Raw genomic sequence first — 144179 nt, forward strand, 5'->3', positions numbered from 1 at the left:
TTCATGAGAGTTTAAGTTAGACACCTGCTTCTGTAAGCTAAAAATAGGTAGGAGTTACTCTTCAGTGTTGTAAAATCAAATTGATTTGAACTTTTATGGAAGGCATGACCAGTATTCCCACTGCATGACTCCAATTGTCAAAGTCTTTGTGAAGGTAATTTAAGAATTCATCATGCAGTCCAGTTCAAAGGTGAGTATATACCATGCGTAGCTAGTTAGTGTAATGGGACTAAAAATCATCCCAAAATCCAGTTGAGTGAAATGGGTAAAGCTCTTTTCTTTTTCATACTTAGTGCTGCCATTACTGAGCAAACTTCCATACAAATGTAATAGTCTCCTCTCCCAAAATAGGGGCTGTTTACATGACAATAATTAGCATGAATATGCATTTAAAGCTGTCGATTACTTAGATGTCAGGTCTGGGTGGAACACTATTAAGAAGTAACCAAAGATGTTTGCTGAAATCAAAGTCAATGTGCAGATGTCCACATTCATTACCAACATCAGCTTCTAACAGATTAGTCTATAGCGCAGACCTGAGGAACAACGTGGTACCAAAATGTTCAAAAAGGACTTGTAGAAGTCAGATTCCACTGAATACAAATAAACTTAAGGATTAATTGCATGGGCATGGGTAGAAACAGTGCCAAAGCATACAAGTTTTTTAACTGTCAGGCTGGAAAACCATTTACACTGTGTACAAGTGAAGTTATGCAAATTATAACTGATTACAGAAAAAATAGTGTGCAGAAATACGAAATCAACATCTAAGTAGAACAGGGAAGATTTAAGTTGACACCAGCTAACTTACACTGCTAAGAACCCAACTGGTATGTTGCACATATGCAGTTCTGCACTCCAAATTTGGAGGAAGAATCAGGGAATTCACAGGCAGTGATTAAACTGGGAAGCGCAGAGCCTGAAAGAAGTGCTTAGTAGCCTAACAGCTCTCCCAGGCTGCCTATCCTGAAATGAGTTAAAATGGTAAGGTATTGATTCTGGCAGAGAGCGATGTAACATGCCAAGACAGGACCTTACCAAAACAGAAAATATACACATTGGAAAAACTGCTTCTAAGTGTGTGAAAAAAGTGAAAATATGTTATTAGCCAGTGCTTGAGGATGAATGAACACACCTCTCCTTTTAGACCTTAATGAACTTAAATTGCAGCAGCCCAGCCTTCTCCAAAATATCCTTGCTAAAGCTTATCCTTTCAAAAAAACAATGCGAGTCCAGTGAAGTCCTCAGTGGCTCAACTGCTTACAGCATGACTAGCGTCGAAAATACTGATTTCAAAATAAGTAACTCACTGAGCAGCGAGAAGCTGTTCTTCTGAAAGTATAACCTGTTCATATGCACAAGGAGCAGCCTGACATATGAAAACAGAATACAGTAGTATTAAGGCTGTAGCTCCAGGCAGGACTCCTACACCCACCCTCCCAAATCTGTGGGATGTTACTGTCTTCAAAGCATTGACATTTGAGCTGCTTGCGAAGGAGCCTGTAAGTAATCAGCTTTCAGGGGCAGTTTCATTACTGCAGTAACAGAGAACAGAAGTCTTTTGTTTTCGTAAAGCTCCCTCCTATATGATGACGATGCTACAAGACTGAAGTTGGCTCATCAGCTGCAATAAAGAACAGGTTCAGGAATTAGTCATAAAAAATTAGTCTATTTTTAACTATAATTTAATGTAGCCAGCTCACACAGAACATGTGCTTTTTGGATGTGGTACTTTTGCTAAAGCAAAGCCTCAAGACTCCCTAATTGGCAAATGTACACAACATAAATCTTCACTGGGACAGACCTCTCAGGCAACAGGATGCAATAAATAGGACACTGATCTAAGGGAACTGAAGAGGCTTGGGTATTCATACCAACTGTAAACTGGCATGCCCAAAGATCTTCAGTATCATCAGCACTTGGCACCACACTTGACGTCAAAAAATGTATTCTGGGGTATCCATGTTAACACTTTCCTCTTTATTATCAGAAATGAGGTAGGAATAAATAAAACCTGTTCAATATTGAAATCTGCCTTAACAACATAAAAATATTAATTCTAATGTATTAATTATAACTTATATGACTTTAAAAAATCTGCACCTGTTATTGCCTCTGTTCATCACCTCTAATTCAGATCAACTACGCTTTTTTATCATCTATAAAAAGCGTGCTTCATTTTGAATTTTATTAATTCAAAGCAGACAAATGTATCACATAAACACTGTCAAATGCTTCTGCTGTTTCCGACTGCTGAAATACTTTTTTGTCCTACGGAAACAGACTCCTTCACAGACTTGCGTAATCCCCTGGAGGGGAGTGTTTAAGCAGTGTTTCACCTTTGCCAAGTTCCATCTTATCAGCATTTATACTTACTTGGAAAAAAGGAAAAAAAAAAAAAAAAAAAAGGTTTGGCTTTGCAAGCAAACTTGCTTCATAGGGCAAGTATTATACCAGCATACATGGCTCAGCATTAAAATAATAAATCCTGTTTAATTAGAAAACTGAAGAAACTGCTTCTTCACAATTGGAAATCACATCGCTACATTTTGCTCATGAGAACAAAGTTTACAGTCATAAGTTGCACATAAAGGGTTTATTTTAAATGTTTTAAGGATAGAGTTACATCATAATTATAAAAATTACTTACAGAATTAAGTAACAGATTTAAAGTGTTTATACTTCTAAATGCAGAGAACAGGGAACTGTCTACATTGTTCAAAATAAAATAAAAATAATGAAACCAAGCTCTAAAGATGAAGTCATTACCTAATTTAAAAATGTGAACACGAAGACCTTTGAACTATACACATACCAAGAACCATTCAAATTGCACTAATGATGTAAAATACAAAAAACACAGCATTTTCAAGGAACCAGAAACTGTTTTTACCACAACTTTTTAACCCTGAAGCAACTGAAGTCAATTCTATCTGAAGATAAAGCCTCCATTTTAAAATAATTTCCTTAAAGGAGGCTTCTAGCTGTTGAAAAAAAAACCCCAAAAAACCAAATAAGAAGAACCCCCCCAAAAAAAACAACCAACCAAAGAAACAAAACAAAACAACCTCCCAAAACCCAACAAAGAACAACAAACAAACAAGCCAAAAAAAAACCCAAAAATAACCCAAAAAGGGTTTTCCCCATAGTCTACTCCAACATTGTTTAGGGTTTGGCACTCAAAAGAAAGAAGAAAAATGTAGTGTTTTGTTAAATCAACTGCAATTTTATTTTTTTAACAGAATACTTGGTCCCTTCAAATGCTGTATGACACATACAACTGGAAAATTACCTTCTGTTGGCACTATGCTCGTCTCACCGGTGCATTTAATCCTACTAACAACCATTAAAACAGCACAATAAGCAAATTCACAAAAAACTGAACACAAAATAAAAACAGAACAAAACAAAAACCTAAACATTTTAACATGCAACTTTAGTTTGTTACATTGAATGTTCTAACCCTCTAAGCATGCAAAAAAGGATGGTCTGCATTTAATTTTTTTTTTCCCTTTTAAAAAGTTTTACATGGCAGCCTGACGTCACACACACGCACACACACAATATACAACAATACTACAGCAGGTAAATGTGAAAGGCAAATAACTTTTATACAAAGATCCATGGCTTGTGCCATCACAAGTCCTACGTGGTTTTGGAAAGTAATGTTGAACCCCTATAACAAGGAACCAACATTTAGTTACCAGGGTAACGCAAGCACTGCATGCAGATCTGAAACATGAGCCTAAAACAAAGCCCAAAGCAGATGGGCAGGGAGTGGAATTAGTCTCAAGCCTCAAAAACGGTGGTCTAAGCTATCAAAAAAAAAAAGAAAACAAAAAAAAGGAGAAAAATAAAAGATGAAAAGAAATACCCACTCAACAGACAATGGGGACATCAAAAAAACCAACCATTAAATTTACAGTTTATAGATTATACTCTAATTGGCAGAATACATGGTGTATCCAAGAGGCTTGCAGAAAACCCACAAATGCAAGCCTAACGCTAAAAATGTTCCAGTAGACCTAAACCTCAGAGATTTCAAAACAAACCTTGTATTCCTCAGATGTATAGCCCAAAGTTCAGTGTACTAGGTTATTCACGTATTTTGTGTATAATAGATACACTCACTCATTCTTGTGCCACAGATACCAACTTGGGCTCATGGAGCCAGGCTCAGCTTTGAGATTTACATGCAGGACTCTTAAGAGTCAATAGAAAACACATAACAGATCTGCAGGATGAAAACACTGTGTTGCAAATCTGCTCACTTTGTTCAAAACGCAAGGAACATTTACGACTCGGGTACCTAGTGCTTAAGGACTGCATTGAGAAGCTATTCACTGAAAGACAACAGCCTGCCTTTGGTTGCCCATGATGAAATACTGGACATATGCAATATAATAGCAATGGACAAAGAATTAAGGTATCATATTTATATGGAGAGTATTTATTACCATTCAAGAGCATAATGAGGCACAAGCCTTAAGGCTAAAATATGAAATCAGGCAAAAAAGTTGACAGAAAGGGGCTTAAACCACTGAGTCTTCAATATCAAGAATACCCACAACAGAGGTCACTCGGACCTCTGATCTCTTATTAACAGCATCTCTCCTGCGTCCTTCCACTAATGGCATATGGTTGGATTATCAAGAGTATTTGTTCCTTCCACCAACAGTGTTGACTGTCTTCACATACTGTATTTCTGTGAAGCAGTTCTTTGAAACTTGCAGAGCTCTGCCTTAATGTACCATGACGATTTTGTTGCTGTGCTGATCCTTGTTGCAATTCTCATGCTTTTAAAGACTGTCATACTTAAAACCTCTACTTAAAAACCTTTACAACTAACTTGCAAGATCAAAACTATGACAGGATTTTGCTGTTGTGGGCTGCTATTTACATCCACAATCTAATGCAGATGACTGAACCACTGAGACTGCCTACAGCTTCCATCAGATAGTACACCACTGGCATGCAGAACTCTAGTGTTCATAGAATGAAATTCATGTTAACAGCATACCTCAAAGCAAGTACAATGTACACCACAAAAGGCAACAACAGGTTTAATCTGTAGATTTGTCCAGACACTCCTTATGTGGAAAAGCCAGTAAAATAATTAATCGGGAAGATGCCTTCTTGAACCAAAATGGTTTAGAACAAAACAAAGAAATGCAATAGACTGAGCAGAAGGTAACAAATGCTTCTCCTTCTCTAAAGTAAGTATTGAATGTGAAAGGACGCCCCCTCCCCACTCCCCTGGCATGAGATTGTATTTATTTATTTAACTACTGTTAGGCTTCTAAGTCCACACATAAACATTCAGGTTGCTAGGTTCTGATATTAAATGAGAGACTACTGATTGCCAATGTGTAGTCTAAAGTCTTCTGAAATAGCATATATACTGTTAAAAGTTGTGGCACCAAGCACTTGGGTTTTGCTAAGAAGTGTGTATAACAAAGAAAGAAAGAAGTACAACATTTAGGACTGAAGGCAGCCTTGTGGCATGTGTTTTACTTGTTCCTACAACTTGTCAATATGGGCCATTAACCTGCATTTTCTAATTAACTGGTTATACAGATTAAATGCATTTTTATAGTTTAAAGCCTTTTCACTGAAAGGTGCATTAAGTCAAACACTTGATATCCTACTGCCCTGTGACTAGTAAAAATGCACAAGTACTGCAAGTTCTTAAAAAGCTAAATTTGAAATAAAGTGTAGAAACACAGCAGAGTGATGTTACTTGGGTTAGGCACTCCTCAATGCTGAACAAACTGTTGAAACCTTTCAGAAAAGTCACCTCTGTCCCAACCCTGAAAACAAGGACTGCTAGTAGCCAAAAAATTAAATTTAATGTTACAAAAGAAGGCATATCAAAATATCAAACTACACTTGCATGTGGCAGTTGAACAAGTGAGTGCAAGGTTGAAGAAAAAGTTAAAATCTATGAAAAAATTTAGGTTAATGGTTACAATACTAGATCAACTTTACACAGCTTGAATTTGCAGCTGTTCTTTGCTTTTAACTCCCTCCTGCCCAAATATATCAACTTCCTTCACGAAAAGGAGCTCTCTTACACAAAATGTCACGTTTGTTTATATTATTCAGAACAAAACAGTTTTGCTGGCAGAGATTGTGGGTTCGCAGGGACATTTAAGCTTTCATTAAACTGGAAAGCAGTCAAGTCTTTGTGTCTACAAATTTTACATTTAATAGTTCCACAAATTTGGCAAAAGTTCACGATGATGTCTAGGATGTCTTCACCAAATCGTAGACATAAATATGGAAATCATCATCAAACTTGATGAAATAGACAGATGGTTTGGCTTCAACTTGATGAATGACCATGCCAGTCCTTTTTGAGCCATCTTCTTTGGCATATTCCACTTGTTTGCCTACGAGGCTGTCTACAACTTCACCTGGTTCCCGTTCTGCAGGAGGTGAATCATCTGTAACACAAAAAAACAGTGTACTTTGGTAGACATTAATGGAATTTTTCAATATGGAAAAATACTGCAGAGTGTCCTTTAAAACTCACATGGAACATGCATAAAATTAGTTTTGTTCAGACAAGTATCTAATGATTGCCATGCTTCTAGAAACTGCAGTTGCAAATGAACTTTTGAGTAGAATTGTCTTAATTTTTTTAAGACAAAAATGGCACTCTGACTGGGAAAAGAAGTAAACCCTTTGACATGAACATTTATGCACACTTTATAGAAAAAGTCTGTGGATAATTAACTCAAGTCACTACCAGAAAAAGGCACTGGCCTCCTTAGCAGAAAGGCAGCCAAACTGAATCTACCTCTTCTCACATGCATTATTCAGTGTTTCAACGTATGCACACCACTGCAACAAAAACACCTCTTCTAAAATGCAAGTGTAAACTCCTCATGAAAAGGGGCTTTTGACTCCATAGTGGAATAATGCTGTTGATAAAGTCTAACCATGTTATTTTGTCTAGCAAAATTTACCAAGAATATCCTTGTATTTTAGATGATGCCTATGCCAGATTTGTGTACAAAATGCATGATTTGTAACATGCTAATTACCAGGGGGCTGCTTACAACCTGATCACAAAACAAATGTGACAGTAGGTGAAAACACAGTACTGGAGAACTGGAAGCTAACCACAACATATTTTCTCAGTTTGTCTTCTTTCTTGACCAGTTTAGATAAACCTGTGTTTTGTATCCTAGTGAGGAAACTTCTTAGTAAAGGTCACACCTGATGTAGCTTTTTATTATGGAAATCTTAAGCTTTTAAATTAATGATTTTGTTCCAAGTTCACACTAAGTATCCCGTGCAGAGTTCACCCATTTTCTTTTCTGAGAGCTGTGAAAGAACTCGCAAATAAAAAAGCCCAAAACATCATGGAATTAACTGCCTGGCTTACACTTATACTTAAAATTCTTCCACAAACTTAAGAAATTCTTCTTTCAATTTTTCTTTCAGTTCCTCTGTAAATGCACTAGCACATGTATAGCTAATATCTTCTTAATACCAGTTTTATGTAAAGAGTCTCCTTGGCAAAGATGCAAGTTGAACTCTTATATCTGCCTTCAGAAGGAATTACAAAGTGTTGACAAAGTTTTAGTATCAGATCCAGCAACACATTTTCCCATTATGAAGTTTTAAAGAAATTATCCAAATTTTGGTCTCCTCACGTACGCAAAACCTGTCTTTGAGAAGAAAGTGCGCCCTAGAGATATAAGTTATAACTACTGTGGCAAGTTCCACCAAATTTATAGGTATACTTCCCAGGTAGTCTAAAACCCCATTTGAAAAATACTACTGTTAACACTCAGTCATTGACTTCAGGACACAAAAAGACCTGGAAAGCATTCACATTCAGCGAAGGTGGCAAATAACTTAAGAGTGTTTTGCAAACAGGTAAGCAGTAAATAGTCTGGTGGTGAGCATGAATGAATGAAAAAGTGCACTAAAACCAATTAGATCTTAAGTGGAAAGACAGCATATAAACTCTTTCCCTATCCCTACCCCCAAAGGTGCAAGAAAACAAAGCAGACTTAAAATACATTCCAAGTCCTTTTTAATAGTTAAGACAAAGAATAAGTTAATTGAAGGTTCAAATCTGAAAGAGCTTGCTTTATTTTCTTCAGGACAAGGAAGGTCACTTTTCCATTAACATTTGTGGATTACTCTTTACAAGCAGCAAATATGTTTTTTCTCCCCCACTCTTAACAGCTGTTAAGGAGGCAGGGCGGGGGGGGGGGGGGGTGTGTGTGTGGGGGGTGGGGGGAAGCATCTAAACAGAGGTGATTAACTACAGACATGCAAGTAAGTGCCACTTGTTTATTTAGCCAGCAGACTGTTATCAGTGCTAGACCTGAGGGACAACAGTCTCAAACTCCACAAACTGACTGTAATCACTACTTCTGTAAAGCACTATGTAGCCAACCACTAGTTACCTAATTATTAACTTTCTTTAATGCCCAGATTTCCCCTTTCACAGAGTCTCTTTTAGGTAAACGGGAGAAATAAAAAAGTATTTTTTACAAGCATTTTTTCTTCTTTCCCCCTCTCCCCCAAACCCCCTCTTTGCACTGGCTATTCGAATCTCTTGAACAATATTGATTCTGTGGAAAGCCTTCTAAGTTAATTGGAAAAGTCCCAATGACTTCCATTTCAAGAAAGGAGGAAAAAAATACCCCTCAATCTGCTGAAATATTCTTCTTGCTAGTGTGTTGAAATATGTGAGAGAAAATTAATTTTTACAAGATTAGTACTTCTTTCCCTCAAGAAACTACTCAGAAGTTTTTCACACTGAAGACACCTAGCTCAACGAAATGAATCTGTTAGTTGGTCCCAAAATATTCTTTCCAGAAGAACTGCTTCAGAAACACAAGTCAAGTGCCATTTCTATGAGCTGTGGTACTTCTGTAAGAAAACAACAGTGGAAAACTTCTGGTTTGTCAGTTTCATTTAAAAAATCCAAGTAGAAACTCTTCCACAGTAGTACATAGCTATTTTCACCAGAATTAGGAATAATTATGGAAAATGCTTTCCCCTGCATATGTCACTGCTGATAAAAGTAAAATTTCAGCAGTTAACACAGATGTTCTTTGTTGTGCCATAATCTTTGTTAGCTGTCATCCTTTGTTAGCTGTTATCCAAAAAAGAATAAAAAAGGCAATGACCAGAGTAACAAACAAGATCTTTGTCAGTTCTCCTGTCCATAAATAAAACACAGCCAAAGATTAATATAAAGCTACCACTTTCTAGAAGAAAACAGTAACTGGCTTACTTACTTGAATCAGGCATAATGCGAAGGTCACCTTCTTTATAATCATCTAAGAGTTGGTACATGTACAAGACGGGATCTTTCTCATAGGTAATATAAAACCACGTGTTCATAATAGGAGCTCGAGCCAAAACCATCCCCCTCCATTCATCTTTTGAGCCATCCTCTGTCTCAAACATATGTTCCACAGCTTTACCAATCATTGTATCTGCCAGGTGGGCATCACTTATTCGAGATGAAGCTGAAATGAGAGCATTTGATAAGTTCATTGTGAAAAATAACCTTTACCCTGATTTATAAGTCAATTTGTATACAAAACAAATACTGTCCATTCCAGAGAGTTTACTACTGAAGAGCTGCAGAAGTTCAAAATCTTCTTAAAATAACAATACACCATTGGTTAAGCAATCAAGGGTAAATGGAAGGTAAACAGAGATCAACTAAGGCCACAGCAGAGCAGGCTCTTTGTATTTTAACTAGACACTGGAAGGGGAAAGAGGCACGCAGGGGAGAAGAGGAAGACAGGCCAATCACAGAACAATTCTATGAAGTTATTAATGAAACTTTGGGGTTTGGTTCCCCCTTATGCCACTCTAGAGACTGCTACCAATTGCTTTGCAGTCAGAAGAAGCACCAGCTTATTTTGCTTATGAATTAGAAATTCCTTGCTTAAATAAATACTGAACTTTGCTGATTTTGAGGATCAAAAAGCCTTGTTACTAATCAAGTTATTTCACTTAGAAGATGCCCTTTCCCCCCATTATTAGAAGTACTTAGGCGAATTACATGAGGAAATGTGACATTAGTACTATCAGGCACAGAACAGAAAATATCAACCATTTAATTCTAACAGAAATTTCAATGTTAATCTAAACAAAACCTACAGAATGTATTGCCTATTACTTTAAGACTGAAGACAACAATGCACTCACTGGTATCATCAAATCTTTGTGGAATCAAGAAAACTTAAACAGAGCATTTAGATTACCTGCCATGAAACATCAATGAAATTGACTAGTAACATTAAAGTGGTCAGATGTTATCTTGAGGGAAGTCTGGAATGATTAGTAGAGAACATTTAATAGTAAATGTCAGGTTACATGTATGTGAATTTAGGAGAAAAAACCAAAACACTTACCAACTCTGTCTGGAAGAACTTCAAGTGCTGAAACTCTTTCATCTTTGTGCAGTTCTAGTCCATACACACAGTCAAATCCATCATACTTTATAAGATAGAGAGACGGATTTACAGGAACTTGATCAAGAACTGTGCCCTTCCACTGTGTTACAGGTCCACTACCTTCTTTCCATCCATGCTGTATTCTGCAGCCTACAATATTTCTTCGTGGCTGAGAAATAGGTTTGCTTGGTCCCACATTGTTTCTATGCTTTCTGTACACAGATACAAACATAACATTAAACAAGCACATACGTATATTCAAAATTCTACTCCAGACAAGAGCTGTATGCTCGAGATGGCAGAATGCTTTACAGTTATGTGCACCTTATTCAAATTTGGGTATAAAGCATATTATACTATATTAGAAAAAAGAAAAACACTGAAAAGTAGTGAAACAATTTTTATGTGTGTGGCAAAGTTAGTTTACTAAGTTGTTTCTAAAACGAGTCTGCTTAAGAAAAAACAAAAAACAAAAACCAAAAAAACGAACACCTATTTTAGCATTGCTACACTGAACGTCAGAAGTCAAACTCACCTGATCAGGTCTCAAGGCACAAGTTACCTGGCAATATTGTAACTTTGCTACCTGGTTGCTCCCTGTAGAAGAATAAACACAACTCCTGTCCCAGGATGAGGAAATCAGTGGAAACATTACCAGTGGCTGACTAAAATTCTTCCAGGGTGTTTGTCTTCCCTACATGTGTTTTCACCTGAAGGCAATTTAGCTTCATTCTCTGTTTACAGATATTTTTGACTACCAAGTATTTTTAAAGACACATGCTGGCAGCACTTCACTTGCTTTCCTACTTAGTATAGCAAAATGGTATGTAATGGTAATAGCAATAGAATGGATACTCCTTAATGTGGAAAGGAGACCTCATAGCAGCCTTCCAGTAGCTAAAGGGGGCCTACAAGGATGCTGGAGAGGGACTCTTCATCAGGGACTGTAGTGGGCGGACAAGGGGCAATGGGTTTAAACTTAAACAGGGGAGGATTTAGGTTGGATATAAGGAAGAAATTCTTTACTGTGAGGGTGGTGAGGCACTGGAACAGGCTGCCCAAAAAAGTGGTAAATGCTCCATCCCTGGAAGTGTTCGCAGGCTGGACAGGGCCTTGGGTGACATGGTTTAGTGTGAGGCGTCCCTGCCCATGGCAGGTAGCTTGGAACTAGATGTTAAGGTGCTTTCCAACCCTAACCATTCTATGATTCTGTGAGTCTATAATAGATCAAATATACTTTTTTAGCTGCCTACTATTTTCATGGAAGTCGTATGGAGATTCCCTCTGGTAAGTAACAGTTGTTCCGATCAATGGTCATGTAAGCTATTTGACAGTTTCAAATAACTGCAAGTTTTGTTCTACTCAGTTATTAAAACAAATATTGACAATTTTGAATACAGATTAAACAAAACTAAGAAATACTATGATAGAATATTGGTGATAAATATTTTATCTATTTTGGCATGTTACAATACACATGTTGATTCCTAGAAAGGTTATTGAGAGGGTTGCTGGATAAAATTTCTCATGAATGTCAACTAGTTGTAAAGAAATTTTTGGTTTACTACTTGTAGCACACTTTATTTAAATGGCAGTAAAATGTGCACACCAGTAGCATGCTTAAAAGGAACATCTAACAGAGACTATCAGTTGCAGAGAATAATACTCTTCCTTAGATTAAAGATAGTGACCAATGCTCTCAGAGAAGCCTCTGTATGATCCAAAAAAGACAAGTAACAATCACACCAGTGAAATCCTGGAAGCAGTCTTTCAGAATAATGCACTCACTCCATGACACTGTAATGCTTAATGGACACGGGAATGCTCGATGCTGAAATCATAACTATTAAAAATAAGGCATAAGATTCCTTCAGCAGCTTTTCCCACCACCAGACCTTCATTCACCATGAAAATACTAGCAGAGGGGTTTATCGAATTTCACTTTTGTTATTATTTGAGCTTTTTAGCAAGATCAAACTGCAGGCTTTGTATTCCTGACTTTGATAGCACAGATTTTTCTAGAACACCAACCTCTTCCAGTTAAGAGACACTGTTTAGAATGGGTTTTCAAATCCTAGTTCTTGCTTAAGCACATATATATAATATATATATATGTTAGTATATATATAAAATATGTATATAATGTTGGTTTTGTTGGGGTTTTTTTTTGGGGGGGGGGGTTTGGGTTTTTTTTTGGTTTGTTATTTTTTTTATTATTAACTGGAATAGTGCAAGTAATAGTTTACTATTACGAAATGAGATCAGAGATCTGGTCCATGGCACAATAAAAAACATTTTGTTTTGTATGCAGTTTATTTATTCTAATGAATCTTAATTCCAGTCTAAAGCAGAACAAAATCAACTGAACATTAAAAACAAAGGACGCTTTATCAATTTGAAGAAGTTCGTCTATGCTGCTAATCATCATTGTTGAAAAAGGTAAGAATAACACTATTGATGTCCAATCTCACAGTCAATTTTACTCTCTGTCTAATCCACTTTAATATTTAAATTAGAATAAAGCAAAAAGCTTCACACTCATTCAAAAAATATGATGGAAAAAGATTATATAACTGAGTTCAAACTGAGTTCACTACCTTTAAAATGCTTCAGAGAGCAAAAAACATTATAAACTTAATTCCAAGTCAAGTACCCATCAGGTATACTTACAGTGCAAATTTTTGCTTGGGCATACTGAACAGCCATTCACTCTCATTTGCAAAGGTTCATAGAGCAAGAAATGAGATTTTCAAACTAGTAATTTACCAAAGAAAACCAACTTCCTGCATCTGAACAGGTGGTAAAAAAGCAAGCACAGGTTTATAACTGTCAATAAATAATACCTATGGATATATTTCCATGTAAGACATCCAAGTAACCAACTCAAACCACTCCTCAGCAGTGCATTATTTCTGTGATACATCAAGTAATACAAATGTACACAATCTTCTATGATGCTGCATCCAGAAGGCTCAACACATTTTTTTTTTCATTACAATCTTTTCATTACAATTATCTTTAAAATTCCACAAAGATTTGCTCTTGAAGATGGATGACAATTTTCCTGGACACAAAACATGGAGCCAGGAAAACAATACCAAGTACTGGAAACAGCTGTTGACATGTCAGACGCATCCTCACTATAAACAGCCCTTCAGTCCTCAAAAGCTTCAGATCCTCTTCTTTATCATGAGGAGCAATAAGATGGCAAGTAAAACCTAGCTGGCATGAGAAAGTTTCATTATCAGGACCAGACAGTTTAGAAGCTTTTTAAGGACTATGCAGGTGGAAGGAATTCTTCCTGGATTTTGAAGTTGTGTTTATATGGCCCTCACACATTTTTATTTGGCAGTTGCTACCAGGGAAACCAATGTAGTGCAGAACTGCACAGGACTGGTAGCAGAAAAATCAACCATTACTTCAGGGTTGTACTTAAATGACAAACCATAATTTATAAAAAGCAGAATAGCAATTCCCAATAGCCTATGAAGTTAACTATTTTATCCATGTAGGTTTGGTTGCCATGGTTTATTTTTCTGTTGTTGGTGGGTTTTTTTATTCGTTTGGTTGGTTGGTTTCATTTCTTAAACACCTCATCTCATCTCAGAAAGCCACCACAGGGTAGTACTAAATAAAAAGCCAGAAGGCTGAAAGAAAACCAGACACAACTGATGTGCTAAAAAGACATAACTGTGAAAAACAGGAAAGGAAAACTATGAAGCAGTATAAAGGCAGTACAGTAGCAACAGTCAGTACAATTTCGAGCCTTTTGTGGTACTAAGCAGAAAAGTTATTAAAAATAGGATGCAAAACTTTTGACAATTGTGATCTTACTACAGACTATCACTAATAGCACAATGGTGATGACAAAATTGTTATTAACTACTTTTCACAATATTAAGACTGTAAGGCACATTAGTTGAGGCAAAAGTTTTAAAGTACTTCTAGTACTCTCTCAAAAGCATTCAGTTGTGAAATTCATCTTCAGATGCTTCAGGAACCAAGACTAAAGGTTAGCTTGATCAGAATTCTGAAATATTTAAGTTCACTTGTAGCTAAATAGCAGGTATAACCTGCACCTCCAAGTCCTTGAATTGCCAACTACAAGAAATAAAGAGCCTATGAAGAAAGGACTGTTTTATATTTATGCCATTTCTTGCACTCCTTTCTTATGCACCAAGGGTGGAAAGAATGGTATCTGGGAGATTACTGACTGACTGATGTCAGTAAGGTCAGCTTCATATTGACAGAGACTACTACTGCCCACTGACAAAGCACTTGGAAGAACTGCCCTAGAACCATGGGAACTGTTCCCATAAGGTTCAACAGTTAACTACCATTTGTAGAGAACAGCTCAGAAGACTCATCCACGCTGCTCGTTCTAACACATCCTTAATTACTGAGTCATGCCCTGTTCTATCCTCTTGGCACCTTCCTCTGCCACAAACCTTCTAAAGCTGGTTTGAAGTCTGCTCGACGGTCTTTGAGTGACACTAGACTTGTTCCTCTTTTTCTTTAAATGAGTAGTAACTAACTAACTAAATCAGTGACAAAGTATGCATTACTAAGTCATGGCCTATCATAATGGCTCAGAGTAGTGAGCATATATTATTACATGGTCACTCATAACCTACTCATTTACAATAAATATGAAAAATTCTCTACTACTATGCCTCATTCTCAGAATGAATCAGGGGACAGCACACAAGAAGTCATCTTGATCTGGTACAAAACCCCCCTAGTAAATAATTAACAAACAATCAAACTACACTAAATTAACATAAAACTAAGCTGCACCCTCAAGTTAAATGCCTCAAAATCTTGTCACTTAGGATCAAAACTTCTTATGCCCCATAAAAGTCCTTCATGCTAACAAATTACAGCCTATTTAGGTATTTAAATAAGTGTATATTAACACAACAGTAAAGACAAATCTAGCCACCCTCAAGTACAAAAGGCAACCCACCTCTGATAGTCTTCCCATCATACACTCCTTTCTCTGAGCGGTTGAAAGAGAACAAGAGAAATTAAGTTTTAACCAACTCTAACTGCTCCTACACAAATAAATGTTTCTCTTTGCCCTCTATGAAGATAGACAAGAATGGATAATGATGAGCTGGTGGAAGGAATTAGAGTAGTTTTACATCAGGTGTTGTCTGTGGGAAACAGTTAACACTGTTAGCAGTGATTAACTATCTTAATTGTGGAAAATACACTTCCCGAACAAAGGTTTTGATTGATGCTCCACTATAAGTCTTTACACTTAGAATATAGATAGTAACATTTTAGTAAATTCCACACTTACCCAGCTTAGATTTCTCCCACCAGAGATGTAGCCAGATATAACACCTCGCTGTTTGACACTAATAACAATTATGCCCAGAACATCACCTCTATTTTCACACAGCTACTCACCCATGTTCAGCTGCTACTATTTAAGAATGTTGCAGAGGGAAAAAAACATTACATGTATGTGTGGGACAAGCAGGTATCCTTCAACATGAATTAGCAGCCTCCTTACAGAAGTATTTAAATATATTCTTTATTTTTAAAAAGTGAAAATTCCTCTTGAAAACTACAGTTGTAGTGAATACAAGATTAAATATTTTTAATATTACTTCCAGACTGGGTTATCGGTAAGCATGCTTTGCAGTTTTTATTGGCTGGGTGACAATACATGAACTCTGTGCCAGAGAACAGAGATCCTACAGTATGGGCGATTAATTTCTGGCTTGGAACTCCTTTTCTCTGAATTTCAGAAAGAATTACAAAATCGTATTCAAGGACAATGTTATATGAACAGTCAGAACAATGTTTAAAACTCTATATGTAAGGGCATTCTTTCCTAACACCCTCCTGAAAGAACTGAAAGTCTGACTCAACACACATATACAGACTGAGTATTATTCCACATGATTTCCAAGAACAAAGTCAGTGGAACAATACAGATATATTTCTAGAACAGTGTTTCCAATTACTGAGAGCTATACTTTAGTACAAATATTAACAACTTACTTGTGGGAAGTTCGTTTCTTCATCATGCTGGCAGACACTCCTGTATGACCTGCAATATAAATGACGTTGAAATTATTGAAAAATAAAGTGTGCCCACAAAGCCAAAAATAGCCATCTTACACTAGTCGTCTTTTTGAATGTCAAAATGCAAAGAATGCAAACACTTTGTGTTATGACTGATCAAGTAATTGCTACAATGGAAGAAGGCTCTGCAGAGACAGACACATGGTACATGCTCATAAAACATGTTCCACCCACCCCTTCCTTCTTCCTGGTCTTCACTGCCCATTTCTCTACTTCCTTGCCACCAGTATCACAATGGGATGGGAATGGGGGCTGTGGTCCACCCATCTCAAGCTGTCTCTGACGCTCCTTCCTCCTCAGGGGAGGACTCCTCACACTTTCCCTGCTACAGAGTGGGATCCCTCACATGGGAGGCAGTCCTCCCTGAACTTCTCCAGCATGTCCTACCCATGGGCTGCAGCTCTTCACAACCTGCTCCAGGGTGGGTCCCTTCCATGGGCTGCAGCCCTTCAGGAACAGACTGCTCCAGTGTGGGTCTCTTCCATGGGGTGCATCCTTCAGAAACCGACTGCTCCAGAGCGGGCCCCTCATGGGGTCACAAGTCCTGCAGCAAACCTGCTCCAGTGTGGGCTCCTCTCTCCATGGGGCCACAGCTCCTGCCAGGGGCCTGCTCCAGCACAGGCTTCCCACAGGGTCACAGCATTCTTCGGGCATCCCCCTGCTCTGGCATGGGGTCCTCCCTGGACAGCAGGTGGAACCTGCTCCATCATGGACCTCCATGGGCTGCAGGGGCACAGCCTGCCTCACCATGGTCTGCACCATGGGCTGCAGGGGCATCTCTGCTCTGGTGCCTGGAGCACCTCCTCCCCTCCTGACCTTGGTGTCTGCAGGGCTGCTTCTCTCATAATCTCAGTTCTTTCCTTCTGGCTACTGTTTGCCAGCAGGCTTTCTCCCTTCTTAATGTTATCCCAGAGGTGCTACCACTGTCACTGATGGGCTCAGCCTTGGCCAGTGGTGGGTCTATCTTGCATCCGGCTGACACTGGTTGTGTTAGACATGGGGGAACCTTCTAGCAGCTTTTCACAGAGACCACCCCTGTAGCCACCCCCGAACAGCTTTCCATGCAAACCCAGTACAGAAACTCAGGGATGAACATAATGAGTGACAGATCACAATTATTAAAAAGAAAGCTGAACACAATAGGGACCGGTGTGGTCTTGTTTTACGGAAACGCTGTAATCACTGAGATGATCCAACAGCTACAACAGGTAAATGAATCAACAGGCTATGCAACTTTTCAACTGGCTCATTAACTTTTCACCCAAGTTAATCAAAAAGGGGCAAATACATGCCAGATCAGCACTGGGGAAGTATATACAAATCTCACCCTAACAGAGCACCTGAAAAAGGAATATGAACCGCCCTGAGAAGAACAACAGGCTTGGGCTAGCTTCAACCTATGTATTTTTCACGATGAAGAGCAACCAGCCATTGGAATAACATCCCCAAGGAAGTGGTAGATTCCTCAGCATTGGACACTTTTAAGATCCAGCTGGAGAGGGCACTAGGACATCCTGTCTAGCCTGTTTTTGCTAAGAGAGGTTGGACAAGATAATCCTTGAGGTCCCTTCCAACCTGGAATTCTATGATTCTGATTCCCTCCTAGCGACTGGGGACATCTAGTGCTGTGATGGTGAGCATTTTGTAGAGACTAGTAAGCAGAACCACATTTGTATAGAGCTGCAGTTGTGTAATACAGTTAGTATATTCTGCTAAGTGTTGTTGACTTTATGGTTGTAACATTCTGCTTAGCACAAAGCTAAGTATTAAAACATTAAACCCTCCTCACGTGCAATACATAAGAAAACCTGGTCAGAAAACGGTGGACTCTTGGACCTAACAGGTGTAATGGCCATGACAGCCTGTGCTGCTTGGGGACTGGCTGGGCACTGGTTGTTGGTGACCAATTGTTTTCATTTGCAGCACTTGGCTTTCCTGGGTATAAAACCTCTATCTTCCTCTAAATTCTTATCTTTTCCTTATAATTTTTAAGTTATTATAATAGTATATTTTTAATTGTTAAATTTTTATCTCACAAGGGTTTTTTCCTCATTTTTATTCTTCCAGTTCTCTCTCCATCCCACCTAGGGATGCGAGCAAATGGCTATGTGGTGACTAGCTGACTGATGGAATTTACTGTGATGTTCATGATGAGTATTCCTACAATCCAGGAAAGTAATGTAACTTTAAAGTGGTGGCTCCCATTATTAAAAAAATAATAATAATAAAAAAAAAAAATCAAGCAAACACCAGCTGCATTGTGAGACTTATCTTCTTAGTTAACTGATTTCTTCATTTTCAGCTAAACCAGGACAGGCACCCCTAGAATTTTTATGGGGAAAAGGAGCAAACTGGGTTACTCTTGTTACAGCAGAGGCTCAAGGCTTAGTATTAAGGACTGGGGATCCTCCTACAATACCTGCCCGTCACTGGGGAGGGACAGGGGGCAGGCAAAGGAGACAGCAGTGGGAGAATACTTCAGAGCTGCAAATCACCATGCTGCGATCTGCCATCTCAGACATGCTGGACAGACACAAGCCTGACGTCAGGACAGCCAGCCACCAAGCCTCCTGAGCACAACAGTGCAGAGAAGACTGGTCAGACACAGACCAACCATGTGGGATTTTACAGGGCTCAGGACAAAAGGCAGTGAAGTGGATCACACCACCAAGAGGCCACTGTGATTGTCACTGTCATAGTACAATTTCTGTATTATGACTATGTTGCGATTTCAGTATATTGCTCCAAATCCCATGTAATGTCAAATGTCTTCAACTGACATCAAAACACTGAACCCTCCTTGCCTGCAATATCTAAAAGAGCCTGGTCAGAGTGCTGGACTGACAAATGTGTAACTAATGTCTCGTGTATGTACAAACATGACAAGAATTTAAACTATGGATGCTTAAATTAACACTTACAGAGAAATATTTGAGGTTTTCTATGGGTCTAAGCAAACCAATTTTTTAAAGTTAACACTATATGCATGTTCCAAGCATAGCTTTGCTGAAAACTTTCATGACAGTCATAGTGTCACACAAGAGTTGAACACTAAAAGTATCATTAACCTTTTATATTCTTTACATTTTTATCTGAAAAATTCAAGAGGACATACATAAAGTGACAGAAATGGTAGAATTAGCATAATATTACACCTTATGCTTAAAACAGTCAAGCTCACACCAAATCCTTAAAAACCTGCATTTCCAGCTGTAATGACATCTGAAACATTTGGATTTCAAAAATTAACCCTTACAAGCCACTTACCACAGTAAAGATCCTCTTTGCAATTTTTGGCTGTTATAAGACCAGATAATTGAACTGCATGCTTTTAAGAACTATTAGCTGGAAATTAAAAAAAAAAAAAAAAAAAAACAAAAAACAGAAAAACAAACCAAAAAGCTTGATTAGAAACCCTAAAGACTTTGGGATTTGTCTATAACCACTTGTCCTGGGTTTACCAGTAGCCGTTTTGCTCCTTCTTAGTAACTGGTGCAAGCTCTGTGTTTTGACTTCCAGCTTGGGAAGACAGCTGATAACACCGATTGTTTTTAATTGTTGTTAAGTAATGTTTATTCTGGCCAAGGACTCTGTGAGCCTCATGCTCTGCTGGTGAGGAGGGGAGGCCAGGAGGAAGCAGAGACAGGACAGCTGACCCAAGCTAGCCAAAGAGGTATTCCATACCACAGCACGTCATGCCCAGGGAGGTAACTGGGAGTTACCCGGAAGGGCACACTCTCTCTTCGGGGGGGTCGAACTCGTTCAGCGGTGGTATCGTATTCTCTTGTTATTTTCTCTTATCACTATTATCATTGGTGGTAGCAGCAGTGATTTGTGTTACACCTTAGTTACTGGGCTGTTCTTATCTCAACCCGTGGGAGTTACATTCTCTTGATTCTCCTCCCTATCCCTCCGGGAGCAGGAAGGGTCGGGGGCGGGGGTGTGTGTGTGTGTGAGTGAACAAGCTTTTGTGGTTGGGTTTAAACCATGACAGTTCTTTTTGGCACCCAACGTGGGGCACGAATCCATGACCCTGAGATTAAGAGTCTCATGCTCTACCGACTGAGCTAGCCGGGACGTGAGCAGCCCAGTGCCATGCTCTGGGCACTGGGGGATGAGGAGGGTGGGTGCAATGGGCACCGGGCTCTTGCCTGCTCACTGGGGGGGGCTCCAGTGGTGGCAGCCCCTGGCTCCTGCCTCTCTCCTACAAAAAGAACTGTCGTGGTTTAACCCCAACCACAAAAGCTCGTTCACTCACCAACCCCCCCGCCCCGCTCCCGGAGGGATGGGGAGGAGAATCAAGAGAATGTAACTCCCACAGGTTGAGACAAGAACAGCCCAGTAACTAAGGTATAACACAAATCACTGCTGCTGCCACCAATGGTAATAGTGATAAGAGAAAATAACAAGAGAATACGATACCACCGCCGAACGAGTTCGACCCCCCCGAAGAGAGAGTGTGCCCTTCCCGGTAACTCCCAGTTACCTCCCTGGGCATGACGTGCTGTGGTATGGAATACCTCTTTGGCTAGCTTAGGCCAGGTGTCCCGTCTCTGCTTCCTCCCGGCCTCCCCTCCTCACCAGCAGAGCATGAGGCTCACAAAGTCCTTGGGCAGAATAAACATTACTTAACAACAATTAAAAACAATCGGTGTTATCAGCTCTCTTCCCAGGCTGGAAGTCAAAACACAGAGCCTGCACCAGTTACTAAGAAGGAGCAAAACGGCTACTGGGAAACCCAGGACATCACTAAACAAGCTTTCTGATCATATCGTCAGTTACTGTGTATTTTATTAATACATATTATAATAAAACATGTTTTATTACAAATATGGTGGTGTTATTAAAAACATTTATCAAGAAAGATACCTGTTCTTATAAAGTGGAAGAACTGCATCATCAAACACTGTATTTTACATTACTGCCTGTTGAAAGACAGATTTTGGCTAAATTGGCTCAAATACCTAAAAACACAGAAGTAACACCCACATTCTGCAAATAGTCCAGCACAAAATACTTGGTTTCTGTCCTCCCCTCAAGGTCTCTCAACCCACGTGTAAGAACAGAGGTCCAAAGCATTAGTCTTCTAAAGTGTCAATCAGGAATGCTAAAGGTACACAGAAGGCTATAGAAGCTGCAACAAAGACAAAGAAGCAGCTATGCAGACCTCTGGGAATGGGTGTCTGTCCAGTTCACTACCTTCTTACCTTGAGGACCTCATACTTTTGACAGGATTCAACTGGTTCATTTATGTAGTGAAGTATAAACCAAAGCCAGCTATGACAAATAAGCACTCTTCACCTTCTATGTCAGTCAATACCTTAAGACAGTAACAGAATCATAGAATCATCAAATTGTCAGGGTTGGAAGGGACCTTAAAGATCATCTAGTTCCAACCCCATTGCCATGGGCAGGGACACTTCTCAGCCGAGCAGGTTGCCCAAAGCCCTGCCCAACGTGGCCTTGAACACTTCCAGGGATAGGGCAGCCACAGCTTCTCTTGAGCAACCTGTGCCAGTGTCTCACCATGATCACAGTAAAAAACTTCTTCCTAACCTGAATATCCCCTCTTTCAGTTTAAAACCATTCTCTCCTGTCCTGCCACTACATGCCCTTGTAAAAAGTTCCTCTCCAGATTTCTCATAGGCCCCCTTTAGGTACTGGAAGGCTGCTGCTATAAGGTCTCTCTGGAGTCTCCTCTTTTCCAGGCTGAACAACCCCAGCTCTCTCAGCCTGTCTTCATAGGAGAGGTGCTCCAGCCCTCTGATGACCTTTGTGGCCTCCTCTGGACTCACTAAGGGAGGTCCACACGCCTCTTGTGTTGGGAGTTCCAGAGCTGAACACAGTACTTCAGATAAGGTCTCATTAGAGTGGCGCAGAGGGGGAGAATCACCTTCCTCAACCTGCTGGTCAGGCTCCTTTTGATGTGATCCAGGACATGGCTGGCTTTCTGGGCTGCAAGCACACACTGCCAGCTCATGTTGAGCTTCTCGTCAACCAACACCCTTAAGACCTTCTCTGCAGGGCTGCTCTGAATCCAGTCTCTGCCCAGCCTGTAGCTGTGAATGGGATTGCCCTGACCTGGGTGCAGAAATTTGCACTTGGCATTGTTGAATGAGGTTGTCATTGGCCACCTCTCAAGCCTGTCAAGGTGCCTCTGGGTGGCATCCCTTCCCTCCAGTGTGCTGACCCACATCACACAGCTTGGAGTCACTGGCAAACTTGCTAAGGGTGCACTCAATCCCACTGTCCATGTTGCCAACAAAAATATTCACAGAATCATAGAATGGTTTGGGCTGGAAGGGACCTCTTCAAAGGTCATCTAGTCCAACCCTCCTGCAATGAGCAGGGACATCTTGAACTAGATCAAGCTGAACAGCACTGGTCCCAATACCAGCCCCTGAGGAGCATCACTTGTCATGGGCTTCCACTTGGACACTGAGCCATTGACCACAACTCTCCAAGTGTTGCCATATACAAAGTTATGGTATTTGGACGTTTAATACAAATAAAACAGGATTTCAAGAAGGTACAATAGGAAATATTTGAAGATCATAGGACAAACTCACTAACACCTACAGGCCTACTTGCCAGCATTCATCTTAGTATTCTGCACTGGCTGAATTCAGTAACGTCTCAAATTGATGCAAACTTTTTTTAAGGACATCTCAGGTTATTCTATTGAACTGTGTAGCACTTCATTTGGCTAGGCAGTTGAAAAAACTGTAGCAAGAGTTCACTGAATCGGTAAGATTTTTGTCCCCTCCAGCACCTCTAAATAGGGGGATGAAACAGCACAGAATCCTTACACTTTACATATTTTAGTCACAAGATCAAAATCAGAATTATCTGATAAATCTACCTGCCTGATTCTTTCTTGGTACAAGAGTATTTCTTTAACAATAGTTATTCCACGGAAAGCTGGAAGAAACCTTAGAGCCAAAGATCAGTAATATCCAGAGTTTGCCATTGTACTTAGCCTTTGGGGTGGAAGAAGAAAATGGTGCAGTCATCAACAGTGCCACTTTATTATTTATCACTTGGGATAGCATTTTCCATACTGCTAATGAGATATATTCAAATAGGACATCCATAATCCTTGCAATCTTCTGTGAGGATCTTGAAATCAAGACAAGGCAGCTTAAGCAGTTCACACACATTAACACTAGGACAGCTTGATTTAACAGCTGCACTGTTAAACACATATATGCGCACCATCCCTGACCACACCCCAATTTCACTGACTGATCCACTTTCAGTCACTGTAAAACAAGGATAATGTCCACAGGAAATAACAGTAACATACGAGAACTGTTCTGAACTGCTTTTTCTCTCATTATCAAAATAATCTAGAAGTAATGCCTTAAAGTAACTGCTGTAACAATTACAATTATTTATAACCCAAAGATGATGCAGGTTTTATACCTTAGGAAACTGGTTCCACACTTGAAGACACTATACTACAGAGAATCATAGGATACTTAGGGTTGGAAAGGACCTTAAGATCATCTAGTTCCAACCCCCCTGCCATGTGCAAGGATACTTCACACTAAACCATACCACCCAAGGCTCTGTCCAATCTGGCCTTGAACACTGCCAGGGATGGAGCACTCACAGCTTCTTTGAGCAAACCATGCCAGTGCCTCACGACCCTAACCATAAAGAACTTCTTCCTTATATCCAATCTAAACTTCCCCTGTTTAAGTCTTAACCCATTACCCCTTGTCCTGTCACTACAGTCCCTAATGAAGAGTCCCTCCCCAGCATCCCTATAGGCCCCCTTCAGATACTAGAAGGCTGCTGTGAGGTGTCCATGAAGCCTTCTCTTCTCCAGGCTGAACAGACCCGACTTTCTCAGTCTATCTTCATACGGGAGGTGCTTCAGTCCCCTGATCATCCTCGTGGCCCTCCTCTGGACTTGTTCCAACAGTTCCCTGTCCTTTTTATGTTGAGGACACCAGAACTGCACACAATACTCCAGGTGAGGTCTCACAAGAGCAGAGTAGAGGGGCAGGATCACCTCCTTCGACCTAGAGGGGCTGGTCACGCTCCTTTTGATGCAGCCCAGGATATGGTTGGCTTTCTGGGCTCTGAGCAAACGCTGAAGCCAGCTCATGTTCATTTTCTCATCAACCAACACCCCCAAGTCCTTCTCCGCAGGGCTGCTCTGAATCTCTTCTTTGCCCAGTCTGTAGCTGTGCCTGGGATTGCTCCAACCCAGGTGTAGGACCTTGCACTTGTCGTGGATGAACTTCATAAGGTTGGCATCAGCCCACCTCACAAGCATGTCAAGGTCCCTCTGGATGGCATTAATTCCCTCCAGCATTATCAACTGAACCACACAGCTTGGTGTCATCGGCAAACTTGCCGAGGGCGCACTCAATCCCACTGTCCATGTCAGCGACGAAGATGTTGAACAAGACCGGTCCCAACACCCATACCTGAGGGACAACACTCGTTACTGGTCTCCAGCTGGACACTGAGCTGTTGACCACAATTCTTTGCATGCGGCCATCCAGCCAGTTCTTTATCCACTGAGTGGTCCATCTATCAAATTGATATCTCTCCAATTCAGAGAGAAGGATGTTGTGTGGGACAGTGTCAACACTTTGCACAAGTCCAGGTAGATGACATCAACTGCTCTACCCCTGTCCAGCAGTTCTGTGGCCCCATCATAGAAGGCCACCACATTGGTCAGGCAGGATTTCCCCTTAGTGAAGCCATGCTGGCTGTCACCAAGCACCTTGTTGTTTTTCACGTGCCTTAGCATGCCTTCCAGGAGAATGTGCTCCAAGATTTTACCAGGCACAGAGGTGAGACTGACTGGTCTGTAATTCCCTGGGTCTTCCATTTCCTCTTCTTGAAAATGGGGGTTATATTTCCCTTTTTCCAGTCGTCGGGAACTTCACCTGACTGCCATGATTTTTCAAATATGATGGCCAGTGGCTTAGCAACTTCATTTGCCAGCTCCTTCAGGACCCGTGGATGGATTTCGTCAGGTCCCATGGACTTGTGTAAGTTCAGGTTTTTTAGATGGTCTCGAACCAGATCCTCTCCTACAGTGGGCCCAAGGTCTTCATTCTCACAATTGCTGACTTGGGTGGCATGGTCAGAGCCTTTGCCAGTGAAGACCGAGGCAAAAAACTCATTCAGAACCTCAGCCTTCTCTAAATCCTGCGTAGCCAGTTCTCCTGAGAGCTTCCGGATGGGGCCTACGTTGTCCCGAGTCTGTTTTTTATTCTCTATGTACCTATAGAATCCCTTCCTCTTATCTTTCGTATCTCTAGCCAAGTTTAATTCTAACTGGGCCTTAGCCTTCCTAACCTGGTCCCTAGCTTCCCGGACAACATCCCTGTACTCTACCCAGGCCGCCTGTCCTTGCTTCCTTTTTTTATAAGCCTCTTTTTTCCTTTGAATTTTCCTCAGCAGCTCCTTATCCATCCAAGGAGGTCTCCTGGCCCTTCTGCTGCACTTCCTTCTGATTGGGATGCAGCACTCCTGAGCTTGTAGCAGGTGCTCCTTGAATATCAACCAACAGTCTTGGGCCCCCCTGCCCTCCAGGGCTATATCCCATGGAACCTTACTAAGCAGGCTCCTGAAGAGGCCAAAGTCTGCTCTGTTGAAGTCCAGGGCAGTGAGCTTGCTGCACGCTCTTCTCACTGTCCTGGGGATCTCAAATTTGACCGTCTCGTAATCGTTACATCCAAGGCTGCCCTGGAGCATCACATTTCCAACAAGCCCTTCCCTGTTGGTGAGCACGAGGTCAAGCATGGCACCTCTCCTTGTCGACTCCTCTATTACTTACAAAAGGAAGTTGTCTTCCACACAATCGAGGAACCTCCTGGAGTGCTTGTGCCAGGCTGTACCGTCGCTCCAACAGATATACGGGTGGTTGAAGTCCCCCATGAGAACAAGGGTTTGTGAGCGTGAGGCTCTTCCTATCTGTCTACAGAGTGCTTCATCCGCAGGTTCTCCTTGATCACGCGGTCCGTAACAGAGCACCACAGTAACGTCTCCCATAGCTGTTTTCCCTTTAACCCTGACCCACAAACTCTCTGTAAACTGCTCACCTGTCCCCAGAGAGTTCCATACTCTCCAGCCTATCCCTAACATAAATAGCGACGCCCCCTCCCCGCCTGCCAGGCCTGTCTTTTCTAAAGAGCCTGTAACCTTCCATTCCAACACTCCAGTCAAAGGAACCATCCCACCATGTTTCTGTGATGCCCATTATATCATACCCCTGTAGACGTGTGCACATCTCTAATTCCTCTTGTACATATCTCTAATTCCTCTTACATACGTAATTACATAATGCTGTAACCCTCCAAACTGCATCAGTAAGATGTATACACTTTTGTTTAACAGCAGCATGTGAAAGACCATTTCCCTAATTAAAGTTTACACTGAAGTCTACAGATGGCACAAAGATGGTATATTCAAACAGACACCAGTAGCAAATATACAAAAAGTATGCTGAACGGCCCCTGTCACACAGAGGAAAAGCTGTGGACCCCAAAGTACCTCTATAACCATCATCTTCCTTGCACAATATCATCCGACCCTTGCCAAGATAAAACATATCTTTCAAGCAGCTAATACAACATACTCTTTGAATGGCTGCAAAAACTATCCTTTCAAAGTGGAAAATCCCATTATAAACAATTCACAGTTAAAGTATTTCAAAATGCTGTTCTATTTTTCTTTTCCCTACAGGAATAAGTAGCAAAATGTAAATATGAAAATACTTCTGACATGTGAGGATATCTTAAGTTCTGTATATTTTGCTTTTTGCACAATTAAAGGAAGTAGTAAAGCTACCACAAAGTAAATCAGACAGGAAACTTACCTTTATATGGCAAGAAACCAGCTCTGCAGAAGACTCTTCTTTCACAATTTAGAATTGTCAAGGGCTTGCAGAGTCTCTTTATACTTATTTGTAAATGTATGACATTTTAATAAGTGATGCCAATGATGTCTTACTGCTATGTTTTAATGATTTAAAATATTCTTTGTGATAATTTTAATTTAACTTTTAACCAACACATATACTACCGATCTCCGTCTTCACCTAATCACTGCAGAACACAACAAAGCAGTAACCGTCTCATATAAATTCTCCTGAAACCTCCACTACTAAACTTAACAGCTTGGGACAAAAAGCCTAATTAGCATGAGTCATTCTGCATCATATGTCCAGTTCAAAGCACAATGGCATTTAAAAAATCCCAAACATTTCAAAGGTAGCAGTATCTTCATGCAAATCTGCCATGAGAAAAAACAACTGCAAACAAAGTGTTTTGGGGTCGAGCAGTTTGGTCACAAGTGGTAATGTGACTTCAAAGATGTCGACATTAATTAGAGAACAATAAAGCCGAGTTATTACATTCTTAATATAGCATGAATGTCACTGACAAATGGGTCTAAATCTGCAATCTTTACCTCCTCTTAAGTATGGAAAGAGAAGTTTTAACTAGACACTCCATTCCATAATTTAGAAAACACTCAAAATACTCTGGAAATAAGCTGCCCTGAATTTAAAAACAGGAAAAATTAACACTGAACAAAAATCAAAGTAAATGGATTAGTTTTAGTCATCTTTGTAATAACCAGTGAAGACTGAAACTTTGACGAATCTGAGGAAGGAGAAAATACTTATGTTTCAGTCAGTCATGTAAAAGAACAGAAACACATATTTTGCAATAGAAAGTGAACACAAAACTCCAACTCCCCGTCAAGAACAACAGAATTCAGCATTTAACTGCCATGCGGTTGTTGTGTTTTTTGAGGCTCAATTTATGCTGCCCATTACATATCCCCAGAATTTAACAGCAAAACTAGAAATGTTTCTGAGTACTTCTACTTTACTCCAGACAAAGAAAAGGGATAAGTCAAGACACACCAAAACATTCTTCCATAAGGCTGACTCCAAGGGAAGTATACATGTCACTTCAGCTGCAGGGTATAAGCAGAGAGAATAGGGAGAAGGACAAGAGAAAGCTACTGGCAATGTTTTTATGCTGTCTGATGTTGTCACATCAGACAGCACCATTCAATTCATGAACACTGGACCGGCTTTTCAAAACAGCACCATTAGCTTACCTCTCTGAACATCCCATGTTTACAATAAGCAGCAAAAGCTGGATATTTTAAAGTTATATTTCAGAATCTTCTCTGGGAACAGCAGTAATACCACACAAATTACTCTGCATCTGGACGCTATTTCAGAATTACTTTCAGGGACAGAATTCTTTGGTATGCTTCTACTCACCTAGTATTGCCCAACCTGAACTTGAAAGAGTTCGGAGAAGTAAGAGAGTTCTTTTAATCGAAGTACAGAGATAAAATTAATTCTGACTCTGCCAAAAACAATTTCACTGCAATCCTAACCAAGTAACTTCTAGGAGTGGAATTTCTTTCCTTAGTTCACAAAGACAATAGTGCAACAATTTTAAATGGGAAACAAATGCAAAAGCTTGTAAATACACAGCATTAAACAGGTGAACACTAGACTAAAGGCCAAATGAAAGTGTAAACATAAGGGTAATTGCAACTCATTTCACAACCAACCGTACTACAGTGTTAATTAAAAAAAAAAAAAAAAAGAAAAAATTCAAAAAACCCCTCCAAACAAACAAACCTCCAATCAAAAAGCCCAAATTGTATTCCCTTATACTGGAGACAGCCATCCACTATAATCAGTCTCTCTAATGAGAGACAGGCACACTGCCACGCAGAGGAGCAGCTGGCTGATGCTGCTGTCTCTACAAGAAGACAAAATCAAAGTCAGCTGTAGAAAACTTTGATAATGCATTATTTTCATTTTTTTTTTTTTAATTTTTTAAAATTGTATTTTCTGAAAAATTATGATTCTCCTGGAAAGCATTGTAAAGCACATGAAAAACAAGGTGGCTAGTGATAGCCAGCATGGCTTCACTAAGGAGAAATCCTGCCTGACCGATTTGGTGGCCTTCTGTGATGGGGCTACAGAACTGATGGAGAAGGGTAGAGCAGCTGACGTCATCTACCTTGACTTGCGCAAAGGATCTGACACTGTCCCACACGACATCCTTGTCTCTGAATTGGAGAGACATCAATTTGGTAGATGGACCACTCAGTGGATAAAGAACTGGCTGGACGGCTGCATGCAGAGTTGTGGTCAATGGCTCAGTGTCCAGCTGGAGACCAGTAACAAGTGGTGTTCATCAGGGATTGGTGTTAGGACGGATCCTGTTCAACATCTTTGTTGGCGACATGGACAGTGGGATTGAGTCCACGCTCAGCAAGTTTGCCAATGACACCAAGCTGTGTGGTTTGGTTGATACACTGGAGGGAAGGAATGCCATCCAGAGGGACTTAAGACATGCTTGTGAGGTGGGCTGATGCCAACCTTATGAAGTTCAACCATGCCAAGTGCAAGGTCCTACACCTGGGTTGGAGGCACAGCTACAGGTTGGGCAGAGAAGAGATTCAGAGCAGCCCTGTGGAGAAGGACTTGGGGGTGCTGGTCAATGAGAAACTGAACATGAGCTGGCTTCGGTGTGCACTCAGAGCCCAGAAAGCCAACCATATCCTGGGCTGCATCAAAAGGAGTGCGACCAACAGGTCGAAGGAGGTGATCCTGCCCCTCTACTCTGCTCTTGTGAGACCTCACTTGGAGTATTGTGTGCAGTTCTGGTGTCCTCAACATAAAAAGGACATGGAGCTGTTGGAACAACTCCAGAGGAGGGCCACGAGGATGATCAGGGGACTGGAGCACCTCCCGTATGAAGACAGGCTGAGAAAGTCGGGTCTGTTCAGCTTGGAGAAGAGAAACTTCATGGACACCTCATAGCAGCCTTCTAGTATCTGAAGGGGGCCTACAGGGATGCTGGGGAGGGACTCTTCATTAGGGACTTAGTGATAGGACAAGGGGTAATGGGTTCAAACTTAAACAAGCGAAGTTCAGGTTAGATATAAAGGAGGAAGTTCTTTACTGTGAGGGTGGTGAAGCACTTGAGTGGGCTACCAAAGAAAGTTGTGAATGCTCCCTACCTGGCAGTGTTCAAAAAGGCTGGATGGAGCCTCATGTGACATGGTTTAGTGTGAGGTGTCACTGCGCATGGCAGAGCGGTTAGAAGCAGATGATCTTAAGGTCCTTTCCAACCCTAACTATTCTGTGATTCTATGATTTTGCCCCATATGTGACACAACCACTAGTTTATCTATACCTCAAGTTTTTTTGTAGCCTGTAGAAGTTCTACTGTATATATGTGTGTATATACAGTCTGTACATATGTATACACACACAGCCTGCTAGCATCCCACGTTTTTACATGATTAACAGATCAAATACATAGTTCGTAAATTATTTCCAGTGTTTCACCATATATTTTAATCAGAAGGAAGAATGAATAATAGGAAGACTATACTAATGCTATATTATCTACTACAGATGATTGCGATTTTATAGAAAAGACTTCAGAAAGCTTATTTTACATTTTAAGTATCTAGCTGTTCTGAAACACTATTTGTTCATGCCGTTTCTTGGAAGTGGTAACCATCTTTAAAAAAGGAAGGCAATAAATGTCAAAATACAATAATCCTGTAAAGCACAGCAAATACTGTTTAAAAATTGTTAGTGCACAAGACTTTTTTATAGTGTCCTAGCAAATCACAGATACTCATGATATCTTCAAGATATCCTCACAAGAGCACCTTATCCAGCCCTGCTACTGGGGAAAGAGACTTCACTGCACCAGGTTGCCCAAAGTCCATTTCAACCTGACCTTGAACACCTGCAATGATGTGACACCTACAACTTCTCCGCACAACCTGTTCCAGCATCTTACCTTCACTGCGTCTTTACCCTTACCTTCCAGCGTCTTTACCCTCACTGTAAAAGATTTCTTCCTTATATTCAATCTAAATCTACTGTCTTTCTGTTTAAAACCATCATGACCTGTAATATCACTAAAGGACCTGGCTTTCTCTCTCCATCAATCAAATGGATTCCTTATGAGGTCTGTATCAGGCTTTATATATATATAGGTCTCCCTGAAGCCTTCTCTCTTCCAGGCTGAAGAACTCCAGCTCTCTCAGCCTGTGCTCATAGGAGAGGTGCTCCAGCATTCAGAGCATCTTTGTGGCCTCCTCTGGACTCAAGCAGGTTCACGTTCCCCTTTTGCTGGGGGCCCCAGAGCTCAACGTAATACTGCAGGTGGGGTCTCATCAGAGCAGAGGAAATCACCTCCTTTGACCTGCTGGTCACACTTCTTTTGATGCAGCCCAGCGTAAGTTTGGCTTTCAGGGCTGTGAGAGACCACTGCCGGCTTCAGTCCAGCTTTTCATCCATCAGCACCCCCAACTCCTTTTCTGCAGAACTACCCTCAATCCATTTATGTCCCCATCTGTACTGATATTGGGATTGCCCCAGTATCAATAAAGATGTTGCCCAGGTAAGGGCCCTGCACTTGGTCTTGTTGAACTTAGAGGTTTGCACTGGCCCATGTCTCAAGCCTGTCAAGGCCCCTGTGGATGGCATCCCTTCCCTCCGGTATGCTGACTGCACCACACAGGTTGGTGTCATCAGCTAATTTGCTGAGGGTGCACTTAATCCCACTATTTCATTCATGAAGATACTAAACAGTATTGGTCCCAGTACTGACCCTTGAGGGACATCACTCATTATTGGTTTCCAGCTGGATATTGAGCCGTTTACTGTAACTCTTTAGATGCAGTCATCCAGAAGGAGAGTTGCCACCTAAACCATTCTGCCACTTCACTTGGTTGCAGCTTTCTCTCCTAGAGATACTTTTTAAAAAATAAGAAAGACCAAACAACCACTCACTATGATCTTAATTTATGTCTCACTGCAAGACCTCTTTTACAGCCACCAGAATAATCATTTTATAAACTGATGAACTCAATTACTACATTTGCTGTTATTTTCAAAGGAAGAATTCGACCATTAGTGAAAGTACCACTGTGATAAACATTCTGTCCTGCTTGCTCAGTAGCTGCCTTTAAAGGTCCAGTGCCCAACCTTCACTACAGAATGGGCTACAGTCTCCTAATGATGCTGCCTGCTGCACTCCTTCCTAATGCGTATCCATAATAAAGAAATAAACAGTAAATAATTCCATATCTTCCCCCATTTTTTTACCATCCCAAAAAGCAGTAAAAACTGTCTAGCTTCGGCTCACCAACTATGATCAGGAGGAGCAGCAGCAGTAACAGCAGGGCAGTCAGCAGTTGCCTAGGCCACAACTATGCCAAGAGTTGAGGGACGCCAAATGTGTATGATTTATGGCTTCTGTTTAAATAACAGTGATACTACATTAACCAAACAAAGACTTCTCAGTTAAGATTAAAGAACTTTACAAAGAAAAAGGTAAATTGTAACTTATCTGGGATACTCTCCCCCCCCCAAAAAAAAAAAAATCATCTAAGGAAATCTGTGTATCAGTTTTAATGACAACTTGGCATGGCACCAGTTATAGCAAAAAATATCATGAACAAATAATAGAAAATGCAACTAAAAAAAACCAGTATATACTTATTTGGAAAGAACAAATAGAAAGTGCAATTTTCTTCAAGATATTAAAGTAAAATTTCCTAGCTTAGCTTTTTTGGGTTTTGGCTTGGGATTATTTTTTTAAGAAAAAACAATCTAACTACATAATTACCCTTTGCATAAGTTTCATGTTCTGACACTTCAAATCTGCGCTGTAGTTTTGTTGTTCATTGCATGTCAGGCTGAAGTTATTAAAATTATCATAACAGTTGCCTTAAAAACCTAGTGTCTGCATTCTTTGAACTTTAGCACAGTGCTCAGTTAATGCTTAGCAGTCAACAAGACTTCAGTTAAGTACCCGGCCCAAGCCTGCTCTCCTTGATTTTCTCTTACAAATACAATTCTACTCCCACACGTATTTTGCTAGTGTCAAGAGGAAGGATGACGCATCAGTTGACAGTGAAAACTCACTGAACCAAATGATTTAGACTTTGTACTGGTTCTTTCCATTGAAACTATTTATTAAAAATATTTGCAAATGTTACCTCTGAAATGAGTAAATGTTTCAAATGAGCAGCAAATTAAACATTAATGTAAGCTAATCACAGGTAAACAGTTTTGAAAGTTTCCAGAGGGTTTCAGAAAAAAATCCAGAATCAGTTGCTTCAGTTGTCAATGACTTGGAGGAGTATTTGAAAGCACTAGAGTGGACTACTGCTTGTGTATTTTAAAAGTTAACTGAGCTCTCCCTTTTATACATGACATTTCCTTGGTTTCTTGAAACAGCTAGAAAGTACCAATTCACAATGGCTGGTGATAGCAAATATGCTACATCATGTGTCTACAAAATCTTTAGCCTCACAGGTCGCTGACTTTTGCAGAAGCAGAAACTAGGAAGGACATTTCCCCCTTACAGAAGTAATTTTAGAGCAGAAAAAAATTACTAAATATACAAAATCATTTACATTACCCAAGTTCAATAAAAATGAAATAATTAAACGGATGACTGAACAGCGCTCATCAGCCTTTTCATTCTCAGACTGCTGGTCTGTAGAATTCTTACCTTGCAAATGCTAAGTTCTACTCCCTGACACACTGAGGCAGAATGCACAGCCAAGGCAGAGTCTTAATTTGTATAGAACCAAGCATCAACCTACAGAACAATTCTTCACTGGTCACTTGATGCTTTTTTTGCCTCAATGCTGATAATCCTTACCACAGAGCACACAAGACCGACTGAGATTCATCAGCCCTTCAAGCTGCTGAACTCTGAAAAAGCCTACCTAGTCATAAGAGGATAAACACTGACACATATTTTACATTTGTCTGAATAAAAAATTGCTTTCAAATACCTTGACTAACCTATTTCAGTTCAGAGAGCACACACTGCAGCAACCCTTTTTTGTGTGTTTTCAAGAGATTCTCTTTTACAATTATTAGCTGATCAGCTTCTATAAAACCATGAAGCTTTACTCTAACTTGTAAATATATGAATAAATTTCTGTTTATGTTCCAGCTCTTCTCTGATGAAGAGGAGAAATTCTCCCCTTGATATGCCAACGTAATCCTACACTGATGTTTTTACTTTTTAGAACTTTATGTAACTTACAAGTCTAATAAAACTTCAATATTCTATATTAAACACTTCTGTACTTTTGTATTGCTAAATTAAGTTTACATATATCCTTTTAATTTACCAGCTTCTATAACAAAAGCAAATGTTCTTCTAAGACAGGAATGGTAACACCTTCATAAAACCTTACGCATATTAAAAAAAAAAAAAAAAAAATCTATAAAGTAAGAACACTTTTTACCCTTTAAAACCAGACAAAACCACCCAGAAAAATACCTCACCTGCATCAGCTCTGGACCGCTGACCTGGTGATTTTCCAAATGGGGTCTTCATTCATCTGTGTTTAAGTGAGCAGCAAAGCTGCTGGACTAGGGTGAAAATCCAGTTCTTCCCAACTCCCAGAGTATCTTCTCACTCTTGGAAGAAGACAGCTACTTATTAATCCACCATTCAATCATGAATTTGTCCTTCCTCAAATGCAGAAGATCTATTTTCAGTTACAGTACTCTGGAAAAAGAAAAAAAAAGACCCAGATAAAGCACAAGTAACTTGATTTGAGACTTTGTTAGAAAAATATTTTAACTCTCAATGCTTGTTTTCATACTCAAAACCAAGTTCCCTCATATTCCATAAATCTGAGAACATTCAGCAAACACAGCAAATACAGTCAAGAATACAGCAAAACAAATACTAGGGGAGGTGCTTTTCCTTCGTACTCATAAGGCAAGTTCTGTATCACAAAGGCAACCACTTACAGAAAGGAAAGCCTCTTTAAAAACCACTGAGCTTAGTGCAGGGAAGAATGGCTACTAGCTTAGAAGAAACTGTACTACCTTCATCTTAGGTAAAATACAAATCAACTACTTTCATTTATTTGAAATGAAACACTCTCACACCCAGGAGCAGAAGTCAGTTAAAAAAAAACAAACAAACAAACAAAAACAGTCTGTTGAAAATATCCAACACAAAAGGTAACAAAACCACCAATTCCATTTCAGTTCTGGAACCTGCTGTCCATTTTCATACAGGGCTTAAAACCAGAGGAATGCCCCTAACTAGTGACCCACCTGAGTGACACAGAAGGGTACCTTATGCTTGTGCCTTACTGCATAAGGGGAAGGTACAGGACATGCCTCGAGGTATGGTGAAACTGTTCTGCAGAAAAATGCATTTACATCTCACATTTTTCAATTCCCTCATGAATCACACCCATTAACTTCCAGGAGTGTTAGAGCAGTACAGGGGAATTGCTAGGAAATGACACAGGAATATCCTAGGAAAAAACAGCAGTAAGGAGACAAACTTTTAGCAATTTGCAGTTTTTAGGAAGACTGCTACTATGTCTGGAAGACCTAGCAGACATTCACAGTCAGGAATTTGTTACAATTTGTGAAATTAAAGTAAAAAATTAATTTACAGGAAATTATTAGTTTTTCCACACGTCATCTCTTCCAGAAATCTACCAATGTATACATAACAATACTAAATGACACCACGACAACAGTCAACTCTTAAAAAGCCCTTGAAGATGTAACAGGAAGCAATTAGCTTGCTGACTACTTTATTAGAACAAAACAAAGTTTTTTCTACTAAACTCTAAAATACTTTACTATGGATAAAATACATTCACACAGAAAAGAAACTCTGAGTTCAGAGCACTGCTGCGATTATACTATCATATCAAGTCTCACAGGCACTGCAGAAGTGTACAGGAGAGATCCCATTTTTTCCACCAAGAGAGCTATTAGTTAAGAATCAACTGTAACATAGTATTATACTATTCCACTTTAAAGACCCATAAGCAAAACAAAAAGAGGGCACAAAACAAACAATAAAAACCCAAAACAAAAACCCCACACCCTCAAAACCATAAGCTAAAACCCCTTCACAAAACCACAAACTATGAAAAGCCCTCAAAGTTAGAAACTAGCGTGCCCTTTTGCAGTACACCCCTGACCTGTTATTCAAGAAGCTGAAAATATTTTATAACATCTGAATTTATTATATACTATTCCCACCCCCATCTGCAATTCATGGAAAAAATATGAAGTACTATGTAGTTGCACTGACTGTTAAGTAGGTATGCTTATGAAGATTATCAGTTAACTTTTATTTAATCGTGTTCCCAGTCATTACTACACTACAAATATGAAGTCATACCTCTAAAAAGGGAAACCAAATCTTAATCCTTTTGAAGTCATAATTCATTTGCTAGCACTTAATGAAGTGTTTCACTGTGCCCTCAGGACCAAAGAACACAAGGCTAATGAAGTAAAAATCTGATTCAGCAGTTCAAACTGATTTTCTAGAAACTAAGCCAATAACCGTTATTAGTTCATAACTTCACTGAAGATTTTCACTGAAAGCAAATGAAACTTGAGTTTTCCTAAACCTACTATTGTTAATGGAATTTACATTTAAGTTGCACACTGATGGTTCTGAAGATATTAGTAAGAAGGGATAAAACCTATTTTGTGAAAATAAACTTATATACTTCGAGGATATCTTGACTTTTAAAGCATGATGACTTTTTCACATGATGGAAAACAAATTAAAATCCTGTAAAATTCTGGATTCTTAAACATGATGAATGAGAAACACCATGTTTAACGCCAGCATGCAAACATAGTAAGCCTTTAATATGGAAAAATTATCAAGAAAAAAAAAAAAAAACCAAAAAACTGCACAGAATGTAAAACCTTTCATTACAAAATTTCATTACAAGTCTTGAAGAATGTAATTTTCCACATCAAAGTAGAAAGCACAACATGCTTCTGACATACTGTCGTGGTTTAAACCCAACCACAAACCTCGTCCACTCACTCCCCCACTTCTTGCCCTCCCCCTGCTCCTGGAGGGACGGAGAGGAGAATCGAAAAGAATGCAGCTCCCATGGGTTGAGGTAAGAACAGTTTAGTAACTAAGGTATAACACAAATCACCACTGCTACCACCAATAATAATAATGATAAAGGAAATAACAAGAGGAAAGAATACAACACCTCAGCACCAGCTGACTGATAACTCACCCCACTCCCCACCAGCCGAGCACTGACCGATACCTCGTCCAACCCTGCAGTCCCTTCCCTTCCGGGGTAACTCCTCGTTACATCCTGGGCATGACGTGCTGTGGTATGGAATACCTCTTGGGTCAGTTTGGGTCAGGTGTCCTGTCTCTGCTTCCTCCTGGCCTCCCCTCCTCCCTGGCAGAGCATGAGACTCAGAAAGTCCTTGGCCAGACCAAACATTCGAGCAGCAACTGAAAACATCGGCATTATCAGCGCTGTTCCCAGGCCAAAAGATCAAAACACAGCACTGTACTAGCTCCTAAGAAGGAGAAAAATGACTGCTGCTGCTCAACCCAGGACACACACTCAGTAGCAATAAACTATACTGTTATGGAAGAACAGAAACTCTTTCTTTGGGTGTATAGAAGATGACTTATGAAACAACAAATTTTTAGGATGATTCTGCCAAAAGCAGCATACACAACAAAAATCACCCAAGAAGCTTTTCTGAATCCAAAGCAACAGATCCAGAACATGTTATATTAGTCTTTACAGACTGCTAGTAACTTTCAGAACAGAAGAGCCACAGCCTACCAGTTATGCATGGATCTCCTCAACACCTGACAGCACAGGTAACCAGGTTTTACTTACAGATAGGTCATTCTTTTGACTTGTCATCAGCTGCAACTACTCGCCAGCCCAGGTGTTCTGCTTGTTAGTTTTTATAAAGCTTCCTAGATCACAGCACATTTACAAAAAATAAAAAAAATAAAATAAGTGGAAATGATACGACTATTTTATCTCATAGTGTTCTAATTATTGTGGAGTGTTTCACAGAAGGTTAAGAGACTAGAAATGCAAACCCTATAAACTGTCAGTCATACCAGTTTTAATAAGAACAGTATAATCATACTATCAAAGTAGGGAGGAAGACAAGACAGAAAAAAACTAAAGCCATGTTATAAAATTGGTTTTGCAGTATAAAGGCAAGAGGAGGAAAAAGCAGCATGCGCAGTGACACAGCGTTCACTGTAAACCAGCTTAACTGTCTCCATAAATATAGATACTTAAAAACACGAAAGTGTTTTAATATGTGCTTTTAACTCCATTGAAAGTAAGCATGACCACCTAAAATAATTCTCTAGCTTAACCTTCAGTTAACATCGATGCTTGTTCTTGCACCAAACCACATGCATTTCACTGCAACAACAAAGCACAATGTTGTTTACTGCATTCTAGTGAAAACTTCGTGACCCCACTTTCCATGGAAGATGTATGTTAGTAGTACAACTAGCAACATGGTATCATAGTTGTGCTAATTAATACTAATAGTACCAAACCCCAGAAGTGAAGTGCTTTACTTCTAGATAACATACCTAAATTTTACCACCGTGAACACAGAAGGAAATACTATCAGAACATTTGCTGAGGCATTGCTTTTAGGGTAAAAGCTGGGAAAGAGGGAGAGCAGTAACGTGTTGCTTGTACCTCTCAGATACAGAGATGCAAATTCAGATTGCACAACCCGAGATGCTAACTACAGGTCGGTACATCTCAGGAGCATATTCCTGCTTCCAGAGCAGACCAGGCCTGCTGACACCACCTGGCAGGTTCCAACATTTTCACTTTGGTATGTAAAATACTTTTCTTGCATGCATCTCCCCTGATGAAACTTTGCACTGGCAGTTGTTAGTGGAGGACGAGCACGTCACAACAATGTTCTATGGAAGAAGTCATTCTGAAATGAAATACAACAAGGAGATCTCTTCGACTGATAAATACCACTTAATTTCAATAACTCCTCCCACAACTGCTAGTATGGGTGTCAGCTGAAGTAGAACAATGGTTTCAGCACTAACAAGTTAGATGAAGCATGGATGGTTTTTAGACTTCCTAATTCTTACCATATGAACAGAAAGGATCATGCTATGCAAGTCTTCTGCAACCCCTCACAAGAGAAAATCTTAAAATATCTCCTAAATAACAAAAAAGAATAAAAGCATACGCCCCAGTTTTAGTTTTTGTTACTTCTCCCCCCTCACCACCCCACCCCACCCCAATACAAGCCCCAAATGCTTTCCTATGGTTTAAGAATTCAGCCAAATGCCAAATTTCTTTTGAAGTATCCTACAGGCTCAATCAGCATTTTGGTCACTAAGAACTTGGGATTTCGTGTGGGTAGCAACATCTGATGTCTGAGAAGAAAGACTGCTGTATGTAAAATTCAACCATACATGACTTACAGCTGACAACCACAAAGAGCAATGCACTTCAAATATGGATTTATGAGCTGAAAGACCCCAAATCAAGTATTACTTTCCCTCCCCTATGATGCTCCAAAGTCTTTTTCTCTACCCATAGATGTGTTACTTGTCTACAATTGTACAGAAATAAGGAGCACTGGCATACAATTGTGTGTGCATGTGTGCACACACAAAACCATATGTATTGGGGTGGATGGGGCTCTGAGCAACCTGATTTAGTGAAAGATGTCCCTGTCCATGGCAGGGTGGGAAGGCTGGACCAGATGATCTTTAAAGATTCCTTCCTACACAAACTGTGGAGAAGTGGCTAACAGAGAAAGGCCACGTTCCCATCAACGAGCTGAAATAGAACATTTGTTTAGAGAATGGTGCAGACTTACTAGCACCAGGTAATGAGGAACTGAGGGACATCTGGAGGGAAGCACCATGCTCTGGCCAATTACAGACAAGGACACTAACTAATAAACAAGATAAGCACATAAAAATAGAGGATATAAAAGCACATAAAAATAGAGGATATAAAAGTTCACAGTTTAACCGCAAAAATAATGAGCTTACGTAATGCCTTACTTATGCCAGAACCAATCAAGCGCCTAGTATTTGCATATTCATGTATTATTGTTGCTATATTAACTGGAGGTAGAAGCCCATGGATCACAATGGTCATGTCATGATTCCTCCCTGCTGCGACAACAAACCACACTCTGATTCTATGACAGATACAAAAATATAAATAAAATTTTAAGCTACCTTCACACTACAATGTATAGTGACGCAACAGAAGATTATTCAGCAGAAGACTGAAAGAATCTGAAATTTGTGCAAACTGTTGTTAACAGAGTGTCTATTCAAGTGACTTTTGTTGAGAATAGGACTACAAATACTTTACAGTTTCTGCCAAAGAGGAAGCAACACTGGGGTACACTTGAATTCTAGGGATAAGACTACGATACATCATGAAGACTCTGGAATTTAATACAGATGTTTTTAACCTTTCAGTAAACTCCTGTATTTTAAGTGTTTTAATAATACGGAATAGATGAGAGAACACTGCAGTTTCTGTTTATAATTTATCAAAATCTTTTAGCATAAAAAAATGGACATACTCTTTACCATAATAACAGTGGTTTGCTGAGAAGTTCTGAAGAACTTCACATTACAGCATTAAACCAGGTAAGTTGACATACAATAGGAATCCTAAAAAACCTGAGAACACTAGAGTAGAACATCTATCAACAGTAATATTATATTGAAGAATTATCCCAGTGGTTCAGACATAGACTGGTAGCTTTACAAAATATTTCTTCTGAAAGAGTAGTTTTCTACTGTCTTAGGCAACAGTTTGAACAAGTTTTGCCTAAACCATCTTTCAGCAAATGTCTCTACCACAGCTATACTTCAGTGAGAACAAATGTTAATGCTCAGAAACTGCATTCAAAATTCTTACACACAAATAAAAGAACAGTGAAAAAAATCCTGAAAGTATACTTTCCAATGCTTCCTATCCATGTGTCATGGTTTAACCCTAGCCAGCAACTTGGGTTTTTACTTTTGAATTAGCAAAATTTAGCTGTTACTAAGACAACAGTGTAGCTTGCTCTTTACTACTCCTGTATTTTCCTCCTGACATACAACATTAAAGCAACCTGTCTCACTTAATCCAATTCAGCTTTTGAAAAAATGTATTTCTGCAACAGATGTAATTCGAAATCAACTTTTGACAGTGTATAATTCAGCCATTCTTTAAAGGCAACAGTAAGAACTTCATTAGAATGGTACTACAAAATAGTACTTTAAACAAACTTGCTTATCTTTCTTAATTGCAGGGACTTAATGACCACTCTTCCCAGCATCAGAGTATTACCTTGCAAGACTAGTTTTCAGAACTCCCACACTACAGTTCTAAATTATAATAAAAGCACAAGTAAAGAAAGCAGAAGACCACAGGATTCTCAGCGCCTATGTCAGGATGCACCCATCTCTGTATTTGAAAAAAACAACAACAAAAAAACCCAACCAAAAAAAAGAAAAGAAAGAAAGAAACAAAAAACCCACAACACCACAACACGAAAAAAAAAAAAAACCCAGAACAACCAAAATCTTACAGGTTAAATGCTAAAACATGTTTTTCCTCCAAAAGCCTGTTTATGAGTTTTTGCCTTGTCTGCATTACCCTTACACTTACATCAATAGTTACTGCAGGGGATGTAAGGTTCAGAAATTGTGTTCTTATCTGCATTACAGCAATAGCTTGGAACACACGCACACACACACAAGTATGATATTTCACTTTCTATGGAAAAAACACCAAACAGAAAAGCAAAACCCAGGGTAATGACATTTGACACTACCATCCTGAACAGCTGCTCTAAATTACAGGAAGAGCACACATCCCATTCAGATGTGTTCTGCTGGCATCTGCTCCTTGAAAAACCCTGGATTAGTGGAAGAAAGATCAATTTCACGAAATTAATTCTAAGCACCCTACAATGAAGGGTAGGGTATTTGTCTTAAACATTCATAAAGTATGCTTTGCATTCTTAAATACAATCCAAAGGTGAAAAACAACCGTAAGCAGTGAGATTTCCCAAATATTTTCCAGCTTAACACAACAGTTGATGAATATGACTAATACCACATCAACTAAATTGATTGTTAAAGTTTATTAAGCACTAAAGGAGGCAAAATCTCTCCAGTCAGTAAGAACTACTTTTTTTGAAAGTTTATGTATCTAGAATGAAACACCTACTTTCTAGAAACACACTACCACAGCACTTTCTTAACTGTTTAAAACCAACTGCAATTGAGAGATTTTTTCAGACTGCTGAACTACAAATTACAGTGATGTCATCTCTGTAATCTGACTGACATCAATCATCTAACTATATTCATATTTTAAGTTAGCCCTCAGCATATAGTACAAACTCCATAAGCAAAATGAATATGGGATTCTGGCCTCAAAAAGTGAGTATTCACAACTGGCATACCAAAGTATAAGTTCCAAGGGCTTCCCCATGAAATGCACTGCATATACACATACCAAGGATTTTACTCAGTGGGCCATAAGTGGAAGTGGAGAGCAAATAATAAACTGTTCTAGATAAACTACCACAGATGACTCAAGTAGCAGATCAGCCATTAGCCTGGCAGAGCCTAATAGCTATCTGAAAAATAGCTATCTGAGCATCTGAACAGTGAAGGAAGAGATGTATCTCAGCTACATTTCAATTTACCTTTTTTTCCAATAGATTAAAGCTATTACAGATAGCTAGTAGTAACTTTTGACCATAACAGCAACCAAAAATTAGGTGCCTATTCCATACTGCAGCCTGTATGCCCTTTATTATTTTTCCCTCCTTCTCTCTCAGTTCCTTCCCCACTAATCTTGATATCATTATCTGTTTGCACAATATCATTGTTTTCATCTTTCATTGGGATACCCCTTAGAGAAAACACCTGGCTTTCTCCCTTTACAGAACCTTTTATATGGATGATAGAGAACTGGTATTTGGCTTCAGGGTTACAAAGTCCTAGGCTGTGCAAGTCTAGTTTTTCTTTTTACTCTCCAGGGGGGCATGAAAAAAAAGCCTTTAAAACAAATTTTCCAAAGATTCTTAGCAAACATAAGCAGAAGTTGAGGCCTCACCCATCAGAGACCAGAAGCATCTTCTACAGTTTCCTGAATATAAAAGTTAAGAATCTTGACAATGTATGTCCAATTTATTGTCCAATTCTCCAATATATGTCCAAGTAGTTCAAGAAATCACTGTGAGAGAATGTTTGAAGTGCAGCTATGATAGTGAAACCCTACTCTAGAAGTCTACCCTCCTCTAGAAGTCTACAAAGCTACGAGATCAATGCATAGTCTTCCCATAACGCTATTTATTTTCTAGCATGAAATTAAGATCACAGTATAAGAATAAAGAATTAAGGGTAAAATTGATTAGAAGTGCCTTAATTGTTAACAAGCGAGCCACATCTATTTCCTTGCTGACTTCAGAAAGTCAGAGGACTACTTTCAGAGAGCATCATAACTTTTTAATGTCTAGTCAAGTTCTACACAGAATTAGCAGTTACCCTACTCATCCAGTAGTTAGGAAATTGAAATAGTTATCTCTACTACTTAATACAGAAAGTTCTATGAATGGTCTCAGAGGTTTCACATTACGTCTCAGTGTCATCAAGACTTCATGCAGCAGCAAAATATAACTGACAAGGATTTAAGAGTGACAATTTTGGTATCAATATTAAGTTTTATAACTAATCACTTCGGTTTTATCCGAATCACTTGATACATTCAAGATTTCCTAAATATATGCCTTTAGTTTCTTTTAACAGAGTAAGAACTGTTAAGTGAAAGAGAAAGTGGGAACAAGAGCCCCTAGGAAATAAATTTTTGATCAAGCAAATAAGCTAGAGAAGCTTGCTTCACAACATACTAAAACTGTAAGTTTTCTCTTGATCTTATTGAAGCAAATTCTGTGCTATTAAGAATACTGTAAACAGAACCCACGATCAAATTACAGAACTGCAATGTGAACTGTTCGAGCCCAAGCTGTAGAAACTCCAAAATAACAATGTAACTAACGTTTCATTTTAGATTTCCTATTTCAGAGCAATAAAAAAAATGTACTCAAAAAACATGCAAACTAAGCACAACGTAATGAGCAGCGTACAATATGGCACATCGTGAAAACAACCTAAAATATTCAAACATCTAAAAATTAAGGCACAATTCAGAAATCAAACCCTGAAAATACCGAATTTAAATTAAACTTTCTTTTTCCATAAATACACTGCTTGGTAAGTTAAAAAATGGCTTCCAAATTATTTTTATTTTTTCAGAAGACTTACTATAAAGAACTCTTGGAAAATCTTCTGTTACTCTAATGCACGTAAATCATAATGAACTTTCTCCCCTTGTAGGGTCCTTGGAACTTGCAATACTACCCAGCTATTTAGTAAGAGTCAATCAAATATTAAAGGCAAAGTCATGCACCTGTTACATCAGCTTCAATCTTATCACATACGTCTATCTTTATAAAAAACACAATTCTTTTCATGTTCTTTAGAGTTCTGTTTTTCGTGCATTTCACAACATTTTAAGTACATGGATAATGACTGTTCTAGCGCTGAGATAAACCGTAATGTGTGCACAACAGAAGTGACTATTAATAGTGCATATATACATTCAAGCACTTCAATCGACAGTATCATTTAAGAAGTCTGTGCTGCTGTTGACACCTAACTTGCATGGCTCTGCCCACATTTATTATGTATCAGTGGCATTTTCAGTTTGGCTAGGTCCTTTACCTTTCAATACCATGTGTCACTTTATCATAGTTTCTGAAGATATATGCCATTCCACAATACTGAATTAAAGCAAACCAAGAAGTCTTTCTCTTCTTTCTAAACTTCGTACTTCTACTCTTCCTGCATTATTTTTCTCCCTGACTTCAGCCTCCAATATTCCTTGCACTTATGTAACTCATTTTACCATTGCTTTATAGAAAAATTCCTCCAGTCATTTGACAATGACCAGTTCAATCTGCTGCTCAACTTTTTAACATAGTTCCTCATACCAATACTCTCTTGGGATCACTGCAGCATTTTGTCTGTCCTAGCCTGTTCGCAAACGAGCTGCAGTTCATCCTTCTCTCTGGTTTCTTGTTTCTCACTGAGGGCTACTTCTTGCAAAAAAAGCCTTTTAGCCATCACCTATGAAAAACTGCATTTCGGCGAATAACCAAATCATTTTTCAAAAAGCACAAAGCAGAACACAGAATACAAACAGAAGAAGTCTCACTGGTTGTCTTTAGCAGCACAAATGACACACTACCAAATTACAGCTGCAATGCTATCCAGCCCACACAATGCTGGATAGAAAGAAAACATATGCGGGGTCTTGGGGAGCTCTGCTGCCAAACCCCAGTGGGTCTTTGCTAAATATGCATGAACACGAATTGCTCAGTTCTTATTTGTTCAGAGTAAAGGTTTTTATTAGCAGTTCAGTTCACTAGGGATCTTTTCTTTGTAAAAAACATACTATGTCCTTATCAAAGATATATATACTCTCTATACTCTTCAGTTTCACTTCTCTGATCTAAAGGTTAAAATATTGGCTCAAGAAGGGTACAGTTTCTTTCTGCAGGGAAAAACCCAACCCTATTTTTCATAATTATATCATGATGAAGACAATTAAGCAATTTTGATTGAAGTTTTATTAGAAGTTGATTCCAAAGAGCTTAAAGCATACATCCAGAATAAGAGACATGAGTCCTAATGGCTCATCTCAGGTAGTCAACAACAATTGAGCACAAGCCCTCCTGAATTTGAAGGTGAGCAGCTTCCAGCATAAACAGAATCACAGGCAGACTCACAGCACCACAGATCCCAGTACCAGAGAATTCTTAGATGGCTTCTTTAGAAGCATTTCCCATGTACACAACCATGCCACTAGTACAAAATGTAATACAACATTTTTAATACCTCATCTTACACCAACGTATTCTGACCAACTCTTACACACTTCTATTAGAGGATGGATGTTCCTTCACAAAGTTTTAGAATCACCCAATGATGTCTCATTTACAATTATATTCATTAGGCTATCCAAATTCGTAAAAAGCCTATAGCAGAAATTCAGTTGATCAGCTATCTCAATGAAAATCTAAAGGTAAATACGCTTTTTCACATATTGGGAGCTCTTAGTTCACACTCATTGCAGTGAAGTACTGAATCTTCATTTATACATCACATTTATCAGAAAACTAACTGGTATTTGACAAGTCAAATAATTTGAAATATTCAGCAATTTTAGCCAGCCAACAGCAAAATACAGGACACATATAAGCAAGCAGACTGCTACTTCTTTTTTTTTTGAGAAAAAAATTTTTTTAAATATTATTTGAGCTATCCGAACTATTGCCTTTGTACTTTAAATGAGAACAATATTTTTCCATTATAATACATAAAACTCAACATTTCATGCCCTGACTTCACTAGCCTTTCTACCTTGATGGGTGAATATGCAACTGAAAACAGATGATTTTACTCATTCACCAGCAAACTTTTAGGAAGACAGCTAATGAAAACTAGCACTGGTCAGAATGCATTTCCGGCATGTGCATCCATGCATACATAACTGTGTACAGCAACATAGAGAACTATACTGATTAACTGCAGTGACCTCTTCACCTTTCTGTGTTTAGAACAGCTCTAAACACAGAAAGAACTTTACTACTATAGTTGAACACAAAACACAATTATCACATTCGACATACAAGCAGTTTGCATACATAAGCAAAGGACAATCTTGAGAACGAGCAACACAACTAACATTTCTAGAGACAGAACAAAGTTCTTCTACTTTATTGTTACTAAAGTCAGTAAACTAATTAAGGCTATCAGTTGTAGATCTACAGGAAATCCATGCCTGTTCCATCTACACAAGGAGATGTTTCCCTTTTACAGGAGGCAATCATGTAATATTGTTCTTTCTGACCTGCTTGCTATTCATCACTCTGTTCAAACAGTGTAAGTATGTAAGTATACTATTATTAACCACACAACAGTTTCTTCCCTGTTCTCTGCAGCTAAAGAAGTTTTCGGAGAAGGTATGGTTCTCATTTACAGTTTTATTACTTCCAATAGTATCTTCTATCACAATTAAGATATGACTTTATATGGTGTGCAACCTGTGACAACAAAACTGCTGGTATTAAAAATGCTTCAAACATTGTTAATATTCTTTTAGGGGCCAAATACTCCAGCTGTGAACAATGCACTGAACGCTTGGCCCAATTTTCAGCAACTCAGCATCACTCTCTCGTGCTGTTTTTAACAGCATCTAAGTATTGCAAAATACATTTCAAGCTTCTCTACAAATACAGTTGTATTCAGAAGGCCCTCAGAAGCACAAGTATTCCTCACGGTAACTAGTTCCACCAGCAATGACTGGAACCGTTGATTTAAAAAAAAATATCGTAATTCAGCCTTAGATGTGTAAGTTGTACCTCCCTACAAAATAGTCATACATAAGGCTGAGCTTTCCTAGTCCTCTAAAACAAAAGCTAACTTTTCTAGGTTTTAATGTCAATGATGAAAGGTTCTCCAAATAACCCATTACAACTCCCAACTTGGGCAATCATACACTTTTAAAGTCTCCATTTACATTACATTTAAAATCTTTCCACCCGTAAAGTTGGCTGGAATCAACCTCCACTCCTGAGGTCCCCTACAAACTCAGTGTAAGGCTCAAGAAGGAAAAAAAAGCAACTGTGTGATTTAATGTGATCTTGATTCTGTGAAAAGTATTTGTTGGGGACTGAGCTTATGCCTCTGCTGCAAAAGTAAAACTTGCTTGAGAAGAAACCTTTCAGCCTTCTCTTCCCTTAATTCCCCAGAGCACAGGCAATAAAATTAAAATTCACCAACTTGTCAGTGAAGTTGTATTTCTTCTGTTACAAACATTAACACTACTAATACATAGGCAGTCCAGTGACCTACTAGGATGATAATCCTAGCCCTCAAAGCAAGATGAGTTTATCACACCATACAACTCTCTTCATGTGGCTTATGAAAAACATTATTCTAGCTTTTTTTTTGAGAATGGGGAAAGAACAGCTTTTCAAATACCTTCTGAATTACTCTGCCTGCCAAAGGCTTTGAAGACACATAATAAATGCTTTCCTCTCTCCCTGCAATATGTAAACCAGCAACTTAGAGAAGCAGGTCTTAAATAAAAGGTTCTCAAAATGATCTATTTTAACCTGGTTCCTTGATGGTATGTTAAATTGATTATAGCTAACGCATATTATTTACCAAGTCTTGTATTTACTTCTCTTTACTTTCCATTCTTGTGTTAAAAGTGTGCAGCTTAAAAATTACTCTCAGATTTTGCAAGCATGCTTCCATTTTCACTAATGGAATCTGAATGAAAATTAATCCAATGACATGCTAAGAATGGTTTATAAGAACTTTCCAGACCATGTAACCCATTACGCCTTCAAGAATCTTCTACAGCTGAAGAAACTAACCTTCCTAACAAAAAATACCTCTCAGTGTGCACTACAATTTATTTCTTATACTTACAGGTCCTGTATTAGTGTTTGTTGTTTCTTTTTTTATCTGAAGGCCAGCTGACTGACAAAAAAGAAAAAAAAAACCCTCAATCTCTCTTCTTAATATAATTCCCTCACAATACTTGACTGTATTTAGAAAAACAATTCTAAGATACTACAAACTTTCCTCTCTCAAAATTCACAAAAGCTCTTGTAACCAATTACAGATCCTTATGGAGCAAAAATACTGCAAAATTTATTTTTTTTTTTAAACCACAAGTAAATAATGATGAGATAATGACAAGTTTCCACACAAGTAATCTGGTATACACAAACACAAGAAAACATTACAAGTGTCTGCAAGTGCAACGTGATACCCGCATCATGTACACAGACAAAAAAAGATTAACCCAATGAACTTAAACACCAAGAACTCTGCCATTTTGCCTTCACAAGCTTTTAATGGCAGTCATTGACTGGACACCTCTCAACCCTTAGGTCACAATGAAATATGGCTTATTAGTTCTCATGTGCAAAACAATCACAGATGTGGTAAAATTCACTATAGGCTTCTCAAAATCCGTTTCCTAAACAGTGGTAAAAGATTGGCGGTTACTTGAAGCTAATGTAAGCTCAACAGAAAGTAAGGGATCCCTATATATAACTGCAGACAAATTTGCATCATTGCAACCCATTCAGCAACTCATGCTGTTTAAACTGTTCAGAGAAGAACTTCAAACAAACTGGAGAAAGACTTGCCCTTTGGCACAACAGAAAGGGGAACACCCCCCTGCCAAATAATTAGAAATATTATCCTTCAGCAAGATCTGTGAATATTTAATTGCCAAGAAAACATTTCAGCACAGCTCCACAACAATCTTTCAACTTACAACCTTATTTATGTGTCAGGGATAGGAGTCACCGAAGTGAAAGCAACACAAAAAACACCTTTATATTTAGTTTTATCTTGGGTATAACCAGCAAATTAATACAGTTCCCTGAACTTAGGAACTTGCATAGCATGCAGCCTCTGCCACACCTGCATGTACCTGATACACTGAGTGATTTTTGCAATAGCTATGGAAGTGCAGATATGTAACACTGACTCCTCCTCCTCCCCTGATGCTACCAAAGTAAGCTAGTCAGAGGCTAGCCAATATTTTCATTTGTGGAATTAAAAAAAAAAAAAAAAAGACTAAGAAGAACAAAGACAGTGACTAACTTTTCTTTTATGAAAAGTAAGGTGTACTTTTACTACATTTTTCATCCTTCACTTTTCATATAAAAGGCAGCAAAAAGTTTCATTAGTGGATACACTGTGCAGACCAATACCGTTTAATTAGCTCACCTCTGTCCAGAGACTTTTAAAATTCTCCACCTTCCCTTGATGAACAGACAGGTGTGCCTGCAATAGACAATCACCTCAGCTGGTCCAGCTCAACAGATCAAGGATTCTCCCACTGCTTGGGTCTTTAAATCAACCGGAAACAGTCTGGGAAACTCTGATCAAAGCCTTCTTCACTATGTTTAGTAATTTGCAGCTATGTATGTTCCTGGAGTTCTTCAGAGAAAGAAAAAAGGCCAGAAAACATCTATAACCCACAACTAAAGGAACTGGACATCAGTGGTTACGAAATTTGCATCCAAAGAGCACTGATCTTTAAATACTAAACCTCAAGTCATATGGGCTGATTAGAAGTAAGTGACAATGATAGCACTACACATTCACTAAACTAGACAAGCTATGAATACATCAGCTGATGGTTACAATTAACAATAGGCATAAGATTTTGCCTGAAAGGGAAGACAGTTAGTCATCAACACGCACAGGCAAAAAAACCCAACTACCAAAAAAAAAAAAATAATCAAAAGAATAACAAAATTTCTGAGGTAAAAGTGGCGGGGAATGGGAATGATAAACACATGCCATATCCAGAAATGAAAAAAAAAATTATGTTATTTTCAATTACAGGTTTGAAGTTTCGTCTCACATTAAACAATTTAGCTTTCTGAATTTCCCCCCAGTTTTCAGAGGGAAAAGACAACATAAGAATACACAAAAATCACAGAAAACATTAGAAAGTTAAGTTCTGCAAAGATTTATTCCAGAAAGCCTGGCAGATTTACTGTTTTTTAAGGCTTATCAACAGTAATGTTAGCATTTGTCTAAAATTAAACTGATTTAAATGTAATAGTCTCTTATTTGATCTGCCTCCCACCTTCACAATGTCACAACCACATTCAATAATAGTCGGCTGAAGGACTTGCTGACTTTTTGTAATTATGCTTGCGCTCCGAATAATTCCTTCTCATGCTAGTCAAAAAAACACATACAGTCCTGGTTTAAGGCCAGCTGGTAACTTAGAACCACTCAGCCACTTGCTCACTCTCCACCTTTTTCCCCTCCCTCCACAGCTCCCAAAGGGATGGGGAGGAGAATCGAAAGAATAGAAACCCCATAGGTTGAGATAAGAACAGTCCAGTAACTAAGGTATCATGCAAAACTACTACTACTGCCACTAATAATAACAATGAGGGAAATAACAAGGGGAAAGAATATGAAACTGAAAGGGGAAAAGGAAAAGAAAACAATAAAACACAAGTGATGCTCAACGCAATTGCTCACCATATGCTGACCAATACAGAGCCCAAACTAAGCAGCGATCTGGGCCTTCTGGGCAACTCTCCCCAGTTTACATACTGGGCATAACGTGCTGTGGTATGGAATACCTCTTTGGCTAGTTTGGGTCAGGTGTCCTGTCTCTGCTTCCTCCCAGCTTTCTACGCCCCTCCTCACCGGCAGAGCATGAAACTGAAGTCTTTGATCAACGGTAAGCATTACTTAGCAACAACTAAAAACATTGGTGTGTTACCAGTGCTGTTCTCAGGCTCAAGTCACAAACACAGCACTGCATCAGCTACTAAGGAGAAAAAAACCACAAATAACTGTTACAGCTGAACCCAGGACACATACCTAAAGTCGAACACAATAATAAATAAAAATTGGGTCTAAAATTTCATATTAAAAACACACAGTGGCTGTTCTAATGAATATGAATCAAGCTAAAGAAGGACTAAGAGAACTTATTAATGCCAAATGAGCTTGAAGTATCTTTATTAAAAAAACCCAATGTGCTTATCAATATAAAAGTCCAAGTTCAACATTAATTCATGTACAGGTTTTTAAATAAAAAATAGTTTATATTTCTATTTCCTTTCCAACAGCTGAGAAGCACAAGTGACACATTTATCTCTACACAAGCCTTTCAGTCATTGTCACAGAAAACCTGATTTTGAAAAAAAACAAAAACAAAAAAAACCCCCAAACCATTACTGCCATATTATCACACCTTTAGTACCAGAAGAGCATTTTCAAAGAGTTGTTTTAGAGCTAGAATCTACTTCTTTCCTCAAGCAACTGTTCTGCTACAGAACCGAAATAAACAGCTGTTGAGTTCAGCCAAGCAGCTTTAAAAACAGTGGTAAGGTTTATCACTTACTTAGGAACATTAAGATACGATTTATTTTCTTTTCACCATATTGCTATGTTTTTTAATGCGGCTTTACAGAATATACCAGGACTCTGAAGCACAATGACTTTTTAAAGCATCCACATAATTTCTCTTACAAGACAATGCAAAACTACTCATTGACTAAACCTTGTGTATGTTCCAACTTACCAATTAATCATTTAATAAATGTACAGCCCTCCATGCTTTATACAAAATCTGAATAGATCCAGTATTTAGTCAAAGCCAGAGGAACCTTCTTGCACCCCTTCATCCAAAGGTAAATTTTAACTCGCTCATAATTTTACTGTCTACTGCAAATTGCCTTGCAGCTAACCACAGGGCAAGGGCATGCACAGACACCAGGGTAACAAGTTGTCACAGGTCAGTGTAATTGCCTTGAGCTGCACACTTTTGCACCATGGCAAATATGAAGCAGCTTAGCTTCTCATTATTGTTAGGTAGCCATCATCCTTCTCCCTGAATCCAAAACGCATATGCACAAAAATAAGCACTGCCCACATACAACAGCAGCACTAGCTGCAATTCCATGGTAACTGCAAATACGCCTTAAGTTTTATAATGCGACTATTTTGTCCTTACTCATGCTCTTACAGGTGGAATTGACTCAAATAATGTATTACAACTGTAAGCAAGTTTACTCAGTTTGGTTTGGTAACAAAGACAAGTCTCTGGAAACTAAAGGGAAATACCCACTTGAAGAAGTAAGACATTTTTCTCTTCCCTACTTGTCTCCTCATAGGGAATACTTAGGTAATCAGGCTTTGTTTGAAGACTAGGCTTATTTTTGTGGTGTTCTGAAAAGCAGTGTCCCAAAGTCAAAAGAATCACCCAAACATTCTGGAAGAACAAGCCCAGGGCAAACATACTCAACCTTGCTGTTAGAAGGTTGTTAGAGTGGTAAGTTAATGCACTTAGCCAAGTCTATTAGGTTAACTAACTGTGGCAAATCAATCTCTTAAGTTCGTATCTCAGGCTGGCTGGTCTTTCTAAGGGACATTTGAAGTGTATGAGAGCCAGTTCTCAACAATCCAGGCTCGTAACTCTGCTATACAGACATTGTACACAAATGCTGCTATACAGACACTGCTTCCAGCATTAAGGGAATGTAAATTTTCTACCCTATTTTTATAGGCAAAGGGAAAGATAAAAAGAGCTACCATTTGACAGACCACTTTCAAGCTTATTATCTCACTAGCAGTCTGTGGAGCATAAGGAACTCATTATTCTTGGACACGTGTTCCAAGACTTTAGAGCCTAGCACACTGAGAAGATGCCACAGCAACAATAAATTCAAAATAAGCAGAATTGAAATATTTTCCTAAGCCAAGCTTAAGAATGTGACATCAGTTAGTCCTGCAAGACCAAATATTTTACTGACATAATTGAAACATTTCTTTCCCTCTCTAATGCAGCAGGTTTCTACAACTCTATTAATGAAAGCCCACAGTGAAGAATATATTTTGTCTCCTACATTCAGGAGCGAGAGTTCACGCTTTAACAATCACTGATTCTTAAGGTTTGCACCCAGTTTCTGCAGCTGTTTTATAATTTCCTCATAACCTAACCATTATTTGTCTTCAAGATGAGCAGTTGTCTTCTCCAACTTGGTGGAGAGGGCCAGAAGACACCAAAAACATTGTGAGGGGAAAGTCAGCGAAGTAATCATACATCAACACTTTAGACTTGCGCTACAGCAAAACCAGTTTTGAAGGCAGACAAAAACGTATGAGGTTTACAGATTCTTATTAGGACAACCTGTAACAGCAAAAAAAAAAAGTAAAAATTTAATTGTTATGAACCTCAATTTAAGTAGCCAATAAGGATATTAACAAATAAGTAGCAATTCAGCACTTAAAAAAGCTGGGCCACAAAACACTTTGAGGAACCAGGCTAGAAACAGCTATTTATGCTAGCTCTGCATACAACTAAAAATATGATAAGCTACACTATGAGCCCATTTACTCATGGTTTTCAGATATGTATGTCTAAAACTTCCCCCATAATCAACACCACAGTTAACTACAATCAAAACAGATAGTGTTTAATGAATTAGAAGTATCAACTTGAGTCTCTGCTGGACACAAATACTACTGCCTCTACTCTGATAAAAAAAATGTAGGTCTCAAATCAAGTGACAGTAGGGGAGGAACTAGAGTGAAGTTATTGGTTAAACTAATGTCTCCTCTAGTGACAAAAAAAATGGACATTTGCTAGGAATTACTATAGTGACAGAGTAAACAGTAACATTTTTCATACTAAAGCATGATCACACAGAGACCCTAAACTCATACTCAAAGCATAAGAATTTTTCTCCCTATGCATGTGATTTTAAGAAAAGCTTAAATTAGACAATTTGAATCAGTAATAATTTTCATCCTATCTCTGTAACGACCAGAAAAAAATACATGGAAAAGGGACTCTAGAAAAATTATCTCTTGCCTTTAATCTGCATCTTGGAAAAGCTGAGCAACCAGTCCTGAACAAAATTACTTACTTTCTTCACCTTCGGCCATTTTAACTTTGATTAAAGCAGTTCTCATACAAATGCATTTAAGTAACTGTTCACACTGGAAATGCAAATAACTTAAGTGAAAGCATTTGCTGTTAAGAATGGTAAGTCTCTTGTTATGGCTACTATACCATAATGTGATCTTCATTTTTCCAAACTGCAGTATATTCACTTACTGTCTACAATGTTAATGGTGAATAGCTCAACAGATGTCAAACCTGTAATATGCAGTAACAGCAAGGCACTGCAAACAAAATTCAGCATTGTATTACAAGCTCTAGCTACAGCTAACTGCAGTTTTTATAAATTTGCATGGTCAGTGAAATAACAGTACTTTAAAACAAAAACTTACTTTTAAAAGAGCAATACAGCTGTACAGAAAAGATATCAGAGATTTGTAATACCAGTAATTTAAATACTGCAGTCAATACTGGATTCACCAACAGGGACAATGACAATTTATTAAACTGATAATCAAACTTATTTCTATATGAGAACCATCAGCATTGTGCCATTATATGGTACCTTCTTTGCTTACGCGCAGGCCTTTCAGACTTCTGATTGAAAACACAACACATCCTGCATTATGGGGGGGAAAAGAGGGGTGTAGGACAACAGGGAGAGAAAAATCAAGCTGTGAAAGCAGTGACTATCCCTAAAAGCAGTAGAGACCTTAGAATGGAACAGACTAACATTGATACTGCTGGTGCTTTTTAAACACTCATGAAATTAATCCAACAATCTTGAAGTACTTAAAATGAGGAACTACTTCAACTTATTTCGAAACTTATGTATTGGACTGTGGAAAAAAAGTACTTTAAGAGAATACCTACATTAATGTGAGTGCATGACAATTTTTGCTCAGAAACAGCTGCCTTAAGGTACTGAATTACTCTTGTCCTGTAGTAGCAGAATAGCAACAAAATGATGGCAAGAAAGGAGTCAAGACTAAGAAATGAGGACCATCTTGGAATCTCATTTCCTACCAAACCAGCAAACATGTTTTCCTTTCTTAGAGTTTGATAATAAGCTCTCATCAAAACCCCTGCTTTGAAATCATTGTGCATGCAGCACGAATGGGAATGAAGTGAGAAAATAAATTAATCCAGATAGGATTTCAGTGAGAAGTAACAGCAACAGCGACAGGTGAAAGCAGACTTCTCTCTTTTTAGCTTCATAATGTAATTTTCTCTTTAGAAAGCTTTGTATCTGATCTGAACTAGATGTCCTAACAAACACTGAATAGTATTTCCTGAGCTTTTGTATCGATCTAGATAATGGTAATATCAACAACAACAAAAAAAAAGCCCAACAAAACCTTACATCCCTTATATGTTACTTGCTGAGAGGGCTAAACAAGGTTGAGTCCACTCAGCTGAGAAACAGAAGGGGAGAAACTGAAATTCAAGAACTGAAAAAATGAGGCATCTTCCAATGAAAACAGGCTCTCAGAAGGCAGGATATACCTACCTATAAAAGCAGGAGAGGCTTTCTAGAAGTCTGTCCTACAGAAAAGCAGAGCACACACAGGGACAACCACACCTCTGCCTTTTAAACTGACCCCTGTGTCATATTTAACCTTGTGCTCAAATGTGAAGGCTCCCAGAAATGTGCTTAGAGACCTTATTATGGCTGAAAACTAGGAAGGTTATTCACAGCAAAGTCTTACACCCTCCCAACTTTTTCAATTAATTTTATACACATGTGGAAAACAAAAAACCCACCTCAAATGAATCCTTGTAAATTCCATTCTTCAAGCATCTAGCCTAAAATCAGCTGTAATACAATACTTCCTTCACCCCTAGATCCTCACTAAGGTCACAACAAGAAATTACCATTCAAAAATGTACTTTTCATACATTACTAATACAGCCACATGTTCCCAGTTATAGGAAATTACATAAACTTGTCTCATCTCTCCATACATGCTACAGGTGTTACTGAAGGTAGGAGTGGATCTTTCCCTCAACTTAAACAGTTAGAAAAGCATATGAACCAGAAGACAGCCCTTTCTGTCTTATGGCTGGCACCTAACAATAAAGTGTGCTTTTCTTGACACAATGGAGGTACAGAAGATGGAGAGATGCAATTCACCCTAAGTGTACTCCTGCAGTCTAGGGACTAAAAGAGGTTTCTCTCCTTTTTCACTCCTAGAGAATCCTCTTCCTCCTCCCTACTGCAGTAGAGAGAGATGACTCTGAGAACAGGCACTGGTGAACACTCCCTCACCCTACCAACAAGATGTTAGCCATATAAGTATCCAACAACCTGTGTTTCCATGTATATGAAACACCTACATGTTCCTTAACCCTAAAAACACTTAACAGATTTTTATGAAGTCCTATGAATGGCAGAATTTACTGTTACACTATTTTTTTAATATACGTTTGTCAAAGCATGGATTTAGGCCTAGCACAGCTCACAAAACTGCATTTCCACTGATGGGAAAACAACCATTAATGAATTTGTGTGTCACATCTTTCACCATTAAGACAAAAACTTCTGAAGGGGATTAATGAAGAAAGAAGTAGTTACACCTATTTAATAAAGCTCTCTTCAACTGAAGGTTTTGAGAAAGAAGTAGTAAATTAATTTCTAACATATTTTCTCCTATTCTGCTTTCACTTTGATGTTCAGATCATTGCCTAAGACACGGTTACAAAACAGGGCAAGCAACCGATTATCCAGAATCATACAGACATAGCCAACTGTCTTCCAAATATAATTGTATACGTTACATGACCTATATCCTCCAAGTATTTTTTCCTTCGTTTTTTCATTCCTAGAAAATTTAATGATGTCTAATCTGCAGATGCTTTTACATTCCAAGCTGAAAGACAGAGATAAATTAGATGTGCAGAAGAACAGACAAAATACTTGCCAGTATATGATGGGTACTTAACCTTTGCATGCTTAAAGCATATGCACTGCACTGAGTTTTAGCAGACATTATGTTTGTCAAGGCATTTGGAAAAGGTTATCAAGAAAATTCTAAACAAACAGTCACCAGGGAACTATTCCAGGACATGCCTTCTTCTAGGCTACTCAGCTCACAACGCTTACATTAAATCCAGAAAGCTGAAGTGTTCCCTATTTAAAAATTTCAATATCAAACAAGATTATACAACGGACTCAAACTACCTTTGTTATGTGTACTAGACAAGTATGTTCCCTTTTGTGCAGGGAACAAAGAATTAGGACAACACATTTTGCAACAGAGTAATTATTTGATTTTAATAAATACCAGGCCAGAAGTCTGACATTTAATAAATCTTTTAGTTCTTACCCATTTAAGGTAAGAGATTAGGTTCTATCAAAGTTCATTTTTACATTTAAATTGAATTAATAAAAGTTGTCAAAAAATATTCCAGTAAGGGGCTGAAATTTAAGTCTAGATAGCTAAAATTCTGCAGACCTTGGCATGACGGCACAGAACAGCTACAACAACTTCCTAAACTTTGTAACAAGCCAAACACATCACTGGAAAATAAGTCAATCTTACTGCTTTTTTCTGTTTTGGGGGTGGGACTGGCTATGTCTGGCTAATGCAGCATCAGCCTAAGCAGCATCATCAGTGGTACATTAAAGGTAGTGTCACACCTCACAACCAAGTAAGTCTAGTAATCTTAAAACAAGTTGAACACACAAACACTCCTCATATTAATTGTTCTGCTCTAACATGAACCTAGGAGAAGAATGAAAGCTACATAATGGATATGCGGGGGGGGAGTGGGGGGAAGACTCTGAGGTACATATTCAGAAGGAACTGTCATCTTAACAGGCTACTCCCAAAGTTACAGTTCCTTTACCAAGATTGAGATCTCAGGATCCAAGCTGAGCACTGTTAGAAGGGGACTACCAGCTACAAGAAGTCAGAGAATAGGACCTGTGTCCAGCTGGGCCAGAAGTGGCGCAGTGGAAGCAAGGAGTTCAAAGACAGCAAGTATACTCAAGAGTTAGTCACCATGATAAAAATGTTCTCCCCATGCAAAGCCACTGTAAAGCAGCAACATGAGAACTGGAAAACTAAGGGAAAATACAATAAAGGAGTAACCAAAATTATACAATTCCATTTTGTTCAAACTACCATATGGAAGTGAAACCGAAGTACAGCAGCTGTTCTGTGTAAGTTCTTACAAACCAGAAACCCACAGAACTGCTCCTGAAACAAGAACCTACTCTCCCCAGTACTTGTAGGTCCCGACACTGAATACCATATTGGAACATTCACCAGTAACATTAAAAATAAACAAATAAACAAAGATAACCCATCCCAAAACAAAGCAACAAACAAACCAAGCAAGCAAACAGCAAAAAGCCAAGGGCTAATCAGCTCTACAGGGTTTATAACCTTCACGGACTAGACCGTAAAAATCTACTTGTAAGTGCTTACAGTATACTGTTGTTAACTCTGACTCCACAAGCACCTAAAAAAACAAACAAACAAAAAAAAAAAACCACCACCAAAAAAACCCAGAAAATATTTCAACATCTCAACAACCTTGGAGTAACTACAAAGGGTAGCATTCAGCACAGGTAATGACAATTTCTATGTAGTTTAGCATTTTGTGGAACCATTTCAATGAAGTTTCCATGTAAACAAGTCAAACAAGACCTCATATGGCACAGATTTATGGTAGTTTCGCAACATACACTACAGGAAACAAACGTACAAAGATATCCTGGATTTACAGAACTATTCTCAACAACCTGATAGCCAAATCATTTCACCTTCTGAATTCTGTATGACATCAGCAAATTCACTTTTTACGCTACAGCGGCAAGTTACCTGCAAACACCACAAGGAAAAAGCAGCAAGTTTTAATTAAATTATTTCACCACTGTTTGGAAGAGGTTGAACAGTTGCCTTTATAATCAACTGTTCATAGATAAATACAAATCAGTTTACCACACTTCTGCAAAGAACTCACTTATCTATGTCAGAGATACGGATGGATGCAGTCTCCACATTTACAACAGGAAGGTCACATTCTCCATTCTTCTGGATAGGAGGTAGACACATCTTGAAAGTACTCATTAGGAAAACCAGTGTCAAGGAAGAAAGATAAGCATTTGCCTTTCAGTCATAAAACCACTGAACTCTGAAAAGTACTAAGAGAAGGAAGACGAGAAAAACAACAAACCAAAAAACCTCTCACACCTGGTATGAGAAACATGCTATTTAACGATACAACAGGAAATAACTTTCCATAATAGTGATTCTCTCTCAGTTCACCTCCAGTGAACTGATTTTGAAAGATGGCTTTTAAACCACTTTGTTGCACCTTTAGTCACCTACAAAAACGTATTCTCATGTCCCACCATCAAGAAGTCAAGATCCTATCTTTCTAATACGTAAGGAAATAAAGGAAAGGAGGCAAGGAAAACCAAAATGAAAACACAAAAGATTTATAGCAGCAGAATTCACTAAAAAAAAAAAAGAAAAAAAAAGCAGTTTGCTCTCATCAGAAAACAGGAGTCTTACTGAGAATCTTTCATTTGTCAAACATTAAGTATACATTACATTAAAAAATAACACTTTAAAACAGCTATTGCATCAGCTAGATGTTTACAGATCTGAACATGTCAAAGAGTGCAGCTTGGCAACAGATCGCAAGGAAAGATAGAGGGTAAGAAGTCAATGGAAGACTACTACCCAAACTGAGAATATATGTATATTGAAGAACAGGATCAACTAACAGTGTTTATTACCTTTAGTACTTTATATTTTAGTTGGTAATTTCATAAATACTTAGAACTACACTCGGTCATAATTTCCTTGATCAAAGATTCACTGAAAAGTATTTCTTTTTTCATCAATTTTTAACATCTTCCAGCAAGCCGATCGCTTAGACTGGGTTTCTTGCAGTCATCTTCTTCCTCAGCTTTGCTGTCCAATATGAAAAAGTAAACCATTTTGGAAAACAAGATTTTATTAGTACTACCTTTTTTATTTGGGTTGAACACAGCCAAGCACTGCCCACAATGGCAAAAACACTGGAGTGTTTTCACTTAGTGGTACCAAAGACACAAGGAAGTGGCAAGTTCTTCAACTAGATCAGCTTCTCATGGCATATGAAGACCCACAATACTGATTTTGGGCCAAATTAACACAACCAAGACAAAAAGAAACATCTTCTAGTTTCATAGAAAAGAATAAAACTGCAAGCAATAGCACAGATGCTATAGAGAAGAAACTGCAAGAAGGTACTGAAGTAGACCTGAATTTTATAAAGTAAAATTCTAGTTCTAGCAATAAAACTGCAAGGTACCAGAGCTAAACATGCCTGGTTTTAAGTGATCCATTATTTAAATGGATGCCTTGAGGATGGCATATTTTTATTTTATTTTGCTCTTCAGATGAAGGATCAACTTAAGTATCCAAAGGCCTACTCTGAGGGAGGAGTTGCGCACCTCAGTGCAATTCACAGAGTAAAAGAGCAATAATTTCAAAACTTGGTGGCTATCACAATGAACACCTAACTCACGGTATTGGTAGCTTTACCAATACTGTCTTCAGGTTAATGTATAAAAAAAAACAAAACAAAAAAAAAAACAACCCACCCCCAAAACAACAAGAAAACCCCAAAAGAGCAAACAAACAAAAAAAAACCCCACTAAACCCACAATAAAAAGTAACTGCTGCAGGGATCTATTGATGTAACAAGTTACAGACTTTTGCTCAGACTTTTCCATCTAGAAGCAGTACAGTTGGCTCAGCAGCCATGACGTAGATACACATTCCAAAATGATCTTGTAACCTGGATGACTCCTCAAGTTTTACGCTGTTGTAAACTCATTATGCCAAATTATTTTCTCCTTACCTCTAGCTAATCAATGCTTGCTAATGGGGATGGAAAAAGCAGCAGAAATATTAACATATGATACTTAATTCTCACATTGAAGTGTAGTATTTATTTCTATTTCAGTAAAATCTGTATGATTATGCCATGGCAGTGCTTCTCCACTAGAAGCTTCCAAAGCAAAGTAACCAAAGATGACAGAGATAGGAAGTTCCTCACTTTAGGGTAGTGCTCAGATATTAACAGAAGCTATGGCTATCCATGTGTATATGACTGAATAAAGGCTGTGTCTTTAAACAATCTTTTAAAAATGAAATATTAACTATTAATTAATCCATCTAGAAAGCCATATAAATCATGTCTTTGCACCTTCAGCATTCACCCTGAAGTTACAACCTAGATAGAAACCTGTTCCACATCAGATCACTTCTAATATGTTCAACAAATTACCTTCAAACGTTACTTTGGTTTTACGTCACAAGCAAGCAAAAAAATATGTAATACTCATCAAAGCCGGAAGAGGGTGCTGTGAATAACTGAGGCTAGGGGTATTGAACTGAGCATTTGCCTTGCGCTAGTAGAGGTCAGAGCATGCTGTCTTGTTTTAGTTTGGCAGCTCGCTTGTTCAAATGCCATGCCTTTTTTTTTTTTTTTACAAAAAAGGAGTACGAAAAGCAGGCGCGTTCCTTTTAGCAAAAAGGAAATGCACTGGATTGTGCTGCTGTCATTACAAGGGCAAATCAATCTGTGACAGAAAACTAGCAACACAAAGACCTGGCAAGAGTTAATTCCAGTTTTATATCTCCATGATTTGTGAGCTGTTTAAGATACTGACAAGGAAATACAGGGAATGCAAAGAAATCCAAAAAGATATGCCACGCTTTTTACCTACACAATGCCTATTCTGACATAACTAGTCCAGGTCTTTTTAATGTGACTGTGCTGAGTTGATACCTTACACCTAACTACGAAATGAAAGAAACGGCCCTAGATAATCCTTTGCAAGTGCAACACAGTATTTCATGTCTGCCAGCACTTTGGTGCATCAGCCTCCCCCCACCCAGAAAAAAAGGAAAAGATACGCACATTCCAATCAAGCCTCTCTCATCGGAACTCACCCACCTCCCCCCTCCTGCCCTCCCTTCCTCCCTCGCCCCAGGCCTTGCCAGGTTCCCAAATCCCTTTCGATTTTTAGGTTTCATTTTGTTGTAAACAGCAAAACGAAAGGAGAAAGCTTCCAAAGCGAGGATCCTTACCCTTGAAATCCCGCCATGCGCGCAATAAGGAGGGTGAATTGTTTTTCCTCCTTTTTTTGGATGGGAGATGAAGGGGGAGGGGAAGAAACAAAAGCCTAAACGGAGGAGAGGCTAAGCAGCGGAGACAGAGGGAGAAGGCGGAGACCCTGGTGGCGGAGCAGGGCGAGCGTCAGCCATGTTGTGTGTGTGTGTGTGTTGGTCCAGTATTTACAAACCTGCAGCTGCAGCAGCGCTTGGAGTCTGGGAGAGAGGGGAACGCAGGGCGGGAGAGAGAAAGGCGAGCAGGGAGGAGAGGCAGGCAGAGAGAGAGCGGGGGAAGGGAGGGAGGGCGGAGGGAGGAGGGGAAGCGGCAGCACCAGCAGACAAAGGATCCCCGCGCAGCGCCAGCGCAGCGCGCACTCACTCGCGCACACTCACGCGCGCTCCCGGGGGCCTCATACCGCGGCAGCGCTGCCCGCAGCCCTGCCGCTGACAGCCCGGGGCGGCGGCTCCCCCCGCGCCCGCCACCCGGCCCGGCCGCGCCGACACCGTGTTCACGCCCCCTCCGACCAGCTTTCCGCGGCGGGGGCGCCGGACTGGGGCACGCTTCACCCCGCCTCCGCCTCCCCCTGCGTGCGCTGCCTGGGGGAGGCTGATCCGCAGGCAGCCCCTCGGCGGGCCCCAGTCCATATACAATAGCTCCGCAGAAGTTAACGATAAGGGGTGGGGGGAGAGCAGCGGCCCAAGATTCTTCCCTGCGGCAGGGGATGGAGGGCCGTGCCAGGAGAGAACGGCAGCCCCCCAGAGCCCGGAAGGGTGGGGGCTGCCAGGCGGCTGTGGCAGGGCTGGGACGGCCACACGAGCCGGGGACCCCCGCAGCTTCCGGGTGGGCTGCTGAGCCGGGCGGCGTGGGCGGGACGGGCGGCAGAGGAGGGGTGCGCGGGGCCGGGACGCCGCGGGTGGGTACAGAATGTCAGCCCCGGGGGAGGGGAGGGAGGCGAGGCGAGGCTGGGCTGGGAGCGCCGGCTCGGCTCCCCCTACAGCGACTCCCTCCGGCTCTGGTCGGTACTGGGCCGGGCCAGGCCAAGGGCGGCGCGACGGGCTGCACTCTCCCCCTCCCCCCCCTCCCCCCCCGTCGCCGCTCGCTCACCTGCCTGCGGGACGGGCGCCCGGGCGGGCGAGGCGGGCGTCCCGGGGGTGCCAGCGCAGCCGCAGCCCCCCGCCTTGCCCGGCCGCTCAGCTGCTCCGCGGCGGCAACGGGGACGGCCTCTCCCCTTGTCTCTCTTGCCCCCCTCCGCCGCCGCTGCCTCCAGCTCGCCTCTGCCACATTTGGATCCCCTCTCCCTACACCAGCTCCGCCGCCAGGATAGAGGCCTCCTCACCTTCCTGCCAAATAGTGAGCCACCCGCATCGAGCCGTTCAAAACACAGGGCCTGGCCCCGCCCTCCTCCTTCTCCTCCTCCTCCTCCCCGGCCCTGCCCTCGCACCCCCCCGGCCCCCCCCGCGCGGGCACGCAGGCGCACTGAGGTGCCCAAACTGCGACAGGAGGGAAGGGAGTGCTCGCCACCCATTCGCCGCTGCTCCCGGCGCGCCTGCGTCGATCCCCGCTGCCGCTGTGTCCCGTACGGCTCTCACCAGCACGGAGGTGTTGCGGGCCGCTCCCGGAGCCCTTGGGCGGGTGGCCGACTGCTCGGCCGCCTCGAAACACGGCCTACAAGGGCCTGGGGCGGTGGGCGGCTGTTGCTCCGCCCGCACGCTCTCCCTGCGGAGAACGCCCAGCGCCGCCTCACGGGCGGACCGCAGTAGTCCGTGGCGGCCCGTGGAGGCCGTTCGCTCAGCAGCAGCGGCTCCTGCCCAGACTCCTCTTGGGGCCCCGGCGTGCCGGGGGCGTGGGGCAATGGGTAGAGGCTTCACTGGTTTCCATGGTGTGCGGCGTTTTCTGAGGTGTCCCTGGTCGTCTTACAACCCTCAGACAATGTCCGGGTGATACGGGGAAGTGTTACGGGTCCTGCCTCCGCAGAAAAGCCCAAGAGTGTGCAGGTACCCAAAGGCTGACTAGCGCTTCACCTGACTAACAAAATGTGAGTAATAGAGCCTCTCAGGTGTGCTGAGTATTGTGTGATCTCTGGGAAAAAAAAAAAATGCAAAGGACTGCATTTTGCACTAAAATGTCTTTAAAATCTGGTGTCGTCATCTGTGGAACAAGGAAACAATAAAGAGTGGGGAACACTTCAAAAATCCCTGCTGAACAAAAGCAGTGGTTGAAAGTTCTTTGCTCAGCCTTCTGGATTGATCTGAGTGCTGCCGGCAGGCTAAGGACAGTTCCTGAGGGAGAGGTTGATGGAAACCCTGTAAGTAGTCATGGCTACAGATAAGCATCATCTTCTGAGCCATTACTGTTAAATGCTGGGACATCTACAAGAGAAGCAGCAAGCTTAACTGTCATGGGGAGCATTTTCTGAGTCAGGAAATGCGCATGATATATGTGGAGTTGAACAGTAGGAGGAAATTCAGTAAACCATACCAGAAATTTTCTGACGAATCTGTTTGCAAGCCTTTAATCATAATAAAGGAAAAAGCTAAGTCATCTATAGATGATCTGATGAAAATCTGACACGATTTCATCAAATCCTAGTCCATAAGCAGTGATACCATATTCATAGCCATTCATAGCTTCAGGCTGACAAAATATCAGTAACTAAGATTATGTTCTCAGACAAATTAAGTAATTTGTTGGACTGTAAAAACAGGTTAACAGCTGAGGCCTGATCTGCTGCAACAGAGTACTTTCTGGGAAGTAGAGCTTGGCAAGTGTATCATGATATGATACAGTTTCTTCTGTTGCAACACATATGACAAACTTAGGTTCGTTACAGGAAACACAAAGTACTGTTATGTGTAGGGCTTTTGCATGTGGCTAAGGACCGCATGTATGCTCAAAATCTGAAATGTGTTTGTGGAGAGGATGATTTAGTTCAAAGGATGAGAAAATGAACATGAGCTGGCAGTGTGCGCTCGCAGCCCAGAAAGCCAACCGTATCCTGGGCTCCATCAAAAGGAGCATGACCAGCAGGTTGAAGGAGGTGATCCTGCCCCTCTACTCTGCATTTGTGAGACCTCACCTGGAGTATTGTGTGCAGTTCTGGTGTCCTCGACATAAAAAGGACATGGAACTGCTGGGACAAGTCCAGAGGAGGGCCACGAGGATGATCAGGGGACTGAGCACCTCCCGTATGGAGATAGGCTGAGGAAGTTGGGTCTGTTCAGCCTGGAGAAGAGAAGGCTGTGTGGGGACCTAATAGCAGCCTTCCAGTATCTGAAGGGGATGCTGGGGAGGAACTCTTTGTCAGGGACTGTAGTGACAGGACAAGGGGTAACATGTTAAAACTTAAATAGGGGAAGTTTAGATTGAATATAAGGAGGAAATTATTTCCAGTTAGGGTGGTGAGACACTGGAATGGGTTGCCCAGGGAGGTTGTGAGTGCTCCATCCCTGGCAGTGTTCAAGGCCAGGTTGGATGAAGCCTTGTGTGGGATGGTTTAGTGTGGGGTGTCCCTGCCCATGGCAGGGGGGTTGGAACTAGATGATCTTGAGGTCCTTTCCAACCCTAACTATTATATGATTCTATGATTCTATGATGGATACACATTTGGGATTTCTTAGTTCAACAGTAGCAAACACAGGGTGAGATCCAAATTATCAATTCACACTCATAGATCATGTTAATTGATTCATAGTCCTTGACAGAAAATAAAGTAACATGAAAGTACAGGCATACATATTTTACTTAAAATTGTTACTGGCAAAACAGGAGAACAAAGAATTTTACCTTCAGTCAGTCCTTTGTTAATTTCATAGCTCTCAGTTTCATCAAAGAGGGACTGTATCCCAAATAATTTCTCTTACATGCAGGTACCCCAGAATGTGGGAGATTTTCTGTTTACAATTTAAAGAAACTTAAATATGGCTAACTAAAATGAGATGTTTCCAAGAACATTACTAAAAGAGAGGAAAAGAGGGTAAGAAAACATGAAATAGGATAAATATTGGCAAAGATGAGGATACAGCTTCATAATGCTGTGCTGTCCAAGCAGAATTATAAAATCCATAGCCACGTGTGTATATCAGTAACTTATTACAAGACAGCTGTTGAGATAAGCAACCACTAGTTGAATTTTCCTGAAATTAACCATAAAATTATAGAATGGTTTGGGTTGGAAGGGACCTTTAAAGGTCATCTAGTCCAACCCCTCTGCAATGAGCAGAGACATCTTCAACTAGGTCAGGTTGCTCAGAGCCCCATCCGGCATGAATACTTTGAATAGTTCCAGGGATGTGGTGTTTACTCATTGAGAAACCTATTCCAGTGCTCCACCATCCTCATTGTTTTGTGGAAAAAATGAGGCACTTCGTGTGTAAGACAGACATTTTTTCTGAGTTCCCAATGACATTTGACTGAGGGTTGTCCTAAGAGAATCCACTGGCAGAGGTGCCAGGATCTGTGGTGTCAGCCCACAGGAACCTGGGCCTCCCTAGCAGAACTTAAAGAGCTTGTCTAGGACTCACTGTAGAGTTGCCCAGACTCACTTAACAAACCTTGATACTGATTCAGTTCAGGGGGCACAGTTGCTATAGTCCCTGCTCCTGTCTTTTGAAGAATGGGGTTGATTGAAGAGTATGGTTGATTGAAGAATGGGGTTGATTGAAAAACAGGGTTGTAAATAAGTAACTTCAGGGACATTAGTCTTTGTTAACAACTATAGAGATAAGGAAACTAAGATAAGTCTGGTGGTTACTGACATGATAATGATCCCAAAATTAAGTGATGAAGAGGAACATGATGAAGAGATAACCATCAGGAGTCCCAAAGCCCACTACCACTTTTAGTGTACATGCGGGAGGAATTCTCTAGAAGTATGATGTAATGGATAAGTAACTCAATGGATATGTATGTAATCTAATGCATATGTATCTTTAAGGACAATATAATCACAGCCTCGTTGATGTTCGAGCAAAGCATGCTAGGAGGAGCTATCCCCTGTGTCTCCCGGTGCCACAATGGAGAATTGTCAAACTTTGTTGGTGAGTTCCTAAAGATTTCTCCGAGCTGTATCTATGGAACTTCCATAAAAGTATCAGTAGATTTCATTCTGGTAGATTGTCATATCTTCTCCAAGATCGTTTAGTTCCTCCCAGAGTTCATTTCTGAATGTTTTTTTGTGTGAATTCAGGAGATTTTGGGCAGGGATTATGAGTAGTCAGTGAGTTGAATTGAACCTCTGGATGACTGTGATTTTCTTTATCCCAAGTAGCTTTCATTAAAAGGTGGTCACCTCTAGCTAAAGGTTAGATTACTCTGTAGAGTGAGACAAGGAGGCACAAAATGAAATACGAACCTTCGTAAAGAAGTAGAATCAGTTCTAAGTAACATTAAGTTTGATGGCTTTGTAACAGTAGCAATGGAAAATAACTGAGGTACCCTGTTTTACAGAAGAAAAAAAATATAGTCAGAGAGCAGCTAGAGAACATAATGAGAAACATTGTATCTGATTAAACCCTTGTAGCTGGTGTAGTTTTAGGTCCTTATGACCTTAATACAAAAATAAGTGTAAGAAAAACAGGATAAAAAACAGGATGTGTACATAAAGAGTATCTGAAACTAGCAGATGTCCAGGATGGGCTTCAGCTAAAGTAACTGACAAGTAGGACAGGTTGATTATATCTGCAGTCTTACCGAACCAATTAAGCTGGTGTAAGCATTATCTACCCTGCATGCTTCAAAGACTGCCAGAAGTGATGAAGATTGTTAGAAGTAAACGACCCCCAAAGACCACCACCACCTTTTTGTACGCATGTGGGGAAACTTTCTAGAAGAACTATGTAATGCATAAGTAGCCTCATGAATATGCATGTATGAACGTTAATGAATATGTATGCTTAGTGACTATATAAGGACGGCTTGTTTAGCAATTAGGAGAAACACACTAGGAGGAGCTCTCCCGTGTGTCTCCTGGCACTGCAATAAAGAATACCTGCTTGTCAACCTAAACTTTGTTGGCGAGTTCCTGGAGATTTCGCTGAATCAAAAGAAACACCAAAATCTGGAGTTTGTGAGGTTTTCTGTCTTCTGCCTGGAGCAGAGTGAGGGCGATGATTAGCATAAATCACAGTTTGAATGATAGAATCATAGAATAGTTAGGGTTGGAAAGGCCCTTAAGATCATCTAGTTCCAACCCCCCTGCCATGTGCAGGGATACTTCACACCAGGTCACCCAAGGCTCTGTCCAGTCTGGCCTTGAACATCGCCAGGTAGGGAGCATTCACTACTTCCTTTGGCAGCCCATTCAAGAGCCTCACCACCCTCACAGTAAAGAGCTTCGTCCTTATATCTAACCTGAACTTTGCTTGTTTAAGTTTGAACCCATTACCCCTTGTCCTGTCACTAAGTCCCTAATGAAGAGTCCCTCTCAAGCATCCCTATAGGCCCCCTTCAGATACTGGAGGGCTGCTAGGAGGTCTCCACACAGCCTTCTTTTCTCCGGGCTGAGCAGCCCCAACTTTCTCAGCCTATCTTCATACGGGAGGTGCTCCAGTCCCCTGATCATCCTGGTGGTCCTCCTCTGGAGTTGTTCCAACAACTCCATGTCCTTTTTATGTTGAGGATACCAGAACTGCACACAATACTCCAGGTGAGGTCTCATGAGAGCAGAGTAGAGGGGCAGGATCACCTCCTTGGACCTGCTGGTCATGCTCCTTCTGATGCAGCCCAGGATATGCTTGGTTTTCTGGGCTTCGAGCGCACACAGCAGCTGGCTCATATTTATTTTCTCATCTACCAACAGCCTAAAGGCCTTGTCTGCAGGGCTGCTCGGCATCTTTTCTCTGCACAACCTGTAGCTGTGCCTGCGATTGCTCCAACCCAGGCATAGGACGTTGCTCTTGTCATGGTTAAACTTCATAAGGTTGGCATCAGCCCACCTCACAAGCATGTCAAGGTCCCTTTGGATGGCATTCCTTCCCTCCAGTACCAACTGAACCACACAGCTTGGTGTCATCGGCCACATGCGTTTACAGGAGTCCTTCCCTTGTAGTTGGCTGGGCCTCCTGCATGGTCCCAGCATCCTGCAACAGTGCAGTCACTCTCAAATGAATAGTAACACTCTTCCCTGGGAAAAAATGGGGCTACAACCTCTTGTTTACCTGTTAAAATTTGTCTGGCTTAATTAAAATGCGCTGGTGCATTCATTAAATGACTTCACATTGCTCTGCTAGAAAGTGAGCTGCTGTTACAGTTTTTTCTAGTTCATTTCCCAAACCATCCTGTTTCTAATCTTGCAGTTTTCCAACATGTAACTCTAGTTTAGTTTGTAAACAAGGTCTAAGATAATTTCTTCTGATTAAGTTACTGTTCAGTTCTGTTAATTTGGAAATTTCATTTTCAATTCTTCTATTTTTGTATTTCTTTTTTCCAGATCTTTTTCTCCTTAATTTTTTCTCTTGGGAGATCCTAGGCATGATGTAAGGCATACAACAGGGTCCAAATGACACAAGCTTTGTTTTTACTGCCTTTCAGTTTTGCTGATTTGCAATGTAATGCATGTTTCCCAGGCAATAAAGATGGTATCTGCTGTTTTGAACTGGCCAGTGCTCCAACGGTATTTCCTTTGTTTAGTCACACACTTGGAGAACATCTTTTTCTTCTTCAATATATTTTTTAGCACAACATGCATGGTCTATTTTATCATGTGTACTTCCCATACTGCCCTTACACAAACAGTAAAACCAAATTACAAGCCCATTACAATTACATTCTTTTATGTAAGAACAAATTCCAGATACATTCTTCAGAGTTCAGTTGCTTCTGAGCATCCAGAGTGCCAGAACAGAATGTGCACTGCCAGTAACTGCACTTAGCACCCTCACTCACTAGCTGTCAAATTTTACTGCAGGGCTTGTCTTCCCAGTTTATGTGCCACAAAACAAAAATGGGATGTGTCTGCTTCTTGAAAGAAATACTGTGAGTCCTACCAGGTGTTGTCTTCTTATTCCTGAAGTAATCGGGCCAAATGTCAAGTTAACAAAGAGTGATTTCTGGAGGGATATCTGCACCCAAATGCAAAGACTGCATTCAGTCCTACACATTCTACTTACAGTGTCGTTCCCTTTATGCTGTTAGGAGGAGAGCAAGTTAAAAAGGGATTTTTAACTACTGTTAATAAGGGGCTGCAGCAGGATAGTTGTAGATGTCTTCTCTTGGGAACAAAGGGAGGTTGTCGAGAGCGTTTCTTTGCTAACCTCTCTTAGTTCTCTGTGGGTACTGGGAATTGTCCAGAGAAGAGGTTGCATTTTCATGCCTGGAAGGAGAAATGCATAATACCACATTTCCATTCCCTGCCCATCACAGGTGTGGTGATCCCTGAGCTGGCATGGGAGACTGTTTCCTTGATTGTGAAGCATTTGAGATTGACTGCCCATCAAGGCCATTTGTTCTTTCTTCTGAATTACTATTAGCTCTTCTCTGATTCATTGAGTAGGCACTGCAGGGCGAACCTAGTTGTTTAACCCCTAAAGCTTTGGGTCTCACTTCCTGCTTCAGCATGTATCTCTGTGAATCAGTGGATTGCCTGAGCACAAGCTGGAAGCTCTGCATTACAGTACTCCCAAATGATGTTCATTCAGGTTACCCGAGGAAGTGCAGGTCGTCGTGTTTGTACAGAGAAGCTCAAGAGTGTGCAGGTACCTGACAGCTAGCTAGCATTTCACATGACAAGGCAACCTGTTTCTAACTAGTAGAGTCTCTCAGGTGTTGACAAGAGCAAAACCAAAGACTTCATTTTGTGCTCAATTGTCTTCTTTATGGAAAAGAGCCAGCATTATTTCTTGGGATGGATGAGTAGTTTCTTAAAAATGATTCCATTAAAATCATGGCCTTCTTGTCATCTGTAGAACAGAAAAGCAGGTGGTGAGGGAACACTTCAAAAATCTCTGCTGAGCGTAAGTACTGGCTACAAGTTCTTTACACAGTCTTGGTGGACTGTTGTCAGTGATCCTAGCTTTTAGCTTCCATTTGGTTGGCAAGCCTTCCGTTAGAGCTTTGCATGCATAGTGTGACATGACTTTTTCTGTTACAAAGATAACAAAGTATCTGGAACAAAGATACACAAAGTGATTCATAGAACTCACTAAGAACTCGCCAACAAAGTTGACAAGCAGGTAGTCTTTATAGCCGTGCTGGGAGACGCGGGGGATAGCTCCTCCTAGCGTCTCTGCCGAACGTCATACTGTGGTTATATTGTTGCTTAACATACATATTCATTAAACCTCATACACATCTATTAACCATCCAAGAACCGCTTTATGTGATTCTATGCCCATTTCTGCATGCACACAACAAAGTGATAGTGGTCTTTGGGGGTCATTTCCTTCTTCCAACAGTCTTCATCACTTAGCTGCTCCTTGAACTTGTTCTGTCAATCTTTGAAGCATACACTGTAGATAAATGCTTACACCAGCTTAATTGGTTCAGTAAGACTGCAGACATAAGTGAATGATTTCATCCCGTCCTTCTACTTACCAGTTAGCTTAGCTGCAGCACCTCCTGGACATCTGCTAGTTTCAGATACTCTTTATCAACATGTCCTGTTTTTCTTGCAGTTATTTTGTACTAAGTTCATAAGGACCTAAAACTACACCAGCTACAATTTATTCTATACAAGGATTCTCATTATGTTCTTTGGCTGCATTCTGGCTAATTTTTGTGAAATGTTTACCTAAGTTACTTTCCATTGCTATTGTTACAAAGCCATCAAACTTAACGTTATTTAGAACTGGATTTACTTATTCACAGAAGATTATATTTCATGAAGACAGAAGACAGTCATGAAACACTCTGAAACTGGTTTCCTGTAAGAGTCAAGAAGAGTTTTATTGGAGGCCATCATATTCTAAAATAAACCTAATTAACAAAATCCTATAAACTGTCTTATAAATTACCACTGTTTTGTTTTGTTTTTTAAAGTGCTGTACATGAACTTCCTCTTTCATGGACACCCCCTTTTCGTGGGGAAAGAGCTTGCGTGCCCTTGTGAGGTTGAGAGCTATGCTGGTGGTGGCACATGCCTCTGGTAGGGTCTCCCATGCCAGACAGGTCTCAGCTGAAGGGTCAGACAAAGTGTGTCCATGGGCAGGATGGGCTCACTCGCCTTCTGGCAACCATCCTAGGAGAAGGACAACTCTAACTTGAAACCCAGGCAGACGGAGCTCATCTAGCCTTGTAAGGCCGTCCACCTAAGAGAAGGACACTCTAACTTAACCTACAACCTGGAGATTTTGCTGTCGCTATCCAAGCTCACTAGGCCCTGGCAGATAAACCTCAGGTGTAAAGGGTGGGGCCAGTTCTGTGCATGCTGCGGCTCCCCTGAAAAATCCACTGCGCAGGCCCGAAGTGTTTACTCACACTTGCAAAAGCGTGGGTAAAGCCCTTCCCAAATCTTCGTTCACGAAGTCAAGCCATCACATCACATCATCACATAAACTTCCTAGAATTTTGGAATGCTTTAATTGCTTCCTAGTTTTTCTGGGAACTAAATGGCTCAACTCTTCCAGAAGCTTTGAAGGCCGTTGAGGCGCTTTGGGTGGGAACCAGGTTCTCTCCAGATACAAAAGAATTTTCCAACATCCTCCCAGCTTAAGAACAGTCAGCCTTAACTAGTGAAGAATCAGAGCCCTCCTGATGTAATGGTTGATCAAAAAGCCTCAGAATCCTAGTAGGAAGATCTTTGCTTGATCTGAATTTGAATGAAGAATATCATCTTGCCTCTGAGCCTGGTTTTGAGCCAACATCATTAACTGTTGGGATCAATCAACCAGTTCTTCTTTAACTTTGCTTTAAGGGGATAATTAAGGGGACTTTATTACTTTATTAAAGGGTAACTCTAATTATGTACCTGACCAATTTGTATTTTCCAAGCAAGCTGCTATAAAACTGATACATAAATTATCCAAAATTAAGAGAAACAGACACCTTCTTCCAGTGGGTTTGCTGAATGACATGGTTGCAACAGCTGCAAAATGTCATGCCCACAGGATCCAAACATCTGCCATTTAACAATTTTAGTGACAGAGCAATAAGCTTCAAATTCATGTGATCTATATTAAAATTTGCTTTAAAAAAAAAACAACCTGAATCTTTGCGTACATTAGGATGTGGTGAATAAAGCTCAGCTTTTAAGAGAAATGCTCTAATCCCCAAGATCTATCAGATATTTCTGCCTTCTCACAGAGCAACTTCTGATTAATGTATTTAACTTTTAGGAGCAGGTTTACAATGAATCTGCTTAGAACTGGAACGTGTAAAAAAGAAACAAAATATAAAAACCAAACCAAAACAAAACCAACCCTGTTTAAATCAGTACTTCAGTCTGAGCAATAAAAAACAAACCCCAAGGTTTTAGAGGTTTGATGGGGAAGATTTTGTGGCAAAATTTTTGGTTCATAGCTCAGTCTCAATTCATTATTAGATTTTCTTCTTTCTAACAACAGTCTTCATTTTTACCAGTGTAGTTATACCCTTTTGGTAAGTAAATGATCTACTGCTACCTGTTAAAGAGTGGTAACCTAATGAAGGGGGAAAAGAGCCTAATAAATGTTCTTTGAGAGAATACTCACAGGTTCTTCCTTTCCTGACATTCCTTTAAAACAGATAGGACTTTCTCTCATGAAAATGAAACACTTCTTCACAGACTTGCTTTGGTCACAGCAAGAGAGAATCCCAAATGAATTATACTACTATTGCAGTAATTTAAACCCTTCTTCTCCCAGTCTTGTATCTTCCCTCCTTCCTTTCACACACATACATACACACACAAAGGCAGTAGTCCTTAGCCTTTTGGTAGACAAAGTGTAGCAGTTTTTCCCCTTGATAATTTCCATGTAGGTAGCAAAATTTTTAATGACAGACAAGGAAGATATATACTATAAAATATACCTTTTCTTCATGATTTCATTTATATGGACTTTGAAACATAAGAAGCTTGACGAGCAGCTTAATATACAAATACATGACATTCACTTCTACTCGGAGAGTTTTTACTTTAAAGGAGGTATAGAAGCATTTAGGGCATGTGCTGTCTATGTAATGTGCTCTAAAACTTTCCAGGGAAACCAAAGAATAATATAAAGAAATGTACCACAGGAAAAACAAACAAACCGAGCAACACAAAAACCAATATTGCAAGAAATCTTGCAAAAAAAAAAAAAAAAAAAAAAAAAAAAAAGCATGACATCCCAAATTATTAATAGCTTTTAAAGAAAGTAGGAAAACTGTTCTTTCAAAGATTTAGTACTGAGAGGAAAGAAAATATTCCTTTTTAAGGAAGCCAAGTTTATTTCCATACCAGATCGAAAATAAGATGTAGATAATCTTGTGTGATCCTGCTTCCAGTAATATTGGGTTAATTAGGAAAAATTGTAGGCTATTTTGAAGTTACATATTGAGCATAATGCCTCTTTCTATTTCAATTTGCATAGTATTTACTGAACTTTTACTTTGTATTTTTTATTTTCATTTGTTCTTCATTCACTTTTTATGGATAATATCTTCATTACTTTTTTTGTTACAATTACAATCATGTCCCTTCCAGTTTAGATACATTGTTAATTCTTATGCATGGGTTGTATAAAAAGAAAATTAAGTTATAATATATTCTGTATTGATGCTGAAGGTGGAGTATGTACGTAACTTGGTAGAATGATTTACTGTATTGTGATAGTCTCAGCTGTGATGATCGAAGGAAACAAATTGGACTGCTTTGTAGTGATATTTATCTAGTAAGCTTCTAGTGGGATGAAGAAGATAAAAAGAAGTAGCAACCTCTAGACTATTTGGTGCACTTAAACTCACACATTAACACATCCACCTTCATAAAACCAGAAACCATCTAAAATATATGCTTTCATAAAAGCCTCAATTACTTTATACACAGCTGTAGCTGCAACACAGCTTTAAAAGAAATTCGTGAAATTAGGGCAACTCAGGGAAAATACATTTTGAGAGGCTCAGAACTGCAAGAAAAAGGAAAAAAAAAAAAAACCCTAGACCAAATCAATACAATATGAAGTGATAATACATACAGTTAAGAAGGTTTGGATGTTGCATAAACCCTACAGGCAAATGAGACTCATCAGGGCCAGGCATTTGGGAGACTATATAACAAATGGAACCAGATTGCACCAGAACAATGGATAAAAGACTTACCTGCAGATCTTCACAAGTCTTTCAGTAGGTGCCTTCCACAGCTGAACTGTCAAAATACAGGAATTCTGCAAATGCACTTAGCGGAATGTGATATACTGCATTTCATTCATCATATGTGTTAGTAGAGACAGTGTGGGTTAAACTGAACAAACACTGCTCATTAGCATTGAACCAGTCAGTGAAGGATGGAGATACCTATTTAATGGAAGTGTATTTTTCACAAAATGACTGTCCTTTGTCCCATAGCCTAGAGATTAAAAAAAAAAAAACAAAAACAGACAAACAAAAAAATAACAAAAAAAAAAAAACCCTTTGAAAACAAACTTGGGAGCAAACATTCAGACAAGGGAACTAAAAATCCCTAACTAAATCAAAAATAATGGATTTTGTCATGTTTCTCTTTATACGCATGATCTAAAATTTCACTGCACATACTATGAGCACTCGCTTTTCCTCTGTCTCTTGCTAATATTTGATACCCTTGGTGCAGACCATTATTTTTCTCTAGTGTTTTATGTTGATTAGTACAATTCGGTTAAATTTAGAGTGGATGTTCTTAGCTTGATGTGTGCTAATTCTATTTGATTTCTCAAAAGAACTTTAAGTTCATCTGGTTTGGTTTCTCCTCCAACTCCCTCTTCCATTGGTAGGTGCAATAACACAAATTATTTCATATATAAATACCTGTTAGCATTATTGTGACTTAAACATTCTTGTGAGCTTAAGTGCCTACATGAGGACTGTTAAGACTTTCCCATGCTTTTTGTGCCAAACTAGACTACCACACATTTTTTGACTACTCATGTAATGAAATTCTGTAATCTACAGTCTAAAAATAAGTCTTTTCAGTCTGTTTATGTTTAATAACACTACTGAAGTAGTCAGTCTGAGCACTCTTTCATAGTCTGGAGCCAGCACATAGCAGCCAGACAACATATATTTCTAATGTACAGTTACTATGCAGTATAAAGATCACTTTGTAAATCTTTATATGAATTAACAGAGCTCATTAGTTTACAGATTCTCAGCACCTGTATATTAAATCTTTTCCTTCTTTCTTAACTCGAAGGAGAAACATATCTAGCATTGGATTTCAATTCAAGAAAACAGATTGTTAATGTTCACCCCAACCTCCAAGATATAACTTTTAGTGGTCATTATAATTGCAGATAAGAAATTTCTTCCATTCCTTTCTGTAGGTTACAATCATGCCTTTTAAGCATCTTGATTATTTCCATCTACTGTGTATTTCTTTAATAAAAATCCATGTGAACATATCAGAGGTAAATGGATGGCTCTAGAACGTGTTTTCTCACAGTCTTCCATGACCATGTATTTTTTTACCTGTACTGAGCAATGATCAACAAGACTTCAATGTGCTGTTTCAGATCAAACATACAAATCTGTAGTCTGGGCACACATTCATGACAGAGTTGACTAGCTTCCTCTCTCATACTATTTTCTACATCCCACAGATCCTATAATAAAGATGACTGCAAAACAATTTATGCTTTTAAACAAACCCTAAGGAATTTTAGTCAGGTGTTTTATTCAGGAAAACATATACGTGTCTAAGCACACATATAATTTCACTTTTAATTTTTTTTTTTTGAAAGTTTTAATTTAACTCTTCTCTACAGTGATAAAAAAATATAATCTGAAATCCTGAAATCAGGTGATCATTGGGAAGAATAAATAACATCCCATGGAAATTAAATCAATATTGAAAAATATAGGGAAGTTGCCTGAAACAGTTCTGGCTTGACTTATTAATGGACCAGATTAATCTGAAATAAGCTAACCAGCTTCCCTGCTGTAAAGGTAATGCAGAAAGAAAGTTGTTTGAAAAATACTGAGGCAAATTTTTTCTATAAATTTTTGATCCATGATGGATTTGTTTTAATTAGGAAAGCAAAATAAATTATAAGTTCCTGCTGCTAGGAGATATTTAGAATTAACTGGCACAAAAACTTACCATGCAATGAAGTCAGTTGCTTGCAGAAATCGTCAGTCTTTGCAACAGGATAGTATTTGAATATCTTACTTTTTAAGGCATGGTTGTTGTATACTGTAGCAGGAGGAAGAAAGGTGATCCTTGAAGTTTTCTATCTGGGGTTCTAGAGAATCCAAAGGTATCTTTCTCATCAGGTAGGCAGAAAATTAATCTCTCTTGCCTGTGTGACAACTAGTGAATCAGAGGAGACAATGGACTGGCCAACTAACAACATCAGCATGCACCCTGAGTGGAAGGAGGGAATTCCAAATGCATATATAGGTTGTAGCTGCATGTTGACCACTAGTGGAGCTTAAGCTTTTGCTACCTTCTTCTTAACTGGCTATTCTCACTTTCTTGCCACCTCATACAAACTACTTGCACAGCAGTTTGTGAATAACTTCAGGACTGCTTCAAGTTACACACAGAGGAGCATACATGCATACATGCTGGAGAAGTTTTGTGGCCAGCAGCTGTGTGAACTAGCACCACTGCTGAAATGTCTTGAGAAATGACCCTTTGTTTAGCTAGACATAGAGAAATGTAATAGAAAGGTTTAAGTTAGTATTAATGGGAGTGTCTGGGTGTGGAAAGCGCCAGGGCAACAAAGAGCAGCAGAGGAGATGCAGGCATGGACTATGTTATGACACCTAGATTAACAGGTCATCAAGATCCCATGAAATGTTTGTGCATCTTCACAGGTGTCCTGGGTTCAGCAGTAGCAGTCATTTTTCTGCTTCTTAGTAGCTGGTGCAGTGCTGTGTTTTTTGACTTTCAGCCTGGGAACAGTGCTGATAACACCAATGTTTTTAGTTACTGCTCAGTAATGTTTACTCTGACCAAGGACCTTCTGAGTCTCATGCTCTTCCAGGGAGGAGAGGAAGCCGGGAGGAAGCCGGGTCAGGACACCTGAACCATACTAGCCAAAGAAGTATTCCATACCACAGCATGTCATGCCCACTATATAAACTGGGGGGTGTTACCTGGAAGGGTTAGATCACTGCTTGGTCGGGCTGGTATCGGTCAGCGGGTGGTGAGTGGTTGTATTCTGTTCCCTTGTTATTTCCCTTATCGTTATTATTATTGGTGGCAGCAGCAGTGATTTGTGTTATACCTTAGTTACTGGGCTGTTCTTTGCTCAACCCGTGGGAGTTACATTATCTCGATTCTCCTCCCCATCCCTCTGGAAGGTGGGGGGTGGGGTGGGGAGAGGAAAGTGGTGGACTGAGAGAGCGGCTGCGTGGTTCTGAGTTACGGCTGGGCTTAAACCACGACAACAGGGCACCCAGATTGTGAGTCTGAAGAGAATCAATAAATCCCAGTGATTCAGAGAGGTGGGACAGGATGAAGGGACTAATCATTATCATCTCCTAAGAAGGAAAAACACATGCATCCAAAATCAGTGTTTCATCAATAACCTAAAAAAGGACCTAGGAGAAGTGTTGAGAGGATTGATAGTCTACATACCTTGTCCTTTGAATTTCTGAGGAAGTCAGAATGAGGAAATACACCTGGCTGCCCACTTACTGACATTTGATGCTTGACAGACCTCTAGGACACACAACTTACTGGTGCTGTATGTGGATATGACAGTATGGCTGAAATCAATTTTATTGTAAGATAAAAACACCTTTCCTTCATGTAAGGTCTCGTCTTGAGCTTTGCTGCCCATGTTGCAATATTATTTCGTATGTAGAGTTCTATATAGCAAAAGGAATGTTGAAAACTGAAAGAATGTGAGAGGAAATGTGGCTACAAGTAAATAAATTGGGGCTGCTTTTATGAGGATGTCTGTTGCTTCACTTGACTGGAACACAGCTCTTTTAAAAGGCTCCTCCGTTAAGGCTGAATTGCTGTGAAAGTGCTGTTGAAACACTAATGCATGTTCTAGCATGATAGTTAATGTTGTCTAACCAACAAAAGATTTAAAAAGGGGGTGCTGACTGATCATAAAAGGAATGTTGTGGTTAAAGCCTCTCATTTCACCAGAGACAGATGCAGATCACATAATCTAGCCATAAGATATCTATGTACCTTAGGCAAGGCCTGTGATGAGTTATCAGATTCCTTATACCAGTGTATGCCTATACAGCATAATCAGCTTCCTGAAAAATTTCTTTAGGAGATCATAATGGAAGTATAAAATATGTTGGAACAATTGTATTATGAAGAGTCACTTTTGGCAGGTGACTTACAGGGCATCTATTCTTTTCCTTCATGAATATGGTCTTTTTTGTCATCTATATATGCACTGTTTTAATTATATTATAAGCTTGTACTTTACACTCCAGTAAGCAGTTTTCTTCAAGGTGGATGGGCATTCTATAATTTTAACCAGCCAGATTTTTCTCGGAGATGCACAGCAAAAGGACAGCAGGCAGCAGTCAAAAAATTGCCAGTGAAAATTCTGGCTGGATGTAAAATAAAACTTGCTCCTGGTAGAGTGGATCAGGTCCTAGAATAAGCTTCCGAGAGGCACTGTGGGATTCCCTTCAAAAATTTTTAAAATTCAGCTGGACAAGTCCCTAGGCAACGTCATCTGACCCTGAAGTTAGTTCTGCTTTGAGCAGGTAGTTGGTCTACATGGCATTCAAAGGTCCCTTTGAAACTAATGCTTTCTAGAATCCTGTCAAGAATATGCTGGTTCTTCCATGCCTTCATCTTGCTTCAGGGCTGAGCACAGTTCTCTGAAGAGGCAATTCTGAGCTTTCCTAAACCAACTTTTGAAAACTGCTCATACAAACATATGAGACAGAAGCACCATTTGCTTTAAATAAACAAATACCAGGGAAATGTCTCCCTACAATTTTCTAGAAAGAATGATAATGTTAAAAAAAAAAAGTAAGAAACAAAAGCTGATATCAACACTGTAAATAGCTAATTTGTAGCAAATCTCTTGTACAGAAACATTTCACAGGATTAAACTGGTCTCCCATGAGTACAATCAAGATATAACATGCATTTGTTTCTGTGGACAGCTGTTCCTTTCTTCTGCATCTTTCCAGGAAGGTGTTCACACCAGCAGCCTCTAAGAGTGAGCAGAAGTAAGCATCCCACTATAGGCAACCACATTAGTTGATGAGAAAAGATAAATCTTCTCTTACATACCACCTCTTTTCAACATAAGCGTGGGGACCAGTTTCATTCTTCTACTCTGAGATACATAAAACTAAGTGTTTGGGTTCACCTCAACTAGTAATATATCATGGGATACAGAGGAAAATAAGAACCAGTGCAATTATTTATACAAGCATTTTTAAATATAGAGTGCTAAAGCAGTTAATCTGCATATGTTAAAGCAACTGTAATTATTTTGTTACTGGTGGCTTATAATTTCGAAGTCACAGCACCCACTTACTAAAAGCATAATTAATAAGAGTTTGCAATTATTTATGAATGTCGTCCAGAACCTGTTATTAATACTTACATATAAGGAATTACATTCTCCCTAAGTCCTTGACTTCAAAATCATCATAATCCTGTGATAAATGGGGTTTAGTAAATAGGTCAAGTCAGAAAAGTCTCATGCAGGCATCAATAATTTCAGATTTTCATTACATAAATTTTCCCAGCAGTTCAGGAAAGTTTACAGTTTTATGGTGCTACTATGTTGCTTAAGATTTGGTGAAAGGAATGTGAATTGGCACATATCTCAAAAGGAGCAGAAAATGATTGGTTAATTGACACTTAGTTTTGTATTTGTATAATTTTTAAGTGTGTGATTAATGTGGCTCAGTAGTTAGCATGCAATGGAAGAAAAGGAAGAAACATTATTCAAAGGACAGAACGGAGACCACATGTCTTATTGAAAAACTTCTTTGTTATGCTCAGTATAACATGATATTATCTTACAGAAAAGAAGGACATATGGTGGCAGTGAAACTGGTTTGTAATGTCTCTTGAGTATCAACCTGAAAACAAATGATTTTGACATACAGACACACAGACACACAGGGTCAGTGGATACGCTGTCAGGCGTCAAATAAGCAGGTGTGGCTGATGCTGGAGAAGGATATAACTTAAATGACTTGAGTGAGTAGATTTGAGCAGCACCGAGTACATGTAGATGGGGAAACCTTAAAGGCATTTCACTGTGTTCAGAATACATCCCAACTGAAAGAGACCTGACAGAATCCTTCTGTGTACCCTGGATTCTTTCACACTGCAAAATCTGTGTAGTCAGGCAGGAGAAAGCCAGCTACATTTTTTATCTCCTGTGGTCTATTGGACTAGCGATCCGGAACTGTAAAATGGCCCACAAGGTACATCTGCTGTTTGTTTAGACACTGGCAACAGATTCATGGCGGCTATACACAGTGCCTTTCCAATCTTTTCAAGTGGCTTGCCCAGGAAGTACTACTCTTCCATATCTGGGGGTGGATAGAGTTTATGCTCCAGGGATCTTTAGTGAAAAAATAACCTCTTCGGAGATGTGGTTATCACTACATTCTTCCATACTTCGACATTCAGAATTAATGATTTTGTCTGTGAAATGCCTGTCAGCCTGAAAGCAGGGACAAAAGTGCCTACAGCTGCCTCTTGTGTGCCTTCTCGTGTTCCATGTAAAGAGAACCAATTTCACGAATTTGTATTATTTCTTAAGAGTGGTAACTTACTGTGTCCTTAATTGTTCTTAGAAGGAGAGTTGTGGGTCTCCCTCTTTCTTTCTCTTACCAAAAGCAAAACCAGCAAAGGACATAACCCTTACAATTGGGTCTTATTGGACATTTTAGAGTTTGGTTTTCAAATTACCAAATTGATAGTTTAAATATAGTACAGTTTAGAGATGTTTCTGTAGAGCTACCCAGACAAAACTTCTTTTTCTTTTTAAAGTCTTCCCTAACTTAACTTTGTGTCTTCATTACTTTGATTTTGATATTTGTAGTGTAAGACATGCCCTTATTTTACATTTTGTTGTGATTTTTTTGGAATTTTTCTTTCAACAATATTCAAAAGGATTGAATCTGTAATTGTTTCGATTGCTGATGAAACGGGATGAGTGAAAATAAAAGGGGGCGTGGAAATCATGTACCAGTGACCTGTATGCTTGAGCAAAATGTTGATAAATACAAAACAATGGTTCTACTGTTTTATTCTCCACCCCCCATTTGCTGTTTCTTATAATTTGGGTAGTATTTGGAGGAAATGAGGCCAGGTGGTAATAAACAAAAACCATATTTATGTCTACCTTGAAAAATCATACAGTTTTCTGTATAAAAAAGTGAGTTGAACAGCACAAAGAAGCACCTTTGAAAGAATTTAGTAATTAGCAGATCCGTTTCCATGAATAAATGGGTATTCACATGGATTTGCTATTTTTATAACAAGGATTACTACAAAGTGATTCAGAAGGTGTAGTAAAATAAGAGCTATTCTGCAAGCAGTATTGTTAGGATAAGAAGATTAACATAAACCCAAGAACCATCCTATGTAAAGTGTATTCACAGGTGCATGGCAAGTTTAAATAGGGAATTTACTGATCAGGACCAAAAAGTGGGTGCCACAGACTTTCAGTGTACCCACCACCAAATTAGAAAACTTTCATAAAGTAAGGAGCCTGGAAGTTTGCATGCTTCAGCTTTTCGCTTAAACAACCAGAATATGCAGGAATAAAAATACAAAATTAACATTGCTAAACTTAAGATCACACTACTACAAATAGTCATGTGCTTCAGAAAGCAAGTTTGTGATACTGCAAGAAAAATAGTTTGGAATCACTACTACAAAACAGATATGATACTGTTAGAAGGAGGGAATTGGGAAACTGATGGTGGAGACTTGGGATGAACAGTAAAGAAAACAATAAAGGTCTGTGCACTTTATTTCAAGAGTACCTACAGAAATCTTCAATCTTCCTTTGAGTCACAAATGAATTGACACGTGATAAATATATTTAAGTGATACCAATATGATAAATATATTTCAGTGATACCACAGTTGAAAGTGACACTAAGAATATAAACTACTACTTATTTCAAAAGAAGATATGTATTAATGTGTATCACACATGGCTATTAAAATAGTACTTAGAAATGTCAAAGGTAAGAGAGAGCCACAGGAAGATAAGAACTGTCTAGCATGGCAGGAGCATATAGGATGATTTTCCTCATTTGGCAGATAGATAATATTTCACCAGAGATATTTTTTACTTCAATTTAATCTCATGAGATGAATATTTGCATTTCTTCAGACAGTATGGCTTGTACAGCATGCTTCCTGAATAACAGTGTAGGAATGTTCCTGCCTTGCTAGTGTGTTGCCTGAGAAATGGAGAACTTGCTTCAGCATGATACGTGTAAGTTGTGAAACACAAAGATACATCTTTCTGTCCTGCTTCCACTCTGCCAGCCATTTCAACCTGCCAAAGTACCTCAATTCTGAAAACACAGTTTTGAGTCATTTTACATCTATATTCTGATATCAACAGAACTATTCATGGTATAGCATTTGCAGGACCGCGGGCTGTAATTTTATGTGAACCAATACTATATGCTCCCTCAAATACAATCTTGTTGACTTTGGATGCTTTTCCTGAAAGCAAGATCAGGCACTGAGTCCCCCTGCCCACATTAAATAGTGCTTCTTTCATTTTTCTGTAATATTAGCTAGGTCTCCAATAGGGAGTTCAAGCAATCACTCTGTAAGAGGTAAATCTTGTCTTCAGTGAAAAGGTACTTTTCATGTTTGCAGTGAGAGATGTTTTTTCATGACTCATGATACAAACTTTTTTTTTTTTTTTAAGTGTTTGAAATAAATGCTTCAAATGTTAATTTGCAACAACAGAGGAAAATAGTAGTTTTGTGGGTCTGGGAAATTTGGATCAAGAATGAAGGAAGTTTTGTTTGATTTGGAACAGCTGAAATTTTATTGCCATTTCTCATAGACATTTGTTACAAAGAAAACCTGAGAGAATCGTATTCCCTGTGTATGAAATCAATATCGTCCTAAGTTGTCACAGCTGTAACTTTGAAAACTACAGTGTCTTTTGTTCACCTCACACAGCTGTAGCAGTATGGAAATCGCCAATCTCATGGCTGTACTTGGGCGATTTCCAAGAAATTGCAGAACATCAAATATCCCTGATACTACTGCCTGAAGTAGATTTTGTGGATAAAAGTCTACCCCCAGCAGAGAGCACGCAAAGGATCGCCACTGCCCTTAAGGAGCACAAGGAATGCACAGACAGGAAAGGAAAACAACAAAAAAGAAGCAATGGATTTCTCAAAACTTTATCACTACGAAGGCTTTATGACAAAAACAATTTCATACAAGAATTTTTTTTTTTAATTTCCCTTTGCTTTTACATGCCTTTTATGGTGCTGTTTTACAGTGATGAGGTGTAACTAGAACCTGAGGAAGCAAAGTAGGAAAGTTGGATTTCAGTTTTCTGAGATGCATGAAGCAGCATATATTAATAAAACCACCACCACCAAAAGACCTGAATTTCTTAAGGAGCTACTTTAATTGCCTCTTAGGAGGGCAGCATTTAAATGGAGTTAAGTATGAGTACAAAATCAAATTGCTTTTATAGTGACTGCAGGTTTTTAAGGTAGTTAGCAGCCATGTTTTCCTTCAGGCTGTGGCAAAGGAGTATGAAAATGCCCCTTGTGCTTAGTCTGTATCTTGCCAGTCCCTCGCATGAACTCTCTTGGTGTACAGATGAGAGCAACCAAAATCTTTTTATCTTGCGTCTATTTCTACTTGTAATCCAGATAATACAACTCCAAAATGTGGAGAAAGTTGTCAGGTTATGAAATCCACAAACAAAAAACATCTGTAAGAATTCACATTTACTGTACATGTAGCTTTTTATTCTTATGACTGAACCCTAAACTTGGTGAGTGGCAAATGCATTGTTCCACGTGGAATTTTTTGAACAAGTTTGAGGGTCTTATCTGATGCCATCCTTCAGGATTCACAGGAAATACATGAATGGACTCAGTGTGGTTCTTCTCTGTATCTCAGTTGAGGAGATTCTGCTGAAGCATGTGTCAATCTAATTCACATATGTAGCAAATAAACTCCAAGGATATCTGAATGAGTCACCCAATTAATATCATATGTTGCCATTTGCACCAGTCCATTTTGAAAATCTGAGCCAAAAAAGATTCTCCTTTGAATCTTCTGCAACTAAGTATGCCAGGTGATTTGTGAATGGATTGCATTCTGTGGAGGTTGTTATTTTTGCTCTTTTGATATCTGAAGTATACAGCACAGTGTCTCATTCCTGAATTAAGTCTTTACATCAGTAGCAATTAATTCTGACTAACAATAAACTATGCTACTGGCAGTGAGATAAATGTAAGGCAGGTCTCGCTTTTTTACTGTCTTTACAATGAAAACAAAAGGAGGATTTGCCATAAATACGTGTTTCTGATTTATTCTTTGATTTATTAATTAAATCTAGAAATGAAATACTCACTGACAGATGATGCAATGAGCAATTTGTTAATGGTTGGTTGAAAGGGTGGTTCCATTAACGAAAATAATAACAGATTTTGTCTGCAGTGTTATGGCAATCTGGCTTATGAGTAAAAATACTTAAGATAATTTTTAGGAATCCCTAAGAAGAAAAACAGATGTCCTAAGATTAAAGACTAGTAATCTGCACTCCAGCAGCCTGAATTGCTGCTAGATTAGCTCTTGTACAGTTTACAGATGGTTCTAGTTGCTTTGAAAACTTAGTCCAAAATATTTGTGATGAAGTTTCAGATGGAATTCAGTCTTAGCTACAGTGTCTTCATAGATTACTTCTACCAGTAATTCTTTGGACTGTGAAACCTAGTGTGACCACTAAGGTCACCTAGACCTTGCACAATGTACCTTTGTTGGAACTATGAAAAAAACCTGTGGCTGGTCTTTCTTTAAGATCTACAAAATTAGGAATTGTGGTGAATGGTATGAGGATGCATATGTATACCAGATATAACCTCGACTAAGAAAGTACTTTCTGTGGACATACATCTTCCTGCTTTAAAAGTGGTTGACTAGATTGCTTCTTTAGATGTGAAGAGTCCATATTCTGCAGGAGGAATCTTTTACTCATAAAAACTGATTTTGTGTATCCTCCAGAGGCTATTAGTCTAGAAATTTGCAACATGAATTATGAACAGAGGTTGTTAATCATTGGAACTGGCTATCAAGGGAATAGGTTGAGTCTCCATCCCTGGAGGTATTTAAAAGATGTATGTCCTATGTATGTATGGCACACAGGGACACGGTTTAGTAGTGAGCTTGATAGTGTTAGGTTTATATTTGGAATCTTAAGGGTCTTTTCCAACCTAAATGATTCTATGATTCTAAATTATAGATGAGATCATATCTTTGGAGATATCTTTAAAACCAAAATCCTCAAAGAAAGATACTTCCATCTCCTATACTTACTTTCATTTAAATGAAATTTGTAATCTATACTGTGTAGTTAGTAGGATACTTTATGAGTTAACAGCAGTATCCAATCTCTTCCCAGCAGCAGCAGGTCAAAGCTTCATCTTACAAGTATTTCCTAAAAAGTTGGCACAAGACAGCATCATAGAATCATAGAATAGTTAGGGGTGGAAAGGCCCTTATGATCAGCAAATTCCAACCTCCCTGCCATGGTCAGGGACACCTCACACTAAACCATGTCACCCAAAGCCTTGTCCAGCCTGGCCTTGAACGCCACCAGGTTTGAGCATTCACAGCGTCCCTGGGCAACCCTTTCCAGTGCCTCATCACCCTTACAGTAAAGAACTTCTTCCTCATATCCAATCTAAACTTCCCCTGCTTAAGTTTGAACCCATTACGCCTTGTCCTATAGCTACAGTCCCTGATGAACAGTCCCTCCCCTGGATCCCTATTGCCCCCCTTCAGATACTGGCAGGCTGCTAGGAGGTCTCCAAGCAGCCTTCTCCTCTCCAGGCTGAAAAGCCGAATCTTTAATTGTGTCATAAAAGCACTCACTACAGAAACATCCTCATCACCTCGTTCTTGCACATGTCAAACTGACACATGAATGTCTGGCATGGTATAGTGCCTTTTCACCCCAGTAACATAAAGGTATGCTATTACTATGACTGGCATCTTGTTCCTCTACCACCTGTTCAAACCAATGCAACTTTTATATCAACATGTCTTTTAGGAATCTAAAAACTTCAAATTTGCAAACCCCAAATCAATGTAGTCAACAAGTTTGTATGTTGCAGAAAAATAACCTTCACAGCCCTGGAATACAGAACTACTCTCATAAATGAACAAGTAAGAAATAATTGGGTCAATTCACAGGAGGTTTTTGTGCCTAATTTAAAAGTAAAATAATTGTAGAGTCTTGCACTGCTATTGAATCTTAAAGAGTTCATTTTGTGGATCAACCACCAAGGTGGGAGTAATTCTGAGGAAAAATCTGTCAATAATATGGCCAGGTCTGACAAATTGGTTTTTGTGGAAAAACAGGGTGTCAGTACTGCTACTCAATTTCCACTTTTGGATCCATTTTGGATAAGTATGTCTAATGGTAATATGATAAAGAAACCTATAAAGAAAACCAGTACTTTCAATAACTTTGTAAAAATGCAATGAAAAGTATTCAAGGTTAGATTCAGCCCATGCTCCATTTTCTCAGGAAGAGTCCAAAGGCCTGGAAAGTGCTTGCACAACAGCCAGAGGTCATTACTAGTGAAATCACAGGAACTCTAACATTCAGGATGTCCAAGCATTATCTGTAAGCTCAATAGACATAAAAAGTCTACAGGATACCACTTTGGTAGGCAGTCAAAAATTAATCTGATCACCTTCCACACAACCGCCAAGGAGGACAGGACACTGAGGTCACTTGGTTTGTTCAGCACAGAGAAGGCTGAGAGGTGACCTCATTGCAGACTACAACTTCCTCAAGCGGGGCTGCAGAGGGGTGTGCTAGTCTTCTCTCTCTAACGAACAGCAATGGGACACAAGGAAATGGAATGAAGCTGCATCAGGGGAATTTTAGATTGGACCTTAGGAAAAGGTTTTTCACTGAGACACTTGAACAGGCTCTTCAGGGAAGCAGTCATGGCACCGAAGCCCATCAGAGTGTCTTCCAAGGAGAATCTGTATGATGCAATTCATCATATGGTTTAGTTTTAGGCAGTCCTGTGGGGATCATGGAGTTGGACTTGATGATCCTTATGGGTCCCTTGAAACTCAAGATTCTATGATTCCATGATTCTGTGATCGCACAGCTGTCAGATTGAGATCCAAGTCTGTAGATTTTGGGTCACTTTTATATTTGTCTACAAAATCCTCTAAACACATGGGGGGTTGAAGAGAAAACCTAAGACAAAAACCAAAACACTTCAAGTCCCTCTCTTAAAAAAAGAAATCCTAGTAAAAAGGGAAAGTGTTTATGTAGCACTGACTTTAAATTTGATTGTTCAAATCTCATCCTCCTTCAGAGGAGGAGTTTTTACAGTCCAGAAAACATTATTGGTAGAGGTTATATGATGATGCTATACCCTTTTCCCACCTCATTTTCTGATCATCAGGCCTATTATAGTGGTTCTCAGCATAATTGCATCATGAATAAGCCTTAGCAGGTTGAAAGCTACTACATTGTGCTGATTCTTGGTAACTAAGCACCTTTTATAAAAGTTGGGATGACTGAAGATTGGAGGTTTCCATTTAAGGTTCCTCCTTTGAAAGGAGGAAAAGGTTAGACAGGACATCTCCCTCTGTAGCTAGCTGAGACATAACAAAAAGTTTGCTGTACTTTGACACTAGAAGTCTCCACAGATTGCAAAAAATCTGTGTGAGAAAGGGAAAATAATAATAATAGTAATAATGATAATAATTGTAATAATAGTAATAATAATCATTGTCATCCAACCCCAAACCATAAATGACCATTATAAATCATAATAGTCTATTATCACTGATTTCAATGGGCAGCTAAATGCTACTTAAAGAGCTACCTAAAATGAAATGTATATATAGTGAACACTTCTAAAAATTAATGTTATAGACTATTGAAAAAGTAGTGAAGACAATGAAGTACTAAATTAACAAACTTCTTCTTACCAGTTATCTCCTCTCCAAATATTAATCTTTCAGATTTATAGATTGTAGCATCAATTTCATAAGTTCTGTCCCCCCCCCCTTTTTTTTTAATCAATTAACAAAAAAAAGTATCCTGCTCTACTAACGTGATCTTTTGTTGCTGTTGTCTACAACATCCTAAGTACCATAAATCAGGGGAACTGAACAACTGGGAGAAAATTCATGGAAATTAAGGGATGTAAGGTCCAGGAAACAGGATATTTAGAGGCCTGGGTTTGTTTAGTTTAAAGGTGTGAATTCTGGAAGGGAGATTTAACAATCTTCCAATATGCAGAAGGCTGCTGCTGTGAGGAACAGAACAATGTAATCTATATGACCACTGTGGAAAAAATGAGATTTAATTAATTTAGATTGCAGCAGATGAGGTGTCATTTGGGGACTAGCAAAAACGAAAAGGTAGGTAAGCATAGGAATAAATGGATTAAAAAGAATGTGGGATCACACAAACATTGAAGAAGGTTATAAAAGAAAAATGTGTCTGCCTAGAACAAGTTAGGTACAGCATCAAGGTTCCTCCCAGCCAAATTTTCTCCAGTTCAATGAGAAGTGTTTGGAAAAATAGGGAAAAACTTTATTGCTGTAACACTAAAGAAAAGTGATACAAATAATTTTAACTATTTTACTGCAGAGCATTTTAGACCATTCTGAAAGTTACATGAGGAAGCGGTAAAGGGAAGCATGAGGGAGATCGGACTCGTTTCCACTCTAGGCGGCTGTCAAGCAGACTTCCACTCTCAGGCTTCTCAATGAAGAGAACTTTTGTCAGCCTCCCATAACTTATTCCTTGCAACTTTCAGAAGGGAGTTTGGTTGTCTATTTGACAGCCTTCACCATGATTCACTCCTGAATACCAACATGTGTTGTGTCTTGAAAACAAAAGGTATTCATCATTGTGAAGTTTTTCCAGCAAGTTTTATTTGATATACTTGAAATAATTCGCATCTTGGAACGATTGTTCAAAGCAGACACTAAAATTTAACTGAAAAGTTGCCTTCTCTCACTGTGCTAACATCGACTTAATCAGGAATGGATACATTGCAGACCCCAAAAGTCAGAAAAATAGATTTTATTCTTGTCCGTTATAAGTCTTCTAAATGGTAGTTCAATTAACATGGAGGAAAGACAGACAGCTGTTTTAAAAAAAGGAAAGACTATTACAAAAATGAAAATCCTTGTGAATTATTTTTGCACAGTTTGGATGGGAAAGGAACAGAAGAAGAGAATGTGAACTTGTTAATTCCCCTCCAAACCTCAGTGGGCAGGGAGGTTTGAAGACAATACCATCACAAACTGGAAGAGAAGCAACGTTTACCACTTGCAAAAGCATTCAGCATAAAGACAAAATTATCAACCCTCCATTCAAATATTATTCTAGTCTTAATATACACTCAGTAAAGCTGGTAATTCATCAGACAAACAAGGAAATGCACATAAATATGTGCATATACATATATACACAGACATATACCCTTAAAAACAACAAATGGGTTTTAAATAGAATGAATTTATAACAAATAGCAAAGTTTAGCAGACAGTTAAATATCTCTTTCTCTAAGGTTATTCATAAAAAAAAAAATCAGGCCCCTTATGAGTGAAATCAGATCATTTTATGTGAAGACATGCCACAGGGCAGCTACAGGAGCACACCAAATGAGGTAGGATGGAAAAATCCTGTATCAAATACCTCATGGAATTTCTTTTTCCTCTCTTAGTACAGAAAAAGGAAAACGCAGTTCAGATAGTCAGGAATGGCAAAGTTTTGTTCATATATTAGATGGTGCCTGGCAGCATGGGTAAGAATCAGATTCTTCCGCTAAGCTTCAGTGTCAAGGTGTTATGGTTGGTTCTGACCATAAACCTTTTCCTTAAAAGAGCATTTTAAAGTTGGATGTTGTACTGATAATTTTTTTGTAGAATATATCCATAGGAGATAGATTTCACAACATGCAGTTCTTCCAGTTCTTCACTTTCTTAGAAACCTATAGAATAAAATACACGACTATTGGGAAGGAAAGTTTGAGCTCATTAAAGCAATGAGTCAAGGAGTGCTTTGTTCTAGTGAAGGTGGGTCTCAAATGTGACATTCAAGAGAACTAAACCACAAAAATCTTTAGCTTTATGTAGATGGCATGGTCCAGTGCAATTTACTAAAACAGAACGAGCCCTTTCTGGAGGAAAGATCCCATTGAGTAAGGATGGGAAACTCTATCTCTTATTCTCCATCCCCTTCTATTAACTGATTAGTTGGGCAATTCTACTTGGTAATTGATGGCACAGTCTCATCATACTGAAAACCTCACTGTCTTTCAACTGAACCACAGCATGTTAGCTTATTTAGGTATAATCAGTGCTTAGAACTCCAGCTAGTAGAGAGCAGCATGCAATGTTTCCTCAACAACAGCATACCAGGAACAATTGTTTAATGTTTGCACTGTTTTCCTGTAGGATTGATTCCCAACCCAATTCAACCCAATTCAAAGACCTTTTCCTTCTAGTTGCCTCCATTGCCTGACTACAGAACACTCAAAAGACTACATGTAAACACTATGGTGAAAATCACAGCTAAGACCTAATACTTCAGGCTTCAGAGTGCCATGGCATGCAAGAAAGATGAAGCTCATCTAAACCTGCTTGGCAGCTGGCTTATCACTGAGAAATGAATGTGCAAGGGATCTAGGGATCATGCAAATCTTGTCACTTTCCAGGCCATGTTACAAAAGAAGTTGGTTGGTTTGTTTGGGTTATTTGTAACTATAATTTTCAAACATATATATGTGCATATACAGATACCTCTGTGTGTGAAAGAGTCCTTGAACAAATTGATGAAGTGTAAACTCTCTTACCCTTTCCTCATCTCTCAAATACAAATAAAAGCCCACCTAAAAACCATGAACTGACTCTTGTGTCTCTCTCCTTAGGAGGATGCTGATGGTTGGTTACACAGCTCTAATGGAAGATGCTTTGAGTTCTCAGTTCGGCATAAAACACATGTCAAAATTAACTAGTTCTGAGAATCCATTTGTAGATGGACTAAAACATGTTTATTTCTCCATCTTTAGTTAAAAAAAAAAAAAAGTAAAAATTAGGCTAGAAGAAGGCCCATCTCTTTGATCAAAAGACAGGCTAATCTGAATTACCTGTTCTTTGATCCAATGACATCTTTCTCTTTTAAAATGTGGTTAGAATTTTAAATTCTTCCTATTTGTTTCAGTGATCCTGCTGCTGCTCTGCCTTTTATGTGGTGTATACATGCTCTTGAACAGAATAGCACTATCAGTGCTTTTGTGCTGACTTTTCTTCAGCTTTAGTTACTGCTATGCCTGTTCTTCTACATGAGTAGAGTTTGAGTACCCTGTCACTAACTCCGAAGTGATCAAAGCATGTCTTAAGATTGTGGAGAAATTGAAAAGACCTAACAAAAGAACTATCCTCATAAATGAAAGTGAGGCACAGAATTTAGCTGGAAAATGCTGAAGACATTTTGTATGAAATATGCTGAAAGTAATAGACATTTCAAATTACTGTAATAGACATTTCAAATTACTGTGAGAAATCAAAGGAGGTTTCAGATGCTTTCGAATATCCATCAGAAGAGCACAAACGACTGCAGCTCATGTATTTTATCTTAAGCTTGGCAAAATAATACTCATTTTCTTTTCTATAAACATGTACTCACAGTTGCATGCTAACTAATTAAAATATAAGATTTTTTAGAGGTATATAGCATGAAAACAAACCAGAAAAAAAGATATGATACAATGCTACTAAGATGCAGACAGTAGTCGGCCAGATTTACCGAGTAAAATCCTGGCTCCGTTTCAAACTTGGGAGTTTTGCCAAAATTTTTAATAGGGCCAGGATTCCACTATTTGCAATCTATGATAGAAGAAAAAGGGAAAGAATACGAAATGTAAACAAAGAAGGAAGAGAAAATTCCTAGTCATATTCAGCATACATGTAAATTCACATAGATACACGTTTAATGCAAAATGACAGCTATCAATGTTTGTTAACATGATTTGATGTTTTTAATGAAGTTTTAAATTTATACCTATTTTAGAGGTGATAAAATCAAGATACACTGAGATTGTTGACTTTCTGTGGCAGCAGTTTGTTTCAAGTGTGGTGTGAGAGTCTGGAGATAGAAGAAGGATTAATAGTGAAAGGAAATGGAGCAGAAATTCTGATAACTATCCTTTCTGTTCAAGAATACCATTGCTAAGGAATGCCTGACCATACCTGAATGGAAGTATCCTACTCAGTACTTTTTGTCTTCTTTGGTATTTGTGCTTGAGAATAGTGTTATTAAACCCTGGAAAATTACTTGTTTAGATATCTGCCCATTATAAGACTGTTCTTTTCAATGTGAGTAAATTGCCTGTGTCCCTCTGTGTGACTCTCAGGATAGCTACTAGCTGCAACATGAGCAGAACACACAGATTTTCTTCATACACTGTTCCATCAGATTCTTATTTCTACAAGAGTTTATTTTTTTAAATCTGCTATTGTTTTGACAGCATGACATTACCCTTCGACATAAGACTTCAGAGAAAGATTGATTGATTTGTATTCATGATGTTTCAGTGATTCTTAAAAAATGTTGTTTAATCCTTGGCAAAGAAGAGAATTTAATTTGCTGGAACAATTCCAGTTTCCTTCAGTCCCTAGAGTTCTAATGATCTGGGAAGTATTATGAAGAAAAGGAGACAACATCCACTGCCTTGTCAAGACAGGAGACTAAGAGGTGGAAGCCCCAGTAAACATGCATGAGGCCCATAAAAGAGAAAAACAAAATGCCAGTTCTAGCTTGGCCAACTCCCTGAGCAATACAACGGGAATACAGGCCTCCAAGTAGAAATACTAGAATAGGACTATGTTGGTGTAAGTGATCTGTTTGATTTTTCTTTGTAAGAAACTTAAGCCAAATACAGCATGCTTCTACCTTGCTATAGCTAGAGAGCATTCTCATATCATATCTTGCCTTGTTCAGACCTTTTAGCAAGCATTTCAAGTGCCAAATTAGTACAGGACAACACTAGGTATTTTTGTTTGACTGTAGTGCTATCTCACATAGCATTTTCTCCCATCTTTTCATTCCACTATCAATATAAGTCTCATGATTTCCACTTGTCTTTCCAAAGGCATGCCACAGGAATAGATCTCATCACTAAAATACGCTTTACAGAGCTTTACAAAGACAATTGCCTTTCACTTACAAGATTGGGAACAGTTAAATATAGATTACTTGTAAATCAGCCAGTAAGCTTTCAGCAGACTTCCCTGTTCTGACTCATGTTCCTTCTCAAATGTGTTGTGGAGAGACACCTGACATGTGCAGGCTGCCCTGATTTTACCTTGTGTCTGCAGTGTGCACCTCAGTGTGCTGGGGTGACTCGATCCACATTCCTGCTGGCCGGTGCGGGGATGAGGACTTAGCTGTAGCAGTTTCTGAAATCACAGATGTAGGAATGAGGTCTGAGGCCTTGAGGGGTGTGCTGAAGGGAGTAATGAATTGCAAGACCCTGATAAGGGTGTTGAGGTCAGACAGCCTGAGTCAGCAGGGTGGAAGAGGGAATGATGTTAACTGCTAATGTGTCAAGGTTCTGTTCTGCCCTGAGTCCCAGGGATGAAGTGCCTGGTTGGTGCCTAGTCAAGACTCTCCTTGTCTCTCATTTACCCATTAAAATGCGCCACATTGATAAAGTGGGTCTCCCTACACTGCCTGTGATGGCAGTCAGTAATTTGACTACAGTTTCACATTTAAACATTCTCCAAACATATAAATGGGGCATTCTAACTCCTCCACAAGAAGGGAGGAAAATTTGACCCCATGTTGCAGACGAGTCGATGGGCTTGATCCTCTCTCCTCCCCAAAGTACTGATGCCTTTTTGGTAAGATATGTGCCTCCGACTATGTCCTGTGATACCTAGGTGAACCTAATTTTAATGAATTACCATATGGTTTATTTGGTTTTCCTATTTGAGTTCAATTAATTGTTAGTTAGCTTTTGCATTTTAGTTCTAATGCAGTAAGTGAATTATCAGCAGCACATCTGAACCTGTATTTCTGTTGCTTCAATGAACCACACTATTTGTGCATCCATAATCATGACATTACAGTGTTGAATTGGTTACAATCAGAAACTAAGCCTGACTGCCCCCAGCCACTCTGATCTCTGAGGACTAGCTGGAATGCAAAGGGGCTTGTTTTCTGTCAAATTTCTATACTCTTAAAGCAACACTGGGTGATCTTGTGCCTTTAAACCAATACCCCCAGCTGGAGGACAACCTAAGCTTACAACATCCTTTTTGCTGGACAGGAGCATTAGACTTAATGATTCTACATCATTAGACCAGGTCTTTACTCCCCTGAGTAGCAGCACATCCTCGGCTGGATCACCTCTCCTATGAAGACAGTCTGAGAGAGGGTTATTCACCCTGGAGAACGGAAGGCTCAGGAGAGACCTTAGAGCAGCCTTCCACCATCCAGAGGGGCCTCACAAGAAATCTGGTGAAGGACTTTTTACAAGGACATGTAGTGATAGGACAAGAGGGAATGTCTTTAAGCTGAAGGATGGTAGAGTTAGATTAGATATTAGGAAGAAATACTTCACTGTGATGATGGTGAGAGACTGGAACAGATTGCCCAGTGACTGCCCCATCCCTGGCAGTGATCAAGGCCAGACTAGATGGGGCTTTGAGCAATCTGGTTTAGTGGAAGATATCTTTGTTCAAGGCAGGGTGTTGGAACTAGATAATCTTTAAGGTCTCTTCAAACCCAAACCATTCTATGATTCTAGGAAAGGAAGACTAGAAGAATCAGCTGTGCTTCCGAAGTGGAGTGTACAGCAATGAAGATCATAGACACACAGCACATTCATGATCTGATATAAAATTAATAGACATTCTTTTTAAAAGTTAGTATATTCTAGAAATTGTTAAACTAAATTTGGCCAATTAGTCATTAGCATGCAAGGAGCTGTCAAAGCTCAGGAGAAGTCTCTTTAAATCTTTCTTTTCTCTTTTGCTTACATTTATGTGAAGGTCTTGTTAGCAGTCTAATCATTTGGTAACTATTTCACATGTTCCATCTTTTAGTTATATGGAAAACCCTGAAGAGAAGTAAAAATTGCCTATGAAACAAGTCTGGTCCTCAACTCACATATTAGTAGTGTCTTGAATAAATACACAGATTTGTTAATTTTGCACTTTTCCGTTTATATATTTTTCTCATCTCTTTCATTTATAAAGTGACTGTGACTTTTAGAATATAAGAAACAGTAGTGCTTGGAAAATAGCCCAGAGACCACTGTGCACCATCATAAAAGTATATGGTTTCTTTTGTAAGGCATGAGATTATGGCACTGATAAAGCTCAGATTCTGGAAGAGAGTGATGGAGAACTGAAGGAAGAAAAGCTGAAAGGAAATGAGGGAGGCAGACAAGGTAATATATTGTTCTGAGTTGCTGGGCATAAAAATGAAGCAGGTTTATGAAAGAAGAGCAGGAGAATGCTGCAAGAAAAAGCAAGCTTGTAGTGTCAGCAATCAACAGGCCTCTGTGGAACAGCCTCTTTGCACACAACAGCAATAAAGGCTCTGTTTCATTACAGCAGAAGTAGGAAAATCTGCAATTTTGAAAGGTAAAAACTACAAATGGATGTAATGGCAACAGGCACCCAACAGACTTGAGGAGCATATCTGACTGAAAAACTATCTCGTTAGGCAGAGGCAAAGGTACTTCCACACAACAGTTATTTCTCCTCCTCCTCCACATCTTCAGTGTGTGAAGTTAATTCTTCAAAATTAGTCATGCAAATATGAGGAAATACAGCGTGGCTTTCGCAGGAGCATGGAGGTAACATCTGTCAACAAATGCCTTCGCAGAAATACTGCAGTCCTGTGAACAAAGAAACCTCAGAGAAGAGGAAGAGTAGAGAATTAAGGAGATGACACTGACTCTCACAAGTGCAGCTATGCCAGAAGGTTCTTTTGTCTTGGAGGTGAGGGTGTAATGAGATCCAGTGGCTATCAGATGATATTGGGAAAGTTCATGGAGGAACTGTGGTTTTAACAGGACATATAATTAAACATTGGAACAAATATGAGAAATCATACATCACTTGAAGACATGAAAGACATGGCTCATTACAAGATTAGATGCAGGACTCACTAGCTGAAGCCCATGGCTTCCTTTATTCAGTTAGTCTAATTGGTGATTAACTAATTCTGATCTTTTAGTGTGAGAGTGCTGTGTTGTTGCTTGTTATACAAAAAAAAAAAAAAAAAAAATCCCAACAAAACAACAAACCATGAAGGAAAACACAGGCACAGTGGGGTCTGCATAAAAATGTTTCCTAAAAATATGCAAATGAAAGAGCTGAGATCTTTCTTTATGCAGTCTGCTCTTCTGGCATGCACCTGAGAGCCTTAGAAAGAGACATGCTAAGTGGAGGCCACAGGGGAACTGAGATTCCAAAGACAGCACATAATGAGTGCATAATTCCTGTACATCCCAGTGTTTGTTTTCTTCTCTTTTAGGGGGTGGTGGTTGTGGTGGTGTGCTACGGTTTTGGTTTGTGGGGTTTTTGAGGTTGATTGATAGAGTTTGGATGGGAGACAATACTGAGGAACATGATGCCTTGCATCTTGACCACAGTGGGGATGGCTTTCTGTCACTGTGACCCAAGCAAGAGGGTTTTATGGATAGAACACTGTCCATTTCATCTTAGGAGTGGTTCCAGGACAAATGCATTTAGAAGCCTGGAAATTTTGGCTTTAAACAGAAAATATGAATTAGACAGAGCCTGGAAAACTGAGCTTTAAAAGCAAACAGGACCACAGTGAACTTACTACCATGTACCCATAAATCTCACTTCGGGCTTTTTAAACTATATAGCTCCAGTCTGTACTAAATCCCTGTCCCAAACTGAACATCTGTTGAAAAAGAGCAATCAAGTAGGGAGATCTGGAACAAGGCCAGGTTGGACAGAGCCTTGGGTGACATGGTTTAGTGGGAGGTGTCCCTGCCCATGGCAGGGGGGTTGCAGTTGAGTGATCTGAAGGTTCTTTCCAACCCTAACTGTTCTATGACTCTATGATTCTACGATTTTTATTGTAAGAGGGGGATGGCTGAGAAGAGGGAGGTGAGAGACTTTTGGAGATCTTTTGTTCCATGATCATTTCCCGTGGGGGTTGGGGAGAGACGACAGCCTAACATAATCCCACTTAATTACTGAGAATTCTTCCCTGATTAGTCACACTCCCAGCAGGACGGGGTCTGCTGCTCTTCCTGTGAAACAACTGGAGATCATGACTGCTACCTGCAAAGCGATAGCATCTGTACATATGCACATTCATCCTTTCTCTTTTTTTCCCAATTCATAAACGAACTGTGACTGTAAGGATCCATGTGAACAGAAGTAAAAAGAGCGAAATACAGCTGATGACTACTGATACATCAGTAGTATATCAGGGTTACAGCAGTTTGTCATGCAGTTCAAGGATTAAAAGGAATTTAAAAATTGCAGGTGGCAGGTAAAATTTCACACTAAACTTGCAAATATTCAACCAATCTAACATCTTCCTCTGGTACCGAATCCTACACCACTGTAGTGGGGGTTTTATAAGTTCCATCACTGTCAGCAGTTTGGGACTGCAGACCTACAACAAAGACAAGCAAGTAAGTAAATATCTTTATCAGCAGTTGCTCAAAATATATTGCAGTACACTAGATGGCAGAATTTGGAAACTGATACGCTCCAATGTTTTCAAGATGGGTAAATATTTGCCTTGAAATTTTACATAGAATGTGATCCATGTCAAAAGATGTCAGTGTAAATGGAAAAAGTAGAAAATGGTACTTGCTCAGGAACTGAAAATATATGGTGTTCCACTATATGATCCCTTTTGACTGAAGTGGCTGGTCACATATTCAAAGTCCTCACAATTTCTGGGGAAAGTGATGTCACAGACTGAAGACATAGTAAAGTATCTTTGATACAACTATTTATTTACAAATACTGTCTAAAGTCTCTTTCTCTGAATATGAGAGGAATTAAATGCCTGGAGGAGGTTGTTCTGTCAAAGCTAATTTCATTTACATGATCTGTTTATATGTTTATATGTATATAGGTTTACGTGTTTACATGATCTGTTTATATCATGTAATATTTCATATTATATGATCTGTTCACTCAAACATTTTTCTCAAGATCCTGCTTGCTCTGGATCTGTGACCGTTGGCCAGTAAAACTCAGTGTCTACATACTTCTATTTCTGAACAGATTTGTTCTGGATTTGAGGGGGCAGGAAACTTACTTTGTTTGAGATCTCCTGTAGTTTCAACCTAAACCACAGCTTTTCATAAATGCAAAGATGCAAATGCATACATCAGTATTTTTTTACTCTGCAGAAAATTGCCATTGTACCTACCTTTAATGTGTACCTACCTTTAATGTTCCAAGTAATCTCAAATTGAATGAATGGTAAATCAGCTTCCTATCTCCCCAGGAACTATTCACCCCATTTATTTTCCTTATTTTTCCTCACTTCCTGACATTCTGCATGAATGGTTTGTAGATCTAAACAGTCTAAAAAGAGCAACCAAGGTACAAAAACCAGGGTAAGATAAGGAGAAGCATTTAGCAAAGAACAGTGCTATAGCATGGAGCAGTGGCACAGCTTGGAGGATCAACATGAGATCAAAACAGTGGGCTTTTTTGACTAGACATAGGCAGGATTTCTCTAAAAATAAAGAATCTCTTAAAAAAATCACTTCCTAGAATTGTGCTCTGAGAGATTGTCTTTGGAAGCTCATCAAAAGTGTGATTGTTTCAAGCAGTATTTGTTACCAAATGCATATTTTGGAGGACTCTTATCAACACCAGGAACAAAAGTTTGGTGGAGTTATTTGGCTGACCTTACACAGTCAAGTGTTAAGTACCTTCCAGGGAACAGGCACCTCATCCAGATTCGAGATTTGGTCTCATCTGTAGAAATCTTGTTCTAGCTCCCTTTCCCTTGATGTATTTTGTCTTTGGCAGGGTTTCTTTTTTTGTGTGTGTTTGCTTGTTTGTTTGTGTGGTTTTTGTTCCCCTCCTCTCACACCCTTCCCCATTTGTTGTTTTCTCTTTGTGCTTTTATTTTGACCCAAACGTGTGATCCATACACACAAAATTGGCTAAATCAGTAGGCTGAGCCAGAAGGAATGAAGCTTACTGATGTGACATAAACAAAACCATTGCATCAATTCATGGCACAGCACTGGAGTTACTTACTATACTAAATCTGTATGCATTTATAATGCAAACTCTTTACTGCTTGACAAAGAGGATGTAGTTATCTGAACTTCAATTTTTTTAATCCATCATTTGTTTAATTTTTTAACTCATAAGTAAATAAATTCATTTAAGAGTGAGAAAAATCCTCATTTAAATTATTAGCCTCATTTTAGCAATTTAAGTTAAACAAAACACAATTTGCTGCTGCTTCAAATCAGCTTAATTGGTCCTGTGAGAACTAAATTAGTCTTTATGTTGGCTGTATTAAGGCCTCTTGTTAACTGGCAGAAACATAGGCTCATTATACATCTCAGTATTCATGAGAAACACAGAAATGGGATCTGCAAATACAGTTCTGAAAATAGAAATAAAAACTATTCATCTACTTCATAAAATTAAATTTTTTTAATAAAAAACATCAGAAACAAAACACAATCTTCTCTGCTCCTATCTCTCAAATTTTTTTCTCTTTAGTGGTTAAGAAAGGGCAATGTTGGATTTTTTCCTGCCAAAAATAAAAATAAACTTTTAAGTTCTCCAAAATAATCCAATATTAAAAAAAAAGTTATTTTTGTTACTAATTTGAAAGTGCCATCTAATGAATCAGTGTCTGTCTTTTATTTGCATATGCAGAGAAGTAGGAGCTCTGACCAGTTTCTCTCATTGTCAGGACAGGAGGAGACTGTTCTTTGTGGATTCTTTGCTCTTTAATGTGGTGTAGTCTTCTTATCTCGGCCAGTATAGTAATATATACTTTTATGCTGTTATAACCTGGTGTGACCCCATTTAGTAAAACTCTTTCAGCCTGATCCACCAACCAATTTTTCACCAAATGTATTATGGACTTACCTTGTTATCTCTCAGTTTATGCTGTCACATGCCAACCATGAAAGCTTAATGTTTCAGCACCAGAGGCAGTTGGCCTCAGTAAAAAAAATGCAGCTATTTTGGAAGGCCACATATCATGTGCAATTGACAAAGAGATTTACAAATAGATGCTTTGTGTACCATGAAATGTAATCACAATTCCAACCCCATGATTAGGCACATTTGGCTAGATTCAGTCCCTGTTTCCTTGTTCTTACAGAAGTTGTGGTGTTAGTGAGCAGTAGTTCAGGCATAAGAGGGATTGACATTACTTACATTCTGGTGAAATAAAAGAGCTTTGCAAACATTGGTAATTCAGCATTCAGGTCTGCCAGCAGCTGCACTGACAACACAAATTCTATGATTTGAACCATTTAAACGATCAGATTCATCTGATCATCTTATGAGCAGATGCATAACCTAGAAGCTGGTATTTACCTATATTTTTTAACCTGAGCTCACCAGTGACTGCTATGTTACTTGCTGGATGACAAGCAGCTGCTGCCTGGAACTGTTTCCCAATGAAATCATAAACACTGGTGCAAGCATCAAATCCCACATTCCAGGTGTTTTAACAGAATGACAACATCTGGATTGAATAGGGAGAACCAGTCACATGGATCTGACCATTAACATGCCAGTATTTCTTAGTGTACTTTTGCCATGCGCAACATGGCTTCAGTGGGGATGGCCTGAAATTGTGTCATGATCCTTATACTCTTGGACGAGGAACTGATATTTGAATACTCTAGAAGTCAGGTCAGTTGTAATGGTGGAAACTGAAGATAATCAGTCCTAATAATTATATATAAAGAAATCCTTATAATACATTTGCAGTTGAAATCAGAGTATAGTTTTATTGGATAACATCATTCTCATCTGAATGATGGGAAATGGTGATGTCAATGAGGTGTGGCTCTCCTGTACACAGTAATAATATAAATGGAATAGGAAGGATATATAAAAGCTGAAGGAGTATCATGTTGCTGTTAGACTGTATAAAACTACTTCCAGTAAAATACTTTGTTTTTTAATGTCCTTAATTATAAAGGGTAGTAAAGGTGCTGCTAAAATAGTGGGAACTGTTTGTCTGCTGTGAACACAAGTGAATAAAAGTAATATCTAAAAAAAATGGGAATTGAAAAGTGGTTACTAGAGAGAGAAGGCACTGAAGAAGGAATCACTAAGTTGTATTATACCACCTGGGTTTGCTGTTTATAGTCCTTTACACTTTATGATAATAATTGCCAATAAATCAAACACTACAGTTTTGGATGGCTTTGGGGCATGAACAAGGGCTTCAACACAGCAAAATTATGCTATTGCAGTTAAAGATCCCTAGTTAACAATTATAGTGACAATATTTCTCTGGTAAACTCTTGTGCTCAAGGATTCACTGTCTTTGAGAGTTAAATATATCTTGAAATCCGGAAGCTGTGGTCTTTTGCCTGTGCTGATTTTTAAGTGCAAAGAAGCCAGATGTTTAATACGAAATAAATTGTAGTCAAAGCAGAGGACTGTCTCTTCCCCTAAAGAAGAATTACCCCCAAAAGAGTGTAATTAGTATTTGCATGCCTTGAACCTAGTAATGAACACACCAAAATAGTGCAAATGACAACAACATGTAAGCATTTTGTAACACTGTAGTACTGCTAGTGGCATAACCGTAAGCATTTTGTAATGCTGTGAAGCATCAGTGCATGTATAATACTAAACTGCAAAGAAACAAATGCAGACGTGTGCTATAATTGCACAGCCAGGGTATAAGAATACATCTGAACACTCTTTGAGGTAAAAAAACCTGGGAGATGAGTCTTGTGGATGCAGAACAAGCAAGGAAAACAGAAAAATCCTGTGGAATAAGCAGGAAAGCTGCCTGGTGTGATCTGGGCCATGAAATCAGATGAACAATCCTGCGTGGAGGTGAGATCCCCACCTTTTTATTTTCACAACGGAGGGACCAAGGAGCGTGAGAGCAGCAAAGGTGTTGAAATAGGGGTGAAAGTTGTTTCCCCCTTCTGTTTTCAGCTTTGTTCCTCTTCTTCTAAGCTGGATCAGCTGGGCCCTAGTGACTACTATAGTGGTGAAATATTGCCATCAGTGCTATTAGTATAGCATCAGCTTCTCACATGTAGATAGTTTCAGATGAGATGAGTGAGAACTAACTTCAAATATGCAGTGGTAATGATGGAGAGCAAATGAAAGCTAGCCATTGACAATGTGTATTGTTAGTCAATGTGACTTTAGTATAGTTTTCTTTTGAAGATTAAAACTGGCCATTAACATCCTTCTGGTGTTTGATATTTCAATGACACACACAATTCTAGTAAAAAGAAGCTATGTGTCAGGTTTACTGTGGCTAATTGTGGTTAAGTTCAGCTCCTGGGAGATATTGCTAATTCAAGGGGTAGTAAGAACAGCATCAGTTACAAGATTCAAAATCCTAAAATAAACTATTCCGAGTTATTATTTTCCTTTTTTTTTTTTAATGTAATCATCCCCCCCCCCCCCATTTTCGTAGCCATTGACAGATGCTTCAAATCATCCTGTAAGGCTGCCCTGGAATTAGGAAGCTTGTAAAAAGCTTTTCACAGTGAGGAAGGGGGTGGAGTATGGGCATGTGTTTGTTAATTTCTGAGTCATTATGCTGACCAATCCCACAAAACTAGGAAGAGATGATATATGTGACTGTATGGACCTGGAGCAAGGCTCACCATGGTCACCTGGCCAGATTTAAGTGGAGCTCTTTTAGGGCTGGCTCAGTCCAAAAAAGCAGCACACTTTTACACCCACAAGGTGTAAAATTTTATTCCAAATTCCTATTTCTTTAAAAGCAATCAAACCCTGTAACAAAGCTTGCTGCAGTCTTATCTGACCACTTATACACAAGGATTTGTCTAAGAAAGTGAGCAGTTCTTTAAACAGCTGTGTAATTACCAAGGTGTTAGGATTATATCTTATTGTTTGATAATCAGCTGTTGACAATAAATCAGAACGTGTTTTACCTTCTTACAGTAAGGTATGTTCCTTTCCCTAGCAGGAACAGAATGATTTACTTCCAACCGCAAGATAACATCTACAGAGCTCATCTTAAATCTGTTATTTCTTTGAAGTGTAGTACTCTCCTATCTGCTACTTTGTCTTAGCTTTTTTAAACATACAGCACAGTGTGTGCTGTATAGATAAGATCTGGATTCCAACTGAGCCAGTCAGCAGTAAAGGACAAGCTGACTCTTGGAGTCATCATTCATCTTCCTGTTCCTGGTTTGCCATGTTCTGTCATTGCCCAGAAAAGCTCCTCAGCACACTGTGCTGTCCATTGCCTGAAAAGTTCAGGAACTTCTTTCTGCTGGCAGCCAAAGCAAACTGTGAGCTCTCTCCTAGATTAGAGAAATGTGTCAGCTTGCTTGCAGCCAATGGCTCTGCAGAGTATAAAGAACTCTGTAAACATATTCCTTGAAAACGACCCCTTCTGTTCTGAGAGCTTGTAAGTGCTGTACCTGTACCTGTCTTGTGTTAAGGATACTGTTTACCATCTTTGGTCATTATTCATACTGACTGGATAGTGGTAGTATCAGAAACAAGCTTTTAATTCTCAAAGGAGAGCTCTTAGGTTGCAGTTATGCTGTCTTCAGAGGAGGGCAAAAAGATTTCTGGTCTGTGAGGTGCATTTTGAACCTATAGTTTCCTCAGCAGAGCATTTTTGTTGTATTTTCGCACATTTACCATGGTCAGGTCCTGGTCTCTCTCTAGGACTTTTACAAGCATAAAAATACACATATGTGTAAATAAATACTAGTATAAAGTATACATATTAAAAGCTTATAACCACAGTCAAAATTTTTGATTAATAAACAGGATTTCCCCCTTTACAACAGATAATAAACATATGATAAGAAACTTTCCCTTTACAAACATTGACAACTGTCTGCTAAAATATATTTTCAATACATAGGGTCACGCCACACACCATTACTTTTCTAGGGCACATTTAAAACAGTAGGGAGTTGTTTTGACAACTGATGGTATAAAGCAGCCTACTTACATGTGTAAGGGAGACATAGCTTAATACAGAGAAATGGATGACTGAAATGCCTGTCCTCCTCAATTCCAGTGTGAAAAAATGAGAGGCCCTAGAACAGGAGACGACTGCTGTCCACAAAAGATACAGAAATTTTTCACTTGTTACCAAATTATCGCAACATGTTTTGTATCTGGGCCTTTCAATGTGAGGCTAAAATTCTGTCCTTAGCCTCTCCAGAATGTCTGCATTGCAGGCAATGGCTCTGCTCTTAGAGCTTGTAACTGTGAACAGGGAAACTGTCTGTAAAGAGCACTCATGCTTTGGCTTGGCTTCTTCTCTTTTTTCCTTCTTTTCTTCTTCTCCTGCCCCTAGCTCCCCTTCCAGTATTGCAAGATATTTAATATAATGACTCTGATTTCTTTTATGATGGTCCAAATCAGGTACCCATCTTTTTTTGTTGTATTATGAGACTCATTCTTATCCTAAACCTGTAATACAAAAGTAAAATCCAAAAGTCATAAATTTCATAAGACAGACAGGGCTCTCTTTTCCTATGCTTTTTAAAGCTTACAGAGGGCAAAGAGATGAATTTTCAAAGATCTGATGAAGAACATCGAGTCATAATGGAAAATACACTTAATATGGTGAGGTGAGAATTTAATTAAAATGTCTCACAGCTGAAAAGGAGCCAGATGAGCAACCTGCTGAGATTAAACTCCTATTCACCATATCTGAAGCCAGATTTCCACCATCCTCTTCTAGCCAGGTCTTTGTACTAGCGCATAAGAGCTCAGTTGTTCATTTGGCGCCTGGTTGTTGCTGTGATCTTGGTCACATGAGGAGGCTTTTAGCAGACTGTTCACATTCCTTTAAACTCTTGCATAATAGAAAGCAGTTGCTGAGCATGCTGCTGAGCACTTTGCTGTTCTTCTTTTAGCCTTTCCTTGTCATGGAGAAGTGCCTCCTGCAGGGAAACTAGAGATGGAGTTTTAGATGAAACATCCAGATACAGCAATTAGCATGGCGGACGAGTTATACTGTAACTCGCTACCCAGCCGTCCTCCATCCGAGCTTCACAACTGCTGGAGAGCTACTGCTCTGGTAAATGGATTTTTTCTCTTTTAGCTAGCTTCAAAATTACTCCCCACCCCCAACAAATTGAAAGAAAACCACCAAACCTCAGAATACCCAGAAACAGAAGTACAAGCAATTTTGGGCATGCCTTCTGCAAAGAAACACAAGAAAATGGATAATTCAGTTCTGGATTTGTAGGGAACAGTCTCTTCTTATGTGGTGCCGCTGCAAGAAGGAAAACTTTTACCTCAGGGTGATTACTAAGACCCACAGGAACTGAGAAAATTGCAGTCTTTTTCTTTCCATATTAGCGCTGCCCGGTGTTGCATGTCACATGCTATAAAGGGTTAGGATATATTACATTACATATATGAGCTTCAACCTCACAGGGACATCTAGCCTTACCAAGGCAGACCCCTCTAATCCTCAGAAGTAGAAGAGGCAACACCATGAGGACCCAGCAGCACTCCTTGGAGCTTATTATCATAGGGTTGTCAAGTTATTAAAAATGAACAGAGAAATAGAGAGATTGTTCCCATCCTGTAACCCTATGAAACATCTTCAGAAAGCAGAGGCCTAAGCCAAGTCATGCAACCCAAACCTTGCCAGGTTCTCCCTCCTCCTCCTCCTCTTCTGCTGTCTCAGAGGGGAAACACATGACTTCCCCGGGTTCATAAACCGAAAGAGGGACCTGGGGAAAATTCAGACCAGCAGGCAAGTGGTTACTTGTCCCACATCCTGGTTTTAAAACCCAGTATAGAGCAGATAACCTAAAGAATCTCTTCAGGTGTGCGGAAATACGAATTTGTAAATGCTGACTCTCACAGCCATCTGAAGCGTCAGGGTGGTGTATTTTGAACTTGTTTTCTGTCTAGTCACAAATTCAGTAAATCAGGTACCCCTGAAGAGACTCAGAAGGAGCCTAACTTCTTCATGGATCAGCATGACCTCATAGTGGTGGGAATGGTAGAGTCTCAGTTCAGGTTTCTGTGTGAAAACCCACAGCCAAGGAGAGGATGCTCCTTCAGAAAGCACTTGACTCCCAGGAAAGATTTTCTCTATCATCTGATACCTCTCAATCTAAAACAAAAAGAATGAAGTGGGGTTTGCAGAAACCTCCAGGGGGGTGTAATTGCATCTGAGCACCATTGAGAAGTGGTGATTCAGAGAAATCTCCAGGAACTCGCCAACAAAGTTTAGGTTGACAAGCAGGTATTCTATATTGCAGCACCGGGAGACACAGGGGATAGCTCCTCCTAGTGTGTCTTTCCTAAGTGCTAAAAGCCGTCCTTATATAGTCACTAAGTATACATATTCATTACGTTCATACATGCATATTCATGAGGCTACTTGTGCATTACATTGTTCTTCTAGAAAGTTTCCCCACATGCGTACAAAAAGGTGGTGGTGGTCTTTGGGGGTCGTTTACTTCTAACAATCTTCATCACTTCTGGCAGTCTTTGAAGCATGCAAGGTAGATAATGCTTACACCAGCTTAATTGGTTCGGTAAGACTGCAGATATAATCATCCTGTCCTACTTGTCAGTTAGTTTAGCTGAAGCCCATCCTGGGCATCTGCTAGTTTCAGACACTCTTTATGTTTTTTATCCTGTTTTTTATCCTGTTTTTCATCCTGTTTTTCTTACACTTATTTTTGTATTAAGGTCATAAGGACCTAAAACTATGCCAGCTGCAATGGTTTATCAGATACAAGGATTCTCATTATGTTCTCTAGCTGCTCTCTGACTATATTTTTTTCTTCTGTGAAACACGTACCTCAGTTATTTTCCATTGCTACTGTTACAAAGCCATCAAACTTAGTGTTACTTAGAATTGATTCTACTTCTTTACAAAGGTTTGTATTTCCTTTTGTGCCTCCTTGTCTCATAAGGACAGCAGATAGTGATGCCAGGAGGCTGGCATCACTGCCTCTGACTGCATTGCTAAACCTCTGCTCCAGCCCAAGTTCTGCTTCTGTTCAAGGAAAGACCCAAAGCTGAGTCTTCATCTGCTTATCTGAAGAGAAAGAAAACCACTCAAGTTTCACGCTGTACTGCCTTCCCTCATGATAACTGCAGAAGGCTGTGTCTCCCCTCACTCTTATAAGATAAAGGCGTTTTGGTAATTATAAGAAATCCTGACTCTGCATGGACCAGTTAGGCTCTTTCAATGCAAGTATCTAGTAAAGCAGCACAAGCAAAAGAGGTTTTTCATCTTCCTACAAAATCTTTTTTTTTTTTTTTTGGTTCATTTCCTAATGTGGGAGTTTAATAATAATAAATTAGAGCTCAAACAGAGCTATGGTGAAACAATCATGTTTAGTATTCATGCAAATGTTCCATCTCCCATTTCCACAAAATACAACTAAGAAGTTGAAGAAAAAAGCAAGTACAATATTTGAAAGCAATTTAAAAATATTACCCAGAAGTAGCAGGCAGGGAATTGTTCTAACAGTTCCCCAGAGTATTCAGATAATAGTGGTTTTGTATCACCTTGGTATGCAGAATTTAAGAAAGAAGAAAAATATTTTGCAGTGAGAACTGTGCTCAGAACTCATATAAAAAGGATCCCAGTGGAATCTTCAGTTTTACCCATATCTGTAGAACCTCATTTGGAAAAAAATTGCTATTGTCCTCCAATGTGGCTTTGAGCAAGGCTCTATTTTGGGCTTTTCTGCTTTCTTGAGATCCTGTCCAGTTCTTGATTTAAAAATAAAAGATTGCAAAATTGAATATGGGTCCCTAGTATCTAGGGTTGTGTGTGTTTAATAGGTCTGTATGTGACTTAACAAATGAAAAGATAATCCAGTCTCTCAGAAAGGTCGTCTTTTAGCATTTCAGCATCTGGTCTTATATATTCTAGTCCACTTGGCTGAATAGTCAGTGCAACTTTATACCTTAACAGTTTCACTTGTGAGTGAAATCTAAAACCTTTCCTGTAGCTGCACTGAACGTCTTTCATCAAGATATAAGAAGAGATATAAGGACCTCTGAGATCATTGCCAGGGGATTCCCTGGACAGATCCTGTGCAAGTCTGGAAATGCTCAAGTAAGGATTATTTTTGTAAGTTGGGTCTGCAAATTGAACTCCAGCATTGATAAATGTACAACTAGTGGCTAACAATGTTGCTTGAAACAAAGTTATTCTTAATACAAAAATTGCAAATGAGAATTAAAAAAATCATATTAGAAAAGTGATTTCAAACGATGCAGCACTATATGGGTGCAAAAGCCTCAAGAAGATTATACAGCCTTGGAGTAAGATCACTGTACTTTGCTGAGGTTAGGTAATGAACCGTACAGAATCTGTGAATGATAGAAGTGTACAGTTATAGTTACTGACATTTTATTAACTCCAAACAGACCAAGTTTTAGATATATGAACTTTTGGAATATTGAAGTCTATACACAGGAACTGTTTACATCACCTTATAAAGTCCATCTTTGCCCTGAAAGCTGCTGGGCTTGCTATTCTGAAATACAATTACAATTATAAGGATTGCTCAGTTCTTAAAATGCAATATTGTTTCTGATCACTGGGAGACAATTTGGAATTTTAAATGTGTACTGAACTATTCATCACCAAGCAGTTACGGAAAATGGCACCTTCTTAAAAATGTACTTAACCTGTTAAATTCACTGCCTAAGACATGCCTCTAAGTTGAAAGGTCAGGAAGAGTCAAAAGAATCAACCAAAGGCATGTAGCCAAAGAACGTATGTAAAACTAGATTAAATTTCTAATTGGATATTGTCTTCTAGTAGTAAAGTGAGCGTTGAGCTTGCCTAAGTAAGCAGGTCCTATACTACTTATTCTTACTAGTCTTACAGAATTAGTATATCTAACAGGAGCTAAGCTGACTCTGTGACTTATGTGCATGTACAGTTAAATCCATGGATATATATGGTGATGCTGCAGCTGGTGAAAGATCATTTTTACTTTGTTCTACTTACAAACTCTGCATGTATTCTTATTTGGCATTTATTAGTGGAGTTTTTTCGGGCAAAAACATGAAGGCCCATGCTTCACTTGGCTATTGTTGGTCTGGCTGAAGGAGGAAAAGTATGTAAGAGCACTGGAAAAGAGGGTAAGCAGATGAGCTCAAAAGAATGAAGGAAAAACAAGTGGCTTTTAAGTTTTCATATTCAGTGAAAGATGTTCTGTATAAAAGCTGTAGTCAATCCCAGTACTGATGCTTGATTCCAGCTATTGTCACAAAGAGAATAAGTACTGGTAAATACAGTGTGATGGGGATATTTCAGTGGAGTAGTGAAACAGATTGAACATATCTGCTAAAATACTATTAGAATCAAGGCAATTAGGAGGGAAATAATTTAGAGTAAGTGAATTTTAAACTTCTTTCATGGACAGCAGAAATCTCTCAGTGAACATTCAGACAATCTATTCTCGAGAGCTACGAAAACTTGCTTGAATGATACTGATTAAACATCACTAGATCTTTAACAGGAAATTTCGCCACCCCTAATGCAAGAACTGTCTGAATAAGGAATATGTGCCTTAATTTATCATTTTGCAACCATTGTTTCTTCAATACTCATTCTCAAAGCACAAAAATATTTTATATCAAAAAGTTGACTGTAATTCCACTGAAGACAAATCCAAAAGGGCTGGAATATTTTGTTCACTTAGACTGCAGTTCAGTTAATATTTTAATCTGATTTAAGCTAGTCCTTCTACCAAAAGAATCTGGTGCACACAGAGAATTAGGTACCACCTTAAGTTTTTTACTTATTCACACAGGCACTCAATAGGAACACTATCTGGATCATTAAGGTTTGCAGGATTTTAGAGAGAAGGGCTAGTTTTGCAGACCGGGTGATTAATTCAGTCTCAGTAGCAAGCAGCAACTTACATACGAGATCAGAAAGAGATAAATAAACACTAACAACCTCACTTTTCAAGCTTACCTTGGCAAAGTTTTCTCCTTCCCCTTCTCCAACCTACAAATCTAAGTCAGCTCAATGCAAAATGAAAGAGCTTGCTGCAGGAGGCAAAAGATTTCAGGCATATATATTGTAACAAAGTCAAAGGCCAGATTTGCCAAAAAGAAAGTTACATTTAATTACCTGCTTTGGAAAAACAGTGTAAAGCATAAAACATCCATAGGCTAGCACAGAGAGAAGACAGATGAGAAACTTGCTATGATACACTGAAAACTAGAACAGTAAAACAAAGAGAAAGTAATGTGATCGAGACTTAAGTTCAGATGCATGGTAACTTTCTGTGTCTGGATGTGATGACTTTGTGTCAGGAAAGATACGATTTTCGGACTATGAAAATGGCAAGGGAGTTGTCTCTTTTTATTTATTTGAGAGCTAAGGAAATTCATAAATGCTTTGTTGTTGAGACGCAATAAATATTTGTGGGATTTCTTTTAGTGCCACTTAGTCTTCAGAAAAGTTGGCTCTACCTAGGGCCCATAGCGCAGCAGTACTTAATACCCAGTTACAAAACTGCAGTGTAAGAGGCACATTTTTAGAAGGCCACAGAAATAATGTTTCATTTAAATAAAAAAATAAAATAAATTTTTTAACTTAAGAAAGATAACTACAAAAAATATCAAGTCAACACTCCCACCTCCAAGCCCCTACCACAGAATAAAGAAACTGGAGAAAAGAAGTTGTACATTACAGAAGGAAACCCAGATGTTTAACATTTCAGAAGAACAGCAGGTTGCCATGGAGTTTGGTGGCCAAGGGTCATAACAGCTGGCTAAGTTATGTAGCAACATATTACAATGTCTTCGTAGAAATAACCCTCAAATAACACACTGTAGGAAAGTGTTACTACATTTTCCGTGTTGTCCTTTGCAGTGGTAAATTCATACTCAGAACAGGGGATTGTTTCACCCCATTCAGCAAAATGTGCAGCACAGAACAGGTTAGCAGGTCCTAAGGGCAAATCAAAGAAAACAAGCTCCAATGCAGTAGAGCAGGGGAAAGGCTCTGGAAGGAGCTTGCTAATGCACATTTTCTTTTTTTTTTTTTTTTTTTTCCCTAAAAATAAAGGGGTCAGGAATGTACAGGAGAAATGTTCGATCTATTTAACTTTCAGCTGATTGGTTCCCATATCCTCTTGTAGGTTGATGATGGAGTCTGGTAAGCCACCTCAAGACTGGATCAAAAGGTTTGTTGTAAATTTATTGTTACATTCTCATGAGTATTCCTGAAATAAAAACTTGTGCAGTATCCATGTATGAGTAATTGCTGGGTTGGTTTGTTTTCTTAAAGCTGGGAAAAACGAGAAGGGGGCAGCCCACATCAGGTTAACTCTGTACTGGATTTGCTGCCCATGACATTCCTTTTTCTATCACACAGGGGTAGTTTCCAGGTATAAGAGTCCAGAGAAACTGCATCCAGCTGGCTGTTGTTCAAAAATGTCATTCATATAGCCCTTACTAATGGCAGCATTTTCAATTTCTGAGCCACTGCAGAAAACACACTGTGGGTGTACAAATATACAAGATCACACCAGGAAGGTCATGCCATCATACAGAGAGCACAGGGAGTGCAGACAAAAAGGTGTTGCCCTGTTAGTCACAACAATTACATTTTACTGTTACCTCCAGGATTCTCATACCCCAAAAGCCTTCTGCAGACACAGATTAAAAGGAACTCTAGATGTCTCACATCACGAGAAGTCCTTGTTCATCTCTGTATGGCAATGACCCAAAGAGGAAATACTTTCTGTGAAAATGAAGCAATTATTTGTACTGTCAGCCCTGCCTGGAAAATTACCTGCTGCTGCTTTCTTAGTAACTTGTAAATTTCCTTTCTTGTTCAAAAGTAATCATGGGCTGAAACTGTTCAGATTTTCTCCCTAAGAATTCCAAGAAATAAAACAAGAGGATACTTCTTCCATTGATGCTTCATAACTCATAATGCAAAGATGTGAATGTTTTCAATTTTCTATAATAAAACTCATGCTATCATTTGAAGTGGAAATCTGTTTTCAGAAATCTCATATTGGAGATTGTGTTCCTAGTGGGTGAACATGCAGAATGCAGTAACACAAAATACGATGATGTCTGAAACATATAATCATAGAATCATAAAATAGTTTGGGTTGGAAGAGACCTTCAGAGGTCATCTAGTCCTAGTCCCCTGAAATGAGCAGGGACATCATTCAGGTTGCTAGAACCACATCCAGCCTGGCCCTGAATGTCTCCAGGGATGGCACATCCACTACTTCTCTGGGCAACCTGTGCCAGTACTAAGGACACGCATGAAGCAAGACTCAAGCAGCATAGCCTGAGCTGACTGTAAAAATTTCATTCAAGAAGATATGAGATCATTTTTCTGTAGATGTTCGAAAAAAAATATAAAAGAAAAAAAGCAACAACATGATGGTAAACTATACTTTTCTACACGGATATGTAACACAATGTGTAACACATCCAATGAATTTATGCATACTTAACAAATGTAGAAAAGCGTGTTCAGTTGTGCAACTGATACGCAGTGATAGTAAAAAAGAATCTGCCAAAGGGAAATTCTGTGTCTCAGGGGCTTTCCAGACACCTTTTCAAAGTTCTTTTGGTCTACAGTTCCAAACATACCAGAGTATCCCAATTCCACATCAACAAACACTGAACAGATTAACTTCTAAAAGCATATTTCCTAGTGGAGCGGGGGTCCAGAGAGAATTCCACCAAATCAAATAATTTCCATAAGGTTAAAAATATAAGTCAATTCTAACAGAAAAAAAAATATTACAGAAATTCCCTAGAGGGTTCTAGGAGGTTTCCATGCAGCATTCTCTTCTCCAGACTGAGCAGACCCAACTTTCTCAGCCTATCTTCATACGGGAGGTGCTGCAGTCCCCTGATCATCCTCGTGGCCCTCCTCTGCACTTGTTCCTACAGTTCCATGTCCTTTTTATGTTGAGGACACCGGAACTGCACACAATACTCCAGGTGAGGTCTCACAAGAGCAGAGTAGAGGGGCAGGATCACCTCCTTCGACCTGCTGGTCACGCTCCTTTTGATGCAGCCCAGGATACGGTTGGCTTTCTGGGCTCTGAGCGCACTCTGAAGCTGGCTCATGTTAATTTTCTCATCGACCAGCACCCCCAGGTCCTTCTCCACAGGGCCGCTCTGAATCTCTTCTCTGCCCAACCTGTAGCTGTGCCTGGGATTGCTCTGACCCAGGTGTAGGACCTTGCACTTGTCATGGTTAAACTTCATGAGGCTGACATCAGCCCACCTCACAAGCGTGTCAAGGTCCCTCTGGATGGCATCCCTTCCCTCCAGTGTATCAACCGGACCACACAGTTTGGTGTCATCAGCAAACTTGCTGAGAGTGCACTCAATCCCACTGTCCATGTCAGCGACAAAGGTGTTGAACAAGACCGGTCCCAACACCGATCCCTGAGGGACACCACTCATTACTGGTCTCCATCCGGACATCGAGCCATTGACCACAACTCTTTGTGTGCGGCCATTCAGCCAGTTCTTTGTCTACTGAGTAGTCCATCCATCAAATTGATATCTCTCCAATTTAGAGAGAAGGATGTCGTGTGAGACAGTGTCAAACGCTTTGCACAAGTCCAGGTAGATGACATCAACTGCTCTTCCTATCCATCAGTTCCGTGGTCCCATCATAGAGGCCACCAAATTGGTCAGGCAGGATTTCCCCTTAGTGAAGCCATGCTGGCTGTCACCAAGCACCTTGTTGTTTTTCATGTGCCTTAGCATGCCTTCCAGGAGAATGTGCTCCAAGATTTTGCCAGGCACAGAGGTGAGACTGACTGGTCTGTAATTCCCCGGGTCTTCCATTTTCCCCTTCTTGAAAATGGGGGTTATATTTCCCTTTTTCCAGTCATTGGGAACTTCACCTGACTGCCATGATTTTTCAAATATGATGGACAGTGGCTTAGCAACTTCATTCACCAGCTCCTTCAGGACCCATGGATGGATTTCATCAGGTCCCATGGACTTGTGAGCGTTCAGGTTCTTAAGATGGTCGCCACCCAGATCTTCCTACAGTGCGCCCAAGGTCTTCATTCTCACTGTCCCTGCGTCTGCCTTCCAAGCACATTCTTCCACTTGTGGCTACCAGTGCTATTTAGCAAAAGTTGTGACATGATAGGCATTGTGACACTCCAGCTCTGTTCCTCAGTCATTACATGAGGAGCAATTACATTACCTTCCCTCATGAAACAAAGCTCAAGACCAGTCAGGCCTGTTCCTTCGTTCTTCAGGACTTCCACAAGCTTCTTTCAGCACTTGTCCTTCAATATCTCTCACAGCAGCTGTGACTAGAACTGGCCAGATTCTGCCCCAGAGATGCCTGGGATATTTTCTATGTCAGGCTATCCCCTTGTAGGAAAACTTCTGAGGAAAGTTCTCAATTAGGCTGTCACCCCAACACATTCTATCAGAAAGCTCTTTCTGAAGAGCTTATCCCTTCATGCTCCTCTTGACCAAATTTCTAGTGTTTTTTAATCTGCAGCAAGTAACAAACTGTAGTAGTATCAGAGTTCTAGTCCATCTTGTTTAGTGAACCTTCCTTGAATTATCTATTCATATAACAGCCACGAGTTGGGATAAAGTTGACTGGCTCCATATCCACATTACTCTGAAATGGGATGAATTTCCAAACTCTGTGTCCTTCCTTTGCAAGTATATGCTTATGCATTTCTGTGCTACTAGTCCTTCCTTATATGATTCTATGTTTCAGTGTTTAAATTTCCCAGATTTTTTTTTTTCCTTACAGAGAATGTTAATCCAAAGAGAGTCCCTCTTAAAAATGCAGCAGTGGGCAGAGTCCTTTGTTGGTACTACCACAGATGGGGCAGCATATGGGTCTCCATGTGGATAATTCTGTTTTTTCTCAGCATATATGCATGCAAATATGCTTGAGTCTTCTCCTCATACACTTATATAGTCATATAGATAATACACCTTGAAAACCGGCACTAAATCTAAAAGTAGCTCTTCCAAATTTTCATTCAATTTTAAATAACAGCAGCCTTTGACAATGCAAAACTATACTAATTTTGAACAAGTTTTAAGCAGACAGTAAAAGCATTTGGTTTTCTGTTGGCTTTTGAAACCCAGGTCTAGCAAGAGAAGTGTCTGGTAGTATGGCCCACTGCCTTTTTATGCACTGACATGAAATGTCTGAGTTGAACACAGCTCAGATAATCACAGAAAAGAATAATCTAATTACTATTAGCCTTCATTTATGTCCACTATGGCATGTCAAAATCAGCCCAAATTTTCTCATCAAGACCCACTGTTCTGGTAACCAATTTTTGTCTTTGCAATGATTAAGTGGAGGCAGGTTTGGCTGCAGCACTGACTTATGTTGGTCATTATTCCACAGTAGGGAGCCATCTTGGAATTTGTAGCTTACCCAAGTCAATTGCTTTTATGTTTTTTCACACTGTCTCACTGGGTAGCCACTTTACTTTCTCTGTTTCCAAAAGAGATTTATTCTACTGTATGTTTTCCTTGTTTAATCCCTTTGACAGCTTGTTTTATTTAATTCCAGTTTCTCAAGTAACACAGCCTTCTACTACTACTCCTTGGAGGCAGGTCTGCAACTTTTCTCAAGTTTAGACTTGAATCATCGGCATTCTTCCCTAAAGGGAATAGCTCTGCATTGAAATTATTAATAGTGATAAATTAACGCACCCATTCTGTAAATAACTCATAGTGGATTGTTTAGTAATATCAAGCCATTCTGGATGAATTAATTCCTTTACTGAGCAATGTCCTTACTTAGCAATTGAATCACTAATTAAATATTTTACTGAGCAAATTAAGTACTGGGTAATTTATCTAACGTCGTTAACTGGGTAATCTGGGAAGCCTTCCCATGCAATTGAAAGAACATGTGACACATTTAAACGGTTCCCTCCAGCAAATAACTTATATAGCAATTGCATTGTAGCAATAATTTTGAAATTACATTCCCAGAAGACCTCATATGCAGGTTATACACTGAATTTGAAAGTCTGAGTTTCCTTGTGATCCCCAAAGATATGTGCAATTGACCTGAATGCTTTCTACAGAATAAGGAGTTTATTAACTCATAATTTGAAAGTTGCTGCTGAAATCTCTATGTGTGTGACAGTGGTGACAGAATAATGTTATTTGCCCTATTTTTACTGTCCTTTCCTACTCAGTAAAAAGCCATTCCACATCTGAGTAAATGCTTTCTGAAATGGGGATCTTAACAGCAAAAACTTAGACTTGCCTTAGAGAAAGGAATCTAAATGTCATTCTTGTTTCATGGAAAATGAAGACTATTTACTTGTCATGCTAGTCCAAGGGGAATATTGACACTGTTGGGAAAATTTGAGCCTAAGCCAGATATCAAAATGTGCCTGTTGCACACTTCATAAACAAGATTATGCTAAAAGGGAGCCTTAGCTCAGTACTGAAGTCAGCCTAACCACATTTAGTGCCTTAGCATGGGCCTTGCTTCTCTTGTACATGGTTCTGGCTGAATTATGTACTGACCAATCTATACAGCACACAGATCCAGAGGTATGCTACAACATGTGCATGGAAATCCAACTGCTCACAGAGTCACAGAACTGTTAGGGCTGGAAGGGATCCCTGGAGATCTTCCAGTCCAACTCCCCTGCCAAGGCAGGATCACCTAGAGCAGGTTACACAGGAATGCATCCTGGCAGCTTTTGAGTGAGACATTCACTCCAGAACCTTCCTGAACAGCCTGTTCCAGTGCTCTGCTGCCCTTATTGTAAAGTTCTTCCTCATGTTGAGGCAAAACTTCTTGTGTTTTAATCTATGGCCATTGCTCCTTGTCCTGTCACTGGGCACCACAGAAAGGATTCTGGCATCATCCTCCTGGCATCTGCCTTTGAGATATTTATATTTATTAGATTAATTAATGAGATACCCTCTCAGTCTTCTCTAGACTAAATAGGCCCAGCTCATGCAGTCTCTCCTTATAAGAGGAGAGATTTCATATCAACAGAATTATTTCCTATTGTCATGGAGGCCAACAAAATTTATTTTGGTAAAGTCACAAGCCCCAAAAGAAATTGATTCTAATAAAAAATCATTTAATACTCCAACAACATTAGTAAGTTAAAGGTTCTAGATGGCAAGAAGAATAAAATATTGTATGACTGACTTAAGCTTAACTTTTAAAGAGAATTAACCCAAAACATGTTTCACACTCATCAATCAAAATGAGTGCTCCCAACCTTGAGGCATTACCTTAGGTGGCATCCTGACTCAAGGAGGGAGTCATCAGCCACAGACCCACTGCTCTGAGGAGCACCAACTCAGCTCTTGCCCTCCATTGGGACCCCTTTTATACCCCAGACAAATCTGCAGTCAAAAATATGGTCTGAGGGTTCTCAGCTTTTGACCAAACTAGGGGGTCTAGCAACAGCCAGCTGTGCAACCCTATTGTAACCAAAATCAACAGATTTGGTGGTTACCTGAGCTAGACCAAAGACAGTCAATATCTGTTAGAACTAGTGGATGTATTTTTATGCTTCACAGGAAACCAGAGTCAGCAGATTTATTTACTAGATAGTGGCTCGATGGTCCTTCCATCAGGTTGGGTGCAACTGCTACAGCTATATTTGGGTAAAATGACTAAAGCCACTGACAAATTAGCAACACTGTTTGAGAACCCTACCATAAAACATTGTATTCCATTTTCTTTCCTACACTAAACGTAAAGTCCATAATTTATATTTTATATTAACATTATATTCCTAGTTACTAATACCAGTAGATATTATTATTAGGTTAAACTCTGCTTATTTCACCAAACTAGCCACAGTGTGTCAGAAGCTGCTATAGTCAGGAAAGCAAGGTTTATTCATCATAAGTTCTCTAGGGCTGAAAACTTTGGAAATGTGAAAACTGTCTCTGAAAATTGACCATGCTTACAAATTATCTAAATATGTACATATCAATATAAGTGAGTTGTAGTAATATATTTGTATAAATATACATTGCAGATCTATTATTTAATAATACAGAGAAAACAATTATTCTGCTTTAATAACGATGCAGAAAGGATGCAAGTTTAAATTCTAAATATGTGCTCACACCTTACATTCCAGTAGACCTAAGATACCAGCTTTTCTTTTTTTCTTTCTGCCTAGTTTAGGGTTTACTAATGGAAGAGTAGTGTTTTGCTATATGATCCCTCTCACAGAGTTCACTTGAAGCCTCTGAATATGCTTTTGACTAAAGTCACCGATTCAGCTGCTGCATCTAAATCTGATAGGATTAATGAATGAGGACTTTCAGCTGCTGGATCTCATAGTCTGCGTATTAAGACACTGAAATGTTGATTTGTCTTAATACATGAACTGAATTGTTTTAACATATGAACAGCTGAACAGCATCCTTGATACATATAGAGCTGCCTTGGGCAGAAAGATAGGGTGGACAGCTTGCATAAACGACCAAAGGTGGTGATGTGCATCATCTGGATGCTTTCCAGTCACATGACAGCACTATGAGGAAAGTAGAAATTCCTTCAGGCTAACATATGCTTACAGCTCTGTAATGTCACAGATTTACCCCTGCATTTTTCACATACTTATCACTAGGTTATTGAACTAAAGATCCTACATGGTGCTATTATTTTATTACCTATGACTTTCAAAGTTCTTGAGAAGTCTTACAGGTTCTAAGTCTGAATCTGCTTTACAGAAAAGCTGTTTCTCTTGTTTGGTCTGGAAAGCTTCTGCCACTTGGAAGTACGGACATTTCATGCTCCAATCCTGTATTTTCTGTTATATATGTGGATTGGAAACTGGTTCTCCAAATTCCTTTTTCCCTTGCTCTTTTCTTTTTTCTTTTTTTTTTTTTTTTTTTTTTCAAAGCTTCCTAGAACTACCTCATTTTCAGGAAGGGAGCTCATATCTATTCCATACTTGCCCTTGTTCTTTGGCCATCATCAAGGACACAAAAGAAAACTGATGGTCTCCAACTACTTTCAAGGAGCAACTGAAGATCAGCCTGGTACAAACCTTCTTTCTTCCTAACAATATAATCTACTAATAAGACAGATACGTTTATTTTGGTTTCTTAGTAGTCCAGTGAAGAAGATAAGACTGAGGTTAGGACTGCTGGAAGCAGAGAGAAATGCAAAATGGAAACAAAAGAGAATAGAGAAAACAGTGCAAACTTTCTTACAAGGAAGTCTGAATGTCAGTATACACATCTAAATATCAGCCCATTCTATCACTGTCATTAAATGTTGGTCTCTGGCTAAGAAGGGAAGTCACTTAACTGTCTGTGCTGCTACATTTCTCACTGAAATGTGAGCAACAAGTAGAGATGGGCCAGAAAGAACAATTCACAATAGCTAAGCATACATACAAGATGATTTACAAGGAGAAATTATCTTACTGCCTGCACATGACAGGTCAGTCAGAGAAACAGGATGACAAAATCATGTGTTTTCAATTCTACCCAAGCCCTGCTTAATTGCCTTTAAGAGAAAGAGTGAAACAAAGAAAAACCATGGGGGGTGCCTGCTGCTTGCTCCTTGAATTCCAAACTCGAAGAGAATCTCCTTCATTATAGAAATTAAGTTGGACATTTTCCTTCAGTTCATTAGGGCAATTTACAAGCAAGGGCTACAGTGAGAAAAGATATATATCTTTATATACAGATTTTATATGGAAACTTTTTTTGCCCTCTAACAAACTAATTGGACTAAAATAATGTAACTGCAGTAGCATTGATAGATGCCCTACCTATAACATGCACACCTTTTGTAACTACTGCAAGTATTCATTAGCAGGATATATGTTTCAAAATGCTCACAACTTCGCAGTCACAGATTTCAGGGTCATTTGGAAAATGCAACTACCTCAGAATATGACTGCCAGCTCTGTTAGTGTGTTAGATGCCAAGAAAGTATACTAAATAACTTCCTCAAGGATCACCATGGGTATGTACTTGTCCATGTTGCTAAAGCACCCATACAAACACATTGGTGTGGGGGCTGTCCCTGCTTCTCAGCAAAAGACATGATATAACTATATTCTAATCCTATCTGGGTGATATTTGCTTCAATAACATAAATATTAACTAAAAATAATGCTGTCATTCTAGCTGCTTCAGCAATTGCTTCTCAATATCAACATAGTCCATCAGCTGATGAATTCCTGAATCTTGTTTTTTTTTTCCTCTTAGCTTTAATTTCCTTCTAATTTTGCATTTTCTCACTTGCCAGATGTAAATATTTCTACCTTGGAACAAGATTTGCAGAGGAATGAGGGAGAGCTGACTAATTTTTCCATTATTTATGCTGCAGCCTGGCTTAATTATGTACTTTGTGATAGGAATAATGTGAATACTCAAAACTCAGTTCTGTGTGAAAGTTGAACATTGTGTAAATAGGGCAAAATGAAGAAGTGTTTATGACAGACATATAATCATTCTGCCCATAGTTTGTAGCTTCCTCTGTTTGCAGTGAACAGTGCACAAAATCCTTCTATAGATTTTAATGCTACTCTAAGTCCAGAAAATACACATCATCCATTTTTGCGCACGCATTGACATCTGTGACAAAGAAAAGTACTTACTCCCTTGGTCCGGGTATGTGCTAGTTTTCTGTTATTTTCTATTTGTTCGGAATGCATCAGAGCTACTTGATAAATTAGCCCCACTCTTTAAAGGCAAAGTGTATCCCTGATGATTTTAATAAAACTTTTTTTGTGCATGAAGAACAAAGATTAGCTGAACATACATGCTCCACTCTCCTCGGTTCATGCTCTTGCTTGTGAATCTAGTTTGAAAACAGAGACAACCAGGAATAAAATCACTTTTGGTCCAAACATTTTGTTGTCACCCTTGTTGTACTTTTCCAGCTTGCTCACAGGCTTACAGTCTTCTCTCCAGCTGGAGATGGGACTTATTCCTCCTTCAGTCCCAGAATGAATCAATTAAGAGGTTGCACTTGATCCCCAACTTCAGAAATATATATGGAAATACACTGCATGATGCAAAGCAACAAAAAATCACATAGGGTTGAAGAGATTCTATCAGGAAATGGATCACACAGAGCTTAAGTGCCTTCCAGCTAGATGTTTCCTTTTGCAAGTGGCAGGGTTCTTAGGGGTTTTTACGTATCTATAAACAACAAGCCTGTAAAAAGAAACATCCATCAGTGCAGGCGCAGGTGGCCACATACTTAAAAAATGACCTGCCACCCAAATAGGAGAGCGGCTTACATCTCTGGAAAAACTGTTACCTCTTCATAGAACAACATGAGTCTAATGGGAGAAAGAGCTTTGCTACAAGGAAAAGCAGAATCACAGTCTGGTTAGAGGTAAGCAGCCACGTGTTATAAATGGTCCAGAGCTTTGAGTACCAGCTTATCCAGTGTTGCTGTACTTGCGGATACATTCTTACTGCTAATTATAAAGCCGGAATGAGGACTGCATGCCAGTAAAATGTCTGTAAATGTAGAGAGCAAAGAAAGCTGGAGCATGTTTCTGTGCTGATATGTGCATAATGTAATGACATTTCGTTACAGCTGAAGAAATTGCTCATTCGTTAATATGCAGCTTTAGGCTAGAAATACAGTAGATTACTGAGACGCTAGTGACTAATCTCTGTATTTCACAAAATGAATGCTGTACTGTTTAATGGTTCACCCAGCCTTTTACAGATGACACACAGAACTTTAAGGTATTTTAATGCTATCTAAAATATCAAGAATTAAAATAATTCCATTGTTGCAAGTGACCCAAAGCCATTGCTTATCTATGTGTGTGTATTTACAGCCATAAATACTAATATTGTGCCCATGTCGGAATTATTTCAGTATGGACAGTTGTTTTTCAAGCTGGTTTCATCTGCACCAGAAATATGCTCTACTGCATAGATAGAAAGTGACAGCCAATGGCTAGAGGAGTGGGCAGAGACTGATTTATTACATCAATACTTTTTATTAAGGTAAAATTCTACTTGCACAGACTCAGAGTTCAATAATCTAAGAAGATCAGAAAGGAAAAACATTTCAGTAATCACAGCTTGATCTATAAACAATTCTACTGATTTTAAAAGATTAATATTACAGAGGCAATATTTTTTATAGCCTTTTTGTGATCTTTCCAGTACCTAGAGGTAAGTAGACTTGTTTCCAATTAAAAAGCTACAATAATAATACTAAATTATTGCTATTTTTGCTGTATTGGAACTCCTTGACTATTTGAGGATAATATTGTCTAATTGCTATGCTTCTATTTTAAAAGGCTTTTTATGCTGAAATTAATTCTTTAGTGCAATGAATATCCCAGGTGCAGGAAGCATTTTCTCCCTATAAGGGCTCACTGGAGCCTGTAAAATCACATGCTGTGGCTCTGCAGCACCAGAACTCAGCAGAACACTCAGAAATTAAAAAACATACTTGAATTTGCCTGTGTTCTTCAGTCTTATGTACCTAGATAGGTTTAAAGCATGTGCTTATGAACTTTACCAAATTGAGGAACTTATTATTGAAGGAGGGTTGTCATTAGGCTTTATGCTCCCGGGAACACTGAAGAAAACAAGGCCATTGAAAGCAAGCCCTGTATATTTGTACTGCTGTTCTATCAAGATCAGTAGAGTTAGATCTCAGTGGTAGCAGAGTGCCAAACAAGATGCAGCTGCTTTCCAGACCAAACAAGAGAAACGGCTCTCCTGTGAAGCAGATTCAGACTTAGCATCTGTAAAACTTCTAAAGAGGTTTTGAAGTTGTAGGTAAGAAAATAATAGTATTATGGAGGATCTTTAGTTGAGGTAACCTACGGTTATGATTTTTCTAAAAGAATTTATGAGATTCCCTGAAGGTCTGTTGTATAATATCTGTTTTTATAACAAATCGGTCAGAAGTGTGATTTTCTTTTTTCCTCAATAATTGAATTAGAACAATCCATTATGTACTATCATAATGATTATTTCTCATTTGCATTGTGAGCTATCTCCTAGAATATTTCTCCATTGGCCAAAATCCCGTTATGCCAGGTACCACAAAAACACAGGAGGAAAAACAATGCCTGTCACTCCGTTGTGCAGCCTATAACATGGCAGGCTCACTAATTCCACTTTCTTGTGTATGAGTAAGTAACTGTGTACATTCAGCTATAGCACATGTCTGACCAGGCTACAGCAGCAATTACGGAAAAACTGTTGCACACCAGAGCCTCCAGAGCTGGACACTGTTCACTGCAACTCTGCATAGCTCCTTTCTTCAAAGCCTAGTTAAGCAAGGTGAAAGGATTTAAGTCTACTTACCAGCTCCTGTATTTTATTTGTAGGGAATAATATTTTGTCATGGAAATGTAAGTACGGAGCCAAGGTCAGAATACATTTTGTAGGACAAACCATTCTTTGTGTACCTCTCTCATAAAGCAAACCTTGTGGTTTTTTGCTGGAAAGCTTTCTATGGTAAAGATGGAGGCAGGAGAAATATTTTTCCATGGCAATTACAGTTCTGAAAAACTGCAGCAAACAGGATGATATTTAGTGTTTTGATTATACAGCTGGAATCATAGCTGTGAAAACCCCTAGTCACAATGTTCTCAAATTCTGCATTTCATACATATTCAAATTACTTCAGTAACTTAAGCGCAAAATGTATAAATTCAGTCTTGGTGTAAGCAGGGTGCTGCAGTGACTGTTTCTGAAAGAGGTAAACCTGGCCTAAAATTACTTATCTGCTCTTTATAAAAAAAGTGCAATTACTCCTTTTTTTAACAATCAATCATGTTTGCTTCTTTTATTAACCATGATAGCGTAACCACATTTATGTCCATTCATTAGATACAGAATTAAACTGCAAAGTAAAAGCAAAACTGGTAAGAAAAATTTTTCTGTACTATTAACACACCTGTGTCATTCTAAAACTTGTAGTACCGATGAGTCTGTCACCCACCATGAACATATTTAGCTTAAAACAGAAAGGACAGAGGATGACAGAAGACAATGAAACTAATTTCACAACTAAACTCCCTTGACTCTGCAAGCAAAAATGCAAACAAATAGAAGAACCCCCACCTCAAATATTTTTTGTGCACATTAAATGATTTTACTGATAATAGAAAAGCCTTCATTTAAAAATATGCTCAATTAAGATGTTTTTTTGGAGCACCAAAGCTGTTTCTTTTTCGCCCTGAAAAAGCCTCAGTGAGCTTTATTTTTCAAGGAGTCTAAAGCTTCATGTTGAGCCAAAAAGACATCTGCACAGAATTACAGAATCATAGAATAGTTTGGGTTGGAAGGGACCTTCAAAGGTCATCTAGTTCCAACCCCTCTGCAATAAGCAGGAACGTCTTCAACTAGATCAGGTTGCTCAGAGTCACATCCAGCCTGGCCTTGAATGTCTCTAGAGATGTCAAATCCACCACTTCTCTAGCCAACCTGTGCCAGTATTTTACCATCCTCATTGTAAAATAAAATTTCCTCACATCCAGCCTCAATCCCTTCATAACTGTTTGTAAGAAGACACTTTTAAGTACTGAAAGGCTGCAATAAGATCTTGCTTGAGCTTTCTCTTCTCCAGTCTGAACAAGCCCAACACTCTCAGCCTTCCCTCACAGTAGAGGTGCTCCATCCCTCTGATAATTTTTGTGTGCCTCCTCTCCAACAGGTCCATGTCTTTCCTGTACTGAGGACTCCAGATCTGGATGCAGATGTGGTACTGCAGTACTGCAGGTGGTGTGCCACCAGAGCAGAGCAGAAGGGAGAATCACCTCCTTTGAACAGCTGGCTACATTCTTTTGGGTATGGCCCAGCATACAGTTGGCTTTCTGAACTGTGGGTGCATATTGCCAATCATACCCAATCTTTCATCCACCAGTACTCCCAAGTCCTTCTCCTATGGGGTACTCAGTCCCTTGATGTCTCAGCCTGTATTGGTAGTAGGGGTTGCCTCAACCTAGTTGCAGGACCCTGCACTTGGTCTTGTTGAACCTCATGACATTTACATGGGCCCACCTCTTGAGGTGGTCCAGGTCCTTCTGGATGGTTTCTCATCCCACAGGTATGTGAGCTGCACCACTCGGCTTTGTGTCATCAGCAAACTTGATGATGCACTCAATCCCACTGCCCATGTCATTGATGAAGATATTAGAATCATAGAATCATAGAATAGTTAGGGTTGGAAAGGACCTCCAGATCATCTAGTTCCAACCCCCCTGCCATGGGCAGGGACACCTCACACTAAACCATCCCACACAAGGCTACATCCAGCCTGGCCTTGAACACTGCCAGGGACGGAGCACTTACAACCTCCCTGGGCAACCCATTCCAGTGCCTCACCACCCTAACAGGAAAGAATTTCCTCCTTATATCCAATCTAAACTTCCCCTGTTTAAGTTTGAACCCGTTACCCCTTGTCCTATCACTACAGTCCCTGATGCAGAGTCCCTCCCCAGCATCCCTATAGGCCCCCTTCAGGTACTGGAAGGCTGCTATTAGGTCCCCACGCAGCCTTCTCTTCTCCAGGCTGAACAGCCCCAACTTCCTCAACCTATCTTCATACGGGAGGCGCTCCAGTCCCCTGATCATCCTCGTGGCCCTCCTCTGGACTTGTTCCAACAGTTCCATGTCCTTTTTATGTTGAGGACGCCAGAACTGCACACAATACTCCAGGTGAGGTCTCACAAGAGCAGAGTAGAGGGGCAGGATCACCTCCTTCAACCTGCTGGTCACGCTCCTTTTGATGCAGCCCAGGATATGGTTGGCTTTCTGGGCTGCGAGCGCACACTGAAGCCAGCTCATGTTCATTTTCTCATCGACCAGCACCCCCAAGTCCTTCTCCGCAGGGCTGCTCTGAATCTCTTCTCTGCCCAACCTGTAGCTGTGCCTGGGATTGCTCTGACCCAGGTGTAGGACCTTGCACTTGGCATGGTTGAACTTCATAAGGTTGGCATCAGCCCACCTCACAAGCGTGTCAGGGTCCCTCTGGATGGCATCCCTTCCCTCCAGCATACCAGCCAGACCACACAGCTTGGTGTCATCGGCAAACTTGCTGAGAGCGCACTCAATCTCACTGTCCATCTCAGCGATGAAGATGTTAAACAAGACCGGTCCCAACACCGATCCCTGAGGGACACCACTCGTTACTGGTCTCTAGCCAGACATTGAGCCATTGACCACAACTCTTTGTGTGCGGCCATCCAGCCAGTTCTTTATCCACCGAGTGGTCCATCCATCAAATTGATATCTCTCCAATTTAGAGAGAAGGATGTCGTGTGGGACAGTGTCAAACGCTTTGCACAAATCCAGGTAGATGACATCAACTGCTTTACCCTTATCCATCATTTCTGTAGCCCCATCATAGAAGGCCACCAAATTGGTCAGGCAGGATTTCCCCTTAGTGAAGCCATGCTGGCTGTCACCAAGCACCTTGTTGTTTTTCATGTGCCTTAGCATGCCTTCCAGGAGAATGTACTCCAAGATTTTGCCAGGCACAGAGGTGAGACTGACTGCTCTGTAGTTCCCCGGGTCTTCCATTTTCCCCTTCTTGAAAATGGGGGTTATATTTCCCTTTTTCCAGTCGTCAGGAACTTCACCTGACTGCCATGATTTTTCAAATACGATGGCCAGTGGCTTAGCAACTTCATTCGCTACTGGCCATCATATTTGAAAAATCATGGCAGTCAGGTGAGGTTTCCGATGACTGGAAAAAGGGAAATATAACCCCCATTTTCAAGAAGGGGAAAATGGAAGACCCGGGGAACTACAGAGCAGTCAGTCTCACCTTTGTGCCTGGATTAAACAGTACTGGTCCCAGTAGAGACCCCTGAGGAACATCACTCGTCACCAGCGTCCATCCAGACATTGCACCATTGACCGCTACCCTCTGGATGTGACCATCCAGGTAATTCCTCATCCACCAAACAGTCCACCCATCAAATCCATATCTCCAGCCTAGAGAGAAGGATGTTTTGGGGCACCATGTCACAGGCTTTATGAAGTCAAGATAGACAAAATCCCTTCCCTTGTTCACTGAGGTAGTAATTCCACCATAGAAGGCCACCAGGTTTGTCAGGCAGGATTTACCATTGGTGAAGCTGTGCTTGCTGTGTCAAACCACCTCCCTGTCTTCCATGTGCCTTAGCAGAGATTCTAGGCAGATCTGTTCCATGATCTTCCCAGGCACAGAGGTGAGTGTGACAGGTTGGTAGTTCTCAGGGTCCTCCTCTCTTGTCCTTATTAAAAATGAGTGCAGTATTTCTCTTTTTCCAGACACGAGGGACTTCACCTGACTGCCATGACTGCACAAATATACAGAGCGGCTAGGCAACTACAGCAGCCAATTCCCTCAGGACTCTGGGATGTATCTCATGAGGTCCCATAGACTTAACGTACATTCAGGTTCCTCAGATGGTCATGAACCTGATGTCCTCTTACAGTGGGAGGGATTTCCTTTCCACAGTTCCTGTCTGGAAGCTCATTCACTCACAGGTGAGGGGAGACAGTCTGACAGTGAGGACTGAAGCAAAAAAGTTGTTGTCTTACTGTCGTATTTCTTAGTATGAGTGTTTCTCCAGCATAATTCTTGTCATACATTGTTGTCCAAGACAAAGGGAAGAAGCATTTCTGTTCACCTACACACTCATTCACCATATTTCATGACTTGGATGACCTGCAAATTAAATGAAACTTTTAAATGTTGGGAAAATTACTCATAAGTAGTAGCAATCTGTTTGAATTAGAAACATTTATTGTAGCTAAGAAAATACTCCAGTGGTAGTTGCTTATAATGTTTTCCACTACTGGCTGTACACTTGCCTAGATGGATTAACTTGATATCCACTTCAGAGGGAATTTCCCTTCTATGACATATTTTAGGATTTTTAGTGATATACAAAGTCAGGCTGTTTATTAATAAAATTTTGATTTGTTTCCACTTTTTGTTTCTAGTGAGAGATGGCAATTTGTGAGCTACTATGAGTACTATGGGTACTGTGAAGGTTACCCTTCATGATGAAAGCAGTATCCTACTGAGTCAGTTTTAAGTAGAGATACATTTTAGGATTTGGCTTTTTATGAAACACAGAAGATCTACAAGGTTTTTAAACAACTGTCTTTCCTGGTTGGATGCCATGCAGGAATAAATCTGGACTTGTGGGCACAATCTATTACCGACACTGATGAAGCCTTGATTGAGTTCAGTTTTGTTTATAAAGCTGTGATTCAATTTTTGTGTTAAGTAGATGAAATTCATCACATCTTCCCCAAATGCTTAGCAGTTATGAACTGAATTCTGAATGAATCTTCTCAGAATTTACATATAAAGTCGTAAGATGAATAATGGATTAGAAGGAACTAAAAATGAGTCAGAATTTTATCATCTGTGTGAACCGGTTCTTTGAATAATCCAAACAATGGAACAAAGCAGCCCTTTCAGGCTCATTATGAAAACTAATTGAGATTTTGTGTACAGACTAGATTTGAAGATACTATTAATTGCTGCTGTACCTACTTAATTCGAAAGACTGGAAGAGGTCATCAAGTCAGATGACCCTTAAATGGAATTGCAGGAGTAGGTTAAATAATGGCTAGTCATCCTATAGAACTAAATCAGTGAAAAGGTTCTGCTGCTTTTTGTGACACGTAGATAAGAACGAAGTCAGGTACTGACGTTACCTCACTACCAGGTTATATATTTCATCCCTGCCCGTCGTTAAAAGAGCCTATGGTTGCAGCCTAGCTCATGTGCCTGATGGACACCTGGGGGCAGCAGTGACTTGGTTGTGAGCTCCTGAAGCGTGAGTGGAATTGTTCGGTTTGCCAACTGCAGTCTTACAAACCCAATCAACCCTCACTCCTGATTCAGAGAAAACTCTTCTCTAGCTGCATTCTATTTTTTTTTTTCTATGTATCATGCACTTTAGTAATTTTCCATTGCTACTGTGACAAAGCCATCAAACTTAACATTACTTAAAACTGATTCTAAAGGTTTATATATTCCATTTTGTGATTTTGTGTCCCCCTTGTCTCACTCCTGCCAGCTTTGTTATGCATGTACATGGCTATATCCTGAATTATTTCATGAAAAGGCCTTAGCAGAAACTTGGACATGTATTTATAAGATGAGAAAATCTGTCAGTCTGTACTTTTACACAATTATTGGCTTCTGCAACAAGACTGTTAAGTGAGGTGGTTTTCTGTCTACAGTGAAAAGAAGTGAAAACACCAAATAGGTTTCACAAAATTACATTATAAAACTAACATGTGGTCATAAAACTAATATGTGGTCATTGCCAACATAGCATAGATGTAACACAGGAAAGTGCTAGTGGAAGTCTGCATATTCCTTTTCAATCTCCGTGGCCTTGCTAGTTTCCTGTAAGATAAAATCTTGTAAAAAAAAGAAAAAAAGAAAAAAAAAAAAAAAGAAAAATAGATGTTTGCTGTTAGTGAGAGTCACCCACAGATTATTCATTTGTTAGACCTTGGTTTTGAATGTTTGGAGAAACTGCTTAAAAGGAAGAGGTTTCAGCAAAATTGTTAACACCCTCAGGCCCTCAAACCAGTTTAGACCTACTTATTACTGCCTTCAGAAACTGAGGTGCAGGTAAACGAAATATCATCACACCCTTCCCCATGCCACACACATTAGTTGGAAAGTCAGTAAATACCGAACCTCCAGGCGTTGAGTTACACTTAGGTGTCTTCCATCTTCACAACTGAAAAGGTTGTGAAAGAGAAGATTAAGAATACTTAACAGATAAACAAACCTTAAGCCACAGAATCATCATTTGGTTGGAAAAGACCCTTAACATCATTGAGCTCAGCCGCAAACCTAACACTACCAAGTCGAACACTAAACCATGTTTCTAAGTGCCATGCCTTCACATCTCTTAAACACCTCCTTGCATAGGGACTCAACCAGTTCCCTGAGCAGTCTGTTCCAGTGTTTCATAACCCTTTCAGTGAAGATTTTTTTCCTAATATCCAAGCTAAACCTCCCCTGGTGCAACTTGAGGCAATTCGCTCTCGTCCTATTGATTGTGACTTGGGTGGACAGACCAACACCCACCTCTCTCCACCCTCCTTTCAGGTACTTGTAGATAGTGATAAGGTCCCCCCCCTGAACCTCCTTTTCTCCAGACTAAACAACCCCAGTTCCCTCAGCTGTTCCTCACCAGACTTGTGCTCCAGACCCTTCACCTGCTTTGTTGCCCTTCTCTGGACCTGCTCCAGCACCTCTTATAGTGAGGGGCCCAGAACTGAAGACAGGATTTGAGGTGCGGCCTCATCAGTGCCCAGTACAGGGAGATGATCACTGCCCGGGCCCTGTTGGCTGTGCGGTTTCCGATGCAGGCCAGGATGCTGTTGGCCTTCTTGGCTGCCCGGGCACAAGCTGGCTTATGTTCAGGTGGCTGTTGACTGACATCCCTAGGTCTTTTTCCGCTGAAGAGCTTTCCAGCCACTCTCCCCCAAGCCTATAGCTTTGCATGGAGTTGCTGTGGCCCATGAAAGACTTTCCACAAAATTTCAATATCTATTCCAAACCTAAGCTCTCTAAAAAGAATGTCTGTCAGAATTAAGCCAGAATTTCAAATCCTGGACAAAACAAAATAGCCATATTTGGGAGAGAGACATAAGGCTTTTAAAGCTGAAGCCATGATTTTGCATGGTGGAGTTATAAGGCATGTTATAATGAGAAGTGATAAATGACCTAAATTTACTAGATCTGTGTGAAGTATATACCTCTGTATGAGGTATATATACATACACACTCTGTGTGTGTGTGTGTGTGTGTGTGTGTGTTTAGGAAAGTTTTAAAATTTGCTTAGTACACTGAAAGAAACAATAATTTCTGGTACTTGTGAGACTGTGATTTTAATCACCACAGTGACTCTTAACTTGTTTCTATACAGCTTTAATCCTCAAATGACATGTCAAGACCCTCAAGCAAGTAATGAGGTGTTAGGTGGTAGGAGACAGAAAGCAGCAGCAGCAGCAGCAGCAGTAGTTTAATTTCCTGTGAGCTGTCCAGAAGCTCAGTTTCTTTGAGGTAGGAAAGTAAGAACAGACCATAGCGACTGACAGCAAGAATTTATTAGCTAAGGATCTGCCTTTCATCACTGACAATTGTTCAGTTTCTCCAAAGAACTGAAATATACTTTGTGCCAGTTACTGTTCTCAGTTTTCAAGACCCTGTTCTGGAGAAGCCAAGTTGCTAGCATGGGTATACCTTCACAAGATTGTGCAAAGGACAGAGCGTGGAATGAGTTTGACCACTAATGAAGTACATACGCATTTACCTATATTAATATCCAAATACTGCACACCTACTAGACAAATGAGAAAATCATATTGCTTTTGAGTTCCAAAATTCCCTTAAGCAAAACTTGCAAGACTTATGTTTGATGAAACTCCAACAAACGGTTATCATATATGTTGCTACATCTATTGGCATGTCAAAGGAACGAAATCAAAACTCAAAATGACTTGATTGGGCTTCCAAAAAACACTAACAAAGGCTGCAAATTCCATCTTCATTTCAAATCTTCTTTAGAACCCGAAGAACCTTGCTCAGCTATTCCAGGCACCTTTTCATGGCAGTAGGTGATGAAGAAATTTTTCTCCAGCATTTCTCAAACTGAACTTGCAAGCTTAGCAGCATTAGGCTGTACATACTTCTGTCATGCTTAATGAGGTTTAGTCTTTAATTTTAAATCGTACAAAAGCCTCGCTCTGAAAGTAAGCTAGCAAGGATGTTGTTTGAGGAATGAACGAAATTTTTTTACCTGTTGAAACATAATACATAATAACCTTTAATTTTGTGTTCTGTTGCACAGTCTCTTTTAATGGTTTCTACACTGGTGGAATATTTATCACTCTCTTATTTCTTATTCTATGAGAATAAAAATTTTGCAGTGCTCAAAAATAGCATTATGTAAGAAATGCCTTATGGAGGCAGCAGTAATGATAAAAAAAATTAAATCAAGTTTCTTTGACATTTGCATTTAAAGCAGCACTGAAAATGTCTTCTTTCAAAAGGTCTTCTGACTTTGACATGCTTATTTTTTTGAGGACAATTAAGTATTTCTTCCTCCGGAAGCTCTCAGGAGAACTGGCCACCCTGGATTTGGAGAAGGCTGAGGTTCCTAACGACTTCTTTGCCTCAGTCTTCACTGGCAAAGGCTCTGACCACAACACCCAAGTCTTGGAAGGCTCTCACAAGGACTGTGAGAATGAAGACCCTAGGCAAACCGTAGGAGAGGATCTGGTTCGAGACCATCTTAAGAACCTGAGCATTCACAAGTCCATGGGACCTGATGAAATCCATCTGCGGGACCCGAAGGAGCTGGCGAATGAAGTTGCTAAGCCACCGGTCATCATATTTGAAAAATCATGGCAGTCAGGTGAAGCTCCTGAGGACTGGAAAAAGGGAAATATAACCCCCATTTTCAAGAAGGGGAAAATGGAAGAGCCGGGGAGCTACAGAGCAGTCAGTCTCACCTCTGTGCCTGGCAAAATCCTGGAGCAGATTCTCCTGGAAGGCATGCTAAGGCACATGAAAAACAACAAGGTGCTTGGTGACAGCCAGCATGGCTTCACTAAGGGGAAATCCTGCCTGAGCAGTTTGGTGGCCTTCTATGATGGGGCCACAGAACTGATGGACAGGGGTAGAGCAGTTGACGTCATCTACCTGGATTTGTGCAAAGTGTTTGACACTGTCCCACACAACATCCTTGTCTCTAAATTGGAGAGACATCAATTTGATAGGTGGACCACTCAGTGGATAAAGAACTGGCTGGATGGCTGCACACAAAGAGTTGTGGTCAATGGCTCGATGTCCGGCTGGAGACCGGCAACGAGTGGTGTCCCTCAGGGATCGGTGTTGGGACCGGTCTTGTTCAACACCTTTGTCGCTGACATGGACAGTGGGATTGAGTGCGCCCTCAGCAAGTTTGCCGATGACACCAAGCTGTGTGGTTCGGTTGATACACTGGAGGGAAGGGATGCCATCCAGAGGGACCTTGACATGCTTGTGAGGTGGGCTGATGTCAACCTTATGAAGTTTAACCATGTCAAGTGCAAGGTCCTACACCTGGGTCAAAGCAATCCCAGGCACAGCTACAGGCTGGGCAGAGAAGAGATTCAGAGCGGCCCTGAGGAGAAGGACTTGGGGGTGTTGTCAATGAGAAAATGATCATGAGCCGGCTTCAGTGTGAGCTCACAGCCCAGAAAGCCAACCATATCCTGGGCTGCATCAAAAGGAGCGTGACCAGCAGGTTGAAGGAGGTGATCCTGCCCCTCTACTCTGCTCTCGTGAGATTTCACTTGGAGTATTGTGTGCAGTTCTGGTGTCCTCAACATAAAAAGGACATGGAGCTGTTGGAAGACGTCCAGAGGAGGGCCATGAGGATGATCAGGGGACTGGAGCACCTCCCTTATGAAGATGGGCTAAGAAAGTTGGGGCTGTTTAGTCTGGAGAATAGAAGGCTGCGTGGAGACCTAATAGCAGCCTTCCAGTATCTGAAAGGGGGCCTATAGGGATGCGGGGGGGGGACTCTGCATCAGGGACTGTAGTGACAGGACAAGGGGTAACGGGTTCAAACTTAAACAGGGGAAGTTTAGATTGGATATAAGGAAGAAGTTCTTTACTGTTAGGGTTGTGAGGCACTGGAATGGGTTGCCCAAGAAAGCTGTGAATGCTCCATCCATGGTGGTGTTCAAGGCCAGGTTGGATGTAGCCTTGTGTGGGACGGTTTAGTGTGAGGTGTCCCTGCCCATGGCAGGGGGTTGGAACTGAATGACCTTAAGGTCCTTTCCAGCCCTAACCATTCTATGATTTTATGATACATTGAGATAGTTTATTTCCTTAGATGCACAAGTAAGTGTTTTGGTACAAAATATGAGCAGAAAGATGGGGACTTACATGTATGTCCTTAAGTCTTATGCAGTATTGATTTCATAGGGGGCAGTAAGAAACTAATTAAGCGATTTATATCTATACAGCATGTGCATAAAGGTTTCTGAGCTTGATTTTTAGTGGTATTCTTCATCTAAAAAACCTGTTCAGTGTGCCAACACAGCTTTTCACTTTCCAGCTGCAACTTTTCCTAAGGTAGTACTCTGAAACTCAAATATATTGTTTCACATTGTGAGACATGTTTCCTAAACACAGAGACAGTTTAGGATAGCTTCATTTACTTGGTTGAACATGTAGAGATCATCAATCACTTCCTTGTACCATGATACACACGGTCACTTTTTCCTACCACAGCTGAGCTGTGTCTTAAGTGTCTGGGGTGTAATGCTAATAGCTTCTTTACCTTCTGGCATGAAAAAATTGAAGATAAGAACAAAAGCAGATATAAAAAAACCTCTCTGCTTCTATAATTTCAGAATGGAAGGGAAACAGGGCTGGTGTATCCAAAGGGAATTCATTGAGTTTCTTTCAGTGACACAAACTTGCTCTTAGACAGTACAAAACCAAACTGCTGCATCAGCCCTTTTGGCAGTGGATGGCATGCATGTTTGAGATACTCAGAATGTCTTGCCTATTTTGCGGGGCTCTGATTTGTGTCTAAAATATTTTTTTTGCTTGTGGATTTTTTGGTTTTGGTGCGTGTGGTTTGGGGTATGTGTGCTTTTGTTGGTTGGGGTTTTTCTTGTTTGTTTTGTTTGGGATTTTTTTTTTTTTTGTTTTTTTTTTTTTTTAGTATCAGTGACCTCTTGTTGGCTTGCCTTCCTCGCAGCACATTAATGGCTAGCCACAGATCCCTACAGGTTCACAGTGGCTGGAGAAAGAAATGATGGTCTAGTTACCTTTCTTTGGCTGTGTGCACATGTGTGAGAGACTAAACTGTTCCCTGTCTCAAAGACAGCTGTGTGAGGAACTGATATAAGACTTAAGCATCCTTCATCGTAAAGACTAGTGTGAAGAGCTGAGGTCCACTGTCTCAACATGGGTCTAAAAGATGGGTTTGAGGACCTGAGATCACATTCAATTGTCTCAAAGATGGCTGTGTGAGTAACTGAGATAAGATTCCACCATCCACTGTCTTAAGAATTAGTGTGAGGAACCAACGTTCATTGTATCAAAGATTGCTGTCTCTTGTCTCAAGAATTGCTGGTGATGGGAAACTGCTGGGACATAATGTTAGTCATAATGCTAGGCAGAAATTATGCTAGGCTGAAATAAAGTTAGGAGGAAATAATGTTAGGCAGAAATAGCCTGACTACAGACATACGCGGTTGAAAAGCTGGCTGCAAGACCAGTGAAACTGGATGTGGGCAATCAACCAGGAATGTGTATTACTTCCCTCTAAAACATAATAAAAGGAGACAAAGATAATTACTGGTGTGGCCACCCACCACAGAAGACTAAGACTACGGACCCTCAGGACACCAACGGATCCTTATCTGTGGTGGTGACTATCTCCTCACACTATCTGTTCTGAATGCTTGCTTAATTTCTGTCCTTTTCTTCCCCTCCCCGCCCCGATCATTACTAAATAATTACATTTTAATAATAATTTAATAATAATTTTAATAATATTTTAATAATAATTATATTTTAATAATAATTATATTTTATAATAAACACATTGACCGATTACGGTACTTGACCTCATTTGCCTCTTAATTTCACTCTGGGGATCACAAACACAGTATTTCCAGGCACTGGGTTTTATTCAGTCGCGCCCTGATAATGTGCATTGAGGGGAGTCCAGGGAGATGCAGGTTATTATCCTAGAATCATATAGTAGAAAAGGAGATAATAAAATAATAATAATAATAATAATTATTATAATTAAATCCCGTTGGCATTAGTGTTTCAACATCCTACAAAGTGTAAAACTATCACAACATTCTGTCAAAAAATAAGAGGTTAGTCAAACAGTGGAAAAAGTTGCCCAGAAAGGCTGAGGAATTTCCATCCATGGTAATACTTACATCCTGACTAGACATGATCCAGCGCAACCTGATGTAGTTGACCTCTTTGAGTAGTGGCACTGAGCCAGGTGATTACTGGAGGTCCCTTTCAACCTCAGCAATTCTAAGATTCAAAGTTATCTTAATTTTCTGGGGAAAAAAAACCCAACACATTATCATGCCTATGTCGGTTACTTATTGCTCTGGATGGCTTCTAATCTCACAAACAAGAGAATTCTGCTGCAGCACAGAAGAGGAGAGTGAATGAGAAGTTGAGTGCTTGGGTGATCTAAAAAATATGTATTGGTAGCATTGAGGATCCTTCACGAAAATAAGACCACAGCCTAAGAATATAACCAGCAGAATGTACGTGCATTTGATGAGAAAGAGGGGGAGAGTAGATTGGACAGAAGGAGGTGTAATGAAAACGGAGGAAGCAGCTGAGAGGATGTGAATATATGATAATAAATGCATCAATATTTTTCCATGCCAATATAAATACATTAATTATTCCATAACGACTTACTTTGACTTTTGTTTTTGACAGCTTACTTACAGACACCCTTACTTCCAGAGATGTAGAGGAATCGCTGAGGAAAAGACTTAATATCTTCTTGACCAGGTTAGGAAGAGAAAAAAATTGAAGGAGTGGCAAAGACATAGAATCATAGAATCATAGAACAGTTAGGGTTGGAAAGGACCTCAAGATCATCTAGTTCCATCATATGAAAGGAGGCAAACAAACTGTTAAAGATAATAGTAACAATTGACAAATGAGACAATAAGAAAGAAATGGTAGAAAGTAACAGTGTAGAGTTGCAAAATATTCAGGAAAACCAATAAAGTGGCTTCCGCTTGCCACAGCAAAGCAGAAGAAACCATCTGCTTATCTAAAAGATTGAAATAAAAGGGACACAGCAACACAGATGATTCTGTGATGGTGTGTTAGGAGTTAAGTGCTATGGAGAGAAAAAAAGAAGTGAAGAAATTATGACTATAAGATTCTGGGACATTTAAGCTGCAGGCAGGAGATTCTGCTGTCCGTAAAGAAATCAAAAGCCATTTAAAACAATATTAAGCAGTTAGATTTGAACAGACATGCTAATAAATAAAGACATGAAAGCTTAAAATCTCTTATTTTAGTTCCTCATACAGCTCTAACCTTGAATTAGTTTTGGAGAGAAGCAATTTAGCAAATTTTATGTAGTACTCTTACAACTTGTCTTTAGGTCACAAAAAGAGGCAAGTTCTAGATAAACATATCTAAACCAACCCATATTATTGTGTCTTACAGAACATCTTAAAAAGCAAGCCCAGAGGTATAGTCTTTTCGCTAAAAATGAAAAAAAAAAACCCCTTGCATTATATGTTCTTTAACAATACTGGCAATAAGCCTTTATACAGCAAAGTCAGTGACTTGCCATACGCCTACCATTAACCTTTAAATCCCTCAGTTCATTTTTAGACACAAACATTTTGTATACAATAAAAATATGAGTCTATGTTCTACCCTGATGTTGATAGCAATATTTTGGAAATTATTAAGATATTTCCCCCACCAACCTCTATACACAATGTCTGGGAACACTTCAAGGTGTATTTATTAAAGTTCCAGATGTTGTATGAACATTGAAAATGATACTGTTGAGAGGACCTGTGCTGAGCCTGCATACACTCACTGTTTTGAGCTATGTTCTTCTGCGGAGCTAAGAAGTCTGACGTGGGATCTGAAATGCTGTACTCTGAGAACTGACATCTGGCACAGAATTAGCTTTTTATTTGGAAAGTTCACAGCAAGGAACCTCACCCACTCAGACAAGCTTCCTTCAGTGAATGAAGTAAGGAGACACCTAAAAGAGGCACTCCTAAGTAAGCTGCATTCCACCTAGGTCTCCACGCTCCTTAGGAAATAAGCTCAAGACTTACAGCAGCAGCTATACCAATAAAGACAGTTAACCTTTTCCTACATCCATCTTCATTCTATTATAACACAAAGAAACAAACTTCTGTAGAGCTGTCTAAATTCTGGTACCTAACATGCCTGAAAGCATTCTCTTTATGTAAAAAAATTGTTATAATACGCTCTACTTTCAGAATCCAAAACTGATTTTGCAGTTTTCAGATTTCTAAAGCAATGATATTCTAAGCAATTTTTTTGTTGGGTCTTTTTTTGCCATGAAGTATAATGTGTATTAAAAAGTATTTAATATTGTATTTCAGTATAGGATATTCTAATATGTATCAATATGATATTCATAATATATTGGAGGTGATACAGAATTGGGAGTTCTAAGAGGGCACAAGCTAAATAGATAACTATTCTCATCACCACTTTTCATTATAGAAACAACAGTGAAAGAAAATGCTGTATTTGTAAAGAATAAACCCTCAAAACAGCAAACCCAGCCCTTCAATTTGACATTGCCTTAGTTAAACTCCAAATAGCATTCATTTTGAACCTTTATATTCATCAAGACCATAGCTGTAGATTCTTGAAAGAAAATCTTCAGCCTCCTGCACTGAATATCCTGTAAAAGAGTGTAACTTTCCTTCTACTACAGTAAAACATAAAATAAGGATTGAATGACTGGTTCATAACATGGTTCCTGAGTTAATAAGTAGAATTTCTATTAAATTCAGAATGTTTTCAGATTTATTCTTTATAGCAAATCACATATGCAAAATACTTACTGGATTCAGGCATAATAAGCTTCATCTGCAGACTGATGAAAGTTCTAACACTGCTTGCATCTAAAGCGTCCTTTTACTCTTCACTGTATTAAAAATAATTTTACAAGCTGCAGAAGTATTACAGAAAAACCTTTCATTACTGGATAAATGGAGGAAAACAAAAAAGTGTTGTGTTGTACTTATAACACATCTTTAAGCAGTGTGTATCCCCAGTGCTGCTTGTTCATGACTGTGCTTGTAAGGAACACATGAAGTGCATTTTCCTTCCAAGTTTCTAAAAAGGCACAACAAAAACTGAAAAGTATTTCTAAACCAAAGAAAAGTAGAAGGTAATGCCTCTTAACTAAAAATATAAATCTGTCAGTGTTTTACAGAATTACAGTGCATTACAAACAGAATTACTATAGATTACAAAACTGGAAAGCAAAAGTAAATTGATGCAAACATTTTTAACTGTAATTCATCAGCGCTGTTGAAATGGAACCATGTTATTTTCCCTTCAGTTTGACTAATACAGAGGTTTGGATTCTTCTTTCCCAGACTTTGTTCCATTCTCTTTTAATTTTTGTATTGTTTGTCATTGAAAGTCAGGAGAATAAAACACCTTAATACCAATGCAGCATTAAGAATCAGGCATTATTCATTGTGGTGCCAGACACACAGGGCATAGCTCCTCCTAACATGCATGTCAATTCTTACAAGTTTCTTGCTTATAAGCATTCATTTCATACATCTACATTATAATTGCCAGAAATCTTCTACATATTATAATTTGTTCCTAGAACTAATTAACAGCTTCAGTGTGTGCTCGCAACCAGAAAGCCAACTGCATACTAGGCTGTATCAAAAGAGGCGTGACCAGCAGGTCGAAGGAGGTGATCCTGCCCCTCTACTCTGCTCTCGTGAGACCTCACCTGGAGCATTGTGTGCAGTTCTGGTGTCCTCAACATAAAAAGGACATGGAGCTGTTGGAACAAGTCCAGAGGAGGGCCACGAGGATGATCAGGGGACTGGAGCACCTCCCGTATGAAGACAGGCTGAGAAAGTTGGGGCTGTTCAGCCTGGAGAAGAGAAGGCTGCGTGGAGGCCTCCCGGCAGCCTTCCAGTATCTGAAGGGGGCCTGTAGGGATGCTGGGGAGGGACTCTTCATTAGGGACTGTAGTGATAGGACAGCGGGTAATGGGTTAAAACTTGACCAGGGAAGTTTAGATTGGATATAAGGATGAAGTTTTTTACTGTAAGGGTGGTGAGGCACTGGAATGGGTTGCCCAAGAAAGCTGTGAATGCTCCACCCATGGCAATGTTCAAGGTCAGGTTGGATGGAGCCTTGGGTGACAAGGTTTAGTGTGAGGTGTCCTTGCTCATGGCAGCAGGGTTGGAACTGAATGATCTTAAGGTCCTTTCCCGCCCTAACCATTCTAGGATTCTAACATGGGTTACTAATCTCTAGAGCATGCAGAGTTTATTTTGAGTGAGGGTCTCCAGGGTCTTTGTGACCCCTGGTAGTTGTATCTTTGTTGAGCTTCGGCTGAACTCTCTTTGTTTTTCTTTTACGGTCTTAGGTTGGCTTCTCTTGTTCTGACTTTGTGAGGAACCGTTCCCAGTTCAATGAGCTGGATAGGCAAAGAATGTTCTTTACCCTTTGCTTTCTTCCTTCTTGACATATGTATGGTTTTGTTTAGTTAAAGTTCAACTTGGCGGTTTGCTTCAGCTAACAATCAGCAAAATTAGTCCTCTCCTATCAATTTCAACAATTTTCAGTTTTAGATGGATGCCAATCTGAATGGTTTACATCATCTTTCGGGCACCAAGATTTTATATTTAGTGCCTTGGAGCAGCCACTACATTTAAGTATATTTACAGAGACCTTTGGTAAGAAAGGCTGTGCTGCTCTTCTGTTATCTATTACACATATCTAACTGTTGTATACTTTTTCCTGATTAAACATTTTGCATCTTCATAAAGGTATGCAGAAGAAAGGATGCATATGCCATTTAGCATACTGATCCTTTACACTGCTTTTGAGAATGCTAGCTATAGTATCCAACATATTTTCTGTCTAAAGCATCTATGTATAAAATGATAATACAGTAGTACAAATATATATGTAGAGAAAGCAAAAATACATCAATCAATCTTTCTTTGCTTGTAGAAAGTTTTATCTATGAGAGTCATCTCGTGTCTTTTTTACACTGATTACTGAAGTCTGCAGGAAGTGGAAGATTACTGCTACAGGCCAAATGGGACACTGGTATACTGATTACATGGATTGTAAGTATCTGCTTCAGATACAGATGATTGCAAAATACAGTGTTGTCAGCTGTTTTCCTGACAGTCCTTCGACATGTCTCTCATGGTTAAGGACTCCCTGCCATGCAACTGTTTTGCTCTCATGTTTTCATGGTTTTTTTTTGGCTGCACCACATGAAATCAATTCCAAGGAACAAAATATTTTTGAAAACAGAAAACAGTCATGAGTTTTACGTACTTACTATAATTCTTCTATTTATGAAATATGATAAGTACATGCAGAGTCCAAACAGGAGTGCTGAGAATCAAGGCTTACAACTTCTGGGCCTTATCTAACCTTAATCATGCAAAACCACAAAACCAGCTCTGTTTCTCACTCTCCTAATCTTTTAAAAGGAAATAACACTAAGCAACTTCGTAGGAATGCTAAGTTTTTGTTACCTGATTTTCTAAAGAGCTTTAGTATTCTTAGAAGTCACAAAATGTTCTTGTTTCTTTTCAGATTAAAAATTCCATTTTTCTTTAAGAATGTACGTTTCTCCGGGAAAGTAATTTGCTCTATATGGGAAAAGCCTGTGCAAGAGGCAGTGAAGACAATAACATAAATGAAGGGTAATGTTAAGGAACCTTACAAATGATTCCAAAATCATTAACAAATGCCATCTTTTGCTGTGGGATGTTTTCTGTGGTGTGTTTCCAGTTAGCACTCACATTGTTTGCTGCACTAAGGCATATGCAGTTCTGTGGATGTGCATTTCCTGAGATGCCTGACACTGAAAGCA

The 144179-nt window shown here is 39.5% G+C and overlaps 1 protein-coding gene across 9 annotated transcripts; it reads right to left on the reverse strand.

Annotated features, from left to right (window-relative positions):
• Positions 1-2577: 2577 nt before the first annotated feature.
• SPIN1 (spindlin 1) lies at positions 2578-64753 on the reverse strand. 9 transcript variants are annotated; one of them, XM_065662064.1, is made up of 6 exons: positions 64655-64753; positions 34888-35113; positions 16458-16506; positions 10401-10654; positions 9270-9503; positions 2578-6446 (listed from the first exon to the last, which is right to left on the reverse strand). In XM_065662064.1, the coding sequence occupies exons 2-6, from the start codon at positions 34937-34939 to the stop codon at positions 6247-6249; spliced, it is 789 nt and encodes a 262-aa protein (XP_065518136.1). In that variant the 5' UTR covers positions 34940-35113; positions 64655-64753; the 3' UTR covers positions 2578-6246. The 9 variants fall into 9 exon arrangements, with proteins under 9 accessions (XP_065518136.1, XP_065518135.1, XP_065518130.1 ...); XM_065662063.1 differs by lacking the exon at positions 64655-64753 and adding an exon at positions 64402-64466; XM_065662058.1 differs by lacking the exon at positions 64655-64753 and adding an exon at positions 64170-64393.
• Positions 64754-144179: the final 79426 nt, after the last annotated feature.

This window comes from Lathamus discolor, chromosome Z, assembly GCF_037157495.1.
Source record: "Lathamus discolor isolate bLatDis1 chromosome Z, bLatDis1.hap1, whole genome shotgun sequence".
In the NCBI taxonomy this organism is placed as follows: Eukaryota; Metazoa; Chordata; class Aves; order Psittaciformes; family Psittacidae; genus Lathamus; species Lathamus discolor.

Bases quoted from the DNA above. Each gene is read 5' to 3' on its own strand.
- SPIN1 (XM_065662064.1), bottom strand. From the start codon at position 34,939: ATGAAGACCCCATTTGGAAAATCACCAGGTCAGCGGTCCAGAGCTGAT. The intron at 10,655-16,457 runs GTAAGTTGTTAA...ATCTGTGTACAG, and splicing joins AAGAAACGAACTTCCCACAA to AAAGCATAGAAACAATGTGG. The intron at 6,447-9,269 runs GTAAGTAAGCCA...TTTGTGTTACAG, and splicing joins TCGCATTATGCCTGATTCAA to ATGATTCACCTCCTGCAGAA.